Source organism: Grus americana, chromosome 7 (genome assembly GCF_028858705.1).
Source record: "Grus americana isolate bGruAme1 chromosome 7, bGruAme1.mat, whole genome shotgun sequence".
Classification (NCBI taxonomy): Eukaryota; Metazoa; Chordata; class Aves; order Gruiformes; family Gruidae; genus Grus; species Grus americana.
In genome coordinates this window covers 10171900-10316078 of record NC_072858.1, presented here as the reverse complement: position 1 = coordinate 10316078, position 144179 = coordinate 10171900, and the positions used below count along the sequence as shown (strand labels likewise).

Sequence of the window (144179 nt, the reverse complement as noted above, 5' to 3'; positions counted from 1 at the left end):
ACCTGCTCTTTTAAAAGGGAAAGAAACAGTCCTTTATAAAGGGATACTGCAGCTTTAATTGCAACAGCTAATCTCAAGAGTTGAATAAAAATGTGATTATCACTTTTTTTAACTTTTAAATCAAAAGTCAATATTTTGCAATTAATAACGAGGACATTGATTTTTATTCCCTTTTTTATTTTTATTTTTTCCTTATTTTTATCTTTCTCTTTTTTCTCCCCTTTTCTCTCTTCCTCTCTCTCTCTCTCCCCCCTCTCCCCTTTTCTTTTTTTCCTCTCTCCCTTTTCTGCTCGCTTTTCTTGAACTCATTCAGACCTGAGCGCTCCTAAGAAATGCCGAGCGCGCTTTGGCCTTGATCAACAGAATAACTGGTGCGGCCCCTGCAGGTGTGTATAGTTTTCCCAGACTCGCTATGGCTGATTTGCAGCTGGTTTATTTGGTACTTTCCCCTTTTTTTTCCTGCCTTGTTGCTTTGTAGCTCTGTGTTGTGATCTAGAAGACACAAGGGAGTGGGACACTGCCATGAGTTATCGTCTCTCTGAAAGGGTTTTGCTTTTTTTTTTTTTTTTCCGTTGTTGGTCTTTTTTTTGCCTTCTTCTTTGCTGCTGCTAGCCAAAAACCCACTGTAAAACAGCATCAGCCTTAAGCCCATCCGATCCGTGGCTCAACCACGCTCCTGCCCTCCAGGCCTCCACCCAAGGAAAGTCGCTCCCAAAGCCCTTGATAACACGGCATTGAGTGCGGTACCAACACCGGACAGACGCACGGCCGTGTTGGAGGTTTTTTTGGTTATTTTCTTTTGGCTCGTTGCCAAAGTGCTGTTTTCTTTCCTGCCCTTGGTACGAGGGGAGATTACCAAATAAAACTGAGGTGATTGAAAGCTAAACGTAGCTGTAGCTAAGATGACGCAGACCAAATGAGCTCTATCCACCATTGTGTTGTATTTTTTGTGTTTACCTTATGCTAACAGATGCAAATACTCCAAAGAAGTGTCGGGCATTGTTCGGGCTTGACCGACAGAGTTTATGGTGCAAACCATGCAGGTATAATACTACCCATTAGGCCTTTGGGGAAATAAAAGCAATCTGTCCTCTTAGTGCATTTGTGTGATTTTATTTTTTTAATCTTTTTTCCCCACTCCCCACCTTTCTCTCTCCCACAGCATCAATTGCTAATAATCTTTGATCTTTGGAATTCCTTGCTAATTTAATGCCATTTTCTCTCTTTCTTTACCAATAACCTCTCCCTGGTGGTAGAACTGGGAACAAGAAAACTTGAAGTCCTTAAAGCTGGCAGTTTTTTGGCTTTTTTATTATTTTTTTGAGATTGTCAGCAAAATGAACGTTTAGCTGGACATCTGTATTTTGTCTTTCATTTGGGTCTATGTCCGCTGCCTCCAAAGGCTTTTTAAAAAGGTTCTGGGATCTGCAGCACTAGTGTTTTTCTCATGATTAATAGATGTAAAAGCCAGTGTTTACAGCTTATATTGTACTCATTTTTTTGGTGTTATCTGCAAAATTAAATAGCTACCTGTAGGCTTCTACGCCTCGGTACGGTTTATGTAGATATCAGTTTTTTAAATGATCTGATGTCTTTTTTTTTCTGATTCCAAAAATACATTTTTTCCTAAATTTTATCCCAACAAGTGAGCTGTAAACGCCTGAGCTCTAGACAAAACTAATTGCAACTTTAGTAGGACAGTTTCCAGCATTAAAAGGAGATGAAAGACATCAGAGAGCCCAAATTTCGACAGCCCATGTTCTACTGGAGTTTAATTCCATGTATAACTCAGTACGTACTTCTCTCTTGGTGGAGGGATACCGAGTAGTTCTTTTCTCATTCCTTTTTCCTTATATGATCGCATTTGGTTAAATTTGTTGTTTCTTTGTTCTGATACAAGCAGTCTTTGAATTTGGAATATTATGATGGTAGGTATTTCAACCCAAACCACACTCTGTGTGTAGTGATTCCTCTCCCACATTTTCCCCTCTTACTCATGCCAGTCCCATGTGCTCCATCTCATTTAGAATGTAGATCAGACGTCCATCGTATTTTGTGTATGCACGCAGTCTTGTTTGTGCTTAGTGTCGAGGAAAACACGGATCGAGGGTGGTGGTGTGTGTCAAAATACCAGATAAGGCACCAGAAATGTCTTCAACGGATTGCATATTGTCCTGTTCGAGGCATGCTGGTACCGGGCACTGGGGTCTTAGATTATGTCTGTTAAACAAGCTTTGAAAGCAGCGGTTTCTTAAAGCTTAAAGGAAGAAGGGTTCAGTCCAGAAGAGCTGGGTAGCCACTTCACTGTGTCAGGAGGCTCAGGTCTCATGCTAGCGAAAGACTCGAATGTTGTGTTTAATTAAGCTTTATTTGTGGTTAGTTCATTACACAATATCAGCAGATATTTGTGTAGTCTAGAGATCGAGTACTTGAAGCATGTCAGGCTGCGTACGCCAAGTACCAGAACCGGGGGCACATCATGTTTGTGTTGCTTTATCTTTCCCTAGCTGCTTAAGTAAACAGCATACTTTTAAAACTACATTTTATCAGCAAGAGGACTTTTCGTTCGGCCTGTACAGTGCTTAGGTTACATGTGAAGGATAAACCCTCTCTTAACTTATGCCAGACTTTGGTCAGAAATCTTTGCAGCTCATCAGAGACAACTTGTTGAGATCAGGTTTGAGCAGGGCAGTGCCTTTCAGTGGTGTAGCCAACACACACAGTCAGCTGCTCTTTTTTTTTTTTTTTTTTTTTTTTTTTTTTTTTTTGTAAATGCATGGAGGCATTTTATCACTAGATAAGAGTTTAGAGCATTTCTCCTAGTTCTGGTCCTAACCATTATAACATTGCATTTGCTAGCATGGTAGCTTTTTGTAGCACATCTTAGGTAGATGCTAAAGATGTGCAGTTTGCTACTACAATAGCAACTGAGACATCTTTGCTCACCGCAGCAGAATAAACCCTTGTCATCATCTGTGGCTTTCACTCATGGCAATTGCAGCATTACAGGTTTCCTGATGCTGTCCTGGGGCTAGTTTCAAGGACAGCAGGAACAGTCTCAGATCTGTTGGTGTTTGCCAGACTGATGTAGCAGTTGACAGAGTGGCACAATAATCCTCACTGGTGCTTCCGAGCGGTAGTATTTTTGTTCTCACTGTAAGGAGAGCAAAACTGAGGCGCAAAGGATTCCTCAGATATTTATTTATTTCACTTCACCAGACTTGCCTGGTGGTGTTCAATTCTGGTAATACTTGGCTTGCAGGGGTTTGGGGTTTGCCCATCTATGCCTTCTGTCCCACCTAACCCTGCCACGTACATGACCACAGATTACACATGGTGGGAGCAGCACAGGCTGGAGAAATGTTCCCCACTTTGAGCCATCATGATTTAAGTAAATGGCTTTTCAGAATAAAAGTGGGCATGCTATTAAAGAGTTTAATATAGAACAGAAGCAGAAGCAGCAATCTACTACCTTAATCCTAGTCAAAGGAAAATTACTTCTGGTAGCAGACCAGTGGGTTTAGTCTTAAAAAGGCTGTTAACTCTGTGGAGTCAGAAAGTCAGGCAGACCTGGTTTAAGTCTGCTTTGCCACAGGAACTCTTCCTTTCAGGCCATAGAACTTAAAATAGTATTAAAAATTCATTTTTAATTTTTGGCATACTATATTCAAACTGCCTCCAGTGAAATAATTAACTGCCTTGTAGGTTCAGAGCAATCCAATTGAACAGCTTCTAGACCACCGTGAATGAGGCAGGCAGGCAGAGCTTGGGCCTCTGCTTGCAAATTATTTTAATTTGGAGACGGCGGGGAAGCCCCGCCGTCTCCAAATTGTGAGAACCCACCTTTCCACACAGGTGTTATCAGTGAGCTTTTTGAAGCATCACTGTTGTTCTTTGCCACTGGCAGCTGTACAGAAGGTCCAAACATGAACTGTGGCCCTGGTAGCATTGCACAGCTGAAGCTAGGAAGTGGTGAGACAGAGGCGAGTGGAAAAGGAGCAGGAGAACTGTCCTTAGCCAAGAGCCAGAGGCTTCCCACGTTGTTTGTTGATGGTAGAAGAATTAACAGGTTCTGTTTTGAGCCCACCAAATTAATTTTTTTTTCTGTCTTTTAACGTCGCTCTAATAAAGCATGGTTTACAGCCTTCACTTGCTGTCTTCTATCCTTCTTTCTTTCTTTTTAACATTTAAGTTGCATGGTTGTCTTTAGTTTTTAGCATGTATTGATCTGCAGGCTAACGTGGTTAAAACTCTAATAGCCCTAACCCCTTACCTTGCCATGTGGAACGTGGAGCAGAACCTGAGAGCAGAGCCTGAGTCTCTGGCGGAAGGGATGTCACAGCACTGGTCCCTTGCTGAAGCTGGTGGAAAGATGGGGCGCCAGGGTTGCTGTTCCCGTCCTGGCTATGGGAGATGGTATTTTTTAACTCCAGGATCAAGCTGGTTAGATCTCCCTCACAGGCAAGAAACATCTAGCCCCGTTGCCTAGAGAGCAGACCTTGGTTTAACCCAAGTCAAACACCGTTGCCATACCTAAGGGAGAACATTTATGACCACCAGTGGAACTAGGGCACCTATGCGAGTGGGAATGTCACGCAGTGACACTTGGCTGCTGTGCCACGCTCGGGCCCTTCCTCTGATGAAGTGCTGAGCAAAGGCAAGGTGTCCATTGGAGGGGGAAAGCAACCTACTCCTTGTTGGAGTGGCTTTGTGCAGCCTAGCTGAGCATCCATAGTTTTTGTGGCAGAGCTGCTCTAGACAGACTTTGTCATATTATGTATGACCTCGGGCTGTGTGACAGCGGTTCAGCACTTCCTGTGGAAAGTGTGCTTGTGAACAGGAGGGCTTGGAGAGCCATCAGTATTAGGGTCAAGGTGGCCACTGAACGTCGTTCTGCCAGATGCTGTGGTTGTTTGCCTCATTATTTCTGTCCTGCTGCTAGAATTGTCTTGCATATACTTGGCAAGAGAGATGGTGTGAAACTGTCATCTGTTTTCATTGCTCCTTTACATTATTAAGTGGACAGAGGGAGGAGAAAAGATCTCTGTCGGGTCACTTATTTGAAGATGAGCGGCTCTTGTGAGACTCTCATATTCCCTGGTGTGAAATAAGCTCCATGTTGCTCCTCACCTTTGTACCTGTCGTCGTGCTCTTCACCTGCTGAAATTGTATCCCGCTCTGGAGTTACATGGATAGCCTCTCAGAGGAAAATTCCCCAAAACGCAGACGAGCAGGTTCCCAAATCTACCACTCTCCCTTCAAACAAAAAGTAAAACTGAGTCAATTTAAAGCCACAACCTGCAGGCCATACAACCAGTTATTCTTGTTATTTTGGATCATACTCTGTTTATCCTGTTCTTTTCCTGTTTTTTCTTCTGTTTGCTTTGTTTGTTCGTTTTGTTTTTATTTCCCCTCTCTCTCGTTCTCTCTATTATATATCCCTCCTGTCTGACGTTTCTGGATTTGGTGTGGTTCTTAACAGAGGAGAAAGCAATGAGCAGTAGTTTGCAGCCATCCTTGCCTCCCAAGGGCAGTGCATCGTAAGAGACGACAGGTGACTCAGGTGTAGAGATAGCCCCATTGAGTTGGACAGCGTTGTGGGACATCTTGAGATACCATCAACTATCCAGAGCTTTTATTTTATAAGGATTAAATGATTATTATGATTATTTTTTCCAGAGGAGAGTCGAGTTTGTAGATTAGCATAGTGGGCTCCAAAAACATCTTATCTGATTTTCAGATTATTAAAATACCTAAGGAAAGGAGGCGGCATGAAGAGGAGGGGGATGAAGAGACAATTGGTGAATCCTTTCCAAATCTGTTAGCCAAGGGGAGGTTCCCAAGCAGGCTCGGTGCCGAGGACACCCTGCCAGACCCCCAGGATGGTGCGTGGGGCCGGGGTGCCGCCCGCGCAGAGCCCAGAGTAGCTAACTGACGGCTCTTTGCTTTAGATAACTGTCTCTGTCGGCGTCTCTGCCCTTTATTCACAGATAACTCTCTCCCTGTTTCTAGGAGAAAAAAAAAGTGCGTTCGCTACATACAAGGTGAAGGCAGCTGCGTCAGCCCACCCTCTTCAGATGGAAGCTTACTAGACTCTCCTCCGTCCTCCCCCGCCATGCTCGCCTCCCCCTCCAGAGACTCGAAACCACAGACTGAACAAACGCAACCCCTCTCACTCTCATTGAAGCCCGACCCGCTGGCGCACCTGGTCATGATGCCGCCGCCATCCTCGCTCGTCCTCGCCGAGAGCGCTGCGAGCAAGCCCGGCGCCCTGCCTGCCACCAGCTGCCCCAACGGGGCCCTGGACCACCCGCCGGCCGCCCTCCCGCCGGCCGCCGCCGCATCCCTAGCACAGCCCTCGACGTCCTCCTTGCATTCCCACAGCTCTCTGGCGGGGACACAGCCCCAGCCGCTCTCCCTCGTAACCAAGTCCTTAGAATAGCTTTAGCCTCGTTAGCCCTTTCGGTTTCCTTCGGGGGGATTGAATTCTGTTGGGATTTGGGGGTTTGCTTTGGGTTTGTTTTTTTTTTTCTTTAATTTTTTTTTTTTCCTTCTCCTCCTTGTCGTCGTCCGCTGTTCGTCGTCGTTTCTTGGTTTCGTTTTTAATTCGTGCCACGTGGCTACATTAGTTGATGTTTTATCGAGTTCATTGGTCAATATTTGACCCATTCTTATTTCAATTTCTCCTTTTTAAATATGTAGATGAGAAAAGCCTCATGATTCTGCCAAAATTTTTATCAACAGCTGTTTAAAGTCTTTGTAGCGTTTAAAAAATATATATATATACATAATTGTTATGTAGTTCCAATAGCTTAGTTTTAAAGACTGATTTTAAAAATTAAAAAAAAAAAAAGAAGCAATTTTGAAGCAGCCCTTGCCGGAGGCATTGGTTCTTTATTATTTGTATTAAATACGAGCTTGCGAACCAATCATTTTACATCTGGTTTTTAAACCTTTAAGGGCACAACGAATGCGGTGCCGCTACTACTTCTTTTTTTTTTCTTCCTTGTGTGAAACAACCTTTATTGTGATGTTACTTGTTATTGTTTAAATGTACAGAAACAAAGGGTTAAAAAAAAAATGTGTTAATATACCTTGTTCCATGGTGTTGTTCTTTTTGGGGGAGGGAACGCTACTCAACAATTAAAAGTATCACAACGCTATTGGACCAGTAGTATTTATTGCTTTAGAAATTGCTTGTTGTATCTGTATGTTGTCCCTTTTTAAATGTTTTTTTCTTCTTTTTTTTCTCGAAACATTGTATAAAGGGTTTTTTTCCCTTAGTGTAAGCATCTTATATATAACAACTCATTTGTACAAGGTTTTTAAGTTTATATATAAATGTGTATATATATATTTTTTCCGGGATTTTTGTTTTTGATTTCCTTTTGTGATTTTTTTTTTTTTTTTTTTTTGCTATATGAAACACAGTTGCCACCAAATGGACATTCGCAGATGCATTTTTTCAAGGATCAATAGTGGAAAAAAAAAATGCTTTAAAAGCCATTACACACAAAAAGACTTGAAAATTTAGCAAGGGAATTTTTAGCAACGCTGTTTGAAAAATAGCAAGGTCCAAGTGTCTCCCGTTCAGAACTGCAGCTGAATCCCCTGCGACATTAGGACTGTAGGCTGTGTGCAAAATTTTTATGTGCCAAAATTCTCAGTGACTTTTAACTTTCTCCCGACAACTTTTTTTTTTAATGCTGTAATTTTTTTGTTCATCATGTTTTGCTGTGATGTTACATAGGTAGATATGTATGTAGTTTTAATGTCACCTATAACAGACGTGTTTGGTAGCAGATTGTCCGGAAAGCATTTAAAATGAAGAGGTATAAACCCTTAAGGGCCAAATTCTGTATATTAGATTATTCATAAAAGGAAAATCAGACTGCCACTTTTATGTACACTTACTACATACAGGTAGGTAGCAAACTTAAAACAAAAAAAAAAACTAGGCATGTTGATGTTGCAAAAAACGCTGTATAAAGCTGAAAAATTGTTCATCTGTTCATTCAGTGCCATTGTAGTTGACATGAAGCGATTGTAAAACTGTCTCAGATTTTTCTCTGGTTTATTAAGATGCTAACTATAACATTTTTTGTGAATACTTTGAATGTTTCCTAACAGTTGTGATGTTACTGTTCCGTTTTATGCTCTTATTCCGATTTTCATTTTTAATGGTTTGGAAGCCATTTTTTGTAATGAATAAATGTTCATGCTGTACAGTATCTGTAGCATGCAGTTCTGGATTAATAAAAGCAACTTAGTATGTGCAGAGAATGACTTGTCAACTCATTTATGCATTGACTGCATTTTACTCTGGCCAAAAAAGATTTACAGCCCGAGTGGAAAACTTCCTTGAAAAAAAATTTGCGAAAATTCTGGCGACTTGCAGCCAGCTCTAGTTGTGAGAAATCCTCTGTTTCCTTTGGGTTCCCATGCTGCCGCCTGCTAAATTAATTTTGCACTCGCCCTGTCCCTGCTCAGCAAGCTTTTGCATGAGTAGCAGTAGTTGAAAATCCTTTTTATTTAGAGTAAATGGCATGTAATTTGGCAAAAGACAAATAGCACGTGAGCTAAAGTAATGTCGTCCCTCTGTGAAGTGATCCTGACTGGGGGATGGGAGACCAGGTCTGATGATACTTTTAATTTTAAAACATTTTTGTTCAACCTGGTGATCCCACAACACGGGGCTGATGCACTATTAAGGTCACGCAGGAGAGCTTAGGTAGCCCTAATTAGTCAAGAGTCCTTGTGCTGGCCATAGGGTTTATGTCCTGCATAGATTTGAGCCCGTTTTTGCATATTTTATTTTTTTTAATACAATGAGCCCTTGCAGTACAACCTGCTCTGAGCACTGAGCGTCCAGCATCCACCCAACGCAGCAATACCTGTAGATGCTGCAAGATGAAAACAAACTTGGATTCAGGAATTTTTATAAAACGGTTGATTTGTTTGGGGTTTTTTTGACTGAGTAGGGATTTAAGCTTCGTAATTTCCAGGAATCTCTCACAAGTGGATGTCACCATAGCCCCAGTCATCTTGGAAAATCTCAGCCATAGTAATTTCTACATTGGCACTCGAGGGCAATCGAATGCAAAGGTCTCGGAGCAGGTTTGTTCCCTGCTGTCGTGCCAGCGTATTTATTGCGTATTTATTGCTCAGGTAATGCACGTCTCGTCAGTCGGTCTTGACAGACTCTGCAGGAAGGGTAAGTATTCTTCCTCCTGGAGGAAAACAGGTGAAGTGATTTTCTGCAGAGACCTGGGCATGGGGCCCTTTTGGAAAGCCCAGCCCTGGTGCTGAGACCGTGCTGTCCCTCTCTGTGGAGTCTGATAAAACAAAAACTGGCTGCAAAGCAATTTGTCCGTTGGCTGCAGGAGGAATTTGCGTTGTAGAGGGCTGGGAGGTACTGGGTAAAGTACTAAATAATGTTTAAACAGAATATATAGTACTTTAAATTGCTAGCACTTTTTTTAAATGACTAGTTTACAAGCCAGAAGCCTTTTTTTATTTCAAATGTGTTAACAAAGGGTAGCATACATGAGTATTGCTTCATATTTCCTATTAGAAGGATTAAGTCACGAATTTTTTATCAAGCTCCATTTACCTTCTTTGATCTAAGGCCTGATGCTGCTTCTGTTGCGATCTCACACAACATTCCCCTTGACTTCAGTGGAACATGTCCCCTCGTCACCCGCGACAGGCGTGCGGGCAGCACGGGTGGAACGGGACTCTGCAACCGGGAAAAGGATGTTGCTGCGAAGCCTTTGTGGAAGATGCCAAATCCGGCTGTTGTTGGTAGCCAGCAAATTGAATGCGATGCTCCAATTACTCGCCTGCTATTTAAGGTTTCTAGGGATTTTTTTTTTCTTTTCTCCTAAATGTTTTGGTAGAGCATGGCCATCCATCAGCCAGACGCATGTGCTGGATCTCTGCTGGGGATAACTGCTCTCTTGTAATGTAAAACATAGTGCTCCAGGGAGATCTTTGAATGCCGTGATTCAAAGGAGACACCATCAAGGTATGATTCATATATTCAGCATAGTAGTGTGTTCTTTGCTTGCTGCTTTATTAGCAAGCTTTTGGAAAGTAGAGTCTAAAAACACTGTTCCTGGACAAATTGGTTTTCCTTCTGTGTATGCAGTGAGAGAGGCACGTGTTCCAAAGTTAGGTTGAACAGAGCTTGCGAGTGGTGGATAACTTGTGCTGGGAACTCTTGTTTGCTGTGGAAAACAATTGCATATTCCTGGGCAAGCAACCGCTTGGGTTTCCTGTAGGTTCTGCATTGGCTGTGTCCCTTGATGGGTTTGTGCCTTCAGATTTGCCTCCAAATTCCCCTTGCTTGGAGACCCTGAGCTGGGTCAAGGCTCCTGGGAGAAAATTGCTGTTATTTATACGTACTTCCTTCATGTCCAGGAGTCACAGCCAAGGACCCCATCAGACCAGGTATGCTGGAAACATGGTGGAAAGACAGCCCTCCCCATACACTGCGGGTGTAAAATAGGGTGAGCAACTGGCTGCAGGGGTATGGCCTGATCACCCCATTCACCCCCAGATCCACGCAAGCGAGGGCAACCTCCAGAGCGGGTGGTGACAAGCTGGCACGCTCTGACCTTGCGCGGGGCTGGCACGGGACAGCGTGGGGCCCTACGTACAGTAGGTAATTCACTGCAGCATTTGCTCCCATCTGTTTTTACGGGATAAGGCAAGGAAGCAAGTCAATGTATTGCATGTTCGGGAGACATTTCTTTTCCATTAGTTTTGTAAATCTCATTTTTCACTTAGTGTATGGAATTTTAAAAAGTTGAAGCAATTTCTGACTCAATAAAGCAGTGCCACATGGTTTTAAGCTTTGCTTAAAGGACAAAAAGGAAAGGCAGGAAAAAAAGAGCAATCTTTAGAGTCCTGTTCATTTCATTAGGCCATGAAAAGATGTAAAGACAATTCACAGTAAAATAGTTGCATGGGCCATTGCAACAATCATGAAAGCAAACAATAATAATAATAAAAATAAAAATAAAAATGAATGTGTGTTCATAGCTGCCCAGCTATGTCTGGCACACACGTAGGAGTGCTTTACCACCTAAGACTCTGGGTAAAGATTTTGGATGCTATTTTGGGAAAGATGCTCCAGCTGAAGACTAAATTCAGTACAGGACCAATGTTGAGTTTCAGTGGTCTTTGTTGGACAGGAAGGCTGAAGCTCTTGGAGCCTTAAAACTATGAATATGCAAATGTGCTCAGAGATTGTAGCAATCGCTATATTATAAAAAAGACTAGATAGGTACTTTGGCACTCATTTTAAGATGTCGGAAAACATCTTGAGACTTTTAAGGCAGATCAGCTACAACCGCATGCATCCCAATAGCTCATCATTGTCAATAATGTCACCAGCCTGTTTTAAGGACTCCCTGAGGACAGGAGTCTGCCAGCCCCTGAACTGATTTCCTTCAGGGATCAATCCAAAATATTCACTAATGACTTGCATCCGTGTTCTAGGAGTTGCTCTTTTTCTGAGGTTGGTAATGCATTTAATTCGGGGTGGGGGGGTGTTAGCCTGGACCTCTAAGTCAGTGGAGATCATGAAGTCATACTGTCTGTCCATCTGTCTGACCCTCTCCTGATAACTCTTGAATCCTCTGGCATTCTGCACTAGATTTGACAGCGGCAGTCAAACTCTCAGAGATGATAAAGTCCCTGTGAGTTCCAGGGAAATCTCTGCCGGCACTGAGAAGAGAGGCTTTCCAGATCCGCTGCTGAAGAAAAGGCAGGGAGAGCTCAGCTGTTCTCCATTCTCTCTGGCAGTGTCCAGATGGCCAATTATCACACGTCTACTTCTGGACCAGCATCTGCGCTCTCCTGCCCAGCTGGCAGGCCAAGAAGATTAGGTAGGAGACATGGAGAGCATTGGGATGTTGGAGGGAACAAGGGACATGGGAGAGACTTAAGGGTATAGGGAAAACTGGAAATATTGCAGCTGCAATATGTAATATCATGTAAGATTGCAGCGGGGAGCGAGGGGAAGGGAAGGACAACAGGGAGATAGGAGACACATCTGCAGGACACCAGGCCTTGCTAATGTTACCGCTCACAGAGCAAAGCTGCTCAGGAAAAGTAGATGTCGTGGTGTTACCAGCTCCTTATCTCCTTCCTTCCAGTTAGTTGCTTGCACCAGCTCACCGAGAAGCGCAGCACTGTTTGGGAGGTACCTTCTGGTGGGGGCTCTGGCTGGGTAGGCTGCGATGCCCTGGCCTGGACCCCACCAGAAAGGCCTGCAGGGTGGGAAAGGCTCGGAACGTTTCCACAGTCCTGTAGCATGATGAGGAACAGAGGTGGGTGTGCGTAGCAAGAACGTTTTCTTGGGGGTATTCTTCCAAAAAAAGAGAAAAAAGATTGTTAGCTTATTTACAAACAAGCCCATTTGTAGTAGCTGGTTCCCAGGCATTAGCAAGCACCCTGGTTTTAATTTTCCTCAGAAAATGTCTCCTTTGCTCCCTTATTTTGTGTTCCCTTTTGAACATGCTACTGGGGTATTTTTGGATCTAACTATATCTTTTTAATCTGTTCCCCCCGCCCCTTCTCAGCCCCCGCTGCCTCCCTGCCTGCTCCTCCTTCAAACTTATATAATGGCACATTATACAAAATAGCTAAGCAGGTGGTATTTTTAAAGACAGTGAGTGAGCATTTTTTTGGCCTAAATTTGGAATGAAACAGATGGATTTTAAGACTCTGCTTTTTCTATGAATAGTAACCGTTGTTCTCCACTGCCTTAAACACCAGTTTCAAGACCACCTCCAGCAACCAATCAGCACTCTGTTATTTAATTATAACAAAATTCTTAGCTCTGTCTGCTGCTGCATGGGCAAGTGGGGGGCACTGGATCAACTTCTGGAGCCAGGCAGACTTGCCAACAATAATTTTCCTTTTCCCAGAGGGCTGAGGGGGCCTGGAGCGGGTTCCAAGTTCCTCCTAAACTGGCTGTTCAGTTTGGGCTCCCTGACAGAGTGCTTGAAAAGGGTTATAGAAAGGCAGATAAATGCACTTCTTGTTGCAAGCTTCCCTGACAAGCCAGGCCTCCAGAACAGTGATCTCATTCCTGCCTCATTATTAGTGGTGCCAGATTTTTTCCATTAACAGGTAATTGAGTCGAAACTAAAATAAGCAAAGTTTGTTTTATCCGATGCATTTTCTTGCTTGCTTGTGAAAGAAAAACACTTTAGAGAGGAGTTTGCTTTTAATGTTCATGGAAATGTATTTACATCTTAGAGATTCCTCTCTGCTCTAGTGTAATTAACCTGACTGGTCTTTTTGTTATTGTTGTTTTGATTTTTAAAGCAAAGACATTGGTGAGGCTTAATTCTTTTTTTTTTTTTTAAATGGTTTGAATTACCCGGGACCAGCAGGGTTGAAATCACCCGTTCTGTGCACGGCCACGCGTGTTATCCTGCTCCCGTGCGCGTGCATTTGCGTCGTGCAATTGACTTCACCTGCAGCCCCAGAGGGGAAGCAGGAGGAGCCCAAGGGGACGGTGCTGGGCATGGACAGTGCTGGGCACTGCTTCCAAGCTCACACTGAGCTTTACCTTCCAGAGGGACTGTGGGGACACTGCTGGGACCAGCCAGCATCTTCTCTCCTGATCGAGCAGGGAAACAAAGTGGCTGCCCATGAAATGCTCATGGTCTTGCTGAAGATCATTCTAACCCATGCGGTTATGAGGGCGGAAGGGATAAGTGTGAAGTCTGGACTGTGCACGCTTCTGCTGAGACAACGCTGCTTGTAGAGGAGGAGATAAACTCTCTACCTGCCTGGGTGTGTCTGTGCACAGGGATTGCCATGCTGTCTGCCTCCGAGTCAAGGTAGTGCCAGTGCCAAGGAAACCTGAGCAATTCCTCAGCCAGCAGCTTCAGGCTTCCCCATGCAGCCAGCAGGCACCTACCTCCTCCCCGCTGGCTGCAGGAGAGCTGGACCTGCCCTGGGCGAAAGGCAAAGCCTTCGAGAACGGCATGTGAAATGCTGCAAGCCCTTGGGGACAAGCATGTCCTGCAGAGAAGTTACTACCGGTGCGGATGTCTTCCCATTTTCTGAGGTAACTCTCTGATGCCTCCTAATCCTCTGGTCCTGGTCTGACTTGGGGGACTCTAGGCCTCCCCACACATCAAGCAGTGAATTTCCTCTAAAATTCATGGGACTGATGCCCAGAAGCATGGCTGTTTTCTGACCTGGCTTGGGCATCTGAGACAGTGGCTTGTGGAGTCAACAGGTGCCTCTCGTGTGCATCCCCCACCCATGTCCTGAAGTGAGCAAAACCCACAGAGACTTTGCATCATTTCAGCTAATAGTTTAACAGGAAACAGTTAATGATGCTGAAGAACAGACAAGTTTAATGTTTATGGATTTGCTCTTTTGCTTCTGTTTTGGGCTATCCATGGAGCCTGTGCTAGCCAGTGCCTGCCTACTTTACGCTGTGAAAGAGGCCACGTTCACCAGCAACCCTAGGACTTGGGTGCTTTGCCCACAAACTGACATCCTTGTATGAACCCCTTCTCTGTGTGACCTCTTCTCCCACCCTTTGCCATGGAGCAAAGGGATGGGAGCGTTGCAGAAAGGCCGATAGCCCTGGGCGGAGGGAGGTTGAGCAAGGAGGGTGCTAGGCTGTGGGACGGAGGCCGTGGCGTGTCTCGCCGCAGCTGAGACCCCGCGGCGGGGCAGGGGAAGCGGGTGGCTGTGGAGGTGCTGAGCGTGGCAGCGGTGCCTGCCTGCTGCTGCCTCAGCCTCACGTCCCCTGGGCTCTGAGAGGCCAATTACCGATTCACAGAGCCTGCTTCAGCACAAACAAGACCTTCAAAGAGTTGGGAGCCTTTCTGGTTTTGTGGGGGGTTTTTTGTTTGTCTTTTTTAATGCCCTCCTAAAAAAATAAAAGCAGAAAGACCTATACTTTAAGGTCAAGTACATAATTGTTTCTAACAGGAATTTCAAACATTGTCTCTTCCTCTGGGCAGGTATGGCTGGGTCAATTACCCTGACTACCCAATGACAGACATGAGACACAATAACTCCCATCTGCACTTGAACCTATCTTCTCTAAAGCAGAATTTAAAGGGCTTTTTGTTTTGTTTTGTTTAATCACAGAAATTTGGGGGTTTTCTGGTTGGAGAATTTAGCTGGCTTTCATCTCATGGAGGTCTGATGCTGACAATTCTCTGTCAGTGAAGCTGTAGGAGAAATCAGGTGGGTGACCTGGGAGCCCTGGTCCTGCAATAGCCCTTGTCTGGCCTGAGGTGGAGGGTCCGTGTGGGGAAAATGTACTGTGTACGAGCTAGCGTACCAGAAAATGTGTGTTAATGACTGAAACGAAACAAGATGCCCAAATTACATTCTTAGCAGTCTGGGATATGCATTAACTGAGTCTCGTCGTTTACCTGGCTCTAAAATGGCTGTAAAAAGATGCAATTACGAGGCACTTGCACTTGTCTTATTCTCTGTAATATGCGTGCTCAGGACCTGCACAGCAAAATTAGGGTTGCCACAACAATGGGAAATGAAATTCCTTCTCCAGTCACTGATTCCAACATATTTGCTTCCCACTGGATTTTCAGAGGTACTCCTTGTTGTACCAATGACATTTTAGTACCCTGTTTACTGCATTAATTTTCCTGAAGCAGCCAAGTGGCTTGCTTATATAAAATTCTACTCCTCTGCATCATGAGGGCTGACAAAGAACTGGGATTAGCGAAAAAAGCATTGAACAAAATGGTTTCGCTTCAAATTGTTTTATTTTGAGAGATGATCTTTTTCTTATCCCCACCCTCTTTAATTTTTTTTCAGTGAATTTAAATTAACAGACATCACTCAGGTGTAGGCAACACACAGACAGGAAAGATTGGCCATCTACAAATCTGTTCCTTCAGAAGGCTTTAGCCTTCTGTTTAGCCAGAGACCACCTGCAGCATGGAAAACAACAGGACAGACCCCTCTGAATTCTGTCCTTTCTTCAGGCTACTCAGACCTGGATGAATGAGCTGAGGCATGCAACAGCCACTCTGCCTCCTTCTTCCTTCAGATCCTTTCTGTTCCATTCACATTTTACACAGTGTTCACAACCGTTGCATCTCAGCCCCTCAGGTTCTTTCCAAGAGCCACCAGGTTTACCTGTTGCTCTGCATTTCATGGGGATGTCATAGTAGCATCAATTCCACCTCACATGTTCATAACCTGTCCTAAAGGACCATTTGCGGGTTGAGTTTCACATTTGTTGAATATTTTATATGTTTTTCAACAAAAGCGTCTATCAGTAGTGAATATAATGGTGAGACAAACTGCTTCAAGTCAGCTGAGACTGGCAACAAGATCTGGCCTAGTAGAGCAGACCTAGTGATGTGGAAGAGGACATGAGGACTGGTTGTAAAATATCAATGGTTTTAATATCCTAATAGGTTCAGTCAAAACCTTTTACTTGGGTATTAGCATCTTTGAACTTTGTACAGACTTGCATCTCTTCTGGGATGAAATGTCCAAGATTTCCTATGACAACTCATGGCCTTGGTGATGAAGGAAGCTGGTTCACAGCAAGAACTGGATTCCTTTCATTCCAGGGGGAAAGGAATCTGTGTAAAATGTCTCAACTTCAACTCTAAAACTGAAGCCAAAACAATCAGTAGCTACTACTGAAAAATCTACAGTGATCTTATTTTAATTTAATCTATGAGATACATTTAGCGCACCTTTGGTACTGCCTAAAATAACAATATTTTTCATGTTAGAGAAGACAAAAGGATCAGGAGTATAAATAATTCTATATGTTAGTTGCATTTATATATGCTCAAGTTACACTGTTTCATATAAGTCCTTTGGAATTGGTCCAACCTAAAAATCATATTTACCCAAACTTAAATATTTCGGGGGGATTTTTTTTTTTTTCCTGTCTTTTTTAGTGGTGATGTTGTTCTGGCAAGTTTTCTTTACCCTAACAGAGGTGACTCCACAGCACATTTCTTTTGACAAAAACACACAAAACCAACACGGATCAGTTAACACAGATGACATCTTTAAACTTGAATACATTTTTTCACTATAAACGCCACCAGTCAACTTTCGTGTAGGTAGGTTTCCATTGTTAGTTGTCAAAGTCTTCTTGAGTGGATTTCCCACTGTGTCACTTTTGTGTGAGTCAAATCAAGATTATAGGTAACAGAGAAGAAAAAGAAAAAGAAGAGAAGGTTAGACCCTCATTTTAGAGTTTAAGAAAAATCTACCAGCAGGTTGCAGTTCGAGTTGGTAATATACATGAAAGGGGGAGTCCAAGCCGTGTCACAGGTATCACTATATTAGGCTTTCAGGAAAAAGCATACAAAACACATATTGTAGTGGTCACACACAGAGACATAAATTTAGGAACAAGATCTGCCTTAGCTTGAACATAGTCAGCTCTGATAATAAGGAACAATGGACTGAGGCTATTATGAAACGAAACCCAGGTGCCTGAATGGAGGGAGCTTTTAGTTGAGTTCTCCTGGAATAAAAAAAGTCTAACTTTTTTCACAGATATATGTTGTCCTAATTTTTCTCTGTTCTCACTTTAGAAGACAGCTGATTTTATTTGGGATTTGATTAATGAACATTATTAAGATGTTCCATGCTGAAATTTTTTGGAGTAATATTTAAATGAATTTTTTGTTTCATCTTTTCTGTCTTAAATAATTTTATTTTCATTGGGATTTTGGGTGTGCAAGGAAAACACACTAAGGTATCCACTGTATCATATCTACAATGTAGTAGCCAGGATAGATTTCAGATACTTTGAAATACTTTGGGTAGTTTCCAATCTTACACAAGTGGTGTAAAATACCTCTAGAAGTGTGATATTTGTTAGTTCACTTAGTGAGAGTGTCAGAAATTACATCAAGGAGGAAAAGACAGTGACAACTTAAACCTGGGCAGAAGCTTGATTTATGGCAAAAATCACTCATTTGACACTTTGCCTTGACCTGTATGGGAAGTCAACAGACTGCTGAGACATGTCTAAGAAAGCTGGAGGACTGGGAGAGCAGAAACCTTCAGAAGAATTTGGAGAGTCCTACAAGGACATAAGAAGGATGGAGGCAAAGTCCAGGTTGACAGAGATATCTGATGATGTGAGACTTCCAGCTGTGGAATTTGCAGATAAGTGTGACTTTTCTCCCAAGAGGAGTGTGTTCCTAGGGGAATGTACCTATGGGTACATTCTAGGTTTGAGAGAGACGTGCATAGATCTTTGGTCATACTGAAGACTTTTTCTCTTTGCTATCCAATTTTCTTATTGCTAGGAGTAAACCAGCTTAATGTGAGAAATTTATCTTTTACTTTTGTCTTAACCACAGATGACTAGCTTCCAATGGAAACCACTACATCTGGTCCTCTTGAAGTATACACGGTAGGTTCATACAGCGTAGCGCTGCACCCCCAGAGTTTTGTCTAAGGACCTGAACATTATGGGAACCCACCTCAGAGATTCAATAATATAGAGTAGTATTCTTGACTTGAAGGAGCAATCAGAATATCTGGGGAACTAACACAAGGCTGAGCTAACCTTGTATTCGGGTCCAACGGGGCTTCTCTCCCCTACAGAATCAATGGCAGTTACTAGATTTGCATCAAAGGTTTAGTCAGCAAAAGGTTAATAGTACTAAGCATGAATATTTTGGCCTATTGTGCAAACCATACAAATCTTCAAGGGTGTTTGCACTGAGACTTTTGGCTGGACCTCTATAACGATACAAGCAAGAAGCCAAACATATGTTCTGGTGTTCTAGGCTTTGATTCTTAATCATGTTCTGTGCTTGCGTTCAGAAGTTTGCTTTGGGACCATCTCCAGTGTGAGAAAATATGACAGAGAAATCAAACACAGAGGTTATGCATAACGGTGCGGTGTTCTGTTCATATCTGAAGGGGAGCTTTTGTAAGCACTAACATTATTCTTTTGACAGTAGTCACACATTTTCACTTGGTTTATCTTAACTGGGAATAACCCCTAAGACAGGATGTCTCCGGGCACTTCAGAGAAGTGCTTTTTGAAGGCAAAGGAAATAATGTTACAGGGCTGTGCCTCACATCTCTTCGACTGTTAATAATCCTATAAATACGCTGCCGAGTGCAGTATGTGTCCATGGCTGGTCTCACGCGTAGCTGCAGCGCCTGGCTCACAGCACAGGAATATTCTCTTGATCTATGAGAATGGTTCCCAGCTTTACTAATACTTGGCTCCCTGGCACAGACTAAACCAGCTCTGACAGGCCATATAAGCAGGCACTGGCTGGGCACGTGGACTAGGCACTATGTCACAGTGTGGGAAAAATTAGGTACCAGCTGTCACAAAGAGTGAATTGTGAAAGATTCCCAGGAACAGAAAAAGATGGAAATTAGGGTTTGGGGCTGGACTTAGGTTTTCTTTAACCTGACACTATGCCCTTCCATGGCTATGAAACATTTCAGGAATGGCTTTCATACTTTCTTAGTGCATCACCCTTTTACCCATTCTGTTTGCCAGGAAAGAGGGCTTACCTGTTAGCTGAACTTTCCTCTTCCTTCCCTCTTTCTATCCAGAAAGGTTCCTCTTCCTTCATTTTTAAGTTCCTTTTTAACAGTTTAAAATACTATAATGGAAAAAGTCAATCAGTCTATAGAGAGAAGTATAAAATTAACCAAAAAAATTTGACTAATTCTAAAATGCATTTCATCTCTTTTGTAACTTTTTGCATTTTGGTAATTCGGCAATTATGAGGGAATATACTTTACTGGGTAGTTCTAATATCTGATACATCTGCAAATGAAAAGCCATGAAGTCAATGGAAATATTTCAGTAACCTGAGGTCAAGCTGTAGTTTCCTGAGAAAACAGAATTTCAGTTTCTTTTCTTCCAATCAATCTTGTCATCTCTTCTTCCTCACATGCAGTGCACCTTCATTTTCCAATGCACATTTCTGTCCTACACCTGCCGGGGCATGTGGCAAATGTGAAAACCTGATCTATCAGCTGTTGAAGCCAATGGATTTTGATCACAGCTCACTTTGCATTGGGCTCTAAATGGTTCTTTCTGTAGAAAATGTCACAAAATATTGGTCAGGAGCTTGTAAGAGGAGAATGAAACTGAATTTAGAAAACACTCTGCACCAACAGAGAACATTGAGAGCAAAAGAGCAGCGACAGGAAGAACATCGTCCACTGCTGGCCAAACTGCAGGATAATTAAACCAGAAATAGCATGGGGCAAGAAAGAGGCCAATTAATTCCATCGGAAGGATGTCATCTAGCAGTTCAAGACAAGAAGAAAGCACTGTATAAACTGGAGATGAGCATGGCATTCTGCCAATCTATCACAATCTTCTTTTATTTAAGATGCTTATTAGTATCTTACATTTCAAATTAAATATTTATAGTTCTGTTAATAGCATGCAGGGAGGGGACCTATAGCAGAAAATAATCTGTACAAGAAATTCTCCCCTGATGTAAATTAGAACAGTGAAGCTTGGGATATTCATGCTCACAGTTTTGTCATCATTTGTATTTTGGGGCTACAGGCTGGGGTGTCAGCCAAGCGCGGCACATTCCTCTCCTCTCCATGAATGTTTCTACCTCTTACTTTCCTGCAAAGTGTTTTGGCTGCATCAACTGTTTTGGGCTTCAATGAGACTTTTAAGTGATTCTGTGTTGTAACCCTCATGGGTGGCAGGCCAGTGTCATTATTCCCATTCTCTCACTTGGAGGCTCCTGCAGCTTTTAAAGGAGTTGCCCAAGGACACGCAGGGAAGCAGTGCCAGCTTTGTGAATATACAGCCCCACCATTCTTGTTAGATTCCATGAACGATGAGAATAGGCCCTTTGATGCTTTCAGTGAGTGCTGAAGCCTTTACCAATGTTGTGAAAGGTCATTAGAGAAGAGCTGGGAGGCCAAATTCAACAGCTACTCAGGGAATGGTCCTTGGGATGCGGAACTAGTCCAGGAGAAAATGTGAAAACAGAAGTGATTTATATTGAAGTGAGGGTTATGAAGACAGCAATGACCACTGAAACATGCACAACAATAACTCACAACAACCTCTCTCTGGCACATTCTGCTGTGCCATCTTTTTAACCCTGGAGGAGGAGACTGGGAAGAGAGATTTAGAGCAGATCTGTGGTACTGATATGAGTGAACAAATCTGACTTCTATCTAGGTGCTTCTGGGTTCTCATCAGCCCCTTTCAAGGCATAAGGGAAACCATCTTGGTCCTCTGTGATCTGCTCCCTGAGATACAGATAGCAGGACAAAGCACTCATTCTCTTTTTCTCCCATGGTAAGTGGTCTCTGCCCTTTTGATATTAAATATATGGGGTCTTTCCGGAAGGGTAGTGCAAAATGTCAAAGAGATAATGTATTTAAGCCTTCATTTGGTTTGCAACCATTTTATACCCACCACACAAAGACATAGAAGGCTTCTCACTCATTTCTCTGCACTCATCATGCTGCCATTGTGGGACCAGAAGATAATGAGATGAATAGGAAGCATTTCCACAGCATGAGCAATGTAGGAACATCATTATTAATGTTCGTACAAAATATCCCATCTCTACATGATGTCTAAATATCTGAGATACAGCCCTCTGCCAGATATAAAAAACCATGACCATCCAACAGTGATCTGTTACTTAATGGAAAGTCTGCTCAAATTTCAGTTTAAATTGCATTTATTATTTATGTCTCAAGTACAGAGTATGTATACTGAGTATGTCTTCCCCTTACAGTGGTAAAGGATTAGTAGTTTCCATTTAAACAGGCAAGCATTGGCTCAGAAGGATGTTGAATATGCCCATACTCAATATTTAAAAATTGTAAAAATCCTTTGAAATCAGTGCAAAAATTATAATCAAGTACCTTTTTCTATATATACTGAGTGCACATCTTCATGAGGCTGGGGCCAGGTACCTGCAGCTTAGCTCCCAGTCACCAGTCCTTTTCCCCCTGGCTCCTGGTGGGTGAAGTGAGCACTCCTCCTGGGTGAGTGTGCGAGGCTAGGGCAGAATCTGTAAGGATGGAGTTCAAAGGGATGTAGAGGGGTAGAGATGGACAGTTATATTTGTGGTGTTGGAGGCGATGCACACAAGGATGGTTGCAGTGGCATTACCTGCAGGTAGACGTTACACTAGATAATAATATTTTGATTTTTGTCATCCTTTTCTCTCTGCAGACTGCCCTTCAGCAGTGAGCGGTTTTCAAATGTAATCTTAAGGTGATTGCCTTGTTCACAGTCAGCTCATTGCACACACTCATTGCTCAGCAACCTGTGTGTGACTTCTCTTGACCTTGCTTGGTTGGCTTACGTGCCACCAGGCAGGAGTGGGTGCCCATAGCACTGCAGATCTCACTGTCACAGTGAATCCAGGTATTTGAATAATTCATTGCCAAGTTATCTCCTCCTACATTTGGACGTATCTGACAAACTTTGTGTTTCAGGGTTGTTTTTTTTTTCTAAAGCCTTGGAACAATGCAGTTTACCTTCTCACACTAACTCATTCATATTCATATTTGCTATAGTAGACATTTTGAATGCTTTACTTAAAGCTGCATCCAGAAGTACACAGTGAAACAGATGGTAGAAAGAGCTAGGAATTTTCTTGATATTTTTTATGGGTTGGACAACAACCACAACCTGATCCAACAAATTTTCTTGTTCTCAAACATTTTACTGTCAATACACTCCTCAGGAATGTACTCAGAGTTGTTTGGGGACATGGAAAAATATTTACCTCAGCTTTCCACAATTTATTACTTATTGTTTGAAAAAGTTGCTTCTTTTCTGCGCCAACATTTATCATCTTGGGAAACGTACTGGAATATAGCAGTGATATTAAACAATAATATGCTCTTTGCTGGGATAAAATAATATTGCTGGGCCACTGCAGAGGAAGCCAAAAACCACATGTGAAACAGTTCCTTTGGAAGGGCAAAAAGTCTCAAAGTTTGTTAGCAAATAATTTAGCTAGTGGTGCAGACATCAAATGGCTTCGGCAGCACTTGCAAAGCTATTCTGAATATGTATTTCCCCTGGAGTGCTGGGGCACAAAGCCACTGTAATGAAGGTTACAACCATAATAATAAGAATCCCTCGCCAGTAAAAAATAATAATATAATATAATAATAATTTTTAAAAAAGCATGCAGAAGAGTTAGAGGTGGAAAGGACGGACTGTGTGAGTCTTCCACCAATTCATATTAGTTTAACTTCTGTTTGCATGGCCCTGAATTAGGGGCTGCCTTAGCTCCTGGGTGGGGGGGTGGCAGCTCGATTTCTTTTTTCTTCTTTGCCCTGGCTGGAGAGGGAGAGGCTGCCACCCCTCTCCTCCAGTCGTTAAGCTGCTTCCTTAGCTGAGCATTTCTTGTACATCCATACATTTTTTTCCCCTCCCCAAACTGGTTTAATACTTTCTCTTGTGCAGCCCCTTATATTTGGCAGAGATTTCCCATACAAAGCTGCACAGCTACAAATGCAACGTTCTTTAAATATTTCCCTAAAATCCCCCTCTGCTGAGCTGCCTATGAAATATTGATAAGTGCTGCACAGTCTGTGTGTGTAGTAAAATTAATGTCCTCAAGGACTTCCTCACCTTCTAGTTGTGCCTGCCTGCTACCTCTTGTTGTAGGCTACCCGGTAAGTTTAGAGGAGAGACCATCTTTCCTGTAGTGCCTCAGTGCAGCCTGTTACAGAGAGACACTGAGGCTTCCTCTGTAACCCATAAATCAGATGAATCTTGAGTCATCGCCCTCTTCTGAGAGGACTTCAGCTTGCTCAGCTGGGCGCCTGGAGCTCTGTGCTCCTCAGCAGCTGAACCTGACACTTCCCCAATGGGGCATCTCCAGCGGGATGCTCTGTGGGTCCCTCTTTGCTGCCCCAGGAGCACACGGGTGTGTGGCAATCGGGGCTGGGACAGCTGGGGGGACCTCAGCATGAAGGGGGCTGCAGTTTTCCTGGGAGGTGGTGGGGTGCAATTGCATCTTTCTCTGTGAGTGCTGCACCCATTTTGGCATGACACGTGTTATTTAACCTTCTAAAGACTCGCACGTACTGAAAGTGCTCTCGCAAGCACCAAAGAACAAACAGAAACTGTACCTCCCTTTTAAAGTACGCAAAGGGGAAAAGAGGGGGGGAAAGGATCAGCCCTGCGCTTGGAGGGAGAAGAAACAGAATTAGAATGGATGGGTAAGGTGAAAGGGATGGACCAATTCTCAAAAATTATTAACTACTAATAAAGGCACATTTGAATGCCGAGTTTAGTTGTGAAGGATCCAAAGAGCCCTGCGTGAGCTGGAATTGTCCTGGCCCACCTCTGAAGTGCTCCCACCTGAAGGGCAGGGTGCCCCAGTTTCTTGAAAGTGCGCTCTGGACTCGACACAAGGTGTGAAACAAATCTTTGAACCCTGGGTGCTTTGCCCAACGCCTGTTCCTTTATTAGAAGCCCAGGAGCCAGCATGGAATAAGCAGGGTAGCAGTACAGCGCGGCACATTTTTATAGCAAGGCCAAATCTTTATTATGCTTCTTGGCCCAGTTTAGTGGAGAACACTGCTGGGCCTGATTTCAGTTTTGATATCATACACTGAGGCTGCAGACCCTTAAGAGTACAAGCTGGAGAAAAGAACATAGAAAATGTTAGGAATGAGAAAAGGCCATTCAACACATTGATGCTTGTCTCTTGTAATACAGAGTTTCCCCCAGGATAGCATCTAATTGCTTCTTGAACGAGCCCACTGTCTTTGCCTCAACAACCTTGCCCAGTAGGCCATTCCAAACATTTATTATTCTTTGAGTGACAAAGCACTTCCTTATGTCTCCTCTGAATTTGTTTTTTGAACTTCCATTTATGCCCCCGATCGTGTCATCTGTGCAGTATCAAAAGTAGTAACATGCATTGATATTATCCATTCAGCTAAGATTTTTGTATACTTCAGTTAGACCCCCCTTAAATGTCTTTTTATTTTTTTTTAAAGTTGAATAGATTGAGGGTTTTTTTCACCTTTCAGTAACTTCTACAATTTTATCCAGGAACCAAGTCGAGCAAAAATATTTGTTAAAGCCTGACTTACATTAGACCACAGTGAATGGATGTATAAAGTCTACTATAGAAACACATTTCAGTAATTTTTTTTTTCCTCTCTTTTGGAAACTAAACTATCATTTAGTTTCCCTGATGCTTGTGTCTGGTTATTTTGACAAAAGTTAACTAGGAAGAGGGAAAGAATAAAAAAGCTTGATATGAAATTTGGAAAAAGCTGATAATCTCTAAATTTTTCCATATATACTGTGGACTTCCACCCCCACCCCACACCCCCCTCTTCTCTTTCTTCAAGTCGTGGGATTTTTTTGGAAAAGAGAATTGTTTATTGTATGGGATTTTCCATGTGACAATGCTTTGCAGAACCTGTATGAAAAAATGTCAAAATTCACCCGTGATCCCCCCAAAAGCCACAGAATCAAACAGTCACAGGTTCAGCCCTCATTCACCGCCACAACTGAGGTGAATAGTTCATTACCTTTTTGGATGAAATTCTACAGCATGTGTTATGCAGAAGGCCAGAACTGATGATCTAATGGTCCCTTCTGGCCCTAAAAAATATCTACAAATAATGATTATAGATGAAATATATATGCCCTGCACAAAGTCAAAACCAGCAGGCTTTGGGTGGGAGCAAGAAATTAAGGAAAGGAATTTTTGCCTTAGCCCTTTCCAGAAGCTGGACAAACAGCTACGAGCATTAGCCTGACTGCAGCAGTGGCTGTTTATTCATTGTCTCTCTATTTTTTTCATTATATTAACGATGTGGGGTTTTTTTAAGCCATCTGTAAAACTTTTCGTTTTCTCTGAATTCTTTCCTGATGCATTTCTAGGAATGTGGGATCCAAGTGAAATGGGCGGGTTGTCCCTCCGGCACATGGCTTAGCTGGGACTATTTCTTCACAGATGTAAACACACGCTTTTCCACAGTACCACTGAGTTTTGGATCAGGTAAATTAGTATCGGGAGTAACTAGCTTAGGCAGAGAACTAGCATCATTTATCATTTGGAAATTAGTTTGTTCAGTGTCATCCTGTGTATTTTCTGCACAATGTTGTTGTTGGATCCATCGCAGCCGAGCGAGTCATTCTCCTTTTCCCTGGTTGGGACTGTAGCTGTCAGTCAGCCCCACACCAATGTTGTGCTGGGCTATACTGGATCATCTGGGGGTAATGAGCAAGTCAGCCCCATAGGTCTCAGGAAATTATTTGTGATCTTATACTACCAGGGAGAGAAAACTGACGTATGAGATGGTAATTATCAGGATCACGCTTCAGTTCTCCTCTGAAAAATCTGTACAATATTTGCTTTACTCCAGGCCCTGGGAATCTCCTATGATTTGTTAAAAAATAATTGTTGGTGTTACAATAAATTTGTTATTCAATTTCCTAAGTGTTCTGGGATGTATGCAATCTGGAAAGCTGATTTGTTTATATTCATATTTTCTCTATATTCCCTTACCCATTCTTTGTCATTATCTTTATTTTTACAGGTTTATTTTTCTCCAGTGTTTTCTAGTTGTTCAAACTTTATGTTTGTATGTTTATTTAAAGGCAGATTTCAAAAGAGTTCAGTCTCTCGGTCTACTGAAGGATTCAACTTCTCGCTAGTACTTCATCTCCCCTGGTATTTTTGCGCACACTCTTGTTCTCTTACCCGTCTATCTAGCTCTAACCTCTTTGGTCTCTTTGCTACTCATGTCTGTCGCTCACAAACCCCAGAGTCCTGGTTTTGAACCACAGTCCCCTTATATTCAGTATGTCTTTGGACATTATCTGCTCCTTGTTCTGCGCCTTTTTTTTACAGAGGAATTTTGATGCTTCTTGAATTAGGTATTTTTAGAAGTCTCCATCATTTTTCTGCAGAGGTAGATTTCCATTTTCTTGCCTGGGAAGACTTCATACCTACTCCATGTAACGCTGCTGCCGGGAGCTGAAGGCCTGGAGCCTGGCACCAGTCACTGCCAGGAGAGATGGTGCAGGGCCAGGGTATCGACCCATGGCGTGGATGAGCCCAGACCAAGCCTTTCTTCTCTCGCAGGCTTCCCCTGAGATCCTAGGGAAGTAATTTAATCTTTCTGCTTCAATACCACAACTGTACAAATGCTGATATAAACCCATCTGTAACGTGCAGCTACAAAGGCACTTTTAGAAGTGGCTGAGGGTGTCAGACACCCTGAGAAGGGCTTTGCTGTCCAAGCTGTGCTGTGGCCCGGCATGAAAGCATCATGTTTCTGCTTCCCATGAAGGTCTTCCTCACTCCTCACACAGGGTGTGAGGCCCCCGTCAGATGAACCTGCAAGGCAAAGGACATCTGCCATATCCCTTGGAGCTGCCGGGAGGGAAGAACATCTCTCGGATGACCGAGACTGTGATAGCTCTACGTCCTGGTGGAGGAGATATGAAAAGGGCTGTGAAGCTTTCATTATCTTTGGCAAAGCTTTCCATCCATTTTGTCCAGTGTTTCAAATTGTTAGGACTGCTTGTCCTGTCAGACCTACCAAATATAACTAGAGCATTCACTGGATTTAAACATTTTCAAGTGTTTACAACCACAGCTCCTCTCCTGGGGGATCTACGAACTGCACTGCTTGCTGTATTGTCTTTGGCTGGGTCTTTAGAGTTTCTGAATTTATGCGCTTAAAAATCAATGAGCCTTGGTTAGACAAGAACCCAAACACTGTGACTTCTCATTTGGGTGACTCCACTCCTAGGATTTCACAGGGATTATGAGAGATATAAATAAACCTCAGCTTTGCAGCCTTCAGAGTTTCTATCAAAGTTTTAAGTCAATTTAAATTTAAGGGCCAGATATGCCATGTGACTCACACGTGAAACCACAGGTAGTCTTTATGCAGTAAAGTCTGAGAAGATATTTAAATATTAAATGAATTGTAACTGAGGGTTCTTTAGCCTCTGCTAGCCAACGAGAGCTAGTGACAAAGCAGCCCATGGTCATGAAAAGCATGGTTGTATAAATATTATCACTCAGCTGCAGGCTCTTTTGCACCACGTAGATCTCATGCCCTGTAGCTCCCAAGGGCAGCTGGGTGGCAAATGCAGGCGTGCAGACACATCCACAGCCAGGCCCATCCTCCCTGCACAGCAGGCAGCATGAATGTGAGCTTTTTCCTCCCCTGGACTTCAGAGCTCCCCAAAGGCCCATCCTGGCTCTTTGAAAGTGAAATGAGCAGAGTTTGGACCTTTGCTTAAAATACAGCCTAGCCATACCTAAAGGAGCGTACTGGGACACCCTCATCTGGCTGCGGGCCGCATGGCCACAGTCCTCATCATGGGCTCTCTATCTGCTGCAGTATTTTGTGTCAAGCTGAAGCAAACAGGATTCTTCCTTCTCCTTTGAAAGAGCCGTAAAAGAGGCATGGAGAGATGGAAGAAACAACCAGAAGAACCCAGGGAGGGAAAAAGACGAGAGAAAGAGACTGAGAGGGAGAGGGAGAAAGAGGAGAGAAGTAGCTGTCTCTCTCAGCAGTCAAGGGAATAGGTGATGTGCCATCTCCCTCTCAGTATAAAGAGGGTGTGTGGGAAGGGGGAGATGACATATAATATATCAAAGGAAATGAATTGCAGTATTAAGATCCTGACTTTGCTTTGTCAAATTTGCAGGTGATTATTGTATAACTCTCTGCAGCTCCTCTCAGTGAAGGAAATGCTCTTCAGATCCTCAAGACATAATACTACTGGTAAAAGCAACAGCTCTTCAGAGAGATGCTTACTTGAAGTAGCAGAAGGCTTCTTAAATCTCCTTCAGGCTTCTTCCAACACTGTTACCCATTCTGTGTCGTCTCTATGTACTTGAGATATATTTTCCTCCCTGACTGACAGTCAAATTAGAGCTCTAAAAATACAGTGGGAATCTCTGAAGTAAAATTTAGTTCAAATTTATAATTTTCAATTAGATGTGATAATCAACACACTTCAGAACAATTGTTTTGATATCAAGAACCAAGGACGACCACTATAACATAAATCAGTGAACATGTGGCAAGCATGGCATTATGGTAAGCATGCTAGAGGAAGAATTGATCAGTGGTCCACCAAATTAGGTCAGATCTGATCCCAAAACACCACTGAAACCCATGGATAAGTTTTTACTGAAAGCACAGGATTCCTGAGCAAACCCTTTGACAGTAGCCATTTTCATAGGTAGCTGAGATTTGATAGATACAAAAGTTGAAGGTTGCTGATCATCAAAATGTGACCAAAAGATTTGCTGTATTGGAACAGCAAAAGAGGAGCTTGACATGGCCAATGGCTCAATAGCAGGCAGGAAAATTGCCTGCTTATGTAAAAAGGATACTGAAGAGTGAAAGAATGCATGCAAAGAAAGAAAAGAAAGTAAAAAAAAAAAAAACCCTTCAAAATATTGTGACAAAAAAATCTCAATGATTTAAAAAAAAAAAAACCAAAAACACAAAAAAACCCCCAAACCAAAACCAAACAACTCTTCAGGGAAGTGTTTCAGATTTTTTGTTCATTGCTCAACAATCAAGTCAACCTTTCATTTATTTTTCTGTTTGATCATCTTCTCTTTTCTTTCTCTTCTACCTTCTGCTTTTTTGGTGACCAAGGAAATATAGGGAATGATAGAAGAGAGGAAAAGGAAGAAACCAGGACAAAAAAGCCAAAATGAAAAAAACCCTAATATTTCCAGACACTCTGACCATATTCCATGTCCTTTTGGAAAGGAAATGACTTCAGAGTCCTTTATGGGTTTTCCTCCCTCTAGTTTTGAACCCCAGTAGAAACAGGGCATGCTAGTACATCCCGAAGGTGACAGTGGGGCTCGCTGGGAGGTGGGAAGGGCTGCAGTTGCAACAGCCCTGGGCACAGCGTAAGACCTGCATAGGTGAGGATTCGTACTCAGAAAATTCTACAATTCTTTGGATAAGACCAACTGCTCAAATGAAGATATAACTTCTGTCCTACAAATCAAGTATTCTTTTTCTGTAGTAGATCCTTTGAGGCATCCTCAGACTTTCAGCTCCTAAAAATAAGTGCTTTGCCCTGGGAAACAAAATAAATGTTAAAAAAACATATAAAAGGATTGTGTCCAGTGTGACATATCCCAGTCTGGGAGTGGAAGCGGGGGACTGGAGGGAAGAATATGTCTTGTTAACCAGTCTGAAGTGGTTCCCAAACACTGAAACATAGAACAGTAAATGAAATTTATAACTGCATCTCTCTCTTGGCCCTTTCCCAATCCTTAGCGCTCAACATTCATGGATTAAAAATGGTAAAAGAAAGGGAGAGCTGTAAATGGGAAAAAAAAAAAATCAAACCAAACCAAATCTCTTGAAACCAAACTCAGATCCAAGCGATCGCTTTTGCCCTCCAAATCAGGAAAATTCACACCTCGTTGCTATCAACAGGGATTTCAGACAAGGCATATCCAAAGAGGAACAAAGTTATTTGAATGAAAAATTCAGCCACCCTCCTTTCTCTGCCTTCCTCCGTGTGCTGCCAGAAGTGGCATGCAGAAAGAGACCTCTTCGGCCTCAAAACGTTTGAAGTGAAACTTTTTTGGGAATACTGAAAGTCACTCACAGTCCCAGGGGAATGGTGAGCCATTTTTTCCACCCTCCTTTCTTTGTAGTTTGCTTTCCCCTATATACTTTTTTTTTTCTTCTTACTGCAGCTTTTCTGATCACAGTATCACAGTGACTTTATCACCGTCAACTCCTCATTGTGAACCAGCCCATCCCTTGGAGGCAGAGAGCCATTGTGGAGGTGGTAAGTAATTTGTTTTGTTCAATGGATTTCTTGTTATGCATGCATGCAAAGCCCCTTTTATCTCACATTTAAATTTGTGTTTTCCCTCTTATGATTGGTTTTGTGACATCAAAAAGCTTTCAGCATCTTCAAAAATCAAGAAGAACAAACTCTTAGAAAAATAAAATAAAAATAAAAAGAAATCCTTCCTGATACACCCAGCATTTCAGTGCAGCTTTAGAAACGAACAGATTCACATGGGATACTGGCTACTAACGACTATGGAAATAAGCCGGATTTTTTGATCTCTAGGCCCAAACATTATTCATATTTTTTTCCTTAGCCTCAAACAATGTCTTCAGATAGCCCAGGTAAAAGCAAGCCAGAAACAAAACATCATCATAGAGGAATTGCTTTATGCAGATACTTTCAGCTACGCTACACAACTCACATTGTCTTTGAACCCAGTGTGATGAGAGAATGATTTGAGACTCCAGGGACGACTCCTGGATATGTTTTTACTTCAGCATATTGTAGCAAGACAGAAGTCTTTGGCTTAAGAAATGTGTTCAGCAATCTTCTGCATTGGGGGGGTGGGTGTGGGTGGGTATTATTATTTCTATCACTCTAGTAACACTTTGGACAATATTGAGAGCTGAGGTCAAGGAGCAGACACGCTGTACATATGAGGTTATGCAGACTCTCTTTAACCTTTAAGAAAATGGTTTGTCTGTGCTTAGTGGGAGGCTGAGAGCAGGAGTGAGAAAGTCTGAGCCAAACCCTCCTCCTTAAAATCAGGAGAAGTGGCTATAATTGTCAGGCTGCTTTTCAGGAAAGGAGCCACATATATCCTTTGATTTTCAGTCACCTGCCTACTTTACTAAGAATGCTTTTATCAATTGACTTTTTGGGAACTGGTTAGCATTTGCCTTAGTATCTACAGTGAATTGAAATATTGTACCTCACTATAAGTTAATTGTGCATAGCCCATGAACTCTGACATGCAGTACCCGGATTTTTAGATTCAAATAGCTTGAGGAGAAAGGCACTTGAAACACAGTCCACAGAACGGCTGTTGGAGGTTGTCTGAGAAATTGCATCATAAACTGTTTGGGATATCCATTTATCTACATTTCTATCTTGTTTCTGGAAAATTCAAGTTCATTCTAGAAGCAACTGAATGGCAAAGATTTTTTAAAAAAAATCTCCTCTATGATATTTCCCATTTAATACTCATTCTTCGATAAAGAGGTGTGGAGCATAGGGCAAGGGATCTTCTCCAAAGCAGCAAGGCCATCACAGCCAGCAGAGACCCTGCTGTGTCCCAGGCATCCTGGCTCTCCAAGTCATGGCAAATAAGTGATGTTGGCTGGGACATGTCTGCTTTTACCAAAATGCTCTTTGGTGTGGACAAAACCAGAACCCTGTCTTGCTGAAAATTTACAGTTATGAAGATAGAGTCACTTTATTGACCAAAATGGAGCCCTTTTTGCAAAAAATTGGTGGGTCAAATTTAAGTATGAGCATGATCTTACATCTTGCTCTGTAGGACAGACTTGGGATACAGAGAACACTATCCTGCACTTCCAGTAAATCTTTTGTCCTGGGTTTTTCCTGGCACAGGGGATTTTGCTTGCCCCGAGTCAGGAACTACCACAGTCCAAGAGCTGTGGCAGGAGTGGGGGGACGCAGGTTCACAGCTGCTGATGTGACCCCCGCACACAGGGAAAACACCTCTCACCATTTGACCCAACGTGTGTGTGCATTGGGGCTCAAAAAATGCACAAGAAACATCAACACAGTCCAAAGCAGAGGTGTGACCTAAATTCTGTGTTGCACACCAGCCATCCCTCCTTTTTTAAATTGTTCACCATACCCAAGGCAGCCACAGAAAAGAGAAATCATTGCACTAAACAAAAACATTGTTGAGAGTTCATTCCACTGCAAGGATACTTGCAGGATGTTTTAAGGTGACATGTGGGTTTTGTTATCCCAGCTGTCTAATCTGTGAGTGCTATCTGGACTCTGGACCCAGAGCCACAGGGATATTTAGGTGCCTAATTCGGGTAAAGCTGTCCCTCTTCAGCTTCCCAACGAAATCAGTTCTTCCCTTGTCCGCTCATTTGTGAATGTGGACCAAAGGTATTAATCATCCTGAGAAAGGGATTTTGGGTACTGTGGAGGCTTTCCACTGCCTTGAATGGGAGCAGGATTGAGCCCTCATTGCCTGATTAAAAAGGTAATTTGGGGCCATTACTAGCAAAGGGAGGAAGAAGGAGGTCGTCTAGCAGGGCGTGAAAACTTCCCCCTCCAGGCCCATGTTCATTGCTGCCCTTGGATTTTAGGGGCTTTTCATTTTGGCAAATATATTTTATGAACCTGATGTACACTTAGCTAGAACAATCCCACACTGGGATCTAATTTCAGACCTACAAAGGTTGATTTATCCTTTTTCAGGCTATGTACTCATTTGAACTAAAATTACCCTGCTGCCAGCCTCCTTGATAGCAATTACATCTAAAGAGAGAGAACCACTGAACTTCATGTATTGGTAATGGTCTTTCCATCTATATTTTTCCTGGGGGATAAAGTTGTATGGGAAAATTAGACACATTAGCCTAGGAAAAATAGTGAACAAAAATACATATTTTATACTTTTAAAAAGTATCCTCATGCTACCAATTAGAGACATTATTTAATGCAGGTATTTTAGCCTTATGGTGCCAGTCTGTATATAAAGCAGAACAAAACCATTTTTGATAGTTATTTAAGGGCATCCTAAATACACTCAAGAATAGTACATTTTAATTTTCAATAATGCCAGCAGACTCAAGCATTCAGATTTTAGCATAACCAGCAGGAAAACTGTTTGATGTTTTAATTATGTCCCAGAAAATGCTGAATGTGTTATAAAAGAAATCTGAAGAGGGGAGGGGGAAAAAGAAAGGTTTTTATTACTGCTCAAGAGGAAGGACGTTTTACAACATAGCATTAAAAATGTAAAATGGAATAAAAAAGAACTCGGATAGTCAAAACTTTGTCTGCAACAAAGTAGGCCAGAGAAGCAAAATAATATGTCTGTTAGAAGCAGCCGGCAGTGAGAAGTGGAAGAGAACATTTACATAGAGATATGGATGAAGGAAAGGAAAAGCCTTAAAATAACCCCAAAGTCTTTTAAATTATGTTTAAGACTAGCCAGAACCCGGTAACCGTTCCCAACAAGGTGTCTCAGAGGATTTCAGAGTTCCTGATTAATGTGGTGACCTACTGCTCTCTGATGCAATGCGTTTAAAACCCAGCTGGGTATTCGCAGTCGGGATGAGGCTGTTGGGACTTCCTGGGGCTCTATCCTGCTGGCACCGGGGTCAGGCTCCGCAGCAAGACTCAGGAAAGGTGTCCCCAAGGGAGGGGAAAAACGAGAACCTGAATCGCTGGGAATGAATCGAACCAGATGTACAAAGCTCCAGCAGTTCAAGCAGCAATAGGAAGTAGCAGGGGGAGGAAAAAAAAATTATCGCGGTTTAACTCTTCCTTCCCTTAGCAGGTGTAAGAGCAGGATGAGGCGGGACAGCGTGGGGCACTGCCAGGTCCCGTGGTGCTGCCCAGTGTGCCCAGCACAGGGACCGATGCAGGGTGCTGGAGCCACAGCGGGATGGGGCTGGTGGGAGGGTGTAGAGCCAAAACCTCTGCTCCACTTATCATTCCTGTGCCCAGCACAGGACAGGTTGCCATTCCTTACATACATATACATACACACAATTTCACTCATTCCTGGCACTCGACTCTTTCGCCGTCCTACTATTGTGAGCTACCTTAAAGTGACATCCTCAATTTGGTTCAGATATATAATTTATGTTGTTTCCATACATTCGTTTCTCTTAAAGCAGGCTCTCAAAAAACTATCCCAAGAAGTGTTTACTTCAGATTTTTTAAAACATCAATAACAGTAGATTTGTATATGTATATTTATACTTACATACATATACAATAAATATGAAAGGCAGGTCCATGATTGTACTAGATATATACGTATTAGTGTAATCGATGCTTTAAAAAAAGCCAGCATAAAGCTTTCTGTGGCTATGGCTTGTTAAAAAAAATAGCCCTTTATTGATAAAATCATAAATTATGTACCTAAACAAAAAAAAAAGCAAGCCTGTTTTACTATGGAGTTGATAATGTCAAAATGATGAAAGAATTTGGAGTCAGATGTCAATGAAACAGTGTTGTGAATTCTCCTTCAGCGGTATGGTATTTCAAAATGTCCAGTGTCAAGCCTGGGTATTATGATATATGTTTCTTATTTACCATTTCAGTTCTTAGAGCTTCTGTGCTTTGTTATTTGATACCTTGACTGTTTGCTTAAACTCTGTGTGCAAATACAAAGCTCAAATACAAAGCTAGAGTATTAAGATTAAAGAAGAACTAGGATTCCAAGATTAAAAAGTGAGATGAATGTCTCCTGTAAATGCATATTGTTGGTCTGATTTTTAGAGGCAGTTTGGCAATGATTTAAAAAAAAGAAAAAAAAAAGAAAAAAAATCAGCATTGTGAAAGAAATGGTCCAAAATGCTTTAAAAAGTGTGCATAGTAGAAAAACCTCTCTACAGCTGTAAATGAACTGCACAGTCTGATGCCTGCCACAAAAGTTATCATTAGAGGAGCCGCTAAGCCCAAGATAATGCCATTTGAATACTTTTCCCTTATTGCACCCTATTCTCTTATCTCTTTTTTATCTGATTATAGCCCAAGCAAGCTACAGAAGATTTGTATTCCCAGTAAGAATTCAGACAGCAGAGGCACGAGGGAGGCGGATGCTCTTCCCAAGGCCAGGCAGATGCTCTGTGCCCAGGCGCAGTCTCCGGGTCCCTCTCCCGACGCAAAGCCGTTTCTCAGGCCACCTGGAAACACAGACACCTTTAGACCGCAGCTCTTGGGTACCAAAATAGACACACAGCATTAGACATCCAGGCTGCTGGCTTCTCCTCCCCACCCTCTCATCCCTTTTGCATCAGAAGTGGAACTTGTTACCAAGATAGCAGCTAGCATTGTTATTCGAGACTGTAAACTTTCACCTTTTGAATAGTATTTCTATGTCTAAGAGGCTGGAAGTCTAAGAGTTCAGGGAGAAAAAAACTTGCTTGACAAGCAAAGCTTTTTCTTTAAAAAAGAAGAAGGAGAGAAAAAAAATGCTCCAAACTCACGGGAATAGGTGAAAGTGACAAAGGCTAGAGACAAAGATGAGAAGTGATCCTGAACGCACCAGCGTCAGAGGCTGCTGGGAGAGCAATCGGCAGTGCTACGGGCCCACTGCTCACCCCGGAGAGGAGGCAATCAAAAACCTGTCAGCTGGTGCCGAGTTTGGTGGGAGGTGGGAGGCGTCAGCCAGGGAGCTAGGAGACCTGGGGGATGCTTTAAATGCAGTTGCTTCCTATGGCCCTTTTTGCTTATTTCCGTTGTTTGCACTTGCTCCCAGTCGTGGCTGGAGAGGAGGCAGCGTTCCCCCCGCTGCCTGTGGATCCGCTCCTTGGGCAGAGCCCTCGCTGCTGCCTGGGAAGGCAGAAGCGGGCAGGGGTGCAGCCCGGGGGGCTCCTCGCCTCGCTCACTAACAAGGCTGAGCATCCCCGGCTGCCACGCACAGAAAGCGGCTACGAATCACCTGTCACTTACAGGCTGTTTCTCAGTTTCTCTTTCTGTGGTTTTCACCTTTTTTGATTTGCGGACCATGAAATGTTTTCCAGAGGAGTGGGTCCCTTTTGAAATGCACATTCTTAAAGTGCTGTACAGCATAAATGGACTTGTTTTTCTTAGCCACCTCTCACATACACCTTAGAAGTAGACCACAGAGCTCCCCAGAGGTCTGCAGACCCCCAGATTGAAAACTAGCACTCTAATGTTAATCCTTTCAGCTGTCCAGTCCAGGAAATGTGATTATTTTGCAACTGAGACAACAAAGAAAGGTGATGCCAAAAAGCAGGAATTTTAAAAGTGCTGCTCTGATCTGGGAGCACGGTGAGTGCTGGAAGTGAGGGCTGGTTTTCCTACATGTCTTTCAGATGCTATTGAAATCACTCCCAAAGTGTTCCCCTTTCATTAGGTGTCTAAATTCACACCCATAGGTGCTAAGTGCTGACAAATCCCTCTGACCTCAGAGCCACGCATGCCTGCCCACCACCTATGCAAGTCAGACCATTTTGATATGTCTCTTTTTAGACAGCTGCATTTGAAGCAGTGGTCATGCCTGGGCCATGGAAGAAGTCAGCATCAGATTTTGGACGAGATACCAAGTTTTTAGAGCTAGTTGCTGTTCATAAACACTAGGAGCACGTCTCCACATACTCTCCTGGGATTCATGTCCCTTAAAGTGGAGCACACTTTGAACACTTTGATTCCTGCAAGTACATTCAAATTACATTTGGCATTCACAGATTTGTAGATTTTTGAGGCCAGGAGTGCATCCTTTTTTTTCACCCATTTTCCCCTGCATTCAGCCCAGTAACTTGCATCTGACTAGAGCATAGCTTTTGTTTGATTAAAGCACATCTGCCAGAAAAGCGTTCAGACCTGATTTGAAGACATCAGGAGAGAGACAATCCACCTCTTCCCTTGGTGGTTCATTCTAGTGGCTAATCACCCTCAATGTTAAATATTTGTGCCATTCTTGCTAGATTAAAGAGCATTTCAGTACGTGGCATTCCTATGAGATAATGCTTGCAATGAAGTAACCTTTTAATCTTCTTTTTGATAAATTAAACAGTGTGAGATCTTTAGGTTTCTCACTGTCACACATCATCTACAGTCAGTAAATCATTTCTGTGGCTCTTTTCTGAGCCTTCTCCAATTTTGTAATGCCCTTTTTTAACATGACAACTGGATCCCATAGTCTAACATATGCTCGCCTGGGGTGTATTCTCTCGCCTGCTTATTCTCTTCTTTGCTATGAGGGTGAGAAACATCCCACCTAAGTTTAGCCAAACTAGAAGTTTTGGCATCTAAAAGTTAGTTATCTCATTTCAGCTCATCTCCCAGGCTCCCTCCATAGTCTGTGTAGGTAGATGGACACTTCTGAAGGGCATGTTTTCCCATTTATGTAATTTTGCTTCGGGGTGTATCAGAACACCTTCACTTAGAATTCTTCCCACCTTGCCAGGAGTCTCAGCATGTTGCAGGTGCCACCCCCACATCAGCAGCCCCCTCTTTTGTCCCTCTGCCAGGCTCTTTGTTCTCCCATACCTGTAATCAGCAAAGACTTTGAGAGACAGGTCAGAAACATTTTCAACAAGATGAAATTTTCCAAAAATAATTTGCAGAGATGTTCTGATGTGGACATAATTTTTACTGAGACTAATTCATATGTATGAGGCTATTGATGTTTACTAACTGAATCCACTGAAGAAAACATCAGCTACTTGCAGACCAGTACTACTCATTGCTAAATTTCGTTAAGGAAAAATCCCATTCAGTGATGACTCTCTGTTGACAATTGTCTTTTGGAGATCTGCCAAGTAGCCTGCTCTTCACCCATTCATCCTGTGCCTTATCAGTATTGCAAATACCAATTTTTCCATTGAAATAGTATGTGAATTAAACTTAACAGCAATTCCATAATTATCTTGCTTAAGAAATTCATTATAAAGTACAGCTAATCTTCATTTGCATTTTTCTGTCTTCTTTTCTTATTCCTTTCAATTTATTTTTGATTAATTGGCTCTTTTGAGCCAACCGCATACGTTACTTGCTTCGACTCTCCTGTTTGTACCATTGGTACAACTATAGGTGTCCGGTGTCCACTGTCTTTCATGGCTGTAACTAATTAACTCCTGGCAGTCAGGAATGATGTACTGCATCTGCACCTTTCTCATTAAAGGAATTATCCTCTGTACTTCTTTTTTTCTCTCTCTGTCTTATTTTGTTGAGAAATCCAAGTAATACTTTATTTACCAGCTGCATGAGACATCTAGCATATGCCTCCCAAATTGCAGACCCCCTAACAGTGCAATTCTTCCCCTTGATGTGTTCCAGACAGGTCTTAAGAAGTAACATGTCCTGATTTCTGATTTGATTTAGTGGTCTACAAAGTCTCCTACCACTACCACCTCCCGAGCTTTCTGAGTCAGCTCAGTGATCGAAGAGGCACTAAAAGTCCTGGGGTTCACTCTAGGCTCTCAATAGCTAGAAAACCAGATAACGGTGCTTTTAATGTTCATTACCCTGTTTGTTGTTCCTGAACAGGATGAGATGGCTCCAGGAAACAGCACCACAAAGTTAGCAGCGTGAAGAAGTGGATGATGATGTGGTGTCATTTTCAGAAAGTCTTCTGCTGCTGCTATCTCGTGAAACATCTTGACAGCATGATGGCATCCCACAGCTCCTTGTGCATCTTCAGGTAAGTGCACAGTGTACCCACAGGGCAGCCAAATCATAGGATCAGAGGAGTTAAAAACAGGCAAGATCTGTCAGATCATAGAGCACATGCCCCTGCCAGTGAGTGCTGTCGTCCCCGATACAGCACGCATCAGATCTCAAACAGATACTACAACTGATCTCAGCCAAAAGGCCAAAGGGAGTTGGATGTGTTTTTTTCTATCTGAAACCTAATATTCGCAACTGTTCAGAAAGGCCTTCTGTTACGTGCTGATGGATGGAAAGCTGAGTCCAACACTTGAGTCTGGTTGCTGTCCTGACCTGACTGGTGGTGAGTCTCAGTTTGCTCCCAAAGGGGAGAAAAACGTCTCAAAGCAGCCCCCTTTGTCCACCTTTCCCCTGAGTGAATCATGTTGGACATCAATAAAGTGAGCTATCTCTCCTCATCCAGAAAGGTCTTTTTTCTGAGACAGCCTCTAGACAATGCAGGGAGAAATGGAGCCCCAACATCAACTAGAGGAAAGAACACAATAACACTAAGTACTATGAAAACTGTGACACAAAATTCACACTGATCAAAGCCAAGTACTTTAACAGCTTCAAGGCAAAAAAAACCCCCAAAATATGTTGTTGATTTTTTTTTTTTTTAATATGCCAACAAGGTAGAAATTTGGCATCTCCTCTGCTGGTGCCTGGGACACAGTAGGGGAATGGGAAGGCAGCCACACTGATGAACAGCATGATGACAAGGACAAGCCTTTGAGGGAACAGGATTTGGACCCAGGGCTAAACAAAACAAGGGATGGAAAAGAGCAGAAGTGGGAAGGCTTAGCAGGTGTGAGAAAAGCAGATGAGAGCATGTGCAGGGCTGTGGGCCAGAGATGGGAACTGGGAGGAGCAGATAACTGCAGGGGAAACAGGAGTGGGAGCCAGGGGGAGTCGGTATGGCTGCAATCAGCGAAAGCATTTGGGAAAGATTGGTGAGGAAGGATCAGAAGGAGAAAGGCAGGTATGTATGTGTAGTGAGTGGCTAGGAGCAGAGGGGCTGGCAGGGTGAAGGTAAGTAGGGCAACTGGAAACGTGTAGTTACATCTGTGTGAGCTAACCCACAGCTCACCTCCGTATCCCTCCCACTGCACCTCGTTTGGTGAGAGCACAGCACATCGCATTGGGGGTGATGCCCAAAGACCCATTTGTCTGGGCTGAGGCTGGCTGGAGCCAAGGCTGTGCTGGCTGCTTGGGCTCTGGCATCTCCAACCTGCCGAGCTATGGGGTCAGCAACCTGCCGGCCATGCAGCAGAACTGCTGCTGTGTGTTGTGTTATTCCAATACAGCAGGAAGTATGCATTCCACTCCAGAAACAGCATAGCAACCCAGTCGTGAAAGTCACAGCATATTCAGCTTGCTTCCTCTCTATGCAACTTTTTGTGACACAAATTTAGTCCAGCAGAATGTTTGCAGCCAGTGATTTTTACTCTGCTTTCCTGGGATTCATTTAGAACCTACTCGTGCCTGCTTAGCACGAGTCTTTACCTCCCACTGAATTGGCAAAACTTCAGGTGAGATAGGTCTTTTGAAGAACAAAGTTCACATGGCTACTGAAGCGCCTTAGGAAATTTGAGCCGTTCAGTTGTGGGCTGGAAGAAATACTTTGTGACCATTGGTACCAGTCAGAGAGCTGGACTTCTCCATCCCAGCTTGCAGGGCAGTTGCTATGAACCATTAGCAGTGCACCGTACCTCAGGAATGAGGACAGATGTTTTGCAACAAGCAGTTTTGAGGAACTAGCAAATCAGAAAAAAAAAGGTAATAAAAAAATCAAGGCTTAAGGTACATAAGTTAGTGTGTGTCTGTGATTTTTATGGGGGAAATTTGGAAGCCCTTCTCCTGAAGTACATTGAGCTGAACAACCCATGGCAATCACTGCAAATTATGGAGGTTCAAGCGGCCTTCTCTATACTTGTGCTGGGCCTCATTGTTTCTCCTTCTTGCCCCATATTATTTACTGTAGAAATCCATTAGCATTGTTTTTTCTTGCTGCATCCAAGACACTGCAGTCTATCACTTGAGCTATTCACATGACATTTTATCCTTTCTTTGGAAGACAATCTTGTCTTCAATCAAAGACCTCTTGACAAAAGGAAATAGGAGCAAGAACTTGAGATGGCATAATGCAGCAAAGTGCTTTCTGTACACCTGCATAATACGATTCAGTCTGCTTTTACTTTCAAAATTATGCTGAAAGATTTCTCTTGTTTATGGGTTTTTTTGTGTGCCCCAACCCATTGTTCATTTAACCTTGAGGTTCCCTTCATTCCTCCTTCCCCCCGCACTGCTTCCTTCGTCTACACCTCCAGCAGTTATTATTTTCTTTGTTGGTTGCAGTTTCTATAATTGTGTTGCTGCAGTCAACATGCAATCATTTATTTAGCCTTTTTTCATACCAAGGAGACTGAGTGCAACAGTCAGGTTGGTGTAAGTATTCTAGATGATTTGTCAGACAGAATCTAGTGTCTCATTTTTAGGACATCCTCTTTAGGGCCAGTGATGAAGGACATCGGGTTGGATCAGGATTTTTTATGTAATGAATGAAAGGACATATTTGAGAGGAAAAGTGCTTAAAAATCAAAGGTATGATGGGAACGGTGCTGCAGCACTGGAGTTCCAGCAAGGTCTGCAGCTGATTTCAGTTGAGTCACGTTGTCCTCCGAGAGGGTGCTGGACAAATTCCCTGTGGGAGGCCAAGGGAGACAAGAATTACTGCCTTCCTATGAAAAGGTAGTTCTTACAGCTCCTGCAGGGCAGGTGGAAATCATGCTGTGTTATTGACACCTATCTCCTTAGGATGTTCCTGTTACAGATCATGCTTTGGGTTTCGCTGAGGAACACACTGAGGATACAGTTGCCATGTCCTAGCCATCTTGTCTCTTTTTCAAACTGTACAGGTCCTTCATTTGTTTCCCACTGTGGTTGGCATCTCTGTGGTCACTTTTTGCTTTCTCAAACTGCTTTGTGACAATTTATTTGCCATCTCACGTATAAACTTAAAACCTTAGGCCTGATCCAAAGCATACTGACTTTGTTGGGGGTCTGTCCACTGTGATGAGGTAGGTTTTTGTAGGCTGGTTTCGTAGATCACCTGAGAGGCAAAAACTGGGGCAGCAGTTTGAGGGCAACTCCAGCAACGAGCATGTCTTTCCTTGCAGAAAGTTCTCTTAAATACTCTGATCTCCTCTTCCCAAGCATATAAATATGCATCTGTTTCCAAAAGGATTGCAAAACTTTGTTAATGCTCGTGTATTTGTTTGAGACAGGCCTTCTCAATGAAGGTCTATTAATGAAAATCTACTAGTCAATCTCTTCCTTCATGTCTGGGTATAGGCACCACCTTAGCATGAAATCATCATTGTTAGTTATGTGATGCAATTGTTCTCTGCAAATAAAAGAAGAGGACACTGGTTGGTTTTGTCTGGAACTCTGGACAGGCTTTGATGTGGCTGATCCTTCCAGAAGGTTCACCTCAACTTCCCTGGGAGATGTAAAAAGCTGTTAACTGGTATGAGCCTGGCAAGACCTTCCTATGCATGGTATTGTACGGGCCAGCCCGTTTGGCACGTACACATCTTGGAAGATGGTGTGCGCTTGCAGTCCCTCAGGCAGGAGGGGCTGTGAGCAATCCAGCTGGGGAAAAGCACTTCTAAAGCAGAAATTAGGTTGGCAAGGGTGGTGAGGGACTTAAAAGCCTGTTAGAAATACCCATCCCCACATTGTTTAGGGGCCTGATGTAGCTTTGAATATTGCAAAATTAGTACAGAACAAGGGCTGCGGTGCTGGCAGATAATAGGCTTTCCCACCTCATGGTAAAAGGTACCCCCCTACCTTTTGCCCTCCGTTCCCTTGTTTTGTAATTAATGCTGCTTCTTTTCAGTAAGAAGTTGTAAATTATGATGAGTTATGTTTAGCTACCAGCAGGTAGTGGCTCTTCATCATTCACCAGGTCAAAAAGAAGAAAGGTTACACAATATTCATCAGCTGCAACCTGGGGTTTCAACGCTAAAAAACCTAAGTACTAACTTCTTCTTCTACTATCTCCAGAACATTAAAAAAAATCTGTTTTTTAACCAGAGGACATATCTAGAGCTGCCACATGAAAAGGCATAAAATGAGCTTAAATTTGTCAGAAGCATTTATAGCCGATCTTATTTGCTAACAGAGCAATATTGAAGGTTCATCTTTTCGATACAGCACACATTTAAATGTGGTTTCGCAAGGTTTTTTTGGCCAGCATTTTGTTCCAAGCAACTAGCTCTAAATGTCCTAGTGTTCATTGCTGTACCTGTGCTGGCATCCCAGGACTGGTGAAGCCCCATAGGTCAGGAGTTACACTGGATGGATCCCAAGGTATAGGATGGAAACCTACAATTTTCAGTATCCCTGATGGTGAAATCTGTTCCCGCTCACACAGTTGTCAGGGTCAAGCCTGTTTAGTCACAGTTATTGGGAATCCTGTAGATGATTCATTAGCCCTGCTCACCCCCTTGAAGACTGTCATAATCTGTGCTCCGTATGTAATCTCAGATGGCAATTTGTGGCAGGAATCATTATTTTCACAGCCAGAAAAAAAAGAATGAGAAGTTGATAATTGTGCCCACTAAAAATCCCCAGTGACTTATGATTTATTCTCCACCACGTGTGTATATTCCTGTTTAGTATAACCTGTGATTTTATAGACACTCTTTCTACCTCAGAGATGTTTGCATTTTGATAGTGAAACCAAGTCATTGGTATAAACACACTATTTCTAATACCACATAGTCCCCTACAGTCTGTAATAGCTGCTACTTAAGTGAATCACTAATGATGATATCCTTATTTGAATGCAAAATCTGGCTACTGACATTTTCTCTGCGTTCCTTAGCTCTGTAAGTCTATGGCCTGTAAATTCACTGGAGGCATTTGAGCTATGTTGTTTCCTACCAGTGAAGAACCTGACTCTTGCTCTCTGGTGACTGAGGTGCAAGCAATTCAAATCTTTTGGATTAACAATCCTGGATCCTTATACCTCCCTTCTTTCCTCTCACTTTTTCCAATGGAGATGCCACCTATTGCTTGTATATCTTTTTGCGATCCACTGACCTCCAAGGCCCTCTGTTCATCTATCTCCAACTCTACATGGGATAAGATACTAGTACACATTCCAGTACCAACCCAGCTTGACATAGACACTTTTGGGGAGGCAGGGGACCATTTGGGGTTTATAACTAAAAAAAAGGCTTTTACTGTAGGTGCAATTGCAGAACCATTTCTGAGTATACCTCGCTGGTATTGTTTTGTTCTGGATGGATGGACTATATATAGATCCTTTGGAGAGACAGTTCTCAGCGTAATCAGGAAATAACAGGATTTTTTTTTCTTTTTCTATCCTTACTTCCCTAGCTAATTGTTTTTCTCTCTTTAAACTTATCAGTAGACTTATATTATCTCACCTCGGACTTGGGAGTCAGCATAAAAAGAGCTTACCCACCAGGTGGCATTTTCTCACGTGTCCAGCCTTAATTCTAACATGAATGCTTTGTACATATAATTATAAAACCAAGGGCCACTAAAGTGCACCTGTAGAGCAGAAACTTGACTGTTCTCGATTCTGTTCTAATTATTGAGCCTTAGAGCAAAAACTCCATTTCAAAGAAAACTTTCTGTACAGGCCTCAATAGAGTTAAAGGAGAAACATTTTAAGTTGATGAGCTGACACTTGTAGAAGCAAATATATTAAATAAATCATGATTCGTTTTGGGGCTAAATCTGACTTACATCAACTCTGGAAAAACTAGATCCTAATGAGTGACAGTTTGGTGTTTTCTGTCACTTCCTACAGTAATGGCCCCAAGCTGACACTGCTCTGTGGGAGTCTAATACTTCTGAACAAAAGTTTTTTTGGAGTGAGATAGACAAGGTAGAAATCCCAAGGTGACTGGAAGGAATGTCTAATGACTGGAAAGACATATTTACTGGCAGACTGTATGTAAGCTGTGACAGTTGACAGGGCTTGATTGTAATAAATATAGTTGATGAAGAGAAGGCTGACAGGTGAGGACAGAGAGAGAAAAAGAGTCAAAAGATCTGCATTGGCTGAACCCTATTAATGGTAAGTTGGTAACAAAGCCCAGAGTTATAAAAGAAAACAGGTATCGCAAACTGATGTCTAAACACCGAAATGTGTAGGACTTGCAGGTTGCCGTAACAAGCTCAGATTTGTTGACCTTTCTTCTAGCTATTTTATAAGTGGTGTTTTCAGTCAAAATTCACACCAGCAGCAGGCAGGCACCTGATATTTTAAAATATCATGTATGATTAATCATGTAACAGAATAAACCCTGATCAAGGGCATAATTATTGCTTCAATCTCTAACTTTCATTGCTTTGATCGGAGGATTTGATGTTGGAATATGTGCCTCCATGTGCTGTGAAGGAAGCAATCTTGCTGGAGATCTGTTCTGCTGAAAACAAAATGAATTCCTGTAAAGGAAATTAAGCAACATAAAACCTGAAAATACTTCTTTAAATGCACAGGCTCACCACACACACACACACGTATACACAGATGGAGTGATTGACCCTGAAAATGGAAACAACTCTGGCATATTAAATCATGACACTTTATAACTGACTGGTCAGAGTTTCAACAATAGGATTTCCAATGAGCTCTGCACTTTCTTCCCCCAGGCAAATGTCACACACTGAAACTAAACAGGATCTTTTTTCTTCTTGTTCATCTGTTTTCTGTGCCCAAGATACGAATCTGTATTCGAAAATGCCTTAACCCTTTGGAAGGGCAGCCCTCCCTCTCCATGCCCCAGGAGAAGGGAGTTTTGTGGCAGGCATGGGATGTAGGGGACATTGTGCCTGCATTGGTACCGGGGTCAGTCTGCACATTTATTGCACTCCCATTTCAAAAGGGAAGAAAGCAAGAAAAACAGTCATAAGGGAATGTCTGCAGAAAAGCACTCAGGAATTGCACAAACTTAATGTTAAGGTTAATAATGAGGAACATCCCTTGTTGGGAATATCAAATGAGAGTCCTTCTAAACTCTGGAAATGGGCCCATTTAACAGCAGGGTCACTGCTTGCTTGCTTTCATCACCACACGGATGGGGATGAAAATCCTTTCACCTTCTTGCTTGTTTGAAACACAAAAGCATTTGTAAAATATTTAGACAAGTAAAATATTGAGGGAACTTTCCTTTTTAAAAGTTGCTGTTATTTTGAATAGATTCTCTCCTTCCCTCCCCACCAGATGCCACAGCCTCTTCAAGTGGTGCTGCCACTAAATGAATTGTGGGGAGTGCCAAAAAAACCCAAATGAGACCATATAGGCACATAACAAAGACTCTCAGAGTAGCACGATGCTTACGTGTCAATCTCGCTGATGCTCCCTCTTTCCCGGCTGCCTGTCTCCCACACGGCAGTGGATCCAGACACTCTGCTTCTCACTGCTGCCTCTTTGGAATCGCAGGATTCAGAGCTGTGTCTCATCAGCACGGGAGTTGTCAGCCTAATTGGCACGTCCACGCACACTTTACACGCTCCTCTAGTTGTCAGTGACTGCTTACGCATGTATGCACACTGTATCAGTAGGCATGAGTGTGTCCTTTCATGTAGAAAGTTCTCCACACAAGCACACAGATGCTTTATGGATTGATATCTGCAAATACCCATACACTTTGTGTACTGAGGTATTCGTATCTGGTTGCATACCTGGTCATATACATACACCTCTTCTACTGTCCTCTGGATGTGGTGTTAACATGGCAAAGTTAACCTTTGGTCATTTAATTCAGTGGCTGTCCTTTGATACACAGGCAGAAGATGGGGCATCATTGTATTTAAATAGAGCGAATACACTTAATTGTATATATATTTTTAAAAACATACAGAGAGTTTCTGCTCTGCAGTGCAGCCTCATGAAGCCTGAACTCCATGTAAACAATTTTTTTATGTGCTGAAGGCCTTGAGCCAGGCAAATGGAAGCACAAGACAAAGGAAGTGATATTTAAGCTATGCTGCAACCCTTTTCTTTTTATATATGTTTATGTATTCCTGTATGTACTTTACACATTTTTTTGGTTTGGCCTTTTGCAGAGCCTTTACCACAATTTTAACCTGATGAGAACATGCAAACTTTCTTCACTCGAAAAGTAGTGTGTTGGAGCCAATGTAAGCGGCTGTAGAAGTCTTGACTTTGCTTTGTCATCTCTTTTAGGTTCCAGAACACGTTCAAAGTCAATTTCTTGCCAGAAGATGTAAGTAGAAGACAAAGCAGGAATGAAAATCTTCATGGAGTGTATCTTCTTTCATGTGGAAACCTGGTTGAAGTCAACATGACTATGACCATTGCCTGCAACAGGGTCGGGCTTTCATTTCAATACTACCAAAAAGGTAAGAACATTAGTGGATGGCTTTTTGCCACTGTTTTTTTTATGTGAATATAGCATTAGCACAGGACACAATGTTTTAGTGTTTCATGGCCTAATCATAGAATCATAGACTCATAGACTCATAGACTCATAGAATGGTTTGGGTTGGAAGGAACCTTAAAGCCCATCTAGTTCCAGCCGCCCTGCCATGGGCAGGCACACCCTCCACTAGACCACGTTGCCCAAAGCCCCATCCAACCTGGCCTTGAACACTTCCAGGGAGGGGGCATCCACAACCTCTCTGGGCAACCTGTTCCAGTGCCTCATCACCCTCATCGCAAAAAATTTCTTCCTTATCTCTAATCTAAATATACCCTCTTTCAGTTTAAAGCCATTATACCTTATCCTATGAGTACATGCTCTTGTAAAAAGTCCCTCTCCAGATTTCTTGTAGGCTCCCTTTCGTATCATAAGGCTGCTATAAGGTCTCCCCATAGCCTTCTCTTCTCCAGGCTGAACAATCCCAGCTCTCTCAGCCTGTCCTCACAGGAGAGGTTCTCCATGCCTCTGACCATCTTTGTGTCCCACCTCTGGACTGGCTCCAACAGGTCTATGTCCTTCTTATGTTGGGGGCCCAAAGCTGGACGCAGTACTCCAGGTGGGATCTCACAAGAGAGGAGTAGAGGGGGAGAACCACATCCCTTGACCTGCTGGTCACACTTCTTTTGATGCAGCCCAGGATAAAGTTGGCTTTCTGGGCTGCAAGTGCACATTGCTGGCTCAACCAACACCCCCAGTCCTTCTCCTCAGGGCTGCTCTCTGCCCAGCCTGTATTCGTGCTTGGGATTGCCCCGACCCACGTGCAGCACCTTGCACTTGGCCTTGCTGAACTTTGTATGGCTCTCACAGGTCCACCTGTCAAGCCTGTCAAGGTCCCTCTGGATGGCATCCCTTCCCTCCAATGTGTCGATCACACCACACAGCTTGGTGTTCTTGCCAAACTTGCTGAGGGTGCACTCGATCCCACTATCCATGTCACCGACAAAGATCTTAAACAGTGCCAGTCCCAATACAGACCCCTGAGGAATGCCACTCATCACTGGTCTTCGAGCCATTAACCACAACTATTTGAGTGTGACCATCCAGTCAATTCCTTAACCACAGAGTGGTCCATCTGTCAAACCCATGTCTCTGCAATTTAGAGACAAGGATATAATGCGGGACAGTGTTAAATGCTAATCAAAATACCATTGAAAGTAAAAACTGAAAACAACTATCAGGGAAAATTTTCTGAGGTTACATTTATAAGGAAAGAGAATATTCTCCTTCTGGAAACTGGGGATACTCTGTAGAGTGAATTACTATCACTGAGACAGGGTTAATTTTGCATCTGTAGGACTTTTTAATGGAAGTCGTGTAACGGTTCTGCCACATATTTTGCATCTTTGAATCTACATGGATTTTGGATAGCTTCTGAGAGACAAATTTCCCAAGAGGGTAATAATCTTCAGTCTGTTGTATACGGTACAAGATGTATTACAGAGGACCCTAATAATGGTTCTGAGGACTGTGAGTCTTACTTGAGACAAAACTTTTCTGAGCCTACACTTGAGAGAAGACTTTCAAAAAGAACAAAACCAAACTGATCATGTGATTCCTAAAATCTGAAGTAGGCCAGGTCCCACATCGTGGTAAGAATAATTTTTAAAGGTCTATTCTTGCAACTGGGATAGGAATGAAGATTTTTGATAACCCTTCTATGTAACTTCTGTGCTGCACACTTGATCTGGTCCCAGATGAGGATAAGCACCTTGCTCGAAAAGATTCATAGCTTTCCAGATTTTGCATAAATTTTTCCTGCAGAAATTGTTTAGTGTGTTCAGATCTCTTCCTTTAGTTTAGCCTCTTTCTACAACTATTTTGCAAGACAAAAAAACCCAAACAAAAAATCCCTTTTGTATCATGACTATAGAATTCATAATAACACAAACTAAAGCCTCAACTAGAAGCACAGCTATATGTGGCACCAAATACGCCATGAGGGACAAGTCAGTAGCATTCACATAAGGTTTACAATTGCATTTAAGTTAAGAGAAAAAAAAAGTGTTTTCGTTGCCGCAGTAGGTGGAGGTTAATGCCCAGGACTTCAGCTGCAAACCTCCTGTTTTGTCTTTTGCTACTCGTTCATAAAAGCTTGCCAAGTGCATGGACCCTCATTATATACCTTGCTGTTGTAATAACGGCATGAGAACACCCAGCAAGTTCTTCGTGCCGGAGGAGACTTCTGTGAGAAAGAGAAGCAAGTACACGATGCTATACTTTCAACTGACGCCATTGAGAGCTATGTTTGGGGACTGATGTGTCAGCTGCTCATCAATACAGCCATGGAGTTGCATACATCAGGGAAACTTTAAGAAGAATGAGAGAAATAGAAAAAGCGTGGGTGTAAGAATAGTGGGACAAAATTATTTCCAGTGTAAATGTACTGAAGCAAATGTAGTTTCATCAAGGAGAAGTTTGCCCTGTCGTGTTCCAGGCTTCTCGTTTAGGTTGATTACATGGCAACATGGCATTGATTTCTTGAGCTTAGGACAGTTGGCAAACTTGACTAGACTTAAAATGAAGCTCTTTGATTCTGTCTACAAAATTAGAGCAGATTTGATAAAGTAAAGATGTATCCTTTGAAGTATTCCCTATCAACATAAGTGCTAAGAACACTTGAGCGAAGGAATTTTAACAGTTTTGAAAGCAGTAGCAAAGGAACATCAATAGGGATTGCAGCTAAGGGCATGCCCACAAGGCACTATACTAACTGCATCTATCCTGCAGGCAATAAGCAATTGCTAAAGATTCCAGACTTTTTAAAGTTCATAGTTCATCTCATAAAAACTTTACATGTAACTTATGATAGGATTTTGCTGGGTGGTTTTGGCTTTCAGTAGGCAGCTCCAAGAGGAGGCCTTTGCAAGTTGATCTGCATATAAGGACATGAAGAAGTTTTCCTTTTTTGTGTCAAAGGATGATTGATGATAGGTTAATCTTGCAAGGTGTGAAGTGTGCTCATGTCCTGCTATATCCAGTGTCAGGAACATGGAAGCTACAATTCTTTCAGGCACTTCAGTACATAAAGAAAAGCACCAGCCCAAATGCTTTGTTGATTCAAGCCCACATAATGGAAGAGAACAGGGCTGTCTTTTGCATTGTAAATTTCTCATGAGTTCTAGTTTTGAGGTGCCCATGTTGCTGCAAGATGTTTTTCCTTGAGTAGAAAACAATCTGAAGGCCCACCAGTGATTCAGCGGTAGTCTTGGTTAGGGCAGATGCCTACTTGGCAACTCTGATTCTGCTGGCCCATCAACATCAATGCTCCTACTGCTATGGACAGTGCTTGTGTGGGTAACTTGCTGTGGCCTTGCAAAATTATCATTAGCAAGGATGAACACAAAGGCATGAAAGAACAGAAGGATCTGGACAGAAATGAGATGGAAACAGAAATGGATGTTTTAAACAGCAAAGAAGATCTGAGTTGCTCGCACTTGGAAATGAGTCACTAAACAACTTGGATATTTAATTTGGGCAGTAAAGGAGATTTAATTAAAAAGCTTTTACTTTTTTATGTAGATTTCATACTGGTGGTACTTGAAAAATTTCAGTGCGACCACAGCAAATTAGTGGTAGCCACAGTTATGACAATTAGGATTCTTAAAACATGATCATATTTCTGTTGGTTAATGAACTACTGCATGTCAGCTGAGCTGTGGGAAGTGGCATGTGTATGCCCTTAGCTGGTCACAAACATGAGATAGTGAGTCAGTGTAAACCTCTTTCAGCGAGTTTTAAGCAAACACCTCTCAGCTCATACTTGCAATGGACAAACAGGGCATACAGCCAGTTGCTGGTGCTCAGCTGGTGAGTAGAAAGGATTCATTAGACTGCAGTAATTAAAAAATGTCCGACTCCTTAAAGAAAAAATGGGAGAAACGTGTACATGATGTTTTAGATCACCTAGTGTGTTTCCCCAAGACACGTGGTTCCCAAATTCCCTTCACAGTTGTTCTTCCCCAAATTTGCTATGAAGGCATTACCTTCCACAATGGCGCAGTAAGAAAAAGAATTTAAAGTGGCTGTGAACAGAGAGAAGCTGAAATGGATTCAAGAGTAGCAAAGTGTGAACAACTGTTCTCACCATGAGCCTGATCGAAAGGCAGTGGACCCACCAAGGTGGTTTTCTCTGTTGACTTCAAGAAATTTGGAATCAAACCCAGTTTCCAAGGGTTTAATGAAGAAAACATAGGCCAGGAAAACATTCTTTGTTCTGATGTATCTTTTTCCTGGATGTCATGACAATAGCTGCTTTATAAATGACCACAATAATAATTAATAATGGAAATTAATAATTTTTTACCTTTGTGTTTTTCCTACATGAAATTCTACCTTGCTCAATACTGAAGTTTTACCGTTGATTAGGTATCACTTTATGAATTCATTGAAAGCTAATAAAAACTGGCTGATTAGACAACCCCAGGCAGCACATCTTAAATAGTCATTAAACAATCATTACAGATAGAAACAGCTACAACTGGCTTCTGTTGAAATGCTGCTTATTATTATATAATCCTTTTTCAAGTCAAAATGAATGCATAATCAAAGCACAAAGCAAACAGTTTGAAAGTTCTGAGCTGGCTGTGCAAAGATATAATGCATCAACGAACCTCTAAATTAGCGCTCAAATCAGTAGATGAGGGTTGATGTACAGAGGAAGAAGTAATTGAGGAAAAAGTACGAATCCATGGGCACAGGCAAAGTAAGAGCTTCTTCTGAAATAATGTAGAGCCCTACAGGAAACCATCACAGCTTTGACCCAAAGACATTTGTCTAGTGTCAAGGAGCAAAAATGAGTGTACAGTTCTGGTGTGTCTTATTGCTATTACAGATATTGTCATTTACAAAGAGTCACATTAAACTTTGCAGCTGAAGACACACAAACTTTGAGATAAATCTCATACAGAACCAAAACACTGTGAATTGACCCTTACCCAATAGCATTTCTGATTTTAACAGACTTCTTATTGAAAATTCATAAGAAACGCTCAAGATAAATAAGGATACATTCTGATCCTTATTATACTGGTATAAATTTGGAGCAATTTCAATGTAACTAGTGGAATTGCTCCGCATTTACTAATAGTACAAATGAGCACAGAATGAAAACCAGAGATTTTGGGAAGACTTAAGCAAATAATTCAGCTTTCTGAGTTGAGAAGGTCGCTTATTAAGTTTATAGTACGAAACCTCTGTCTTCTTTCTTCTCTGTAATAACATCTTTCTTAATAGTCCTTACTTAATCTTTACATATTCTGCATGAAATAAATGGTCAGGATGTTTAAGTTTCCACCCTGTACCACCTGCAAGTTACAGGCCAGATCCATTTGCTTGATTGAGGCAACGCAAGAATCATTACCACATAGGGCAGCTGATTTTTTTTCCCTCCTTAAACACCTGCAAATGCAGGTCACCTGGGAGTTTGAACCTATTAAGGTTCTTATAATTGAGACAAGGGCAAAATAGTTTGTAAAATGGTACATGAACAGAAAGATGAGAGAGAGGGAGAGAGAAAGAGAAAGACACTCTGGTTGGATGACAGGAAATCATATAACCATATTTGCAAGTGAGCTTTGGGAGCATGGTCTTTGTAATGGGGTTAGCTAATCCAGATAGTAATAAGGATAGGAAAGTCAGCAATCATAATCATATTTAATGGATTCCAGATGGAGAAATATAATTGTTCTCATTATCATTGTGAAAACTCCAAGGAAATACAATCCCAAGATACTTTACCTTGACAGGCAACTAGGAACAATATCGACATCAAGTCATGGGGTTTGTAGGTAGTCAGTTATTTCCTTTTTGTAGCATTCCCTTCTAATGTAATGGTTTGATTAACCTAAGACATTTTGATGTGAGTATAAAAGTAATGTTAATGAAATGCCTGCTTAATTGACTGTGCATCTCTATACCATATGATGTGGTGACTTACTAAATACATTGTGGAGTTAAAAAGAAAACCCGAAAGCCTTGTATATCATGAGACTTTTTCTTTGTAATGTGGTTAAAATGAAATACAACTGTAAGCACAGGCCTTTTTGGGTGCAGCTGTTCTTTTTGTTTGGGTTGATAATTGGAACCAGTCCCATGGGCCTATTTGATGTTATCTCTTGTTTAAAACTAAACTGTCAAAGCTTATCCCCCCTGTGTACTCAACAGGGAGTAGTTCTGGGGAAACTTTCTTCTTAAGTATTTTTAACCCCTCCTCCCTGCACGCATTCTCTAAACTGAACTGGGGCAGTCATGAAATGATGTCTTCACAGGAACACTTGTACGGCAAAATATTTCTTTGTGGAAAATTGAGCCTTTTCATGTTATATGTCTTTGTAAGAAGGGCCTAAAAGAAAAGATCCCACAGCAGAAGTCAGATGATCAGGGTGTAATCTCTCAGCTTTGAAACAACTTGCTGCCTCTGCACAAAGGGTATGCTGCACAGCATCCCCATGGCATGAGAGGAGCTCAGGGTGTGGGGCAAAGACGCAGATGTCTCCCACAATATGAACCAATATTTGATCCAGGAACAGCATAACTGTGTTTCCATACAAACATGACTTTAATGTGCCCCATCCCAAGCTAACGCATTCAGGCAGCATTGCACTGTGGAGACCTACCGGTTGGGCTGAAATTACCTCAGACTTTTCTGTAAAGGTAGGTGTGCCCTGCTCATTGTAATATTTAGATATAACCTCAGAATATTTAGATTTGCTTAAGTTCAGGAGAGGTTAGACCCTGTGTTTTGGTTGTTTTCTTGAATGGCAGGTGGTAGCAAGGAGCATGCCTCCTGCAGCCAGGTGAGGAGATGTTTTGAGTTTGCTTTGCACCTTTAATTTTCCTTTGCAGTTATTGTCTTTGGAGTTATGGAATTGAGGCAAGTCAACTGCGTGATCTCAAATTAACAGCACTATAAAAGGCATCGTTATTTTGGTCATAGGACCAATGGGTCTTTTTCTCAGTCTGCTCTGTTTCAGTTATATTTTTGTCAAAAAAATATAAGGCCTTCTGCTAGATATTTTTGTTTGTACTGACAATTTTTTCAGGCCTTTACGCCCATGACATTATGGTACCTATGGAGCCAACTTTAGTAGGAAAGGAGGAAGGAGAGATAAGAATCACTCATAGATGTCAGAGTCATCTATATTATCTTGGGCAAATGAAAGAGGGACAAAAGTTACAGGCTTGTTAGGTGTTTCTGCCAGCTCTTGCATGTCCTGTGTCATGTGCTGCTCTTCTTGAATGGCCCACACATGGAATAAGAGAACCTTTCAGTTATTACCCCATAGATAATTTATGCACACTATTCACAGTCACACTATTTTTAAAAAAGAATAGCATGCCAATATATTGGTTTCTCCTCTAGCTGACATATGTACACGCTGGAGATGTTGCAGTGGTCTGCAGTGATTGGAAGTTGTATGCTGGTACTGTGTTTGCCTTTCTATCACACACAGAGCATTTCTAATAAGGGACAAACATCTAATACAGGCTGTGATCTACTCTCCTGGCCTTTGTTGCATTAGATCTTGCTTTTGTCTTAGCACTCTTTGTCACTCCTTTTTCCTTCTAGTCTTTAAGACCAAATGCAGCAGTGTCTCCTCATCTTCCACAAATAACCATCTGTTTCTGTCCTATAGACTCATGTCAGGCCACCTGGAAGAGTTCTTCTGAGTAAAATCAGAAGTAAAGCTGCTGATAGCTGTGAAAACAGCAAATGAGCTTCCTGTCTTGTGCAGCACTCAACGCAATGAAGATGCTTCTGGCAAACAACCTCTTTGCAGTGCACTTTAGAGAGCAACTGAGTGGAACATCTAAGCACAGGCTGTAGGTTGCAGGTTGATTATGTGCCCTGAGAGAACAAAGGTGCTCGTGATGCCCATTCATGGAAGAGCAATGGCCAAGCTATAGGTCCCTCTTGCCATTGCAAACCAATCTCTGTAGAGCTGTCATATATGTGAGATGGGAAATGATTCTTATGTCCCTTGAGGGATGCCAGGATTCAGTACTTTGTAGATAAATATAAGTTTCTATTTAAAACCAGTACTACTGGGATTAGATGTAAGAGGGGCTGGAAAAAAGCATTTCTAAAAATACAGGAAATAGCTATATGGTTACAGAAGTGAATTTCCAGCTGTGGGTAATCATATAACTCACATATTAACAATGAGAATCCACTGTGTAAGGGGGAAAAACAACAATTCACATAAGCTTGAAAGACAATAGGCCAATTCCTGATCAGACTGTGGAAAAAGAAGCAGCAGAGAGAATATATGGAGGGCAGAAAAAATAGGTGACTTATGTTTTGTTACAGAACAGCTAGTGGAGAAGTCAATTCTAGAAAGATCTGTAAGGACAGAGGAAAATGTTCATTTCAGTTTAGGAGATACTGCTTGCAAAGGTAAGGTTGAGAGCATGGAGCTGAAACAGTCAGAAGACCACTTTGCTGGACTGTCCCATCTGTTCATAGATTCAGCTCTGGAAGCAGCAGCCCCAGAAATAAATCCAGTATAATCCATACAACACCTAGCATCCAGGGCTCTCCCAGCAATGATGAACGATTTCTAATACCAGACTGCCTCACTGTTGACAGAGAACTGATTAGACCGTGCATGTTACAGATGGGAAAACTGAGGCATTCACTTGGTCAGTTACTGAAGGAGTAGAAACAGAACTCATCCATCTTTGCCTCATTTTCATCAATTCTAATTAGTCATCCAAACTTCCATTTCCTGTCAGGCCTTTTAGGCAAAGACCCTATCTCACACAGTTTTCCTGGCGTGTTCTGGAAAAGTTCATTTTGTAGTTTGGGTTTTGGGGTTTTTTGTTTTTTTGGTTTTTTTTTCGTCCTCAGCCCTGCTGTCGAGAACTTTAGTCTTCCCTTTTTCTTCCTGTGGGTCTCTCCAGTGCCTGTTCCTTTAAAATCCCTTCCTAGTAATTGTCACTGTTATTCTAAGCAATAGTAGATGGTTTTGATCTGTGGAGCTATGTAAAAACTGTGTTCTCAACCTGTCTCTCTATCTGTTTTTATTCCTCAGTGTTAGAGCTTAATTCTCATGGGCTTGATCAGAACAGTTGCTTTTGTGTAGTGGGACTAATTTTAACCAATCATCCAATTGTCAAGGGGTTTCTCCTCTCATTTCAAGCGACTTCTTTATAGTATTCTCTTTGGTTCCCCCCCACTTTACAGCAGAGGTTGTGCAATAACACTACAGAAGTATAGTTATTGCTGGAAGGCTTTTTAGGCTCTAACATGGTTTCCTCCCCAGAGGAGGGGGGCATATTTGTCTTAATAGAATCATTGTGGCTCATTTCAGTGGTGCAGGCTGCTCTTAGGTCCTCCTGCTGCAGCTGGGGGTTTGCTTACAGCTTATGCTTCTCTACTTTTCCGTGGCAAGCAGAATCCTTCACTCTACTAATGTGCAAGCTTGAGTAAATCAGGTAGTTTTAGCCACTGACAAAGGATCTGATCCAACAGGAGCACCTTACATATTTCCATGAACAATAATCCCCCGCAAAGTTGGCCAGTAATGTCTGCAGTTAGGGGTTGTTCCTCCTCCCGCTTTCCATAACCCTGTTATTACAGTGCATTGCAAAAACTGTTGTCCAGCATCACCTAATCTGCAGGACCAATGTAAAAAAACCTACATGCAAAAATCCCTCTCCTCTCCTCTCCTCTCCTCTCCTCTCCTCTCCTCTCCTCTCCTCTCCTCTGACATAAAAAAACTCTAAGAGTGGTATTTGTGCTTAGACAGGATAAAATTCTTTATGCTGCAGGAAGTGTCCCCAGAGATGCCCATCTGATTACATCTTGTGTCCTGTGAGGGCTGCCTGCAGATAGGAGTCATCATACTTACGGAATTATTTGATTCTCAGCAGAGTTAAAATACTGATGTTGTGTAAACATAAAGAAAAAAATTTTTTTGCTGTTTTGCTTTTGTGTTTCTTTTACCTATAGGCAGGATGGACAATGTATATCTATTCTGGCCTCCTACTTTTATGCGCTACAGCACGACCCTGAAATGTAACCGCAGTGTTCAAGTAAAAAAAATTCAGTGTGTTTTACAATTAAAGAAAAAAAAATAACTTTAATGAAAAAATGAAAAACTAATTTTTACTTCCACTGTTTCTGTAATATCTGTGTCTTCTTGAGATAGTATGCAAGTTTGTCTCCTCCTAATAAAACAGCACCACCACCATCACCATTTGCCATTCTTTGTGTTTACCCATTGCTTTTGGAACTGCAAGATTGGATCAACCCTTATTTTCAAGGTTCTCAGAGACTGAAGGTGTAGTTAGCCCAAAAGCTGGGCTCCGTGGACTGCAGGCTTTGGGGGCTGAAGGAAGCACCCCCAGGACTGCAAGACCCAGTAGAAAACTGGAGAGCTGGTAGCACTGGCTGGCGGTGGGAGTGTGTTCATGCTTTCAAAAGCCAGCAAGCCCTGCCACCTTGATGTGGAATTTAGCTTGACAAAGCAATATCAGTGCTCATTTCATAATAAAATTATTTGCTTTAGAGAGGTAACAGCTAAGGACCTGGTCAGAGATGGTAGGCAACGCACGCACAAAAAGGACAGAATTGAGAAACAGGCTGTGGCAGTACACCAAACTGAGATTACTTGCCAGGTTGTTTTTGCTTTGCCAGCTCATTTTCCAGTTTTTACAAATATTTCTTTCTCCCAGGTCGCTGTATGAAAGAGCTGCACAGAGCGGAGGGAAGCTGCCTGGCCGGCTGCTCCTGCGGGAGCACGCAGTGAGCGGCTGCGTGGACGTGCCAGGTCCCCTCTTTCGCACACTAGCCGTGTGCACATCCGTGTTTTCAAACCTGCTGCCAGGTCATATAATCCTGGGTGCTACTTGTAGGAAGAAGCAATTAAAAAAAGAAATACAGAGTGAGATGGAAGTGGTAATGTTTAATTCAGCCATGTGCTTTTGTAGCTGGACCGCTGGAGCTCAGTTTGGGGTCAGTTTCATTTGGAGCTCAGGGAAAGCCAAGGTGGCCATGGTGAAAACACCCTTCGTTTCCACAGTCGGCAGCGGAACTCAGGGCTGCATTGAGCCCGGCTATTGCACGCGACCTTGCGTGCAGCTGTCCTCACAATGTTCCTCAGAGATATTTTAATGCATGCTATTTATTGGCGCATTAGAGGGACATTTGTTGGAGCTGTTGAGGTGTACTGATAAAATCTATGCTTAGGGACTTTTAAAAAAAGTTGTGTTTTGACCCAACAGACCATAATGAGCCTTTTGGTTGTATTTACAGACTCAAACAAGTATTCAGGGACTCCTAAATGTGCATATTATGTAGCTACCACAAATGCATGTGAGGGCTCTGGGTACACCTTGGAGTTACAACATGGGGCACACCAAGCAGCACCTCTAGATACATTTGCTACCCCTAGCAGGGAGGTTACTGCAACCACGCTCCCATGTTACAGACATGTGCTGGACCAGCATGCAGGCTGCATGCTCCTCTGTGGCCGTACGTGAGCACGGCCCCGCAGCAGAGCACACCCTGGGATGCCACCCCCAGCCCACGGTGCATCTCTGACTCCATCGTTAGTCCGGGTAGAGACGGAAGTTGAGTTCTCCAAGGAGACCTGGTCCTTCCCACAAGTGGATCCACACGTGGATGGCATCCACCTCCATGCCTTCCAGACCCAGCTTTGAACGAACTGAGGGCTGAGAGACATATTAGTCTGAAGCGTTTTTTTTGTTTGTTTGTTTGTTTTTAAGTTATGTTCAATTATTATTCATAGCAAGCACTCGGAGGAGAGCTCAAGAGCCATACTTCAGCTGCAGCTCGGCCTCTCTTTACTGTCTTCTCCGGTTCTGCTTTACAGAGCGGACTGGAGGTTAAAGCAGGTCAAATGTAACATTTGTCTGCGCTGTTTGGTTTGGGGTTTTTTTTCCTGATTGTTTGTTTTTTTCACTACTGTTTATTGGAGCTGACCAAGTGCAGAAAATAATTCTAAAGCTAAAATTACATGGAAATCATCCGGGAGGCAAAAATGCTTGCAAAAGCTGCTAAAACCAAATGAATCCCTCTCAAAGGAGTCGAAAGCGTGCAAGATAATGCAGGAAACATTAACATAATATTATCTTAACCTTGTAGATAAGATTATCTGATGCGTGAAAATGGTCATCTTTTGTATTGATTCCACCATGCCATGCAGCAGTTCTTAGAAAAATGAATGGGTCATTAAATGTTCATTACTTGATAGGCTCTAAAGCAGAAAAGATGTATTAGCAAATGAATTAACTGCTTTGTTACAGTTTGAATATATCATTAATGTGTATGTTTTTCTCACGCGAAGAATGAATTGTATGCATCTGCAGGGCAGCAGTGTCTGTAGACTGCTGGAGAGCGTTATTTACTTAATACTATACACTTCTAGAAAATTTAGGTAAGCACTGGTCATTTGTCTGGTAACCGTGAAGGGAGAATTTGGTGAATTATTTATCCATTTATGAAAACTGTCATAGCAGAGTTATACCTCATGTGACGTGGATGCCCTGGTTGGGAGCAGCGGTGATGTGCTGACGGCAGCAGTGCTGCCCCAGCCCTGCCTGCGCCTGTGGGGAGACCTGATGGGAACTGGGGGAGATGCCCGTGCTACCACAGAAGCAGCATCCAAAATGCTTCACGCTCCCCAGGCTGCTGGAGGGCTCAGCAGGACAGCCGTGGCCATCTTGGTGCTCCAAGGGGTCTGCTGCCCCCAGACGCTGCCCGCTTTCTGCAGCCCCCGGCTGACCCACACGAGAGCTGCGGGGCAGAGGGTGCTTCCAGCAGCAGAGGGTGTTGGAAACCTGGCATCACCTAACCTTGCTCAGGGCTACCCAGCAGAGACAATGCTCGTTACACACTGCTTGAAACAACGACCTGCTGCTGCGATAAAAATGCCAAAGGCCTTTTTTCTTACCCCATCTACAGGATCACTCCCACCTGTGCCAGCAACAGAAGGGGGGATTTCTTTCTCTCTTTCCTTTAAAAGCCAATAAGGCTTATAATTGCATTTGAAGCTGCTTTTCAAAGCCATTTGTGTCCACGCCCACTACGACTTTAAGCGATATTATAAGCGTATTAACCAATTAAGTGACATATTACCCAGAGGGACAGTCAAGAGCATGATTTCAGCTCGCACAATTGTTAGAGAAATCCCAGGCTGCAAAGCTGGATAGCAAAACCATGCCAGGAAACCTCTGCTGACGGTTCTGAACACAGCACAGCTGCGAGCGCGAGTGCGGCTCAAGCTGTAGCTTGGACGGGGCCTCAGAGACTAATAGCACTGGTTCAAGCCAGACATTGTGCAGTCAAGAGCTGAGCAAAACTCTGCTTTGTAGCTCACTCCTAACCTGCAACACCACCTGCTGTTTCAATGCACGGTGTCTCCTCGACAGCACATTGCTGTGGATACGCTGAGAGCAGTAAGGCAACTTTGTCCTCTAACCCCAAGCATTCAGAAGTAGGTCTTACTTGGAAAATGTGAATAAGTCTGTTAGCTGTAAAGTCCGTAGGGCTGAAAAACAAACATGGAAAAATATGTATAGAATCTTTTCTCCATTCCCTTCTTCTCTCCCAGTTCAGATTTGTTAAGTGCTAAACCAAAACCCAAGAGCTCCTGCTGGCTACCTGCAGGGAGGCTTTAACCATACTATCCTTCATCTCCAGGGTAAGGTGAGGTGGCAGCCGCCCTTTATAAGTGCTTTTCCTGTGGAAGTTCTTGTATCCTCCTAAGCTCCTGACTTTTCCCTCCCTGAGTTCCCACTGCTCTTTCAGTAGCTGTTGCGCTGCTGCAAGCCCTCAGCTTATGTGGAGCAGGTAGACTGTGAGCTGAGGGAGCTTTGGCTCTGTCCCTTGCTTTGCAGCACACAGTTAAACAGACAAGAGTAGGCGTGGGGGCAGACCGAGGTGGCATTTCCATGTCCCTCTGCTCCAGCCGTAAGGACTGTCCCTTTGTGGGCCAGCAGAAAGTCGGCCAGGACCTCTATCTCAGATGAGCATCCCCATGACTTAATGCCTTCACCGTTCTCCTCCTGGGGTGATACCATTTATGGACTTTTCTCAGGACAGGGTCTAACGTCTCAGCCAAGTGCTAAATAAGTAACAGAAAGATGATTTCATTCTTCTGTTTAATTTAGGTTTCACAATCTGCAAGAATATCACCCTGAGCCTTCTCCCCCCACTTCCCAAGCTGATTTTTATTGCTCTCCCAACACTTTTTCCCTGGGAAGCTGGGCTATGATCCTGCAGGAATAAAAGAGCTCTGCACCCATGCAAAGCCCATTTTCTTGGCACTATTGGGAGCTAAGCTGTTTGTCCACATTCAGTATTAGATTTACATGGGACAAGAGGATCTGTGTTCTACAAAACAATGCTTTCACCAGAAGTCTGAGGAGTTTCCAACTTCGGGCTTTATTTGTATTTTAAATTTAGCATTTGCAGATGTTTTATAGGCATCCAACTATTTCAACAAAATGATCACTTGACAATATTATATTGCTGAGCCTTGAACTCTGGCCAGATTGCTTTGTTTACATAAGACCACCTGCAGCCATGGTATATTTTGTGACCTTCTATGGAGAAACAAAATTGTGAGTAGGGGAGCATTACTCAGGTCTTTTTAGGTTCATGAATGAAGCCCACTACAACATGTACAGCGGGGTATGAGAAGGAGATGAATTAATCATGACATGCTACAGAGAACGAAGCGCTTGCCATTCATTTAACAGTCAATCAAGTATCTGAGAAACTATAGACCCCTTTGTGGTACAGGAGCACACGACTCCATCCCAGTCCTACCAGCAGTGACTCAGTGGTGGGAGGCATAATGTCATGGGTTATTCCTGTTATTTGGCCTACTGCAAATTTCCATGAAACACCAATGGAGAAAAATGAAAAAAAAAAAGGTCTACTCCTAGGATGAGCAATGGTGAGGTCCGTCTTGCCAAATGCTACGTGTAATGTCAAGGCACAAGTACATCTGCCCACCTCATGTTCCTTTACCTTTGCGCAGAAATTAAACACCGTCAAACAGGCAAGGCACTGCAGAATGAAAAGGGCAAAGCAGGAACATTTATTAGAGTTTTGAAGAAAACATCCTCTCCTTCTGCAGAGGTACCAACCAAACTGCCTCATAATATACGTACAAGATGAAATGCTAAATGCTGGTGTTTCTTAGTCAACAATGTATGACCTTGTTTCTGAGCAGCTGAACTCTGGGTAGAGTCCGAGTGGCTATCTGTAAGAAGCAATTGCACTCAAAACCAGTAAAAAAATGTTAAAACATGCAAAATGCTGCAAATCTTATTGCCATCTGGCCAGTGCAACCAGTTTGCTTCTATTAAAGTTTATGAAGAGCAAGGTAAAAAACTCTTGATTAGGGTTGGTTCACAATAAGAATTTATTCAGCAGCTCCAGTCTTGCATTTTTATGGTTCAGATAAAATAGATTATTCCCAATCTAAATTATTCTCAAATTTTGTTTTGCCTAACCAGTTCATAATCACTGAGAAAAACTGAAGCCCACCCTGGTTAGCACATTTTTGTGTGAGGCAATGCTGAAACCATTTATCAGAATTTCCACTTGTTTTTAGAGGGATGCTTGATAGGCCTGTAAACTCAAACCACAGCAGTTTGTTTATTTTTTGTGAAAACACAATATGTCACCCTTACCGCATGTACCGATCTTCACTGCTTTAGTGCCGTATTGGCCCTGATCCTGCAACCCTTATGTATATGAGTAGCTATACAAAAGACATCCAAAGCAGTGGCACCCACAGGACTGTTCCCAAAGAGCTGTTTGCTGTGAAAAGTGGTGACAACTCTTGCTCTTGATTTTGTCTCTGCTGAGGACTTGCTGCTACCAATGGGCAACCACAAGGTTTGAGTCCAGCTGGGAGAACGTTTCCCTGGTGTTTCCTTCCAGCCATCTGCACGCACGCAGCGGTGTGAAACCCAGGACCCTCGTGCTCTTTCCAGCCCCATTTTGTGTGCTGGGAGTTTAGATGAAGGTTTAGAAAGCATATTGGGAACAGAAATGTATCTCCAGGCCTTGAGGGTGTTTTAATTCTGAACCGTGTCTGCAGGAACGCCTTGGGTACCATACAGAGACTCCAGACTGAGTTAATTGGACAAACCCATTCGAGCGGCTGGACATCACTTGGCAGACACAACATGTGCCAGTGCCACCCTATCTTTCTCAGGAAAATCATTGCTGCTCAGCCCACCGGCGTCTTTCCCCTGAAATTATTGTTTCTTTGATTCACGATGACAGTTTACTTTTTACTTGCTCCTCTTACAAATATCTTTCTTACGCCCCCTTCATTTCCTTTGCCATCTTAGCCTGGAAATGGGCCTCGATTGTTTCAGCTCACACAATCTGAGCAGAGATGATCTGCAGCCAAATCTCCCGTCTTGGGCTAATTAATGACACAGTAGCACAGTTCCCCCGCACAAAAGTCTGTCGCATTCCCCGAGTTCACATGTTAGCCTTTGTAGGATTCGAGAAGTGACAAAGCACTACCCCAAACCTGTCTCTCCATCGCTTGTATTTCCCATTTAATCTGTTTCTCCTTCCTCTCTAAACTCTTTTCTCTGTCTTTCAGCAAGTGTGAAACAATTTCCTCTTTTCACAGGGGCCTAGTGGCAAGCAGATTAATGAACCCTTAACACAACACGGAACGCCGCTGCCAAAAAATGTATGAAATGCATTCAGCAGTCCCCACAGTGCACTGTGTGAGGGACAATTACAGAAAACAAAAGCTGCAGAGCAGTTCACTTAGGTTTCCAACAGTCTGAAGGCTTTGGATCAGACATAGGGAACTACAAAAATGACCCTGACTTTTCTTTTAATTTTTATTGGTCAGCAACGGGTCTCTTTTATGACTTTAAATGTAGCAGAAGTCAGGTCGAGTGATAGGAACCTGCAACCTCCTTCATTCCTGGTGTAGCTGCTCTCCAGTCAATGATTTGACATCAGGGACAAATTTGACTTGCACTACCCCCTGACATTAATGTGCTTCTGCTTGAGCTCTCTGTATTGTTCTGAACTGGAACTTAACGTTTTATATTTCAGAAGGGCTTTAGGGAGGAGATCCTTTGGTTTCTCACTGGCCTTTGCAGCTCCGTGCTAACGCTGCCCAATGGCTCTGTATACAATATTTGGAAAATAACTTGCTTTCTGTCTTCCCTTCCTTTTTTTTTTTTCCCCCCTTTTTCCTCCCCCCCGCCCCCCCTTCTTTAATGAGCCTTTGTTGGTCCAGCTTGCTCTCTCGGTCTCTTAACACACTTGTGTGTGGAACACTAACTCCTTGAAATGCGAAACAGATGGATGAAGTGTGGGACTCAGAGATATTTGTTTTGGAACAGCACTGCACATCAGTGTCTGTGGAAGAATTTCCAGCAGCTGGGTAAGCCCGTTGAGAGTTCCCCAGTTTAAGTACAAAAGAGAGTCCCCCAAAGAACTTTTGGCGGTCCCTAGATCTCCCCCAGGGAGTTTTTGCAGCTCATGAAATGCAGACTTTGCACTCCCAGGTTGACATATGGTATGTCCAAGTTCAAGTGTTAAAGGTGAAGTTATTTTATTTTGGGGAGCTTCAGGCATTTTGTTTGCTTGTTTGCAAAATACTCAAGAAGCAGTGTGATTTAAAAAGCTGTATTAACAACGTTTTGGATTTCAATGGCAGCTTCCACCCTAAGAAATAAAATTATTCTTTGTAGCCACTAATGGCTACAGCCTCCCAACACTCCTGTGAAAAAAGCAGCCTGGTTAATCACATTTTGTAGGTGGGAACACAGAAAGTGAAATCCAGGTCCCAGCTGAAGTCAAAGGGAAAATTCCCTTGATTTCAGTAGGGCCAGGATTCCACTGGCTGTGATTAGGAGGCTGAGTCTGCAAATCCTTACTCAGAGTCTGGCCATTACACACACAAGCAGTCCATTGTAGCCGTGCACTCGCATAAACAAGACTTAGTGGGAATGGGTTCCCAGACCTATGTTTTCATTTTTAAAGGTGGTCACTGATTTGGGATGCCTGGCTTGAGACACCTGAAAAGGCTTTTTCACTGTCAGGGAATGTTCGTGCCTGAAATCCATCAGAGCTGGACCGAAAGCAACACCTCCAAGAAGTCAATCTCGATTTAGCAATCACTCTCATAAAAATTTGGCTTTTTTATGTCACTGTGAAAAGCCAAGAATAGCAGACTCAGGATTTGGGATTCCTTGTCCTTGGGATTGTATCTAAATTCTTTACATTTATCATTTAATTTGGGGATATTGAGAGTATGTCTCAGGACGGTTATCGTTATCTACCAGGAGTTGGAGTGTTCCCCCACCAAGGCTGGTAGCTGGATCCCTATGCCCATAGAAACAGGTCACCATGAAGCAACCCAAGCAGAGGTGACTTGATGTTTCTCAACTCTGAATCAAAAATGTACCATGCAGCAACAATCCTCAGGCACTGCTGTCCCCACAAGGCACCCAGAGATACAGTGGGAGGTGGTAACAGGGATCTGGGGGTGCAGAGCTGGGCTGAACTGGGGACTGTGGGAGCAAATGAGTAGGGAAAGGGGCTTTAAAGGTTCATAGCACTGCAGAGGGAGCAGGACGGTGGCTGTAGGGGGCAGATTTGCTTTCCTTCCACATCAGAGTCCCCCCCTACACTCCTTCACCACAGCACGTCTGAGCTCAGCCTGACCTTGGTGGTTTCATCCTACAATGAGGTCTACCTTCTGGTGGCCACTGTTCTGCATGGGCCATCTGATGCCTGGCCCTCATGGCGCAGGGAGAACACCCCAAAAGCTGCAGAGACAGCTGGTGCCCCCAACACAGAGCCCAGGAGCACACCTACACAGTGTGAGCAGACATGTCTGGACCTCAGGCTGAGTGAATCCCTGGCAAAATGTGCAGACAGCACTGCTGCACCTTTTGGTCTGGTGCTGGTGAGCCACTGGGCAAGGGAGAGAGGCTCTGTGGTACACCAAGCTTGGCTAGACACCCCAGCAGGCACCCACTGAACATGGCCTCAGGTTTGGCTATTCAGAGCATTGGTGCATTGCAGCAATTTGCTGTCAAGACCCTACAGAACCAGGAGTGCAAGCAGGACTTTGTTATTGGGAAATCACAGAGCCGGTCTTGCTACCCTCATCATCTTCATGCCCAGCAGCTACCTATTTCTAAAGCAAGTTGTGATATATGGTGCAAACTAACAGCACATCAGCTAGTCTGCGGTAACTTGTGCTTGTGCTTGGCCCCGTGAGGTAGCTGTGGTAAGCCCTTGCATTAAATAGGAAGTAGCTTAACTGTCAAAGAGCAAGGGCTGGACTGCCTTGCATCCACCCCGGCTTGCAAGCTCACACAGTTATTGTGGAGCAGCTGACGTGCCACAAATTTGCACCTTAGCATTTCTTGTGGCGAGCTGTTCACGTGGCTAGATCTGTGCAGAAACAGACCTAAAGTTGGGCTGTTGAAATTCAGTAGGGCAGCAGTTTGCTCGCTCGCTCACTCACACACTCACACACTCTCTCTCTCTCACTTTCTCTCACACACACACACACAAGGTTTCTTTCTGTGGATTCTTGCTTTCCAGGACATTAAGGTCAGCTGAACTAAAGCTGACAGTGAAACTCTGCCAAAACTGGCAAATTTTACCTGCTTTGGGGTTGAAGACAGACAAAAGTCAGTTATTGGCTCTGGTTTCTGGATCTCTGTGAATAACTGTACTTGTTTCCCTAGCATCTTTACTGTGCAGATATCAGAGGGCCTCATGAAGTATTACAAGCACATTTTATGTGTGAACACAACAGTTTTAACACCCTTGACTTTAACTCAGACCTCAGCCTGGTCTAGCTTTATTGTAATTTTCTCAAAGATCACACAGAGAGCAAGAACTGATGGTAGGAGCAGATCTTGTGTCCCCTGACCCCAGTCTGTGCTGTCCTGGCACTCTCCACTGGCTCCAGCCTGCAGCTGAACCAGGTTGAAGTTTCAAGTCTGTTTTGCCTGGGCTGACTTTGCTGTGAAAGTATTGCACAGGCAGCGCGGCTGGATTGACAGCGGCCGTTTGAACTGGCTACAGAGTCATTAGAGAGTATCAATGGCAAAGGAATGAACAAGGACCTGGTGCAAGTGGCATGCTAACGAGCAGCGATGGTAATGAACATGGTGGGGAAGGGGTCCTCCATACCAAGGTGCTTAAACTAATGTATTCCCAGGGAGCCTTTCTTTTACACTGGAGCCCATTGGACAAGCAAGGGCCCCGAAAGCGGAGCTCTCTGACTGGGACGTTGGTATTTCTCTAACTCCTGAATCCATCACTCTTTCATTGCTCCAACAAAGGTTCATGGGGACTTGGCCATCATGAGCTATGCTAGGCTCACCCATGGGCATGAGGTCTGCACTGCAGCTCCTTGGATGGAGGGGAGCTGAATGTGGGCTAACCAGGGTGCTGCCATCGTGCCAACATTGGGCAGCAGCTCTGCTAGCCATTAAATAAAAACCAAGGAAGTAAGCCCTCTCACAGATCTCCTCTCACAGATACTGGGTGTTCCAAACCCTGAGAAACTCTAAAAATTTTGGATTTTGGGAGGGTGGCATGGTCTGGGCCGGCTGTAGGTGCTTCACTGCCCCATGGCAGGAAGCTCTGCCACACTGCCATGAGGTTTCCAGTTCCCTGGGTTGGGAAGAAATAGGAACCATTTTCTGAATGTGTCTACATCCCCTTGCCATCCGTACGGGGAATCAGAGCTCCGAAGGAAGCTGTGGTGAATCACCCAGCTAGAGCCTCCTTTCCTCTTGGCACTTCAATACCTAAGCTGGCTTCCTAAGGGAGGCATGCCCGCTCTCACGCAGCGCTCCGGCAGCAGTGTCCTGGGAGGCAAAGCGTGTGTGCCCAGCGCATTGTCTTTCATGGCTGTCTCGTGGAATCAGGTCAGTTATATTTTCATAGCCTAGTTTAGGCTCGTGGAGGTGACCCACATTTAATAGATGCGGTTTGTCTTTTTGCCAGCTTCAAACCGGGCTGTTATTTATGATGTTGGTCTGTTAACATAAACTTATTTATAAGGCCAAAGAATGTGAATCGTTTATGGGAGATGGAAAAGGTCTTTGGATTGGAATCAGTCTGAGTTTACTGCTTCTTTCTTTCTCTCTCTCTTTCAATATGGAAAGATAAGAAAAGTTATCCACTTATTACTTACACACTGGGCCAAGACTGAGATGCTGGAGAGCTAGGAGAATGACACTGAGTGCTTTCGTGAAGCCACTCTGAGGATGATGAATGCAAAGCACTGCACAGAGCCCAGCACTCCCATTTTGTTAGTTTCCATGCATTTATGGAAATAATGGACGTGGTGTTTTCGCAGTGCATTCATCTCTGATCAATCTCTGAAATGTTGGGCCTGAGTTAGGGAAGTAGACGTGGGCAGGACTGTCAACTTCTCTCCCTCCTGCAAAATTATCCACCAGGCAAAGGGAATAGTGGGAGCGTTTAAACCTTCTGAAAGGTGGATTGCAGGAGCTGTTGATGCAATGATCATAACCACATAACTTATCAGATACTTCTTTAATAACAGTGCTTTTATTCAAGTATCTTCAGGTATTTTTAAAAAAGAGTGAATCCACGTCTGGGCACTACGGAGTTGATATTGCTCCTTATTGTAGCTGCGTGTATTTCACTACAGATGTGTAGCTTTTTCCAGGTTGCCCTGGTTCTGTTTGGGTGCTTATCAGAAAATAATTGAAGGCTTGAGCACTGTCTCCTTAGATCCATTTTGAATGTTAATGCAGAGAGAGTTCACTCATTCAAAGATGTGCTTCCACCCAGGGCTGTCACAAATGCAAGTCCTCTCGTGATTTCATTATGCAGAGTTCTAGCATCAGGCCAAAGCTAAACTCTCTGAGGTGGAGCTTTTCTGAAAGAACAGCTTCCTATTCAACAAGTGTGGCTTCATCACTATGAAATATTTTGCAGGAATGTGTCAACTCTTATGATGTTTTCAAAGATAAGAAGTTGAAATGAATAATTGCAACACTATTATTTTAGTAATGCTGAAACATTTTGTTACAGTAAGACAAAAACTTTCTTACTTCAAAGATAAAAAGGTTTGCTATGTCACTGGCATTTCAATTAATTTTATTTAGACTCTTAGGTCATATTAACAACTGTTAATACTATGCTAATTGTTTTACATATAATACTTAACAGACCTGTGTTTGGTATAATTCAGATAAAATATCTTAATGGTGCTCTTTTTTTTAATATATAAAATTTCCTTTCTGTGAGTAATATCTGCTTTTGGTTCTAGAAGAGAAAATAATCACACCACTAGGCACCAGGATTTCCCAAAAGATGGGAAATCTGGTCCATCACTATCATCACTATCATCACATGGGGACCCTCGTTCATGACTAGGACATGTGGACTTATTCCAAGTGCAGAACAGGCTCCAAAAGTCCCAAACCCCAGAAGTGCTAAAAGCCCCAAGAGCTTGCAATCAAAGTAGGAGGCAAGGGTCACCAGATGGACAGAGACAGATGGAGAACTGCAAAGAAACCAGGAGGCACAACAGGTCAGCCTGATGGCAGCCGTCTCAGTGGTTTCCTCTTCAGCTCAAACTCAGATCTTGCAGACCTGTCTTCCTTATGTTGTCTTTAACACTTTCATGTCTGGCCATGACCAAAGAAACTTTTATCTGACCATTGTGAAAGAACGGTGCACCTTATGCCTAGGTCTTCCAACAGTTCTGGATAGGATTTTTATTCGCGTTTGCCTTCACCTCTGTGAGGTGAGAAGCTGTTGATAAGAAATAGAAGGCCCCATGTGCAATTTCCCCCCCCTCACATGGCTTTTCTATGAGATGTGAGAGGTTACGTCCGAGAAAGTATTGCATACGTGCAGTAATTAGTAGTAGTTGTTTGAAAAATGCCAGAACAATGTAGTTTTTTTAAAGTAGAAAGTTTCAACTAAAGATCTGTGTTTTGTATAGATGTGGCGTGCATGGCTGGCTAGTATCTAACCCATGACCAAAAGTTCCGGGCTCTCAGAGAAGATTGAGGATGTAGTGTTGGTCAATACCATTAAACACTTTCATTTTCCTGACAGATGACTATGGGGAGCTACAGATTGTGTTGCCTTAAAAGACACAAAGGTAATTTTTATGCTTGTAAACTCCTTTCCCTAGAAGGGATTATTATCAACATTATTTGGCCAACAGTGAACAAAAAAGCTTATGATGGAAGAAAACAAAAATGTGCTTTACAATTGTGAAAGGCTCTATAGAGAGCAACAGGGTTGATGCTGCAGCATTGCTGACAGCATCGGACACTTGAACAGCAGGAAACTGTGCACTTTCTTACTATGTGGGTGAGCCACGTCAAAAACCAGTACAGACTCTGAGAATCAGAGAATATTCACTGTCATTGTGTTTGTCTGGTTTGATGGCATTTCAAATGACATTTTTGTAGGTACCAGTAGATTTCTTTCCCAAAACATTGTGCTACAGGAACAGATCCACAGGTCTTAGCTGATAGTTCATTCCCAGGTGGGATCTTCTGAAGGGTGTCCTATGGAAATGAGAGATGAACACTCTGATTTCACTGGGGTTGGCTTTGCTTCTGTGTGCAAGTTTCCCTTACAAGCTGATTTAAGGCTGATGAAGTGGTGACACCAGACTGGATGTATTTCTCCATTATCTCTTAAGCTTTGGCCTAATGCGATTTCAGTGAGAGCTCTCTGTATGCAAAGCCTTGACTATCGTAATCCAAACAAGATACACCATGGTAAAGTCAGTTCTGGGCTTAACCCTGTTACCGAGTTAACCATGGGTATGATCTATTGTGTAAAGAGACAAAGAGAAATGCATCCATCCACAAACTGGAACTGTTGCAGCTATTTTATTAAACAGCTGCATTCCAAATGCCAGCAGAAGCTGCTGTTTGAGTGTTTTATTGGGATTAAATGTTAAGAGTAAATTAAAGATTGCTTCATTTTAAATCTACTACAGGAACTTGGCAGGTTGAAACAAAATCAGTTTGTCACCAGAGATTTTTCTTTAGTCAGTTATTATGAGAAGATGAGGACTTCTGCGTTTTTAGATCAACAAAAGGAATAAATTATTGCAATAGCTGTAGTTTAGAGTGCTTAGCCCTTGCAACACTTTTTAGTGGGGCAATAGTATGTAGCCATCAGCTGACTTGAAAGTGCATTTTCACCAAGAAACTCAAAGAGCAATAGAAGTTAATCTTGGCAATAAGGATTTAGTCTGTTTTATTGTACATTGGTGCTTGGCTTGCATGCCATATCACTCGATCAGGAAAAGCTAGATGAGCTATATAATTACATGCAAATGTTCCTCAGGATTGACGTTTCATTCTGTCAGACTGAAAAAAAAAGATATGTCTTGTTCTTTAGATGCGTTCATTAGAGAAATAACAACTTCTTATTTTTTTAAGGGGTTGTTTTAGGGAACTCCATACTCTGAAAACCAAAATCAGCCCTGGAGATTTGCACATTTTCTTTGAATGAGTGCCTCCTCCAAAGAGTGTGTACATGCCAGCATTTGAAAGCAATTATCAGAGACATTTTAAGAGGAAATCGGGGACATGTTGTGGGAATGGAGGGAGATATTTCTCATTCCTCTTTATTTCTTGGGTTGTGTTACACAGACAGAACTAACATAGAATGAAATTCACCCCTGTGCAGAAAGTCAGCACAAGGCAAATAGCTTTTGCTTAAGCCTGAGGGCTAAGATGAGAATTAAGTGGTGAGCAGGTCCAATGACAGCCCTCAGCACAAGTGTGAATTTTATTAATCAAAGATGTTTCAATGTTCTGAACCAGCACTATCTCACTTTAAGCGTCCAACACAACACTCAGACCTGTCTGATGGGGTACAAATTTTGAAAGACTGGCGCGTTAGATGGGGATGTCCTGTTGTCCCTTGTTATAAAGTCCAATTTTGGAAAAGATTCAGATTTGAGATTTTCTTAAGTTGAGGTTACCCAAGTAGAAGTTGTGATTTGAGCTTTTGATTGCACAGTACTGAAAGCTACTTCAGTTTCTCCTCCTTATAGGAGGTGTTCTTGCTCTTGACCACTTTTTTTTGTTCTTTTTCAGTGAAGACAGACTCTTCTCAGTCAAAGCATATTCTCTACAGATATAAGAGGAGGATAATGGAGTTTTTGTTCTTTGTATTAAAGGATTATTTATAGAGGTTCATTCCCTATTTCACTGCTTTATAAGGAAAAAAAATTGGGGTTTCAATTGTCTTTCTCCCTTCTTCCTCTTTGTTACAGACACAACAGCGTGGAGACATAGGTACCAGAATATGACTAAATATAATAATAAAGTCATTTACAACTAATACCTATTGCCGTGAAGATTACTAGCTCAAACTACCTAGTAAGACTTCTTCAAGTTTGTTTTTTAGTGAGCAATAGCAGATGGTAGTAGACTCTGAAGTTGAAGGTGGCTGTAAAGACTTTCTGTATCTTTAGATTTACCAAGAAACTCTGTAAGGCAGAAGCGTGAGCTCTTCTCTGAGAGAAGCTAAAAGGAATTAGATCAGCTACAGAAGATGAAGCGCCAAGCCCCATCAGCATGCCAGGACTCAGCCTTTCGGCTTGCAGCCGTCTTGGTCAGACACTTTCCAAGCCACCAGCTACGCTGGAGCCTGTTGATACTGCAACCCTTGTAATTAAATTGCTCCCAACCAGCCCCTCTGGGATCCAGATGTGACAAGGGAAAAACTCACACCACAGGATTCAAATCTGCCATGTGGTACAGAAACCTTCCAGACCTTGGACCTGACAATCAGCCCCATCCCTGCTGGCTCTGCAGTCCCAGGATGCAAAAGCCCACACCCAGCAAGCGAAAGCCTTGGCTGGGACCAGGAACCTCAGCTGGCTTCTGCGTGAGTGCAGCTATCGTGTCCCTGCCAGGACCACCTGGTCACCAGTGCCACCCACATCACACAACAGAGGCAGGGCAGCAGGGTCGCCACACCATGAATAAATGAGGGAGCCAGGCAGAGTCTTCACGGCTAGGGCCCATGGCCACCATCGCTGGGATAGCTCTGCCACTGTTAACAGTGGTGGGAGACTTTTGTCACTTGAGGTAAGTCTTGAAAAGTAGATAAGATTCATGGATAAGAAAGCTTCAGAAGGAGGACCTCATAGCTTTGGCTACATCCCACCCAAGAAGCTTTGTCCAATTTAGAGGCAACCAACCATGTAGGGAATCATGGGTTTGTGAGCACTTTGATCTGCTCCCACCTTGCTGATATACCTCCTGTCAGTCATCCCAGGCAGGGCTGGCAGAGTCAAATGTGGTCTAGATAGCATTATTTTAAAAATATCTCCATTAGCTTCAGGAATAATAGCATGTGAATGAAGAAATCAGTTTCCTGAGGTGAAGCAAAGAGTTTTTCTGGGAAGTCAGGGTGAGGAGGAAATAACCTCAATGAACCAACTGATCACGCTTAAGATAACAGGCATTTCAGTCTAGAGCATTTCCATTTGCTTTGTTAATTTGTCCTCATATCCAATAAAGAAATGGATAATTGAGCAATGACTCATTATTAGGCATAACAAAGCCAAAAATGTATTTGCAGGCAATTTTTAGGCAGTTAACAGTCATTTGGAATACTGTTCTCCCAGCAGATGCTCTATTTGTGTAATTTGTGGAAATCCCAGTTAAAAAAAAAAAAAAAATTAGAAGCATTTATGAGGCAAAATTGTCTGTAGGAAGACTGAATATTTTTATTCTATTAGCACTGTTTCTTTTTTCTATTGGCTTGTCCAGATATATGTGCTGCTTTTAAGACTGAACTTGCTAAAAGGCTGAACTATGTACCTTTAAGATAAACCACAGGGAATGACTATCTAATCAAGCACTGGATTGTCCGAGCACTGTTTGTCCAAGCATTACACAGACAACATGTAACCTCTCAAGACATATTTTTTTCCCTTTAAAAGATTGTGATTTCTTTCAGTAGTCAAGCCCAAACATTTCACGTGATCAAATTAAGAAAATGTGAGATTTTGTTCAACGGGGAGGAATAAAGAATTGCTACACAGACAAATTGTTTTAAAGCTTTCTAGGAACTACACAATAGCTCTGGGATCCCTTGGGTAAAAATGAAATAGCTACACCTTAGGAATATAATGGAAAGATATTATCAGCTGTGGTTTACAGGGGATAGAAAGAGGATCCAGCCAGACTTCCCACAGAACATGTGAATAATCTATGAGAAAGACTGAGCCCATTAAGGGTAACTACACAGTATATGCTAAACCTTGATAGATGTTATACCCTATTGGAAGTCATTTACTTTTCTTTCTGGATAGCCTTTTAATTTATGCTTTAATATAATCTTTTAAAAATAATACCGACTGTACTGGCACTTCTGACACACAGACCATCATTTCAAATCCTTTTATCAGCACATGTATCATTTTTGTCTCATACTAGTAATAGGATGGGAGTCAAGGAATATCTATAATTTCACCTCATGCCTCTTAGCAATAATGGAGTTATGTGTTACAATGAAATACTGTATAACTCACTATTCATTGAATGAGGCCGGGGTACTGAAGAAATTTGCTCAGTGACCGTTTCATGCAAAGAACATAAACAGTCTTGGGATCAAGCCAAGGGTTCCCATGGCTCATCGAGCTTCCGAACCCATAGGCTGCAGTCCTGTCCCCTCTGGTATTTTCCTTCTGCCCCCATGAGCGGTGAATGTCTGCCATGTGGCTGGGGTTGGAGCATTTCCCTGCACGGGGAGCATGCGTTCACTGTGCTGCAGGGTGGAGAGGAAACCCAGTGAGGGTGTCCCAGGTCTTGGCCAGGCTCTTTCATTGCTTACTGTGGCTGCAGGTTACAGTGGGAGATGGCATCACAGCTATCACTGCTGCAATGAGTCTTCTGTGAGTGCCTCCAAGGAAGAAGTCTGCAGCAGTGGGTGCTGTGAGTGGGACATGTAGGATGGGGATGTCAGACTTACTCTATTCCCCTTGCTTTCCCTGTTAAATCAACACACGATGCTGGCTAAAGCACTTCTTGGCTCACTGTGTTGGCAGTGCTGGACCACGTTCCCACAGCCCCACGTCTCTTCAGGCAGTGGACAAGGCTTGAAGTGCACAAGAGAGGATTTGACCTAAGGACCTCTCCTGGATTTAATATTAATTTAGCTGAGCTGTTTTGTCTGTGTTTTTATTGCTACTTTCTGGCAGTACAGACTACAGAAGCTAAGGTCTCCTATTGCCTATGTCCCTCCAAACACCCAGTCATCCTCCTTTCCTCTTTTTCCTGCACCCCTTTGAATTTGTACCTGCTTTTCTGTACCTGCCCTTCCCCATCCAACCTCCCAGAACTCCCTACTAGCCTTCCCTTGCTCCAGCACAGCACTGCAGATCTCCTCCTGCTCTTTGATTTTCCGATGCTCCGCATTAATTCCAACTCTCACCATTTCCTAGGGCAGGGGAAATGTGGCCACAGAGCACAGGTGAGGAGATGGTTCTTTATTGTGTAGGACAGTATCTGTATGACCTGGTCAGGATGGGAGGACTGAGATGAGAAGGAAACCATGTGGTGTGGTGGAGTTGTTGAGAATCAAACTCCATCATCTAATGAGCCTCCATGTAAAGCTGTGCAAGCTGTAACTTTTCAAAGACCCACAACACAGTCAAATTTGTGTGGATTTCCATCTGCAGTGAAAAAAAGTAAACTTACCGAGCTTTCACCAGAAAGAAAAGGCACAGGGTTATGAGTTCATAACCCCACCTGAGTGTATCTGTCCCCAGGGAGAACTATATAGCTTCCTGGAGGAACAGTATCCAGCAATCCATTTCCTACAAAGGGAAAACCAACGTATATCCTCCTAAGCCCACTCAGGGAAATGGCTAGGTAATTTTGGTTGAATCTTTACACAACAAAAGACAGCATGAGGTGGGAATTTGTTGAATATAATCCACCCAAAACAGCTACATTTTGGGGAATCTAAAACCTACCAAAATCAGGGGTTTACAGTGAGAAGCTCGCCAAAATGTAGTTATTGGTTATATCAACTGTACCAGCAGCATTGTATCTTAGTTCTCACAGATTTCATTAAAAGCCTGCCCAGAAAGTCTTAAATCCGGTTGATCAGACTTACAAAAAAAAAAAAAAAAAAAAAGCCAGCAAAAAATCAGACCCATGCAAGATACTGAATATTCTCAGTAGGAATTAAAAGCCAAGGGCTTGTGGCCAGCTCCAGGATTTGGTCTTTTTCAATAATCAGAGTTTGATCAAAGCTGGCTTTCTAAACTGGTGCTTGAGAAGGAGCCTTTGCCCTCTGGTGATGCTGAGGTATCTGTGAGGAAACCTATTGGTCATATAATCTTAGCTTGTCCTCATTTCCAACTGACAAAATGTATTGAAAGACACTAAAAATATGTGGCACAGTTTCTTAAGACCTTGTTTCTTGGAGATGATTGCTGTAGTTTCTACAGGCCTATTACAGGGCTATGAATGAAGTCTAAGAGTTTCTAATTTAATCAAATCTAGGGCATATGATGGTCTGCAGAAATATGCTGGTGGTGGCTAGGTGGGAAACATAACGATTTATTGCTTTCAAACCGATCCATGAAGCCCACCAGAAGTGAACATTAGGGCAGAAACCTGCACCAGGGAATACAACGTGATGCATTGCAAAAAGAAGTCTCTGTTGAAGTCGGTTGATGGACAGTGTGTTCTGGAGCTGTGCTCAAGCTTTAAAACAGGTGCCAGCAAAAAGAAAGGAAAAGCCAGAATCCAGCTGACAAAGGCAACAGCAGTTGGGCAATGAGACTACCGGCAACCTACAGGAAGAAAGGCAAAGGGCAGTAGAAAAATATTGATTTATTAGTGTGAAGTGGAAAGTACATGAGTCAGGTCAGAACCACTTGCTTTCCCAAGGAAGTTTTAATTTGATTAGTCTATTATTTGCAGTGGGAGTAAATGTTTTAAGGCAGTGGATGAAAATGCAGAGCCAGTGGTTTCTGACTTTTAACAGTGCTTGCTTGCTAAGCATTCATTTTTTACTTTGATTTCATGGCACTTGGATAAGAGAGAGTGTAGGTGGCCTTTCAGATTTGAGGAAAACCAAATAAATTGTGCTTCCACTTGTTAGGACAAAATTTGTAGAAGGCATGTGTAACACATGCCCCTTTGGAGCAGGCAGATGCTTGGCAGAAGGAAGACAGCACCGAGGAATAGTTTCCTACTGACAGAAACTAGTATCTCCCAGTCAAGTAAGGCCTAAACCAATCAAAAAGTGTGAACCACAGATACCAGTGTATAATTCCAATCTTTGTACAGTAATAAGATTTCATGATTACTGCTTTGAAGGCTGTACTCTGGTCAAGCAAGATAAGTACTGGCAATTTCCCTGAGCCTGAATTCAGTAAGATATCACATGTCACTTTCAACGATGCTCTCTGTGTGCTGTGTCGAGATCAAAACCTGGACTAGAGTGTATCACACAGATCACACCGCTTGTTAGGTGATGGTGCAGTTAGGATGGCACAGTCTATTTCAATATCAGGAATATTCAGGCCTAGGACTTTTGTATGTCTGCAGCTATAATTGCAGCAGGGTTTTGAAGAGGTTGCAAAGACCAGATTTTTGCTTGGTGTAAATTGTCACAGAGGGGTGAGGATTCATTCTACTTACATATGGCAAAAAGGTTTAAGGTGCAGGAGGAAACTGCCTTTGCAATATCAGTAAATAAATGGGTCAAGCCCACGTGAGAGCTACCTTGTTCTCAGCCTCCTGACTGATGCTTGAGTGCCACCGAGGTTGAGGACCATCTCCTTGTCATATTTGCAGGGGGGGCATGATGCATGGCTGGATTTGGTATTAGACGTGTCTGAGTGCTCGAAGAACAAAGTTGTGTTTGAATGGCAACATGGGAGTACGCATTTCAACAATAATCTGCTTACTCAATTCTGTGTTAAATCTCTGGAACGTGACAGAAATCAGCCAGCGTTAACACACTTGTGAATGAAGCCTTTTACCAGCAATGAGTTTAAAGACATCCTACTATTAAAAAGGAGTCTCTAATAGTCAAAACTCTGTAAAAGTGTGCTCAGCTTCAGACTTTGCCACAGCCTTTTAGGTAAAATGGGACAAGTTGCTTCAACTCTTTGTATTGCTTGGGTGAAATTGGGGTCTTACATCTTCCATTGTTTCTTGCTCTGGAGGAAGGGGAGCAGAAGCTGCTCTTATAACACTGAGGAAAAGAGAATGATCTGGATTGAGGCTGCTAGTTGTTGCCACTATACAAATACTAAGTACTTAAGCCTTATGAAAATGTTACTGAGTTCAGTTGCAATAAATTAGCACTAGTTATTGAAACATTAGGAAGGTTTTTCTTTGCACTACAGTGATTAAAGCAGATAAATAAGAAGCCAGACAGTTTTTTGTGTGTGGTTACTGTGTCTTAGGGCTGCCTCTAATAGCCCCAGTGATCTTTCCATCGTTGTTAATGGGTATTTAATTGGGATTTATTTCCATGGAAGTTTTGTACCTTCAGATCATTACAGCACCGAGGGAATTTTATAGCCATGGGGATCAACATGGTCTCTCTAGAGGTTCTGTTTGATGAATGAAGTTGGAAAGAGTTGACATATAGTTAGAGACCATTACCATTTAGAAACACTTACAGGAGTGAGAGGAATCCTTTACAAAAGGACTCTCTTTGTCCTACACTGTCTGCCAGTCATCTCTTAAAAAACAGTACGAGGAAGGCATCCAATATTTTCTTCCGGTTTTAATTGATCTTTCCTCAAAATCCTATATGGTTGGGGTTTTTTTCTAATTTCAGAGCAGTGAAACTGAATGAAACCACCCTTCTCTGGAGGAGATAGCTATTGCATTTTGTCTCTATCTTTCCCCAGCTTATAAGAGAAAACATTGATCACAGATAGAGAAGAATAGCTGGGAAATGGCAAGATTGGCATGTGACTCAGGAGAGGTGAAATAAATTCTTCTCCATGCCACAGACTTCCTGTATGACCTTGGGAAGTTACCTGTTTCTCAGTGCAGAAGAGAAAAAAAAACAAACGGGCTTTTTCTGCTTTGCTAGGTAGAAGATCAAGTCAATATTTAAGACTCTAAATGAGTGATGTGTGCCATAAAATAACGAAGGCACAATAAATGCAGTTTATCTTGTCCTGTGGCTTCTGCAATAGGATTACCCAAAATACTCATTGTGTTTCACCCAACTTAATCTCCATGGATGGGCTATTGCTACTTGTGCACAAGTTTGATGTCTTTAACAGTTTAAAATATTTGAAATTAATAATGCAGCCTTTATGACAAATCTGTACCTTGATAATGCCATGTTTTTGCCTTCATTTAGCCTTCAGCTATCCCTTGTTAATAGAGTTGAGCCAGCTTGGTTGTGTCAACTTCTTTTCTCATGATTCCTTCCCATCTTCAGAGAGCTTTCCTTCTGTCTTCTCTAGTGGTTCCTGTCTTATTCATGTGTGCGCGCTTGTGCGTGTGCAAAGCCTACAGGAAGGACCTTGTCATGAGCAGCCGCTTTTAAGCATCCCCCTGCTCCTCAGTATAACTTTGCTTGACTTGTAGTTAAACATCAACTTCCACTGGGCAACTGTTGTTTTGTTGTTGTTGGTTTGTTTGGGGTTTTTTTGTTGGCCCTGTGGGTGAGCACTCAAGATAGATTTCCTTCTTTTAATTGCTCGCAAGCTATACCACTGCCTGTAATTGGGTCTGAGGAAAGGTATTCAAGGTAGCAGTCTCCAGGCCATAAAATTACATAATCTTAAAATTATGTTCATATTAACCCTCAGGTTCTCTGCACTGGGGTTGTTGCATTTGAAAACCCACCACTTGGTGTGAATTTTGCTATGGCAGGATGGGCTCCAAAGTCACTGTCTGCATTTACATTTTAACTCTTAAAATACTAATGCATTATTATGAGTCTGGAAAGGAATATGCTCGCTACAACCTCTTTTCTTAACCTTATTATCTATAATATTTCCTTGCTTTTCCCCAGCTTTTAGCTGAGACCCTATCAGGTCTCTTCCTCTTCAGTGTATCTTCCACCAGGAGCTACAGTTTCTCTGTACTTCAAAATCCACCATGCCTCTCCAAGCAAATCTAACCCCTGAATCCCACCTGTGCTTCAGGCCATTTTAGTTCTTAAACCACCAAGAGGGCAATCAATCTGATTTGGCATTTCCTCCTTAGGCACAAAGACAGGGTCCCACATCAATACGGGGTATGCTTCAGGCACACAGGCTGGGCAAGAAACCAGCTTCTTGTAGCAGGACTGCACAAGGACCAGTTTTGCCCAGAAATCCTTCCTTAAGGGGAAAAACAAATCCACAGTTTTGCAAAGGGCATGGGACAGACATCAAGACATTTGGCTCAGGGCACAAGGTGGCAGAAAACCTGGAAACTACCTTTTTCTTTCCCAGAGATGGCAGTGTATAGGTTGCAAAGGCAGGTATGTTATATGTAGATGCGATTTCACAGCCAGCTTTTAGAGCATACCCATACCACAGCCAAGGCAGACTAGAGAATTACCCAACTCAGTTACCTCTGTTTCCTCCTTTCTGCAGGACTAATTTATCTGTAATTCCTTCATGCAATGCTGCCCTCCCCATTGCACCATTCCCTCCTCAGATCACAGACTGGGGCATCCGAGATGCAGCCCCCCCCTGCGCAGCTGGGTCCCAGGCTGAGCAGGACCATGCAGTGGAAAGGGAGCCCTTTCTCAAAGTCTCCCAGCAGCCCTGATCTAAGGAGAAAAGACGAAATAGGAGCTAGGCCATAGGTGGCTGAATTTAATCTGCAAGAAACTAACAATAGTCACTGCAGCAAGAAGAAATCCCAATCTTGTGTCTTAACCACCGCCAGAAATTGCCAGTGCTCTTGACCTGGCTCCCTGCAGTCGGACAGGACAGCTGGAAAGGGTTGTAAGTCACCTGTGTCTTGCTTCATGGGGTGCAATTTATGTAGTGGAGAAACCACTCACGATACTTGATGTTTAACCACACAAATATTTGGTGTTCAGGGAGAACTTAGTCATTTGTGATGCAGAGCTCTGGAGGATGCACTGCTTTTGGCTTCCCGGACAGACCAGAGTCTTCTCATGAGGGAAGTCTTCATTCTTACTCCGGAGACTGAGAAGAAGATAAAAGTGAAAAGGACACTTTCTGATCAGTGTCCCTTCTCTGGTGCTGATCAGAAAGGATGCAGAAAACCATCTAGTCAGGTGAATGAAAAACATAAGCTGTACAGGCAGAGATACAAGGAAGAAATGTTTAAGTGGTTCTTTGGTAAAAATTCTGTTCTTGTTTGTGGGATAAAATGGATTTTTAAAGAATCTGTTTACAATTGGATGAATTATATAAGTATCCATTATGTAATTGAATAATAGCATAATCTTCCATAATGACAGGCAGAAGCCTTCTAATGTTTGGGACAGGACTGCTATTTTCTTCTTACTTGGATATCTTTCAGATCCATTGTTATGCAGTTCTTTACATGATGTTTCCTTTCTTTCCTCTTTGAAATTCATCCATGTTAACTGGCTGTATTTACTCTATTATTATGCTTCCTTGAAAATGTCTTTTCTTTATTGCTTACGTCTTGATAGCATTCCAAGCGTACCATGCTGCGATGCTCTTTTTTTTTTTTTTTTTTTTTTTTTTTTTCCGCTATTGCAATTTTGAGCCTCTGGATCCAGTTCTCTACCTCTACACTTGTTATAGCTCACTCCAAATATGGGATAAAACTATCTCTATGTAAGGTGAAACAAAGGTCTTCGAAGGACAAAGAAGAACTTTAGTGGGGCTGGTTATAAGCTTACAAAGAATTTTTCCCTTCAGTGGTTTGAAAGGACAAGAAAGGCAACTCACATGAGTAAGCATTTGTGAGTTCAGCTCCTGAATCAAATACTCCATTGGTTTTTGAGTATACTTTGCTGCAAAGCTGGTTTTATTTTTCTTTTAAACATGTTTTTGCTAGAAATATTACTGCTAATGTGGGGTTTCTTGTTTCTTTTTTATTTTGCTTGTTCCTTGGTAATGTGGCATAATGTCCAGATAAAAAATATCTTGCAGTGAATTAGCAATATGTTTAACACTGATGGCATTTTTCTTCTTCCTTTCAAACACTGGTATACGGAGTTCATCTGTAGAAGGGCAGTCTTGCAGATGGGATTTATGGGGGGGGTGTATCTCTTTTCAAAATTACAAAAAACATCTCATTTTATGAAAAAACCACAAACCCCTTGGGAAGCACAGAGGCTTTCATTTCAAAACTGAACTGCTTCTGTCCACTTTTCTTGGAAAATCTTCAAGGAGTCTCCAGATTTTGAATGTTGATGTTTGCAATCTCCTGTAAAAGAAAATACCCCTCCCCTCAATTTTTTTAAACATTGGATTATATACATATTTGAATATTCACATTTCGGTGAATTGCTGACCACAATGACATTTCTGTGCCCTGGAAGAAATTGTGAGCCTTTTTTTTCAACTTCTATTTCACAAAGCCATGTTAAACATTTTTCTCACAGCATTTGTTAATAACATAAGCAGGTTTATTCCACGATTGGGGATTTGTTTAGCCATGGGCTAAATTAGATTGGCCACATGTGGTGTTCAGAGTGCCACAGTGGGGTCCATGTAACACCCTCTACGAGTAACACTGCTGCATTGCCGAAAAACGAGGGAGAGGGACGAGGGAGGGTTTAGAAGAGTCAATAATTTTGCAGTTTAGCTGGGTTTTTGGTGGCGGTGGCGGTTGTTGTCGTTTTGAGTTGCATGTACTACGTTTGAAGAGAAAGCTAGGACTGGTTGGAGTCTTAATAAGAAGTAAAAAAATTGGAGGTGAAAGGGCTCACTGATAAAAGAGCTGCTTTCATTTACTGCTCCAGGCATCTGCTGTAAAGGAGCCAAATCGAATGTGCAAGCATCAGAGACAGTCGCAGGAGGGAGGAGGCAACAGTCAGAGCTGTGAGTAACTGTACATAAACATAATTTAAATCAAAACAGCTGAATAACAATTTAGGACATAAAAGGAAAGAGAAAAGGTGGAATGAAGTAAAGAAAAACAAACCCCACAAATCGACCACAGTCAAACGAGAGAGGAACGCAGAGGAGCAGCAAATGGAAGACGAAAAATCAAGCAAAGCCATCAGGGTCCAGCGGTTCATTCCTGTGGTACCCTGCGGTTCCGAGCTCAATTACTCAATAAGGTCTCATGCTTTCCAGGCCAAGAGAAGCCCTGAAGTACCAAATCTCTCCTTCAGGCTTCTTGTCTTCAAACACAGGGCTCTTCACAGCTCAGCCTCCCCATACTCGCCTCTTTGTGCTGCTTTCTGTGCCACCTCCCAGCCCCTCTGCTCCGCCAGTGACCCACGGTGCTCACTTCTGCTGCCATCCTTCCCACTTGCCTGGAGCCACTCACACCCTTTCCCCCAGAAGCCCTCCCCAAGCATTGCTTGCTCCTGCTCAGCCCCTGCTGGTACCCGCCAGCTGGAGAAGGCCAGTCCCATTCCATTATCACTCGTCATCTTGCCATCTCAGGTCACTGCTGTTGCCTCTTTCCATGTTCACGCAGCTCCTTTTACAAAGGGGTTTTCATCCACAATTAAGGCTCCTAAGTCCTAGCACAACAGCTGTTGATGCTCTACAGCCATCGAGGTCTTTGTGTCTTCTGCCTTTTCTCAGTCCCGCCCAGTGTCACTGGCTGTTGTCCTTACAAACAAGTAAGTACAAATTTGGATTTTTTAATCCTATTAAATATTTGGCCTTGATGATAGCATGTGGCAATGAGTGCCACTGATGACTCAGTTTTAAATGTGTTTTCCTGACATTCTCGTTAAATGGAGAGAGCAAGCAGAACATTGCCAGGTCGATGTGGCTAATGGAGAATGCTGTTGATGGGCTTCACAAAGACTAATTGCCCACTCCTTCAAATCCAAGAGACGTTGTTGTGATGGAACAAAGACCCTTCTTTGTTCAGTGGCTGGAGAAGAATGGCAAGAGGAGAAGAAAACAGTAGGATAAAAGAGTGTCTCAAGCAGAGGCTGTTACCCCATACTTCTGAGGATGTTATTAAAGGCTCTGCAGTAGACCTTTCGTGAAATGTCTCCCTGACCCCAGTGCTGAAGCCTCCTTTGTGCCAGGAAGAATGAGGGCTTAAACCCTTTCCAAAATACTTGGGGTTTTGCTTTCTCATTAGTGCAAACTTAGCTTTGCTTGCATGTTGGGCATGTTTCATTTCTCAGGTTTGTAATATGAGAAAAAGCTAAGAAACAAAATAATCCTCCCTCCTTTATGAGACACACAGTGTTATTTCTCTCCCTGATCTATATGTCCAATTAGTCCATAAAAGTTCCTCTCTGCTAATTTGATATCCTGTTTTCCAGCTTTACCAACATCTGAGCCATCTGATGTGTGTGTGAGCATATAGTAGGATGAGGATGTGTGACAAAAATTTTTTTCCACAGCAGAAATGTGTATATTTTTTCATGCATACATAATTAAAAATGGTTGAAAGCGACTTTGATTAAGCTTTCTCAAGAATTCAAACTAATGTTAATCATATTTCAGGAGAGATCATGCAATAATATTTTCAGCCAAAAAAAAAAAAAGTCTGCTTAGGGAAAGCCACCATATTAGTAAAAAAAAAAAAAAAAAAAAAAGAAAACCAAAAAAAACCAGCTTGTGACTGGAAACATTTTGTTGTCTTTTATTTAGCCCATATTAACAAGTGACCACTGTCAAGCAGTTACTAGGATAAATAATACATAATAGCAAGGCTAGAGAGAAAAGAAGAGTCATAGACAAGGGAGGAGAATATTGTTTCATCTCAGAATTGAAATGAAACAGAGGCCAAAATCAGCAGGGTGGGAAGTCTGTTCCAGATGGCAGGAGCTGCAGAAGCTATTGCACCAACAGTAGCCAGCTTGTAGGAAGAGGCAGAGAGAAATAATCAGGTTTCATCCAACAAAGTATCAGGTAATGTAAGAGGGGACTAACCAGTGCCAAAGCTCTGACTGATGCTTCCTGAAGGGGATAGTCCTGCAGTAATTGGGAGGGTCACTGTGACTCAGAAACCCTGCGCTGCAGGGGAGGCGGGGGAGGTAAGGGGGTTAACACTTTTTTCCTAGATGCAGCACTGAGTCATAAAGCCTTTTTTTTTCTTTTTTTTTTTTTTTCCTTCGTCTCTTCTGTTCAGTAAAAATGATCTGGCATGTTCTTTTTCTGGAAGATTGTGAAGAGGACATTTTGGAGAGGCATTTCACAGAGCCCAGCAGACAGTCCCATGTCAGCTCAGCTCTGCATCCTCAGGCAGCACCCCCCGCCCCAGACCAGGCTCCCTGTGACCCCCCTGTCCTGCCGACAGCTGTGGGACGCTGTGGTGCCGCCCACACACCGATGGGACCAGAATAAAGCAAAACAGAGGAGAGAGGGTTTATCATCAGCGTCCTGTCTTATGAAAGGGGGGCACGAAGAATTAAGGGAGGTGCTCCAAGTCACCCGTTAGATGCAGTGGTGAAGGATGGCAGCGGGGCACAGGTCCCTGTGGCCGCAGTCTGGCGTTAGGACCGTGGGGCCACGTTTCCTCTCCAGTGACCTACTGAGCAGGACTCACTCTTGGGACCCACTGGTAAAGGGGTTAAATCTGTAAAGGAAATTAGAAATAACTTTTTTAAGCTAAGAAAAAATTGCTTTAGCTGGTTATATACCTTCTTGTATCCTCTGTTCTTATATAGAAGTACCACATCTAATAAGGAAGCTCCCACACATCACACTGGCTTCCAGCACCAGGACAATGTCTCCTCATGGTCCCTGATGCACAGGTAAGAAATGCATCAAAACTGAGGTTTTCCAAGGTCCAGGTTCCCAGACAGGCGCCAGCTGGCACTGCCGGCTGCTCGGCCTCTGAACCCAGCCTGACATTTTTCTAGAGATGGTCATCGACCAGCCGTTCATGGCCACCAATCTGTAAGCAGGGCCAATGTGAAGAGACCTTTCTCCACATTTGCCTCATACTGAGGACTGAGTTGGTCTTAAGATTAATTTCTGAGGTTGAATTAGGGTAAGGTTTGGGCTTGGAGCTGGTAATCCAAGATTCACTGTTCAGTGATTTCAACTGGAAGATGTCAAAATCCTTTGTGTTCAGAAAGCCCCTCGCTGGTACTTTGCCATGTTTCTAAGAAACCAGTTTGAATTTTGGAACCAAATCAGTTAAGTAATTTGGGGCTTGGTAATTTGACTTTGACTTCACATAATTTTAAAGAAGCTTGGATATAAACACTACTTTTTAAAGATGCCAGGCTGAACAGTTGGTTGAAAAACTGAACAATAAACACACTTATTAACTTGCCACAGAAGATACATGCATTGAATCTGCTTTAGTTATTTGGCAGCATCATGAATACTTTCCTCTAACTGATTTGATGACTAAACACTGTTTAGAATAGCAACCAATCCTGCTGAGAAAAACGTAACTTTTAGGGCCATGGGTTTCTTACTGCTCACATTCTTTCCTGAAATTCTGTTCAGCTTTTGCTCTAAATTCTTCATGGAAAAAATTAAATGAAAAATGCATTTTGGGGCAATGCCAAGATCTTACAAGGTTCTGCTGGCATTTTGTTTGTTTGTTTTTATTTTTAGGTTTTTAAATCTAAAAATTATTCTAAATTAAAAACTCAAATCACTTGATCAAAAATGTAAGTTTTTTCCAATTCAAGCAACTTTAAACAGTTCAGGAATAATACTTTTCAACTAATTGGTCAATTAAAAGTATTATTTTTCTTGATGCCCAACAGGAAGAAATAGAACAAAAGTTCAAAATGTTCAATGAGCTGCAAAATCTGTTTTGTACCAGCTCTGTTGATCAACGTTTAAAACAAGGGCTGGGCAGTGGGAGGACCTGGCAGGAGTCTCACCCCATTGAAATGAATGGCAGCAGTTTACCAAGCAGATTTTTTGTGTGTCACCCCCAATTTAGAAAGCAAGCAAACATGCAGCTGAAACCAGTTTTTGACCAAAGCATCTGTAGGAAAGAAGCAGAAAACTTGCTGCTCTTGATCAGACATATTTTGAAGGATGCAATGTATTTTTCAATAGCTGTGTTGAGTTTATTGCTTCCATCTCGGGGAAATCTGAGAGGAACAACGTTATTTAAAAAAAAAATTAGAAACAGTAACCAGTATTTTCTGGCAAAATGTGACGATAAACAAACAGAAAAGGTCAAAAGATAAATCACAGTTACTGAAGGGACCTCCAAGACTTTACAAGCTTTTCTACTTACCATTTACCTCCTCAGCTCTGCCTTCTTTTGCCAAAAATGATACTTTGCTTTATTCTTTTACTGTTGTGGGCAGGAGGTGTATAAATTGATCTTTATAAGTCCTGGTAGAATATATTGTATCCTGTTGGTATTTCTAGGTTTGTGTACAATACCAATGCGGTCCACCTTGGCAAACAAATATCCCTGAAACCTACGGGTGATGCCACTGGACTTCTAACCGCTGAATGAGTGACAAATCTTTGAAGAGAAATAGCACTGATGATACCAGGTGACCCACTGAAAAGGGCTTCTAAGCAGAGCTCTGCACAAAGGGGCTGGGTGCATTCGCTCCTCTTTTTTTTTGAATCATTGGCTGATTTGAACAACATTGTTTCAGGCTAACCTGAAAAAACATTTATCCTTCCTGTAGCCCCAAAAGAAATCAGAAAAATCAAACCAAAAGAGGAATTCATTTCAGGTTAAAAAAAAAAAAATTCATTATCTTTTGGCTGTTGTTGTTTTTCATCCCCTCAAAAGGGAAATTTAATTCAATTTGCAAATTAAGTGTTCTTTCAAAATGAAATGTTCAAATATTTCTTTCAGGAATGTCAAAGGGAAATGTATGAAACATTCTAAGTTAGCTTAGGATGATCTGCTGAACTTAACCTTAATTCACAAATAGCTTTGCTTGGCTTGGAAAGGAGCTCTTTTCATCCCGTTGTGCAGAGCGTTCCTCTGGGAGCTGCTCCGGCACGGGGAGAGGTGGTGGGGATGCTGAAATGTCAGGGTGGCTCAGCCTGACGCTGGTGCCATCTCCCGCTGGCCTGCAAATGGTGATTGATGGCGCGCGTCAGGTGTCAGGGGACACAAACCAGACGGTGGGTATTCAGTGACAAGCACGTGGCCGGTCTGTTTTGCTGGCGCGGCAGCTCGGGAGCATTCCTGTGCAGTCACCAACTGCAGCACCTGTTGTGATGTCCCTCCTTGGCTCACAACGTCCCTGCTTGGCTCTCCTTCACCCTTGATCATGCTGACAACATCACGCTGGACCCCAGGAGCTCCATTTTTTTTAGGACACCAGTGATGCTGTGGCAATACAAGATCCCTCCATCAGCTGACTTAACCCCTCATCCTGGAGGACGGCACTCCTCACCTGCTCAAGGGTGACTCTTCCAAGTGGGCTTCTGACATTTGTCCCATAGAAAACATGAGAAGAACCACCTGAGAGGAACAAATTTTGCCCTGACCAACTCTTCTAGGATGAAACTCTATCTACCTGTCAGCCTCCACCCCCTGCCATACATTTTTTACTGTTGACTCTCCTATTTTTTGTCATGCTCTTTGCGTGTTGTCTGAGATGAGATGAAAGATTTTTAATAGTGATGGCATACAGCTCTAGAGACAAAAGAGTCTATTCTTTTCTTATCTTGGATGTGTTAAAAACACTCTACCTTCATCCCGCTACGTTCAAAAGGAGACAAAAAGTGAAACGAAGTGAACGATTTTTTAGCACCATTAATAAAACAACCCCAAATGATATAAAATAGCCTTGTTTCACATGACAAACACTGTACCCACGAGCTTTGCCTTCTCTCATGAAGAGAGAGAGAAAACCTTCAGAACTTTTTCTGGGCTCTCAAACTTCCAGCGTGGTTCGTAGGGGCTGTAATTTAGCCCCAGGCATTTCAGAAACTACTTTGTGTGTTTTGGCAATGACATGAAAATGCAGAGAGAACTGTACATCTTGTAGTTGTACGCTGAGCTAGGCGATCTGAGGGGCCTGTCTATAATAGAGGAATCATCTTTTCTTCAATGAAGTGCTACTATTGTTGTGATCTTCAATAAAGGATATAATGGACGCATTCATGTGGTGGCTGTTGTTTGTGTGTCATTCTTTCAGCGTACAGCTAAGCGCACAAGAGTCTTTTAAACTCTCCTCTACTCAGATCCAGTAGTGCTAGCATTTTGTGCCAAACTAGGTTGGTTTTTCCCCTGCAAGCTTCTTTTCCTATTATTTTTGGATAAAGCCAATTGACCGTGAAATACCTCTTTATTGCAAAACGATATCTCCAAGCCCTCACTGTGGGATCACAGGTTAAAACAGCAGTGTAATGCACATTTGCATGGAGGTGCTGGTGGTTTAAATATCCACCTTTCTAAAAGTAGTCACTTTGGCTCATTGTGGGCACATTAAGAAACTGATATTCATCCAGGGTCAGAAGTAATATTCAAAGCTGCATTTGCTTCTGGGTGTCATAATCATATCAATAGCTCTTTTTCATATAAGAAGTCCCAACTGAAGTTAGGCCTTTCCTGTGAGTAAACAGCATCCTCAGGCCTTCATAGGGTGACCTGAATAAAGTTATTTCCTTCTGTTTGATTACAGCATAGGGCAGAGGAGAGATTTTCAAAGACAAAAGGCAACGGTTGTGCCAGGAAAGGCAGAAATTTGCATAAACCCACAGAGTAATGGCACGAGGAAAGAACATTTTAGCATGCAAAGTGCATGTGCAGTTAACTTCTTGCAGATGCAATCACTAATGTGTGGTCAGACTGCTGAGGAAGGGTGCTGAGCACGGGTGCAGCCAGCAGCTGGAAATGCATAGGCCGAGGCTCATGCGGGCCATGAGAGGATGCTCATTTTTCAGCCATACAACAGCAACGCTTTTAGAAGAGGGGTAGGGGAGGAAATGTTACCTTGAATCTGCTCTAAAGAACTTACTTGAATCAATAGGCCTACATTTAAATAAGTTTAGATGTAATTATCCGTTACAAATCTGGTTTTCTGCCTTGTTAGCTGGAGATCGTAGGCACTTTTATTTAAAATTTGTACCAATCTCAACCTCATTTAACTACACAATGTGAACAGTTTAGGGGAAGAGGGGAAAAAAAAAAGAAAAACACAAAACCTTCCAACATCTTTTCTTTTTAGGCAAGTTGAAAAGGATGAGCACCTAGCAAGGTTTTTTCTCAAGTCACTTTTTAAAGATTGTTATTATCTTTTCATATTAAAGTTAACATTACCATATGCTGTTGAGCTTTTGTTGATGGCAATGCTTAAACTGGGATGTTGTTTCCTTTGGAGATTCTTACTGCCAGTCATTAATTTACATTTTTTTGAAATCGTACAGCGAGTGCTTTGTTGATGCCTGTTTTCATTTTGTTTCTCTCTCTTTTCAGGTCACACATGAGGAGTTTTTTCAAACAGCAAGTTAAGGTGATGGAATGAAATCAGTGACATCTGCCACTCATGCTCTCTCCCTCCATCCTGTATACCTGTAGCCCCCCTTTTTTCCTGCTCTTTTTGTAATGCTCGTGGTTTTCATCCCATTCAATGGCCACCCCCCATTCTGCCCCCCACCCCCCAGTTTCTCCAGTAATTACTCTGGGGAACGTATTTGAATCTGAATCTCTTTCTCTCCTTCATTCTTTGGCCCTTTTTGTCTGTTGGTTTGGGGATGTCTTAATGTTCCCATTTGAACTGAGATGTCTCCCTTCATAAACTTCAGTCATGTCCGTTTTTATTTCGTCTCCGAGGAAATCAAAGATCATGTCATGAAAATGAAGTGTCCAGCACTTAACATGATCCCATGCTGATTGTAACAGGCTTCTAGGAATTGTCCTACTCTGTGCTTTTGGTTCCCTATTGTGGTTGACCATCTCCATAACAATCTAAATAAATGAAATCTAATTAAAAAGAAAAAGGACACAACTGCCTCCCCACTCCCTCTTTAAAAGCTGAATGAATAACATTGAATCCTCTCCAGTAGGAAATTTATGAGGCTGAGAGTTAGGGTCCTGATCCTGAAATCTTTACTCATGCACTAATCCTCGCACACTTGATTTATCCTTTCAGCTTCAGTTCATACAATGACTCATAAAAATAAGTGATGTAGGATTGGGCCCTTCAGAAACTTGCAATGACGCAGTTTTCCCCAGTGTTTTCTTTCATTATTGTGATTTTTAACTACTGATTATGCAGGCAGTGAAAATATACTCAGCACAAAGATCTTTTTTCAATCCTTAATCCAGCAAGTAAGGAGAGCAGCAACTTGTCAGAGAAGGATTTGATCCAACAATCATACAGGTATACATTTTAGATTTCCTTAGTAATAGACTCATCTCTCCTGTATCAGATTAGGACCAGTGCCAAATGGGATCATCCCGTTGTATTACAACGTGGATGTTCCCTATTACAACGCTTTAAACTATCTATTTAGGACAAGCTGCTTAAAAAAAAAACAAAAAAAAGAAAAAAGAAAAGGAAACCTAGATGCTTGTTTGCTAGTATTGCAAACTGTTTGCAATAAAGATCACCACCAAAAAGGAAACAAAGGAAATTCTAGACACAGTAAAGCCTGATCTGTTTAGTATATGTCCTTAAAACTTAATGTGCATGGTTAGGATCCAGTTAAGTAAAGCACTCTGTCACTAAAACTTGGATCGAAGCAACCCTGCTGTAAAGTTTCTTTCCTGATGTCATTTTAAAGTGAGAAGAGGAAAGAAGAGAAACAAATTGACACGTACTGTGATAAATTTCTGTAATGGATTAGAAACAGTGCCTTGCTGACACTGAAGTCAGAAGAACAGAACACTTTGGGAAATGGTTCAGAGATGCTGGCTCTGGTTATTTCTTCCAGTGGAGTAATAAGAATGCTGGAAACTTGCCTTGTGTGTGTGTGATCCGGACTCAAGTCCCTCTGGAAATGTATTAAAAAAAGGGAGGTCTCGTTGCTAAAGGGTATTGTTTGGAAAATTATACAAAACAACAACCAGCAAAAGAAATTGCTTTTGTAGATGATGGGAAATATCAGGAATGGATGAAGTTATTCACACTAGGCTGTATTCTCATGTCTGTCTTCCTATCTGAGAGTGAATAAGAAGTAAAGAGACCTTAGGATTTGTCCTGCTCCTGCCTCCCCAGGTACTCAGCTCAGGAGGTCCCATCAGGACTTTATAAAGGCTAATTTTGCGGACCACTGGAGTCACAGAAGACTGCTTGTTGACTGTTTGGAATCACATTTGTTCTGGTTTCTTCTTCTGTTTTGGGTAGTACATTTTGGTATATTTAGGAGGTTACCCTCCAACATCTGGGAATCATTTTCACACCAAATGATGGGAAGACAACCCTTAATTACACCACTGAATCCCACCCCACTGTTGAAAACAGCACGTCTGCATGTGTGCGCCCCACTTACTGCCTGATTGGGGGCAACCATCCGAGAGGCTCTCCTCCTTTGCGGCCCTTCTGCCAGGGCAGCTTTGCCCTGGGGCTGGAAGCCCACGTGAAGGAATCCAACTTCCCCGGCTCACTGCCCCCCCGCCGAGCAGCTCCTGTTCTACAGGAAAATGCACTTTTCTGCCCCCCTCGCTGCTCGCCCCAACTTGGGAAGAGGTTTTGGAGGCTCTGCCACTGTTGGTGTCCCATTCCTTCCTTCTCACCCTCCCCAGTGCATCACACACCCCTCCGTGAGGGGATTAGGAAGAGCTGTTGCTTGGGTTGGATTAAAATATAGACATTTTGCCCCAAACTAACAATGTGTTGCAAAACAGGAGGAAGCAATGGGAATGAGGAAGAGAGGGCTTTTCCAGAGAAAAGTCTGTGTGGTGGGTCTTAATGGAGGTGTAAAACTATACAAGTGTGAAATGTTGTTATTATTATTTATGAACTACCCTGCACTCTGTCTGACACTGCCTGAGATATCATTTTACTGGCACATGCAAAGCAATGCAATTCTTTGGCTTCCTTCCCTGCTGTAAGGGTACCCACAGCCTGAATGGGGCATTTGGGGACCTGTTTCCAGCAGGTGGATCTCACAGACCAAAACACACGACGAGGGAGCAGAGGTCTGCTTTGAACAGGGGCAGCATGCAAAGCAGTATTCCTGGTGAGGGATTTTTAGGGTGGTTTATGACCAGGGAGAGTTTGGCATGCGAGCTACACACTATAACACACACATGATAATGATGGAGCTTGATGAAGCACTAAGATACCATCACTGGAAAAGCAACACATATTTTCACATATGTAGCACATCCGATAACAAGCACCCCTTTAAAATAATCCTCTGAGCAATTTGTACCCTCTGCTGACATGTGCCTGTACATAACCACCAAATTGGGAGCAGAAGGGAAGGGGGGAAACCTAAGGCCAGTTGCAGGCAGAAAATGAAACTACTGAGAATCAGAATAGGAAGATATCAGAGCAAAAGCAGGACCATGGTGAGGGGGCCCCATGTGGCTGGAAAAAGGGGAATACCACGTAAAAGGACTCTGGGCTAATCTGGCTTTTGCATTACCTGCATGCGTGTAAGACCCACGCTGCTGCTGAACTACTGGAAGCTGGAGCACTCAGACAACCCATGTGCTCCTCATGAGGGATTTCCAACTGGCAGCAGACATTCTGGTTGTAGAAGGTGGTATTTCAGGGCTTGCGGTACTGGGTCTCTGGTAGAGACAGCAGTCCCCTTCCACCTATGGCCATGTGTCCCAGCTTCTGTAAATTAGCAGGGTCGCCTGCTTCCTGCTGACCTGAGAATGGTTTCCCTTGGATCTGGTGTCTCTAGCAGCAATGACTTAAGTACTTTTAGTGGAGGAACTGCTCTGATCATCCCTACTTTCCCCATTTTGGCAGCCTAGAGGAGCTGTCATCAGGATTCATCTAACCTACTATTGTTCACCCCCTCCCCCTTCAAAATAGTAAGATTTCCTGCTGCTTTCCTGTGAGTTAAATACCAGGGATTTAGGATGAGCAGAGCAGCAAATCATCTGTTGGCTCTTGCTTCCTCCCTCTCTGCAAGCAGCATTTCCTCCAGCACTGATTTATATTTGGTTCCACAGGAAGAGAAGCCACCAGGGGAGGTTTCAGCCTTTGACACTGCAGTCACCAGAGACCTGGAGCTAAGCTCATGCCTTGCAAGAGCAGCTGCATGGATGCCCAAAAAACCCCAGCCTACATGTCTGTCCTCACTCCCGCTCTGGTTCTTGAGGACCTTAGTGTTTTGTGCCCACTGATTGTCCTGATGCGTGGGAAGTAAAGCCATGAATGTCACTTGGCAGTGCATCCTGCTCCCCTAGCCTGTTCCCGCTGGGAATCCATGGTGTGGGTGAGTGCCCAAGGCACTGCTACAATATAATGGTGCCTACAGAGGTGCAAAGTTCTAAAACCAAACCCTTTGCCCCTGGCTACAGTGGATGAATGTAGAGCCTGGGACCTCTGAGTTTTCCTCCAGACTCTACCATTACCTCCAACGCTGATCACATCAAAGTATCTCTTATGCTGAGCTTCCTAACTGACCTGTACTGTGTGAAAGATCCTTTGAGATCTTCAGACAGAAAGTGCTTAAGAATATCAGGTTGCTCTTAATTGAATGTGGCCTCCTGAATAGAGCACAGGTGAGCTCAGACTGCATCTCCTAGTTTTAAGAGGAGCCCTGGGCATTTGAGAAGGGTTGTTGCTTTTGTCAACGGTGGTGACTAATGACCTTGCCACCAAAGAAATGGTTTTGATTTGTCCCTCCAAGCAGATAACCACGGCATTACATATGTTGATCGTGCTCTTTTATTTTGATGAGGTGATGCAAATAGCCAGCTGGCAGATTGCTAGCATGTCTGCCCAAAGGTTTGGTGGAGCAGGTAGATGATTAGCAGGGGTGGGCCAGCTGCAGTTCTTGATTTTCATGCAGGGCTTGTGAGGGTCCTACCCTGAGGCTATCACAGGTGACCTGCAAGGTGCTGTGCTGGCCCAGGAGACGTTTGTCAGGTGATGAGCTGCTTTCAGATGACATGAAGCAGCTGCTGCCAGCCCCAATTGCTCTACAGTACCCTTGGGGTGCACCACCATCACCTACCTTTGGGGTCATCTTCCCTCCCTGAAGCATCATCTCCTCTGGATCCCGCACCAGCTGTGGGATGTGCCCCACTGGCTTGGCCGTATAGTACGGGATTGTTGAGTAAGCTGCTCCAACTGGCTTTTGTTCATCTTTTTAATGGCTCTTCCCCACGTGTCACACTGGTCAGGAAAAGACTCCATTGCTTATCTCAGCCTTCAAGCTGAAAGCCTTCAAGCTTTTGACTTGATGGTTTTCAGCCAAGTATTTCACCGAACAGAGCTCTGGGTAGGGTACGTGGATACTTCTGCTTGTCTGCTCCGACAGGTGGTCTCAGAAAAAAATAGATTTCCTAGCTGAACTTTTATTCTGACTTTAAAAAAAGGAAAGAGTCAGTCTTAACTTGACTCTCCTAGGGTCTGTTTTATTTCAATAGGGAAACAACTTACTAATTAGGGTAAGACTCTTTAAGAAAATATGTTTTCTATTCCACTGATAGTCAGTTACAAGCGATAACACTGTTAAATGTAGTGCCTAATAAATCTAGAAAAACTACCCAATAAATGTAAGTAATAACAATGATTAACAATAAATTAAATGCAGAGAACTAGGAATGTACCACATTATTTTTAACTAGTCTGGTCCATCAGGTTCTTATTATTCAGTTTGTCCTCCACACCTGGAGTTTATTAGAGTGTAATACAAACTAAACAGTCCCTCAGAGAGGCCATTGGAAGGGCTTAGTATAAAACAATATACAAGTTTAATAGTGGTAACTGACCTTTTTTTCTTTTGCAAAAACGTATCTCAGTAACTTGATTCGTAAGGAAATGTAATGCTTTTTTACATAATCCTAATGGGTAATTTTCTTTTTTGATTAATTTAGATTATTTTTATTCACAAGACAGCAAGACCTATGGCCAACAGTAAGTGATCACCTATTCTTCCAGATATAAAATAGTTACTCAAGAGTATTTTTCTTTCTTCACCCATTTAAAGATCAAGCGAGCAAAAGGGTTAATGCTGTAAGCTGTACAAATGATGAAAGTATACAGTTAGAAATAGCTAAACTTTACCACATTCATGCCTGGCTAAAGGTTTCAAGCAGCTTAAAGTTCAGGGTTGTTCGGACTCAAGTGGCTTTTGTTTGGCACAGTGCAGAGATAAGGTTCATTTGCTGCAATATGAATCCAGGCCTGACCTTTAAACACCTCTAAAGTTGGACCAGGGGCGTTGGCTCAAATCAGTGTAATTTTTTTTTTTTTTAATAAGTACACATGACTAACAACCAAATATTCATAATGATGCATGTTGTTTGTAGCTGGAATTTTTAGTTTGTTTTGCTTCAGGTTTTTGCTTGAAAATGTTGGAAAACTATCATTTATCACGTCTTTTTCTTTCTCTCTTCCTCCTCCTCCCTCCCACTTCTCTTTTGAAACCACAAGCTATGGGCAATAGTAAATCCGCAAGACAAAAGATTCTTTTCTAATTTATTTTCCTGAATTTCCATTGTTACACTTATGCCATCTAATGGACTACAGTGTTTTTCTATCCTGTTCCCACTTTTTCAAATAAAACATAGTTTAACGCTTCTGAGGTTTTTAACTGCTTTTAAAACTTAAAAATAGCTGTAGGAAAGAGGCATTTTCCCTACACAATGACCTGTAATATTCTGTGCTCTGTGTATCCAGAATTGCACTACTGCTGCACACACACCAAACTCGTACGTTCTCTCAGACTAAAAATCCCTTTGTTTAGATGCCTTTACATGCTCTAAACCAGAATTGCAGACATTGACACTGCAAATTAGCCCATAAAAAAAACACAAAAACCAGCTCAGAAACAATTAAGGGAGACCGTTAAATTCAGTGCTGTTCAGAGGTGCAAATAAGTCAACTAACATATGGAATTTGGAGCAGGGACAGGAATATTTCTTTATAGTCTACATTATCTTCAGACCTACTCATCGTGCAGGATTGGCTCCAATTCTTACTCACTCAAATAGTGATGCCAAAAACCACATAGAGCTTGCTCACTGTAAGCCTTCATTTTATAATCAAAACCATTTTTATTTTGATTCACTCCCCCTTCGTTTTAAGGGATGAGAAACTATTCCTTGTTTCTGCAAAGATCATCTTTGCTTCAAACACAGACTTGTTCAATTGCTTGATCAAATGACCGGGCAAACACTACAAAAATAACTAATATTTTGAAATAAATAAAGGACAAGTACAATTGCCAATGATTTTTCAGGTGGGTTCTTGATTTGGTTTGGTTTGGGTTTTTTTTCCCCTAAGTATCTCTGGCAGGAAAAAAAACCTCAGAAGCAATAATATTTCTGGATCCTTTTGCAAAAGCAGCCAGGAAAAATGGAATTTGCTGTTGCACTGAGAGGATTTAACTTAATGGATTATAAAGCCATTGGCCAATAAACCTGGATCCATGGCTCCAGTTCTTTAGATGTGATCTGGTCCATATTCCTAAAAAGTTATAATTTGAAAACTAAAAAGGCATCACAGACCCATTGGTGCTGTGTTTCAGTGAAAAGCCAAATCCAAGGTGCTGTCACGTGGGGAATACAGGCTCAGGCAGGTTGTGCTCAGGCGGTCGAAGGCAGGACTGCCCCTGGCCTCCCAAAAAGGTTCCGATGGCCAGCAGGTTTTCCTGGCTTATGAACATGCTGCTCTGCTTCTGCCTTTCCATCACGTGAAGCGTTGGGTTTGCAGAGTGTTTTATGCTGTCCTGGCCATGGGGGAACAGGGAGTCCCCATGATGGATGTGGTGCTCATTGCTTTTTGTGGGCCAGGAGACAACACGCTGCTGTGGCTGACTCTTGCCGAAATGATCTGGTCCTTGGTACCGTGGCTTCAGACAGGATGCCTGCTGTAGGCCTTATTGATGTTAATGAACAATTCACCAAAACCAGAAGCTTGAAGGCTCCTTCTTGCTTTTGCTGTCACTTGTCCTACCAATGGGGAAAACATGCTAGTTTTGTAGTACGTGGATCTGCTCTCATTTACACTGACGTACCGTTATTCAAAGAGGAAATCCTGGGTTACTCTGACTTAGGGTCTGCCCCTGGGAGCTGTCCTGAGTTGTTTTAACAAAGCTGTGTTCTCCAGGCTGTCATTTACATAACTGGATGTCTGTCCTGCTTGATCCATGCCCTCATCAATATGCTTAGTATGAGTGTTATTTGATTTGATTTATTCTGCTTTCTTTGGAATCAAAGATTGATCCCACATAAAAATTCCTGGGGAAATCAGGCAGTTTCTGTGTAGCACTTGATTTTTGCTGCACTGCAGCCCCCTAAAAACTGTAGTCTGAAAGGGGAAGGTACAGAGGCTGAGAATCAAAGCAGAAGGCTTCTACAATAAGCTGAGACTCAAATAAAAATGCACAGACATAGGTAATGATGGCTTGGAGAGGAACTGTTCCTTTGCAATTGAATGTATCGAGCATCCAAACAAACAGTAGATTGTTTTTTGGATTTCTTTTTTTCTTATTTTACATAACGTATCTTTTGGGAGGCAAAGCCCTATACATAATTAAGGAAGTTTCTTTTTTAACCAGATGCATTGTGATGTGTGCTCTCCAAACAAAATAAATAACCATTACAATATGAGAAATGCAGGATCATTTTATCCCTCCCCCTCTCCCTCCGCTTTGAATTTTCTCTATGGAAAATCAGATGCCATATCCACTGCCTCCTAAGAGCAGCACTGTGATCTTGCAGACTCCTGCATCATGGGAGCCCAGGCGCTGGCAAACAGGCAGCAGTGTAGACCATCTCTGGAAGGAACAAAGAGTGCACGGAGGCGGGAGTGTGGGCTGGGAACCAGGGAGCCAGAGCATCCCTGGGTGCCCTCCTTCCCAGGCCATGTATTGGCATAGAAATTATTTCTCCTTATTGATTCCTGCCCTCGTTCACATGCGTGTCCCACAAGGATGTTTTTGCTCTGGTCGTGTTTATGCTTTTATTTGTACAGGGCTTGGGGATCTATTGGAGAAAAGTGATATCCAGGAATGAAATGCTATTATGGTGTGAGTGTATTGGCATTTAAGAGACATAAGCATGATAGGATCTGTCTCAGGGGCAAAATCCTGCCCAGGTCGAGGACCTCTTGTACCCTAAGTGCTCCTTGAAATCACTGGTCCTCAGAAAGTATTTTAATGGTGCAAGCAACAGGCTCTGATAAAGACAGAGGGTAGCAGGACCCACACCAGTAAGGAGAAAATAAGTGCTACTATGACCCTAGATAGCCTAGGAGTGAGTCTAGCCATGCCTACAAGGAAACTGGTTACCCCTGCATGTCTGTTACTCTGCTCCAGCACAATCAGTGGGTCTGATAAATTAATATGACATTTTAAAGAAAGATGCAAAACCTGAAAACAAATTACTGCTGATCTAAATGAATGAAAAACCGACATAGGTTGAATGGGGACTGCCTAGAGGCAGAGCACTTCTGAAAACCAAGCTATTTGCTCAGGCATTTTGGTAAATCCTGCTGTCCTTCACACGTCAGAAGCTGGGAGGAGGCCCCTGGGATTCCCTTCTCTGTGTAGGCAATGTTGACTTGTATTTTTTTTTCCTGAGGTATTTACATGGAGAGCTCCTACCCCATGTTTAAAGAAGAAAAATCCACAAAAGTTAAAATTCACCCTGGGGCAAAGACTCTGCTCTTGGACTTGCCAGACGTCTGGCTCCAGTCCAGGCAGTCCGACTTCCAGGTTCGGCTTTTGGGAAAGCAAGCAGCCCTTGGGACCAAGCAGGTAGGTGGGGTCATTGCAGTGTCTCCCACAGGGTAAGAGGTGGGGACGGACGGACGGACAGATGACTTCTGGGCTGCATTCAGGCCAGCTGACCTGTGCTCCTGACAGATGGGATGGGCTGCATCAGGAGGCACTTCTGGCAGGGACTCAGCATGCGTGGAAATCTGCACAGCATGTGAACGGCATGTCCTACCAGCTGCGGTGGCTGATGGACACCAGGGAGCAGTCCATTCGATGGAGAGAGGAAGGTCTGCTCTTCCTCCATGGCCTTGGTTTTTCAAGATGGATTTTTCATGTCAAGAGTGTTCCTCCCTCACCAAGCAGGACATCTGCGTCCCACCATGCTGACCCAATCCTTTCATCCTTCTCTTGGGCTGCTAATAGCAAGATGCCCAGCTGCAATTAGGCAAGCTGTGAAGAAGTCCTTAGTGTTTCACAGATGCAGAACCAGGAAAAACTGGTGATGTCAGGGCTTCAGTATTTCCCATCCCCAGGCTGGTCCCTTGGTAGTCACAGGCCAGTGACCTCAGGTGGTCCAGCAAGCTCCAGAGCTCATGCAGCTCTAATGGACTCACAAATGATGTCCTTCATCCTTTTCTGAACCATGTTATTTCAGTGCCTGGGCCACTGGCTCTCTCTGGAAGCTGTATCCAAGGCCAGTGCCATGGGGCTGGCATGATCTATCAGGAAATGCTTTGAATCTTTCAACATTGGAGTGATGGTGGGGGTGAAGGCACATCCCTTCCAACCCTTTTCCCATATTTTTTCATAAATGTGTCAGGGCAACCTCAGGGCTAGCCTGAGCCAAACTGTTCATTCCTACCAAGCCAGGAGATTCACAGCTTTAATTTACCAACTTGGGGGCTTTTTGAGGGAGAGAGAGATCTTCAGATGAAACACTATATTTCAAGATGATTATTGTTATAGTTAATGGGAAAGCAGTTTATATGAAACACTCTGTTCTCTCTGTGTCCCACACTTCTACGGGACATGCTGGATAACTGGTACCATAAAAGTGTGCTTTTGGCAGGATTCAGATAGCAATAAAGTTATGCACTTTAGATTACAGCTAGGAGAGAGAAGGGGGAGAAAGGAAATTCCTTTGAAAATTATAATTTCAACATGATAAAGTTGGCTGAAGAAGTGCAGCAACAGATAAAAATCAGCCTTGGTAAAAGGCTGTGACCATTCAATAAAACAATGAAACATTGAAATGTGCAGAAAGTGTTTTACCATGAATTAAAAGTGCAGAGAGTCCATCAGTGAGCAGCAGTTAGCTAATGAGAAAAGCAGATGCGTGCATTTAGGAAATGTAAAGAAAAGTTAAACCTTGTAAATTTTTATGTATTGCCCCTTGCACCAAAATATGAAAACCAGGTTAAAAAAAAAAAAAAAAGCCAAAACAAAAAACCCCACCAAGTATACCCATAAAAGAATTAGGAGACCTAGCCAAAAGAGAAACAAAAAATCATTTAGAAAAAACCACTATTGATATATTGAGAACAGAAATAGTGACATAGAGAAATACTCATTTTTGATTCTCCTGAACATATTTTATATTCCCTAGTTATAAACCAGAATTTTTTCCAGCTCCTTTTGGCAAGCCCAATCTGCTGGAAATACTGAATAATGGATATGTTCTATAGGTACATCCTCAGAAGGACACCTAGACATGATGAAGACAGTTTTATCAACTGTCTATTGAAGTCTACAGGTAAATGTTTGCCCTTGAGTCAATCAAAAATCCAGAGTGGCCTCTGGAAGAGCAAAACATCTAGGACCCTAGATTTTCATAGCTTGTTCATTATCTTAAGAAAATTCCCTTGGAAGGCACAATACTGGAAAAATCCAATCTACAAATATGCCTTCAGGAGAGACAAGAGAGTGCTTTTAAATCTAAGGCAGCAGTTGGCTAAACAGATTTAAAAGAAAAATACATGTGCTGTGTGGAGACAATGTTAATACAATCCAGCTTAGAAATGTATTGGTCTGAGAGGTAATTTTGCAGGATATGCAGTTCTTGAAAAATTTATTAAATACTTTCTTTGTTTTTTTTTCTAATCATTAGCACCATTGACACCCTCTATTCATGAAGGAGCAGTCTCTTTGTCTGATGACCATTTTGAGGACTGTAGCTGGCTTCAAGTAGCTATAACTTAGGTGCAAAGTCTTCATCTGGCACAGAGGGACATTTCAGAGCTGCTCCATGCATTGCCTCTGTTGGTATATTGGTCGTCAAGAAGCTGAAGTTTGAGGCCTCATCCCTCCTCACTGCAGGCAAGACCCTCCCTGAGGTTGGCTGCCCTCCAGTGTGCTCGGCAGAGCATGAAGCATCATCAGACTTCGGGCTCTGGCTTGAGCACCACTGTCTGTAATGTCCTTAAACATTTGACTGGTTGAAAAGATTTGAAACATGCATGGCCAAACTAAGTGTCAGCACCTTGCTACCAAGATCTCCCAGATATTAAAGCATATTCATCTCTGAGGAGCAGTTAGCTTGGATCAAGTGGAGATTGGCTTGAGGGAACTGCAGGACTGGCTGCGTGACTCCCTGTTTTGCTAGCTGTGCAAAGCGCTGTCAAACAGTCCCTTCTCTGTAAAGCAACCATGTAGGATCACAGGATAATTCAGGTTGGAAATGGCCTCAGGATACCTTTAGTCCAACCTCCTGCTCAAAGAAGGTTCAGTGATGAGGTTGGAGTAGGTTGCTCAGGGCTTTATCCAGTTGCGTCCCAAAAACTTCCAAAGATGGAGGCAGCTCAGCCTCTCTGGGCATCCCACTATTTCATTGTCCTCATGGCGAAAAAGTTTCTTCTTTCAACTAATGTCAGTTGTCTCTTGTCATCCTGCAATCTTACAATGGTAAGAGCCTGGTTTTGTCTTCTCAGTAACATCCTCTAAAGTACTAGAGGAGGTTAGACAACATTGGAGTATGTAGATGGATTGATTTCATACACATATGTGCAGTTGGGATAACTGAAAAACTAATCAAAATCTACTGAGAACCTCTGGAAAGGCATTAAAGCAAACTTGTCTTTTTCCAAATGTGCTGCAAGCTTGTCTTTCTATTTCCCACCAAGATCTGTTGGTGGTCAAGCCTGGGTGTCCATGTCCGTGCACCAGCCAGGTGTGTACTGATCTACCCACAGTTCACAAGGACACGCTTGGTTCTTCAGGATTTCCTGCAGAGATGCCTGGTTGGGGCCTAAGACAACCACAGCTACCAGCCCTTCTTGATTGACCTGCAGATCTTCCCAGACAGTTGGGGACTGCTGTCTGATCAAGTCACTGCGAGTGGATTTGATTTCCCAGTCATCTTTCAGGGATCACTTAATAGTCCAAGGATTGCAGAGATCTCAACTTAAAAAGCAGGGACCTAGCGTGATCAAGACCTCTTTAAATTTGAAGCAGGCATCTGTAAATCACATAACTCTGTGGATGTCAAATCTGGCCTAGAGGACATACATCTACTTCCCTTCCTATATAATATACGGTAGCAGTTAACTGTAATGAGTGGTAATATAACTCAAGTGCCAAAGGGATTAGACATAGAGGGTTCAGAATAAAACACGATACGCAGGGTTTATTCTTTCTCTTTTTTTCCCTTTAATTTTAATGTGGTGGGCTGGGGCATTTACATTTAATCCCGTTGTTGTATATACGTTGCATTATTTTCAGTCTATAAAATTTATATTCCTCTTCAATTAGCTTGCAGCTGAACCAAAAAGAGGGGATTCTGCTCTGTGAATGCCATTCCAGTTCCTACAGAGCACAGGCAATTGTCACCTCTTTCCTTCCCTCATCCCCTCGTCCCCCCCACCCTGCTCCTTTCCTTAACTCAGCTGTGCTGCAGCACTTGATCAATTGCAACAACACTAAAAAAAAAAAAGTTAGTCATACATGATCAGCAAAATGGCCCAAATGATGTCATCCATCAAGATGGACATCGCAATTTGCCAACTATTTTCTCATAAATCATATCATAGTCCCACAAGGAAGAAGAGCAGCTCATGAAGAGCCAACATGGCAGCAGTTATCGGCAGACTGAGAGAAATGCTCCCTCAAGTATACAGTAATTATTTTTACTCGATGGGAAATAAAGAGGGGAGAGATGGTAGTGTAGAACTGGAGAGTGTCTGCCTCACTTCATTACTATTCCCTAGGCAAGGGGCGCAACATATGCTTTTCATTGTGAAGCCAATAATTTTGAATCTTGGGACAGGTGAAAACTTAAATGACATTTGCAAACCTTGATTTATTTCCCTGCTTAACTCTGGAACATGCTTTAGATTTAGCTCTATAAGTTTCCATAGATTAGTGGCCAGTGTCACTGTATTTGCAGTGACCTTTAGCAAGTCTTTCCCTTTTTTGTATCAGTTAATTAAACATTTTGGGTACTAATAATGCCTTACTGAAATCATCCCTGCTTTCTTTTTGTGTACATGTATGAAACGACAGGGGGATAGCATGAACATTTTAATTTTTTATTGAGATTCTCTCTTGCATTTTCTTTCCTTCTCTTTCCCTCGCTCTCTCTGTTTTTCCCCTCCCATGTGCAATTTTACTTGCTGGAAATCTCATTAAAAGTTATTTATGAGCTGCTAGTGATCCCGTAAGGATTACACCTAATTCAGTCTGTAAAGCTTTTGAGTTACATTGCTTCCCAGGAATAGTCCCTACAGCAAGAAGGACCACCTTTCCTATTGTTTGACTTTCGTTATCATTAATATAAATACTTCATGAGAGGTTTCTTACAAATGCAGAATGGATCATTGACAGGACTTAGGCACCAAGTGCCATTTGGTATGTTAAGATTTTGCTTCCTGATTCTTTGGTTCATCCCATTTTACATGTGGGGAAACTAATGATTCATAAAGATGACATCATTTGTGCAAGACTCACAGAAAGTGTCAAGAAAAGACTGTTTCCTTGAAAACAGCAAAGGTTAATAATATTAAGGTCTAGAGTTGTATTTGCTAATCAAATTAAACCTGCTAGTGAAACATCAGAGGGGTTACGGATCCAAGGCAAACATTCTTCATCTCCCTCGAAGTGAAGAATTCTCTCCTTTCTTAGCCTCTAATTTTATTGTCAGGCTATATTTTTAGAATTTTTTCAGAGTGACAGTGAAAATGTACCTAATATGTTCAGAATATCGCATACAACATTAGATATCCTGATTTTTCTGGAAGACTTGGGACTTTGTGCTCTTCTGTCTTAGTTCACCACTTGAGCCAGTTATCATTATAAGAATAATAATAGGAAAATGAATATAGGTTTCTTATTTTGCTCCAATAGATGCATAAGCTTATGAAAATAGAGAAGTTAAATCACTTGCCCAGGGTGTGTAGTTAGGAAGTGTGAGACTTAGGAAAATTAGCGAGAATTAACATAATTTCTTGCTAGACCATGCAGCCACATCATTGCGCTGTGATGTTGGAAAGGGAACAGGTAACAGTCAGTGCAGAAGAGCTTTCCCAGGGACTAGGATCTGACCACAGACACATCAGAGTGTTTGGGTATCTGATTCACTTCATTGTGAATAAGCATCTGCTAAATTTTAGCATTTACAGCTCTCAAGACAAATTGGGCCATTTTATAGCACTAGAGATTGCAAGCACCACAAGAGACAGTCTCTGCTCCAATGAGAGAGGAAGCAGGAGTAAAAGGGGAGTGTTATCCTCTTCCTTTACAGATGTCAAGTAAAGAGGCTATAAATACCCTCACCAAGGTGAGTGAAGTTGTCTGCTGCAGAGCTGAGAACTGAACCTCAGTCTCAAATCCCAGTCCTGACCTGTAGCCACATAAAGCCTGTCCTTCCTTCTACCGCTGCTAATTGGTTTACCCAGCCCACCTGGTGAACATCAAAAACCCTCCCAGGTCAGATGTTCAATAAAGGGAGAAATTTGAAGGGGGGAAAAATGGCTCACTTGGGATGAAGCACATTTTGTTTCATCAGCTGTCAGGAAGAACTGCTGCTTTTGTTTGGAGGAGAGGTGAAGACAGGAAGAAAGTGAGATGAAATCCATGTTATTTTCCAACCGGTCAGGGAGAGGTAGGAGGTGGACAGAGACTGAGATGACCTGATCCATCCACCTTGCTTTTGAGGGTGGCCCTCCACTGATCTCAGCTGTGCAGTGCTGGAGCTATTCTTTTGCTCATCCCGACCCAGGCTGATGTCCAAGAAGTCACTGTGGAGTGCAGAGAACAGCATGTAACATCTTCTCAAAAAATAAAACACAGAAAACTCTTGCTTTCCAGAAAGCAGTAAAGAAGACAAGGAGAGGAGAAGACAGAAAGTATACCCTAATTGGGGATTTGCAACCCAGACTATAGAAACTATGAAACAATGTTATACCAAGTCACTCTAGGGAATCGCTAATAAAAGAATAAACATTTTTAAACATGTCTTGTGCTTAATTAATTGTATAACTCAAGAACAAAGACTACATTTCTTCAAAGTTCTCAGTTTTCCCTGTCAAGCAGTACAAAATCAGCACTAGGATTCGTAGTTCACTCATACTGGAGTACCACTTGGCACCATTCCACTTGTAATTGGATTTCCAACTTTTCAAAATAATTTGTCTTAAAAAAAATAAATTGGTTATTTTGCTCCAGGCTAGCGGGAGCTAATAAAAAGAGAATATTTCCCTCGTTCTCTCCAAATTGCTTCAAAATCACATATATTTGATTAAGCAAACAAGCAAAAACTTTGACTGTATCTGTGCAAACCCCACTGAATGCTGCCAATGACAGTCTAGGTTTAAGGGCAGCAAAATTTTGTTTGTTCTTATCAGGAGAGAGGCTGTATTGTCTAACGGTCGAGGCAGGACACTGGGAGTCCATCCTCCCAGGTTCTCAGCAGCTCTTGCCTTTGATTTTCCATGGGAAGGCCATTTTGGCATTGACTTTGCAAATCCTTCAGCAAGGTAGTGAGAAGAGACTGTCAGGTGGATGAGGCATGGGAGATGCAAGGGTGAGCTGGCTGGGGCAGCTCCAGCGTCTCTCCACCAGGAATTATGCAATGGGACACATTAGATTGATGCTGGCACCTATGGTGGTCCCCACTATCATTATAGCTGAGGTCTTATATTATATTTTTTGTAATAGGGAAATCTATATGGGAAAGCTGCCTTATTCCATAAGCTTGGCAGGCTGCGTAACTACAGCTCTGCTCTACCTCTCTGAGTAACATATAGTGACTGACAGAAAATATCGGTCTTTATTTGAAGAAAATGACTGATTCTTACATATTTCTTCATTGCTCCCTTGAATGGACACTGGAGACTGTAACTGAAGCAATGAAAACCACCTCACTCCATCTCTCCAAGTGTCACATGTCGCCTGCCCTGCTAGATACACAGTGAACAGCTTCACCTGCCTCGGGACCAGCCACCAGCAAAACGAGATAGCCACCAGCAGCGCTAGGAAGTCATCATCCTAAGATAAGGGAAGTGGATTGTAAGGCTGAAGAGGAATTGTCACCTGTGCAAGCTGCCTACCAAGGGCAGTGTCAAGCAAGACAAATAAAAATTTACTGTTGCTCTAGAAACAGCACTATTAAGGATAATGGCATTTCATTTAGGGTAATGAATTTTATATTACGGTTTCAAGGACCTGTCAAATGATAAACATAAGTTTGGGTTATGTAGTGTGGCATAAACACTTCACCTCAAAGGGAACAGAATTATCAGTTGTACTAACAACTCACAGTTGAACCCATAGTGGAAACATGGCTGGCTCCATATCATGCTAAACCTCCTTCTTCTGGGCGTATCTACCACAAGGAAGAGAGCGAGAGAGAGTGCTCCTGCTGCAAAACATCAGTTTAGAGGATCCCACTGACCTCAGAAGCCACTGCTCCAGCTGGGTCTGAGGGCTCCCAGAAGTCAGGCAGAAGCCCGAAGTCCTCAAATTACAGCCAGATACAATTGCTGCAAAAAGGAGAACATGCCAAGAATATATAGAGGTGTGGAAGCTACTAAAACAGGGGAAAAAGGATCAAAAAATGAAAAAAAGTTCTCTTTCTGAAAAAAGGAACAGGTAAGACGTTTTCGTTTGAAGAACCCCAGCTACTTCTGCGTGCTATGAACATCTCTCCCAGCTTCCTGAGAGCCCAACATGGCCTGGAGCAAATTTGCTGGTTCTGGTCCAGTCAAGCTCCTAGTGAGCCAGGCTGAAATCTGCTTAAAATTTCCCTTTTCTCATTTCCTGTAACTCCACAAGAGTCTGCTCTCCACAAGATAGAAGAGAATATCTTAATTCCAGTCTCTCTTCTCCTGCCTACCCCCAGCATGCTCTGCTCAAATTGATGTGAACGTTGGGGGAGGTAGCAAGACAAGAGAATTTCCTCCAGTATCTGTAATCCATCTCCTTTTTAGCCAAGTGAAACACAAATGGTAATCCCTTACATTTCATTTATAAAACGGGTTTCCATAGCTATGGAAAGCTGAAGTTGCTATTGTCGTTGCTTTTCATCTCATTTCCACTAGGTCTACAGTCTTTCCCTGCCGACATGACACCCTAAAATGAATGTGTAATTTGATTGCAGTCAGGCTAGTCATGGATAAGAACTTCCTCGCAGTGATACGATTTCTTTGCATTTATGTTCTCAATGTCTATTTGCCATTTTTTTCTTCAGTGCCATGTTCTGTGGCACTATTCTTAGTTTTCTGCCTATTATCACTCCTAAACTTTTACCTCTCTTGGCTTCTTCTTTCCATTAAATATTACTAGCGCTGGAATATTTTTTCTTTCAGATCTTGCATTTCTTCTACTTGAATCTAATTTTGTTGTGGTTTTAATATTTGGGTTGACAGAAACACAATTTCCTCCGTTCACAGGATGAAATTGGTTTTGTTTTATTGATAACTGAGTTATTTCTTACTATCAAATAATTATTATACATTCTCGTTTGGTACAACTGCTCAACCACTTTGCATTGGCAATAACTAACAATGAAAATGTACTGGTGGAAAAATACTAGTAAAAAAGTCCCTTTGCCAAGCAATTTTCAAAAAACATTATTTTTTAATTTTCAACCTAAACTTCACATTAATTAAGATGTGCTAAAGGGAAAACTCAAACATGCAATGTTTTAGTTACTTTAGTTTTTAAAATGTGATTTTTTTTTTTTTAATACAAATGGTTCTAGCTTTAAACCATTCTTTTGGTAAAAACCTTGATTTCACGGGGCAGAAGAAAGAACTTTGGGTTATAAACGCAATTTTCTGTACACCAGTGTACATCTGTACATATACAAACATATATTTATTTTGTGAACAGTTTTTTGAGCATCAGTTATAGTGCAGCAGGGCCAATTACGCTTCATTTCTGCCTGGGCAGAGAGGGTCTGCGCTCTGTATGTTTTTCCAGTGGCCGTGCCAGTTAACGTGCAGGATTCCTCTGCATTTCTCCTACCTCTGTTTGGTTTTTATCAAGCTGAACAACAATTGTATTCAGCTGATGTTTTGCATGTAAAATAATCTTTGCACGGATGACTGCAGGTCAGACTTTTCATTTTGCTGTAATTTTAATGTTACATGGTAAGTGTGCATTTCATCACTCCAGTGCATTCTGCGCTCTGAAATACTTTCCATTCTCCCAGGGTGGAGGAGATGAGCCTTGCTGTCATTGTAGGATGTCACTAATGCATCTCTCTCTGTGACCAGTCACTGGTTTTGGGGCTGAGCTCATACAGATCCTGCTGGATCTGCTACGGCCATTGTCTGGCGAAGATGATCACTTCAGGCAATAGATGTTCACGTGCTGGGATGCAGCAGCCATAGGCATCACCCCAGGCCCCATCCTGGAGGACATGAGTTTTGTACAGTCTCACAAGCAATGGCAAGGTGGTTACAGATCTAGGTATTTTGGGGTGGGTGGGAAGAACACAGCAATTTGCATTTGTAGGAGATTATGGGGAATGCTTGTGACAGCAAGAAGCCTGCAGGATGTGGTATGCACTTGGTGGAGACTCAGCTGTGTCGCGATGACACGGGAATTGTATGGCATATCCTGAAATGGTTTTCTACCGTGGCCGTAACTGGGAAAGTGCAGGCTGGAAGGTCTTTGCAGCTGCGTGTGCCCAAAGGACTGCACAAGGGGACTGCTCATGTCACTCCTGAGCGCTGATCGCTAGGACTTGCCAGAGTGAAGTGGCTCACGTGCATAAGCACAGCTAGATCACACCAGCTGCAGAACAGGGCAGATGTATTTCACCATTGGTTTGTCTTCTGCTCCTCCATGTTCTTGCTCTGCTCCTCCTCCCTCTGTCGCGGGGAAAGCCTTAGTCCCTTGGGGCAGCAGCAAGCTGCTCTCTTGCACAGCTCACACTCCAGATCATTAGAGCACTTGGGGATCTCTAGGCACCATTATAAAATCAATGTAAAAGCAGATCCTTCTGGTTAGTCCAAAGCTCATTCTAAAGAGACCGAGTACAAACAGAAGATGGACAATGTGACAAAGGAAAACGGGCATTTTCAGGTGGGGAACCATTTCTTTTTGGCTTCTGGGCCCACAGCAACTCCAGTTCTAGCTGAGGGAAACCTGAAGTTTGCCATTGCCACCTCTGCTAATTTTGGAGGGTCACTGAACTTGAACCCAGGGCCAAGGTTAGAGCATATCGTGTGCCAGATCTCTGCCTGCTCAACAGCATGGAGCGGCCAGCAGCGGAGCAGGAGAACTCAAGTGTGGAAAGAACAGCAAAGTTCTGTGAAAAGTGTATAGGGCAGTAGAAACCTCTTAATTCCTTTATTTGCATGACTAATCAGCTGTGCTTTCTGCTTGCTCCCCACACAGCTAACTTTATACTATTTATTTTTCACATCACTGCATTTAAATTCAAGTGCGGGAGAGGGGAATACGGGCACTTTCATTTGTTCAGCATATTTATAAAAGGCACAGAAATGAACATGTGGCATCAGATGAACACCTGGCAATCAAAGCAGGGAGAGCCAGCTGTTGCCTTTGTAAATGGAATTACAAATTCACACCATCCCTCCTCTTCCTACCATACCCATGCTGTTCATGAAAGTGGAGGAGTTAGCTCTGGGTGCATATGCTTGAGAAGGATCAGCCAAAGACAATGCTTGCGCTATCTGCTAAAAAAAAAGAAAATCTCCTTGCCTTTTCCTATAAGAAGTGATAGTTTTTAAGCCAGCTGTGTCTGCAACTCCTGGTTGCTACAGAATTCTGTCTGTGCTGGACGAGTCTTTTCTGCAGGGCATGCGACTTTCAACTTTGCAGTTTCCAAGTTGAACCCACTTCGTTCCTGACTTCCCTCCAGCTGATCCACACAGTATCCTTCATGCTCGAGTTCATAGGTCTCTCTTCTTCTCCTCTGGCTTGTTTAGCTGCTGAGTTATTGAAGACCATGGGTAATAAAAGATGCCTGTGTTACCCTCCCTTGCACAGTCTGTACTTGAAGGCATCGGTCAGGAATCCTATACGTTAAAAAAAATAGAGAAGCAGAGGACCAAAGGCATCTTGAACATACATACTGTACCTAAATGAAAATAAAGAGTCAGAGCCACCACTTGAGAATGTGTGAGTCAATAAAGTTTTATAAAAGAAGCCCATAAAGCTGCCATGGAAATTTAACCATTGCATGCAGCTAGGGTGAGTGCAATTCACTGGTGCTGGATGAGGACTTTGAGTAGTGTTCCTTTTATCTCCCACACTGGGATCCTTTATTTAAAACATATGGAGGAGTCTCAAGTTTGTTCTGAGTGACTGCACTGAAAATAAAAATTAAAAAAAAAAAATACATGCACACACACGCTTAGGTACCCAAGCGAATGTGAAGAAATTAAGATGGACTGACAGACAGGGCTGCGCTCGCAGTAAAGCACATCTCCAGCAGCAGAGGACAGAGGGGACCGGCTTCTCCGGTGGCAGGTGATAGACACGAGCACTTGAGCAGTTCACAGCCTCTCTGTTGTCCCCGTCATAAGATTTGTAGGTGGCTCTCAGCCAGCCACCGGGCTGACAGGTCAGGGGGTCGTGACCTGTTGATTTACCAAAGTATGATCAACTCACACAAATTATCGGTGTCAGAGAGCCCTGACAACTTCAATATGATGAGCGATGAGAGCAATTGTTCGTGACATGTGAAAGCAGTGGGAGAGCGCCGTGCAGCGCAGCAGGAGTGGGGCTGCCGGAGAGCTGGGGGCAGCTGTGGTCCCCTCACCCACCCCAGAGACCTGTCTCCTGTCTGGGGCCAAACCAAACCTCGGGGTCCCACTAGTTAGAAAGTATTTCAAGGGATGGCTTAGTTGTTCTTTTTTCTCACTGCTGCTGCAGTCAGCGCAAAGTTATGTTGAGGGATGGGGGCTTTAAATCCAATGGGAAGTGCTATGGGACTCAGATCTAGGAAAACCCTGGAGCTGATGGTGTCTATGCAGTTTAATCAAATGGATGTACCCACTTCTTCGAGTTATCTTTAGGGGCTGTTGTCAAAATCTTTTCTTTTTTTTTTTTTTCCTTTTTTCCCACCTTCATTCACGTAGGAAAAATTTTGCCTGCGGTGAGATGGGAAAATTATAGCTGCTGGGCATTTTGCCTTGATCCATCAATTCCCCATAATCGACCGTGCTATTCAGATGGGGGCAGAGGATAGCAGAGGCAGCTGAAAGCACGCATGGGCTGTGGAGGGGTTAGGGCAGGGGTGGCAGGGGGGTGTGGGGGGGTGTGTATGTGGGGGGGTGTGTACGCACACACGCAGGGAGGAAGAAGAGAACCCCCACTCCAGGAGCACCTTGGCAGGACTGGTCTCTGAGAAAACCTGTGTTTTTAAGAAGCTGTAGTATTCTTGCAGAAAATGCTTTTGCAGTGAACATGCCCACTGCCTCCACAGCCATCTCCTACTGCTTCGCCTGGTCCTGCATGAGCGGCTGCTCCTCACAATTAACAGAAATAAACAAATAAGAACTATTATAACTTCTCCAGGTGTTTTATTCACAATGGGCATATTGTACCCAGCCCATTGCAGTGTTTGTTTGAATCCATTCGTTTTACTTTGGGGAAGGAGATGCACAAAGTAAGTATAACGATCAACTAAGCTAACAGATTTTAATTTCTTACTAAAAATCTTCAGAATATTTATTTTGTAGCTACCGAAGTGGCCACAACATATGAGCTAGCAGAGATGAAAAGTCAAGAATTTTTTCATCTATCTTTACCATAATAACTCTTTAAATATTTTATACATATATTAAAAAAAGGCAGAGGAAAGCAATGTTTTAAAATATATATGTCTAACCTTGGGTTTAAACCAAACTAAATAGTATTTAAAGAATATTGAATAAATTATTTATTACCCTGGTCAATGGTTGCAGAAATACAGTTTATATAAACACATTACAATTCCAGCCATTCTAAGTACTGGGTTTAGAAAAAACCCAAACCCCTTAATGCAATTTTAATAAACCTAAAAAAAGTCATGCTCTTGTTTCAAGCTGAATAGTTTGCTGTTTCTGAATAATAATCATTCAAGACCTAAATCTAACCACAAGAGTTTAGTGTGCAGGTGAAATATACTTGCTGGAAAACCCTTAAGAAATAGATGTTTGATTCAGGATCTGAGTCAGTAAAACAAGATGTGATGGTTTAGTGAGACTCATGTTAAATAATAGAAAATGAGGACAAGCAATCTAGAAAGAAGAGGTGTGCCTTTTTAGGAGGATTAATTAATAAATTAATAGCTGTGTGCATGGATGGACTATAAACAAGTCAACAACAGATCATTATTCCCTTAAACAAATATGATAAGCAGATCCCTCCAAAAGGAAGTTATTTGTGCTGGAGTAAAGACAATGTGTGAGTGGACGGATGGATGGACGGAGAGATAAGATATATATTGGGTGCACAGGGACATATACATGTGCATACAATCACACCTATATATTTATATAAAGCAGATTCTTCAAGTGTATCGTTTATTGCTCTCCAAGGATCAGACTGTAATACTCTAGCATTTAATCGTATTTTTGTCTCACATAAAATCTTATTGTGTTTTAGTGGGTGAGTCATGGTATATGAAATTGTACTAGATTCAGTTATGCTATATCAGGAATAGTTAAAGATCACCCCTTTTTCACATCACATTTTTATTGCTAGAGATAGTCATGTCTTTTTCTAAAAAACCCAAAAAAACCCAAACCCAAACCAAAAAAACAAAGCTTTTATCAAAAAGTGCTGATTTCTTGCCATCAAGGCTTTCTACAGAAAATGTTTATGGTTTTGCATTTTTAATTAAATAGGGTTTTTTAATTGTTGGAACATAAGTTTCAAAACAAAAAAAATTCGAGTTTTTCAGTTCAAAACAAGATTGTTTGAAATGTACGTTAATTAGCATACAAAAATAACAATCCCAGTACTAAAATGAAATGTCTCGGAATGATCAAAACATAAACAGGTTTCCACAGCCCTGAAGAGATATAATTTTTTTGCTTTACAGAAGTTTTCAAGCTTTTCATTGTTTATCCAATTGAGAAAAAAAAAAAAATTTTAAATACACAAGAGATTAAGAGAACAATATTTTGCCCAATTTGAGAGTACTGCTCACAATAAGTAGGAGTATCAGAGTCTGGACAGAATAAATGAATAAATACATTAAAAAATAATAGATCAAAGCAATCTGGTTTTGAGCAAGAAAGCACTCCCAATTTAAGGGTCAGCAGTTTTGACATAGATATACAAATATTCATGTGTGTATTAAAATAAAACCAGCGGGATATATAAATCTATATACACAGGCACATCCACCTTCTCTAATCACTTTATTTGATTTTTGCATTTGGCTTTTTCTTTTCCATGCTGACGTGCTGTACAGATTTCATGCGGAAACTTCATAGCTAAAACAATCACCACAAAAACCTGGATTAATGATTAACTCTGAATCAAGAGTTATAAGCACTCATCAAGGTAATAGATGATACAACTTAGCCATTTCCTTTCTCTTTTCAATTTTTCAAAAGGGGCAAGGGAGCATGAAGAATAAAGCCAGGCATCCTTATTTGGTTGAAATAATAGCCAGTATACCAGAACTTCAGACAAATCCTTCTTGCTTTCTTTCAGTGGCCTTAACCATTTTGATCTCATTTCATCATTGAATGGACCCCTTAACAGACAGTGACCCCATATTTTAGGACTGAAAACATACACCTTGTTAGTGTGAGTTTATTTTTTTGTTGTTTGAAAAGTGGGCAAATGTAGTCAAAGCTCTCACAAAACATCACAAGAGGCTCTTTCTTCTTTCATGGCACATTGAACATGTAAAGTAATCATTGTTTACAATACAGAGGCAGATAGCAAAGACGTGTTTGTTGTCTCATGCTGTATCTAATTATGCATTAGATTTTGATTTCAGTTTCTTTGCCTTTCCATGTTATTTTAATTTTGAATGATGATCACTGAAGGGAAAAAAAAAAAAGGGAAAAGAAAAGACGGGGATGTGTCAGCAAGGCAGCGGTCCTCCTGCGCGGAGCACGTGTAGGCTGGACCTGGAGCACTGCGCTGGGCACTGGGCACCTCATTACTGCAGGCAAATTGGAGGAGTTGGGGACGGCTGTGAGCGCGATGAAGGGGCTGCTAGGACTGGCTTGGGGAGAAAGATTAAAAGACTGAAATATGTATAGACTGGGCAAGTGACGAGGCAGCCCCCCTCCCCACGCAGCGGCTCTGCACACCGGAGGGAGGGGAGTCCTTTCCAGCAAGCCCAAGGGACTCCACTACGGAGAAATGGGGCGATACGGAGCAGAAGGGAGATGGCAAGTGCAATCTCAGGAGCTTCTGGTTTTGGCCATGAAACAACAGTGAGACCTGTAATAGCCTCCCTAAAGAAGCTGCAGAAGGTCCTTCATTCGGGGTGTTTAAGCGAGGCTGAGCTGAGCATGATGAAGTTCCCAGGGGGAGCAATCCTGGCAATGCCCCGGCTGCATCAGTACGCTGTTTGCATTCCTATCCTTTGTTTCTCTCTCCCTCCTTGTTGACTATTTGCTTATTTACTCATAATGTTCACGTAATTTGAAGCTTCCTAATGCTATAATCCTAATGCCTTTTATCTGCTCTGAAGGGCCTTTACACCCAGGCAGGGAGCTCTCAGCCTCCCAGCCCCATCAATTCTGCTCTCGATGCCAACGGAAAGGTTGCAGCAGCCTAAGAGAAATGTGGGGAAACTGAGCATGGAGTGATGAGAGCAGTGCTAACTCACTTTCTGCCTTCCCGTCTTCTCCAGAAAAAGATCTAGTTCAAGCAGGGAAGAAGTTTGAAAGAGGGTTCCCATGCCTGGCCCCAACACCGACTTTTGTTTGACCCATAGACAAGACCGTGCCATGGGTATTCCTGGAACCGGAGCGCTCAAAGTGCTGCCAAGGGCACTGTCAGGCACGGGCTGCACCGACCAGGATGTGTTTAAATACTGCAGGCGTGCGGGTAATCTTAGGATAGATACTGAGACTGAAACTGGCTTCTGCTGGGGAGGAGAAAGGTAAAAATGGCTCATTCTGAGTAAAACAATTGCCTGAAAGGACTTAGAATGTTACAGGTATTTTTTTCTCTAAAAAACTTCCAACTTTTTTCAACCATCTCTAGTGAGCATATTAGATGAAGAGGATTAGCATAAGAAATCCTGCTCAATGCAAAACTTGTAAATATTGAACAAAACCTGACAATTAGCCAGGAATGGAAAGGCAAAATATAACTACAGAGAAAAAAAACAGTTAAAAATTAATTGAAATTAGCCCCAAAATAAGGACATTCAGTGATGTAAAACCCAAATATTTTGAGATAGAGGAAAGGAGAGATCAGACATCTGCATATGGACGTTGATAAACAGATAGAAAAACAAATGAGCGCTGTGTATGAGTGAGCCAGGGGCCTCGCTTCCAAAAATGTCAAAGGAAAGACTCGTATAGATGTCAGCAGACGGCGGATCAGGCCCCAAGCCGTAAGTGGACAATCCAGAATATCACTCTTGGGATCAAGCTGCATCCGTGTCATCTAATTACAGATAAAACTACAGAGTATTTAACATCTCGTTAATTTAAATACCTGGGGCCATATCATGCCATCAATTTTTAAGTAGATGTCCCCATTGATATCAAAGACGAGTTCACACAAGACGGCCCACGTAGCTGAACCTTAAGGGACAAAGCAGACAAAGGGAGAGAGAGAGAGACGCAACTAAATATTCCCCTTTCTTCCACTCCCTTTTTCAAGCTCCTTCCTTTCTCTATTATTGGCTTGCTCGCCTGCACATTTTGTTAGCTGGTCCCCGAGTGCGATTTCTATAGTCACCATTCTATAGGGATGATGCTGAACCATGTTCACAAGATGAGGATGCTCAAGTTCAGTTTTAAGCTCCCTTACAAAAACAAGGTCTTCAGTAGCAGGAGGGTTATTACGTTTCTCTTTCAAACTGTCAGAGGTTGTCAGGAAGATTACAGATTTTAACATTTGTTCTGTTTTGTTTGGTTTTGTTTCTGATCCTGACTAGAAAAATGAGAGAAAACACAGATACTGACATTAGATATGTCAGAGAATATTTTACAATTTTCTTGATAAAAAGTGGGTTCTTTATGAAAACATTTTTTAAACCCGGTTTTAAATATTTTCACAATATCTTTCTATTTTTTCTCCCAAAACAGTCTCAAGTGAAATGCAACAGAACTAATTTTGCTTTTGGTTTTTGAGAGTCAGAACATTTCAGACACCTGGGATTTTGATTTTTCCCACTTTTCTTCTGCTTTCTTGCTGACTACCAAATAGTACAGATTTATACTATCATTGTTATGATGATGGTTACAGTTTCCCCATCATCTCCCATTTTCCTTTGTATTTTTTTTTTTCAGTTGTCCACTTGGTAGAGAAATCTCTTTTAAAAGTTACAAAATTGGTAACAGGAAGAAAACAGAATCACTGAATGGGTTAGGTTGGAAGGGACATCTGGAGGTCGCCTTGTCCAACCCCCAAACAAAATATGACAAAATGGGGCTTTAGGAAAGTTAACATTTTTCTTCCAAAACAAGCTTTAAGAAATGAGAAGAGCTTCAATAGATTTTTGAGAGATAAAATTATTTTTGCATTTTTTGTCCAGCTCCTGTTAGTAACTTTTTGTGAAAATGGCAGGACAGGTGCACAAATCCTGTAAACCTGATATCTTTGATTTAAGTGGACCTTTTCACACTTCTGCCAGTGGAAGACCTGCTCTTACGTTATTTAGTGTAATAGCAATACTGCCTACTGCGGCTCAACCTCTCTTTCAAAATTGTTTGAGATGTTTGCCCTTTTCTTTGCCCTTAAAAAATGCTCACGAATACACATCAGATTGTGGCCATGAGTTTTCCTGCTGAGTTCAATGACTGTTCACAGACATAAAATTAAACCCAGGTTGAAGTACCTTGCTAATCAAACCTTAAAATCAATACAACCACATAGACTTGATTCAACTGCCACTTTAGCTGGATCAGACACTGAAATGTGCTGTGTAAGGCTCAGACTGTTATAAAAGAAGGAATTTGTTCTTTGTCAAGAAATACAAAAAAACTTTTTTTGTTATTTATTCTACACTTTAGAAGAACAAAAGAAAGCTCAGTTAGGTGTACCATGTCCTATTCTTGAAGAATCTCTACCTAAAAGCTTGAGGAGGTTAAGATGCCATATACTGAAACACCCTTTCTCTCCAAATGGGAATTTATTCCAGGGCCTTCATTAAAGTTGAAGGATTCGGTTCTTATCACATTATAATACAGGTGTCACTAACAAAGTAGTCAACGGAGAAGATGGTGGCAGAAAGGCCACACTGCAAGAAGATGACATTTCTCTTGACTCTCTAGACTTCTGCTTTGCAAGTAAAATTTCCACGGTAACTCAGATGCCACATTCTTTTTCTTTTTTGATATTAAGAATGTTTCACTATTACTGTGGTAAAACTCACTGCCTCTACCAGGTAGTTAGTAGGAATAAGCCGTCTCTGTCTATTTTAGGAGAGCTTTGTGTTCTCAAGCTCCTGTGCTTCATCAATTTTGGACTTTCACTTTCTGCAAAGACCAAAATTATGAACGTGAACCAAAGCCACTCTAAGGGTCAACCAGAACTGCTGGGCTGCAATGAGGTATCGAGTGACTTTGTCACCCCAGACTGAAGTGGTTTTGATTTTCTCAAATGTTTCTGAAGCTGTGTTAGAAACTTTAATCATGCCAATAGTTTTGACTTTCATAACATCATCGTTAATTTTGAACTAAAGAACAAAATGCATTGGTGTGAAAATTCAAAAGCAATTAGTGATTTGAGCGCTTGTAGTTTAGGTCATTAAGATAGTCAGCACATGTTAGGAGTTTTTCATAAGTGGTCAGCACCTGCAGAAATCATACTCCTTTCAGAAGTCACTGGGGATGCTTCCAAATTTGTTAGGAATGTGAAAAATAAACAAACAATGCCATTAAATTTGGAAGATAAAATACCCAAGGGCAGAAGTCTTCTGAACCTAGCCTGTGCTCCAGAACAAAACCACTTACATCTGAAGTTAAATTCCTGGTTAACAATCACATTCTATTTTTTGTTCAGATTTTCATTTTGATCCTAAAAATGCCCCCTCCATTTTTTTTTTCCTTTTCATAGTTCTCCAAGGTTGTGAGAACAGAGTCCCAAATATTTTGCAATGTGAAATCCACAGTTTATAAATAGCAACCGTGTGCATGTGCACACAAAAGGATCAGAAAGTTGCGTAAATCAGACCAAATCTTTGGAAGCTGATGGAGCCTTTCCATTGACTTCATCAGCTTTGGAGCAGGACCTGAACGTAGGAGGTTTTTACTTTTATTGGACATTTAGGGCTTATTTTGGAATATGTCAGTAAGAGGTAGGATGGAATTAATTTGAACAGAAAGAAAACCAACGTACCACCAGAAGCAGCTCCGTAAAGTGAAGTGTTTAAAGAAATGGGCTGAAGGGTGAGGGAGGCCAGGATTACTTTTTAGCAGGGGCAGAGACCACAAGAGAGGAAGAGGCTGCTGAAGTAAATACTTGGACAACAGGCAAAAAATCTTAAGTGATGATACAGATAATGCAAGATCCACAGAGAAGGAAAAAAGTGCAGAGAGAACATTAAGTGAAAAACTCAGGAAATGGAACAAAGGAAGAAAGGCAGAGATTCAAAGGTCACCTAGGAAAGTTTCTGAGTTGTCTGTATACAAATGTGAGAAGCATAACAAAGGAACCAGGGGAAACAGAGAGACCAAGAGGTAACTCAGATGGGATTCGATTGATCACTCCTTCCGTGAACTTTTCTAAGCATTTATTGTATGGCACTTAAGTACACACGTAGCTGCAGACACATAAAATAGTATCAAATGTTCTAAAATTACACATGGGTTTGCATTGTCTGCTGGGTGCCCCTCTGCCATGGCCTGCAGCAATATGGTGTTGGAACAGGATGTTCGAGTATCTGAAACTGGGAAGATCTGCAGGACCTTGCCATTAAGGATCTCCGAGTGGGAGATGTCTGAGGAGCAATCTCTGCTCCAGTGACCTCCCTCTGGAACCTCCAGCACCCCAAATAGCACAGCACTGTTGGTGGAAACAGTCTTGTTCCTACCACCTCTCCCCTAAAATAACTATTTTTGAAGTGGACATGCTCCCAGACTCCCTGCTCTGTTATGAGTGAAGAAATCAAAGTCCAGCCATTAGGAACTCTCCTTCAAAGTCTTCAGTACTCCTTCCTCCCCATTAACTATGTCATTAACTATTAAAATGAGTTAATTAGGCACAGCTGGGCTGGATACAGCTGTAGAGGATTGCAGGGGGCCCTGTGGCTCCTGTATATGAAGACATATAGGACAGAGAGTGTTGTAACAGGGAAAGGGGATGTGCAGGCTGAGGAGCTGTTGCCAGTTTTCTGGCTAACCACTCACAAGTGTTTTAAAGGCCAGGAGAAAAGTGGAGTCAAGCCAGTAATGTTGTCCACAAAATTTCAAGGCTTTAGATAAGTCTGATTTTCAGTTGTCTTGTTTGCAGTGAAGACAGGATTTTATAAGGGTGATTCTGGTAGGGATAAAGTTCGGGCCAGGATATGTTTCATCTCACAGAATACTTGTTATTGAAGGATCCATTCAGGAGCTGTACTTACATCTTTTCTCCATTCTACCTAACCATGCTATTACTATGTGAAACATATTATTATTACATTATTACATCCCCCCCCTCCCAGTCCTCTTTATGCCTCTTGGCTGAAGTCACATCACATTGAGTCGCTTGTTCTCAGCAGCACAGCCAAGTGCAGGAGTCTGGCAAAATATTGCCAAAGGGCTCCAGCAAGTGAGTGTGGTAATTCAGAGGTGGTATATTCCCTATGCTTCAATACTGCTTGACTGTCTGCTTAGAGGTGGAAGAATTTGTGCTGGAGGCAACCTTTGATTGACACACAAAACCAAAATCTTATTGTTTCACCTGGGAGTTTCAGCAGTGCTTACCTTTGGCTTCTGTTTTGTTACCTACCTTTCCTTTTAACGGGAGCAGATGTAGGTTAATATATAGGACTTTGAAAACTTTACTATTTAAATATTTACAGTGTTTGAGCCACTTTCTGCAAAATTGAAGTTGTACTGACCAAAGTCCTACTTAGGGTATTACATTTTGCTTAAGTAAATTCCTCCTGTGCTTTAAATAATATGGTGAATTATTCACTTTCTAGGAAGTGGCAGGCTATTAAGGCATTGCTATCTTTCATCTTAAAATGATGTAATTCGGGCAGAAAATAGATACCCGTTATTAAAACAATGGAACTGTGAGTCCTTACATGGAGTTTTCTTGCTATGACTTACTGTTTCACCACAATGAGTAAGAAGGCAGTGGGGAATTGCTGCTGTAACTGCTGGAGCACCACGCCAGCTTGGCTTCCTGGCATGGTACGATCAGGCTGGAGGATGGTATGGAAAGGATGCTTTCTCATGCTGCTGCTCAGTCCGTGCTGTCACTAGACGTGCACACCTAACTACAGGAAATTCTCAGGGCTGCCTGCGATGTCTGATGGAAAACAGTATCAAAAGTGCTCAGCTCTCCATGGCGTACTGCAGACATCAATCTCCCCAGCATAGCCAGTTCTGCTGGAAATTCAGCCTATGTTTTTGTGTCTATATTAGACCTTTAACCTTGGTACCTAATTCTCAGGATGCCAAAAAGAAATCCCTAGTTCCTGAAGCACGGGAAGCTCTTAGCACTGTTGATTTGAATCCCAGATTCCTTCACCCTGTCTAGAAAGCAAGAAACTTCCTACTGAAGGAAATATTTCAGCTTTTACCAAGCTTCTCTGGCTTTTTAAATCTAAGAAACAGAAGCATGTTACTTAAAGGAATCAGTCTGCATCTGATAACTGCACCTCCCTTTCTTGGCTGGAGCCAAAATACTTACAGTAAAGTTTTGCTCTTTCTTTTCCTTAAGAGATGGTGCACAAATGCCCTAACTTAGTGATTGTCAATAATTTTGGATCAAAATTTGTTGCTGACCTATAGACTGATCATTCTGAGTGTGATAGTCCCCTCTAATCTGAGGAAGACTCCTCTGCAGCTAATGCCTTTGATCCTGTCTATCTGTGGCTCATGAAAAGTAATTGGGGTCCAAAACATGCCCATTTGTGTTCTACTTTGGTTTGGTCTTGAACCCTGAGGAGCCTTTTTTTAATGGACTGTATCTTTTAACATTTCCCAGAGCATCTGGAACTTAGGATAGATTTTTTTAAATGTATATTGAATTCTGAATATGCAAATGTAGAATTAGATTCCTTATTCACTCTTAAATACTATGTTGTTTTAAATCAGAGGGAGTGAGAGTCGGTGTTGATATGGATATGCATATATGAGCTCTCTCTACCAACGTAATTAAGAGTTCTTAGTAAACATGTTGCATACAGTAGTTCAATTTTCAAAAAATACATTTAAAAGGCACTGTATTCTTTCTGTACGATATCTTTTTGAGAGCAACAATGAATGTATTTGGGGATAGAGGTTTGGCAGTAGTCCACATTGATCTGTGGAATATCATCCCTTGATTTTTTTCTAACAGGTCCTGGAAGCAAGACAGTAAAATCTTTTAAATGGGTCAAACACAAGAGAAGCAAGACTCACCCAGCAACCCACCCCAAGGAAAAAAAACACATCAGAATAACTGAGATGAGGCGATTCTGACCTGTTGATGTTGGGATATTAACTATAGACAGACTCAGCTAGCGTGTAAGGCATTTGAAACACACCACCAAGGCTGTTAAAATTTATGATGATTCAGACACACAACAATGAACTCTGATCATATTCACCAAGTGCAGAAACCCACCAGCCTTCAGCTGACAAGGACTCTAACATGTCCTGTGCCTTGCCTGCAAGAAGCTGTGTCACCAAACAAGGGAGTTGCTAATACTTTAATGATGAGTCTGGCTAAACATATTGTATGCTCAAGAGAAGGATAGGAGCTGGAAGGATCCAGTTGATTCAGGTGTTCTTCAAAAACACTTTGTGGCAAAGGAATGTCTCTAGAAAAGGAATGAGAAAGCAAAGGTATTGGATGCACTCCTTTAAAAAGAGGTAGACTAGGGAGGGGAAGGTGCAAGGGGAGGGAGAGGGGGTGGTTAAGACAGCACTAGGGGAAGTTGGCTTTGGAGCAAGAAGCTATAAACTGAAGAAGCAGAACATTATATTTCCTTGTGGGGAAAGGGAAGGAATCACCATCTTGACGGCCTGGGAAGAGGTTTCATGCCTGCAAGTGTTGAGTTTCTACTTGGCAGCTGGTGAGCTGTGCACCCGGTAGGGGAAATCCCAAGGCCTTCTCCATGCCCAACACTGGAGACAGTGCTTCTCCGTGCATTACCTGCAGGAAAATGCCACCAATCTCTTGCTTACCGTAGGATGGTGTCCTGTACCTCAAAGCAGTTGTGAACACTTCAACTCTCCTTCTTCTAAAGCTGTCTTAACTGAATTGGAATGAATTTTGCTTCTATCTTCCTTGATGTGTGTATGGCAGGTAGAGCTTTGGAGAGATCCTGGGAAACAGCTTTGTGTTCTTAATGCTGCAGCTCCTTTGGCCTGCTGATAATTTCCATTTACGTTTATCCAACAAGCATTTCTTGGTGGCAATTGCAGCACTTCTCAGAGAAACAGTTTATCCTGGAGATGCTCCATTGTACCTGAGCAAAATGGGCGGTGTGCCTGTGTGTCCCCACCACGAACTGGCATGGCTCCTTTTCACCCCACGCAAGTGCAGAAATATTTCTCAGTGTATCACCTTTCTTTGTGTAAAATCCTCTCATAATCCTGAAATTTGCTCTTTTCATATATGTATAAGAGTTTGACGGGGTGCTACATTTCAGTGAAAGTTCATTTGCTTTTGGTTTTTTGGCCATTGTGTTTGTTTCAAAAATCCCTGTGTCATCATTTTCACATTCTGTTTCCATTCAAACAAAGAGCAGCTTCACATGGGGGAAAAAAGGGTCAGAGGTTACTTAGAGCATGCCAAAGAAAATAAAAGGGTAGCACATATACAAATGTTTTCATCATTCTGGCCTGATTTTGCAATCTGGGACTATGCTCAGCTTTCACTAACATCACATCTTAGGGCATGCATCCCACTTGCAATTGCTTTCAATAGAAGGCAAGGGCTGCTAGTTCCTTGAGATACTCAATCCTTTACAGATGCTTTATAGGACCACAGTAACCACAGAAAGTGCACATCCAGGCTCCACGCTATGTTCTCTCACAGATCAGAGCAGATTTGTTACCAATTTCAACAGGAACTGTGCAAACTATCCAAGGGAGTATTTAATTCTTCATAACATCAGAGCAGGTTGCCATGAAACCCCTTACTAGGGCAGAACCCCACTCCCACACGCCAAAACAGAGATCTGCTGTTGCATACTTCACCCCTGATTAGCTGGTGGAGTTTCCCAGATGTTCGGCATTGTGTACCAGTATAAATCGTGCCACTTCCGCTAAACTTAAGAACTCTACTTTCAAAGACCAATGATTTTCACAAGCAATAAAGCTGAATGTATTTAAACAACATCTACATACAAGGTCAAATATGTTCAATATCCCCTTTGGCAGTGACTGAACAGTGTATGTCTGTGTTTAGGGACTGAAAAAGACCTTTGGAAAGATTTGGAGAAGTTCCTTTATTTTAGGAAAAAGGCAAAGTATGTTCTCCACAAAACTGATATTTTGAGCCCTCTTATCTCTGCATGCTGAGGTTTTATCTTCTTTCATTTTTCAAACTGTTACTGCCTATAGAGGTGCAGGATCACGGCAGGACGCTGGGAAACACTTGCTCTTTCCCTCAGACCCAGGGATGTTCCCTGTTCACAAGTTGACCCAGTAAGATCCTGTTTAGGAAGTTGCCAAATTAGTGCACCTGAACCCCATGGCTTCGTACGCTCATTTAAAATGCTTTTTGCTAGATACTGCAGTATTAAATACAAGATCCAGAACAAAGAACTCTTACGTATGTCCTAAGAAATTAAATTCTTGAAAGCTGTGCATGGCCCTAGATCTGTGTTAAATTCCTCCTAAGGCTTACCATCCAGTCCTCACGAAATCCAATCTAAAAAAGTTCATACGTCCTGTGAGTGGGTCCCATACATAATCACTCACGGTGAATTACTCACCGTGCAAATGTATGCAAATGCATTGCCACCAGTTAATCCAGGGCCACAGATACAGCTGAAAGTGTGCCTTGCTGAACAAGGAATATAAAGGAGTGGTGTCTATCTTGCTTAGATTAACTGTACAAGCCAGGCACAGTTTGGGTTTTGGATTAATACCATTCTGCGAGAAAAAAATGAGTGGGTTGTGGAGCACCCACGATCCCTCCTTTATTTATTTATTTATTTTCCAGGGTCCCATAGTTTCTGCTTCTTTCGTTTGCTGGTATTTTTAGCGTGCTCAGGAATTATTTGGTAAGATATTCAAGATTTCTAGTGGGATTTCTTGATAATGGACAGATTCTTTCTCTTCATAATGATAGCTGAGCTTCTTGAGAGCAAAGAGACACTTTGTTCTTTGTTCTCAAGGAGACAAACTGTTATTTCTTTCCCTGAAGAAGCTTCTAATATGATGGGTGAAATATCAGGAATAATTAGACCAAATGGTGATGTAAATCCCACTAGAAATAATGCATCCGTTATTTCATTTTATGCCTATCGCTCTAGTTTCTGCCTGATTTAAGTCCATGTGAAGAAAGCTGTGGGTATTCCCTTTATAAGAACTACAATAAATTTCTTCATTGAATATTTACTAGTCCTGAGTTGCTCCTTTTTTGTTGGACCGTCATTACACAATTAAAAAATAAGAAGGTAATTTAGCTGTTTCGAGGGCTGGTATTGCTTAATTTCAGGGGAGGGGGGCTGACAGTTGAAAGGTTAATGTATTTCACTGATTGGGCCCCTGGGGTTCATTTTCTGGATAAAAAAGCTCTTTCAGTTTTTATTAAGAAACCCATGTAATGAAAAGGGGAAAAGCATCTCTTACTTGGCGCATGCAAGGCAGCGGCTGCGGGAGGCCGCGCTTCTCTCCCTGGCTCGGCACACAGCCATTCCCTTTGCCTCGCTCCCCTGGATCTGGGGCAGCGAGAATGCGGTCCGGGTCTGCCGTGGGTTTTGCTGTGTCCTGACCCATCAGCACAGCGTCCCTGTGGAGGGACAAATCCTGCTGGGAGTGACGCGGGGATTGCGTGGTGTCCTTGTCATAGCTCTGGGGGTGAGAAGAGTGAGATGTCCTGAACACCACGTGAGTTATGAAAGTCCCTGAAGCAAACTTGCTTGTAGGTGCTCCCCTTGCAGGGCTGGGTGCCATGGACGCCCCACAGTGACCCAGCGGGGACCATTGACGCAACCCAGCCAAGCTGCAATATCAAGTGTTGGTTGACCAATGCCGTGCTGATGACCAGGAGGAACTCCTTCTTCCCACCCACAGCTCGAAGGCTTGCCTGGCCTCCAGCCTCATATTGACAACTTAAAGCAAGTAACGCACTTTGGGGAATGAGAAATTAAACCACAAGAAAACATTTCAGCATTTTTTTCCTAAAGTTGTACCATCAAACCCACCCCAGACCCTTTCCCAGCAATATTCCTCTCTTGTGCTCCTGCTTGCTTTTATTCCCTACTACGATCTTGAGCGACAAGCAAAAGGCTGTTTTCCTAAGGTTTAAGCAAAAGCTGGGAAATACCCTCTTCACGCGATTGAATGTATTCATGCTAACACAGCCTTACGATTCACACACACGCTGAAAAATCTGATAGCTCCACGGTGTTTTAAGAGAGAGCAATGCTTCATACCAGCTTGGCATACATGTGCTAACTATTAGTAGGGAGAAGAGATATTGGTCATATAAATTATTCGGTGTCGGTTATTTCTCGCTGCAGTTAGCAAGTGAAGTTTCTTGAGCTGAGATCTTTTTAGTGAGAGGGCACTAAGTCTTTCCCATTAGGTAAGTTAGCATGCAAGTGACATTGCTTGACGTAATTTAACTTGCTTGATTTTAATGTCTGCATCACAAGATTTTAATTCATTATTAAAAGAATTTTGTAAAACTTCCACAGTGCTGATGTCTCTGGCTGATATTTTTATTATTATGAAATCTCTGAAACTCAACATTTATAGGCACAGTGAGGCAGTAAAAATATAAAATAGAAATAAAATTGTTTGCTTGGGCTGGAAAATTCTGAACATTGGAGAAAAGGTTAACAAAATAAAACAAAAATGTCTCAGTCTTCAAGCATCTAGAAGAATTGTAAGAATGTCCCTTTATGTCTGTTTTTGTACCCCCTGTAAAAATTGTTACCCTCTCAGCCCTTAATGAGATGTTTTTAGCAGTGTTTGTCTATCCCAAATTACTATGTGAGATGAGCCTTGGAAGTAATGTGGTTTGAGTTTGGGGAGTTGTGCCGGGGATGGAGCCTGCGTGTGCACTGCGGAGCGAGGCAGGGTCGGGAGCGCTGCCTTTGCTGCCGGGGACCATCTCTCTGCTGGCTTTTGCTCTGCTTATCGATACGCTTTATAGATTGACATGACTCGAGAATAGGGGGAGAAAAAGTTCGGTCTCTAACCGCAGTGAAGAATTTGTACTCGTTTATTTTAACAAAATTAAACTGCTTAGAAATGAATGAGAAAAATAATCTCTTATTAAAGAGAGAGAAAAAAGCCCTGATGAGTTAAACATAATACTAACCAAGAAAATAGAAGAATGGGCATTTCTACGCATCTGGTTGAAAATCAGTTTCAAAATTCATGCAGATATTTTGAAGTAAAATACCTTTCTGACTCCTAGTTTGGCTGTACTAGATTCATGGAAATAAAATGCCTTTGTTTTCTGTAGTCTGAGCTTCAGAAAAGGCTTGCAGCTACAAGGAGAAATTCCATATCCTGCTTATCTCTCTTCCCTAAGATGTGATGGGCCGCTAAAAATAAATACGTAAAATTCAACAAATCCATAATCCTGGAAAAAAATTGCTTGTAACTAACAGATAATGATGACTTGGTAAATTAATGGAATAAACAGAGGAGGACCAAGATAAAGCTGTGGTAAATTTTGGTAATGAGCCACATTCAGAGAAACCAGGTGCCTATATGCATCATGTAATACAAGTGAGTGTCTTTTTTATAGTATTTGGCGTCAATTTTAGAACCTGTTAAACACACTGAATTGGATGACTGAAGAACTGCTCGTTCCCAGTGGTTAGCAGTTGTCCCCTGCTCTCATCTCCATACCCAGTTATCAGAACACAGGACGAAACTCGGTTTTAAAATCCAACCGAAGATATTCCACCTTCTCCTGCAGCTCTCCACACACTGTCTCAGTGCAGCAGTATTCTTGCACAGCTGTAGAAAACCTTGTTTTTCAAGAGACCATAACCCCATTTTTCCTAAACAGAAATAGTTTGGTTTCTTTTTGGTTAAAAAAAAAGAAAGAAAGACTCCAGCTTCAAGGTTTTTAAATGAATGTACAGGAAAAATATAGCTTTCGTTCATGTTTTTAAATGCAGTCTAAATAACATCTGAAGAAATAGTTACTTCAGCTTTAAATATCGGTTGCCAAATGGTAATTATATTGTTTAATTTTAAATCATACGATAGAGTTATACCATCTGACACTGCAAACACTACACACAAACACTTTTTGTTATCATGAGGGAATGATATTTTAAAATGCACAAAAGTTGCTTTAAAAGCAAAATAAAAATCTATTTTTATTATGAATGTGAACTTTTCCTATCTCCTTTTCCAAAAGTTAAGGAGCTCTGAATTGCGTTACTAACTCCTCGTGGTGAATAACCCCTAAATTTAGCCTTATGTTGTAAAATACCTTTATACAAACATTTCGCTCTATTGATACAAAGCTAAATTTTTTTCTTATGGGTATTATACTTAAATCAGCTCTCACTTCTCTTCTAGGGAACTTCTGGTAGGAGAGGAGCTTCACAAGGAACAATCTTCCTGTAAACCTGCAAAAACAGATATTAGGTAAGACAGCAACATTACTTAAGAATGGTAAACATTAGCTTAAAATACAATGAAAATCCCCAATAATCTAAAAGGCTGGCATATTAATAGTGCTTGAAATAGTTTATAACCTGAAACGTAGCTACGCATTATTCTGCCCTTCCCTCCTGGTTATGGAGCTGTTGTTTACGGAGTGCCAAGGGCATTTCTGTCTCATTATCAAATACATAAATAGAAGAATATGCATTTTGTGGGGGATCTATTTTATTGTCAGTCTTCCCTCCCCCCCACCGCACACGCTCATGATATTTCTTGATGTTTTCTCCTCCCTTCTGCAGCCTGTACATTTCCAAGAAACTGTGTAAGAAAGCCTAAAACAAATAACATCTCCAGCCAAGAGGGTGCAATTTCTAAAGCAAAAGCGACTTACTTTAAGCTTTGGAGAAACATCCACACTTAAGACCCTTCTCTTTCTGCGCCCCCCCCCCCCCCCCCCCCGCTGCTCCGTGAAGCATTTTTACGTAAGCTTATAATTTACTTTAAAAGCTATGTTTAATACTTTCCCTTTTTATTTTTTAAATGTTCTGGAGGGCATCTTATTGCTAAGCTGTGCGGTGTATTTTTTAGGAACTGGGATTCAGCTCCCGGTTGACTCAGTACTGGAGCTCCTGCGGCAGGTCGGGGAAGCTGTGAGCGTTCACTCCAGCATTTGCAGCGGTCCCGTGTCAGGGTCCGTTCCCTTTTCTCAGGTCAAACTCCCAACGGATGCTGTAAATGAAATCCCAGTGTCTCCGGTGGGAGCCTTGCCTGAGGAAGGAGTGTAGAACTCGGCTTGTAATCCCCAGCCGGGCTCAGGGGGACCCTTCCCTCCCTCCCCCCCGAAGTCAATGGGCACCTCTCAGTGCTCGGGGGACACTGAGTCTGACCCCAGTTCCTCTGTCCCTGAAATCCTCAGCCTGGTAAATACCTCAGGCTCAGGAAAAAAATAATATGTTGAAGAACAGTATTTCTCTGAGGAAAGACTAATGGGATCAGGCCCTAAATTATTATCCTCATGATATCTCATAGATCAAATAATGGAAAATGTGGGAAAATAATTATAATACATATATATGTTTTTAAGTTTAGAAAGTTAATTTCCCCCGGGTTTTTTTGTAAAGCAGATTTCGTGAATATTGAATGCTGTAAACCTAAGACAAAGCAAAAGCCGGATTTTATTTGTTCTTTTTTGGTGAAGGATAAGGATTTTTTGGAACACTGGAGTTATTTTAGTTTTAGGAAGTTAAAAACTAATGAAAAATCGTTCTCTTTCTGGTGGGTTGTGTATTTAATTGGCTCACAGTAGGAAGCAAACGGAGTCAAGAATGTTTTTCTTCATTACCCTGAATGTGTACTGTCCCTTATTTGTGAAAGAAAAGATAAGGATGCTGTAATATACTATTTAGGGGAAAAAATAGAACAAGCTTTGAAAATAAAGACAAATGTGGAAGGAATACATCAATGTGAAAGTAGCCTATGGAAAAATTTTATTCCTATTTTTAAAATAATTTTTAGGATGGTTGTTCAGAAAAAATATCGCATGTGTGGAGATATGCAAACGAATATGACAATACGCTGGAATTCTTACATTTTCAGCTCGTGCCGACAAAAGGTTCCTTGTTTGTTTAGGTTTTGTGTGCGTGCATAAAACAGACCACATCTATATTTGTATTTCTCGCTGTCATTTTCTGAAATGATTTCCCTGTTTTCCCCTTAATTTTAGCTTGATCTGCGTATTAAAAAAAAAAAAAGGAAAAAAAGAAAAAAGGCATTTTTTTTTTATATATATATACGGTTAAACTTGTTAGCCTAGACCTCAGGAATTATAAACAAATGATAAGTGCGGTACTTTATCTAGACAGACACACTCGGCTCTGCAGAAGCGCTGCCGGCGGCTGCTGCATTATACTGCACTGCCACCTTCCGTCGCCCAGCCCGGGACCGCCGCTCCCGTCCCGCCCGGCCCGGCCCGCGCTCCCCCGGCCGCGGCTCCTCGGGTGATGGACCTCGGCTGCGGTCCATAAACCAAATCTCAGAGAAATGAATTGGGGGAAATTGAGAGTGATAAGGGTCGAAAGGGAAAAAAAGCTGCCTGGGAGCTCCAAGCGCGGGAGGTTGCGTGGGGACGCTCCGAGCTTGCACCCAGTGCCGTACGCCAGCGTGAGGGACAAGCCAGCAGTGTCGGGAGATGGATCCATAGGTCTTCAAGAGCTTCTATTTCTATAATTCAGTTTCTCTATTGACAGCCCCTTTATAAATCATCTGTTACCAGAAGCTTTGCATTAGCTGTATCACGGTTTGGGTTTTTTTCTTAAAGTAATTCGTATTTGCAGGGGTTTTAAAATATTTGGCCTGAAGCTATTTATTCCCCTTAGATAGTGATACAGAAAGTTTGATCGCTGCTATTTATATTCTAAAAGAATTAACATATTTCAGGTTGTTCCCTTTCACTGAATCTAAACCCCAGACTGAAGGAGAAGCATCTGGCACAATGGAAATTGTCACAACACAGGCTGCAACTTCAACTGGTGAGTGAAGGCTTCCCTACGATGCGCAGATCACAGAGAGGAGACTGTTTAAAAGGACACTGCGGCTACGAGGCAGTGGCACAGCCATGCTGTTGCAGGCGACGAGGAGCCTCAATCTGCAGGCACCAAAGGGAAAGAGAAACACACTCCCCTGGTGCCAAACCCATTATGTGTGAGGCCAGAATAACCTTTGATTATTATTTTTTGAGAGGAAATCCCTTAAACACACTCCCCCCCTCCAAACCCAAGGCAGATGATGCTTGTGGGGGCTCCCCGGGTGATGCTCCATCGCGGGCAGGCTGCTCTGTGAGTGCGGAGGTGCTCAGCGAGGAGAGGTGCTGGACAAGGAGGTGGCTCCCTGAGGGTTGCTGTCATGGCTCCCGGCTGATCCCTCTGACAGCCTTGCTCCAGGTGCTTGGCAAAAGCGCAGTCCCCCTCGCTATAGCCTTTGCTATTTACTTACTGAGTCCTCTTGCCAGCGTCTCTTTGCTTTTGGGAGGCCAAGCGGAAGGAGAGGGAGAGGAGGGCTGGGGAGGAACGGGAACTCTTGCACAGGAGGTGGACCATGTTTCTTTAATCTTTACCAAAGGGGAAGGAAAAAGCCTCAGGAGGGTATTCCTAGAGAGGAAGTAATTCCCTTTTCTTCCACCCAGCAGGAAAGCACATCCTGCTTTCAGCTCTCTGCTCCCGGCTCCCCAGGCCAGCGGGGTTACACACTACCTTCTCCGGCCACACCACCACACAGTGCCCACACGCTGGGTGGGTTTAAAGGTCCTCACGGCCCCGTTGGGGCTGTGACAAGGCTCATCACCTGCTGCAGGCTCTCATAGGATGGTCTGGGGCTGAGCACATGTGCTCCCCAGCATGGGCGAGCACATCTCCCATGGGTGCTGGGACCCTGCCCAGTGCTGTCATCCTCATTGCCTGAGCAGGATGAGAAAGCACCAATGTCACCGTGCCTAAAGGTGGCAAAGCCTGGAAAAAGTCTTTGTTCCTCATACTGGAGCTTGGTTCTAGCCTTGAGGATGCAGAGGAGACAAACTGGGGGTAACCTGACCCCCTCCCTCCTGGCACGGAGTCTCTGCCTGCAGCGGCAGCAGCAATGCTGGTGTCAAACGGGGCTGCCAGTTCACCTCCCACGTGAAGGCATTGCTCTGCTGCTTAGAGAAACATTATTGTTAAGTACTAATTTCAGATGAAAGAACTCATGCCTGGGCAGGCATTTCTCCCAGCACCAGAAAAACCTTTAAAAAAAATAAAATTAGAGATGGCTCCCTTGCCTGCTAAATGTCTACAACCTTGCCTTGGCTACTACTGTTGGGAACCCAGGATTTTTTTAACACCCAATTAAATTAGTGTAATTGGGATAGAGTTGCAATTTCTTTGCCTCCAGCTGTGAGTCATAATCTGTTTAGCACCTGAGTGTTATTTCACTTTATTTTTAGTACCTAGCCCATAGTTTGGAAGGGGAGAAAGCAAACCCACCCGTCAGTCAGGATTTTGGGAAGGTGTAGATTACTTATCATTAATTTAAACGTGGCATTTCAATGACTGTTCACAGGTGGTTTTAATGCTGTTATTAACTTCTTTCTTTGGACCTTGTAAGGGATACATTTGAAAAAAGAAATGCCAACAACCTTGAACTACAGGCTGTGCCAGTAATACATTGCTGTTACTACATCATGGGGAAAACAGTAAAACAAGAGGAGAGTTTCTAGTGAGGGGAAAAAGAGAACTTTGTTATAAAAAAACAATAATAACAAAAAAGGAGGAAAAAATGATCAAAACCTAGTCCTGTTTGGGCTACCAGTTCAGCCTAAAGTACATTTTGAAATGATGAATCAGCTGGAGAGAAAAACATATTCCAGATGTTTTCTGTGTTTGTCTCCAGTATTTACTTCATCATGCTTTATCCAGAGGGGTGATTCCACGGAAACAAATGATATACCGAGTGTGATCGGTAAGGAAAAAATATTGATTGTAGCGAGTTTAAAAGAGAAACTAGCACTGGGCAAATAGCTCAGGAAAAAACACAAACCAGCCTGAAACTTTGTCCGCAGTTCAGATCCTTGGTTACGACTCAAACCAACCCATCCACCAGCCTTAGAAAAATCCTTCTGAATCGCGGTTGATGAAAACTGTGGACAAAAATAATTCTGACGGATTGGGAAACCAAGACCACAACAGTCCTGCAGTGCTGGATTTCAGTGCTGCTGTGTTGGAAGGGGGGGAGAGGGAATGCCCCCAGCCGAGCCGGGGCAGCCAAACGCCTGCGTGAACCTCCTGTGTCTTGTTGTGTGGTGGCAGACGTGGGTCTCAGCTTCCTTGGGGTCAATGTCTTTGGAGACCAGTGCTGTGGAGCAGAGGGTGTAATGCCAGGAGGCAACGATGCTGGGCTTGCCCCAAGGGGATGGCAGAGGGGGGATCTCCTGGCATAGCCAAACCGGCATCGCACAAGAGAGCTTGGTGCCAGATCCTCTGGTTCACCCCCAACCTTAAGAGGTTTCACCCAAAATGGAAAAAGATTTATGAACACCAGAGATGGAGTAAATCGCTAAGGTAACCAAATACTGCTGACTAGTAGGACAGATCTAGTAGTGCCTCCACAAGTGAATTGGGAATGACAGCAGGTCCCTGCCCCTCCTGATGGTCTGTCTTAAACAAAAAACAAAATTCATGACACTTCAGGAGACTTATCTAAAGGGATGTTTATTTTGCAAAGCAAGACTGAGTGTCTTGAAAAAAGAGCGCCACCTCATCTTATCGATCTATCTGCACTCTCTGTGTTGAGGTTTTCTTTAAAACCAAATAGCCAAAAGCTAATTGCACGTAAGTTTAGACTTAAGATATTTTTGTGATGCTTAGAAGGTGGGGAACAAAAACTGTGTCACTAAATTGATGTCTCTAAAATATCTGCCAAAACAGCTCTTTAAAAAGATATTTGCACCTTTATTTAGTTCCTTCTTGTGAGGAATGTTTACTGCAGTCCGTAGATGTGGTTATGTCATGTTTCCACTGTGTTTTCATTCAGTGCTGCTCTGTATTTGTGGTTTTCTCATTTGTGACAGTCTAGTAACTGGAGCCATTTGTACCTGAGCAAATAATATCAAATCTGAATACTTTATAAATATTTACAATATTTGGTGTGTCTCCCACTCACATCAAATGCAAAGTATAAAAAGCAAAAACAAACAGAAACAAACAGAACCTGTGTTACGTTATAATAAATATTTACTGTATGTACTATTGACTAAAGAGTCCCATACAGCTATTTAGGAGGCATTGTTTCTGTCAGGCTGTTCTATATTAAAACACTCTAAATGAAGCTGTTTGAGAATAAAAATGTGCATGTTAGGCAGTGATTGATGCCTATGACTTATTTAATTTTTTTGGCGAGGGGAAGTGGTTGGGTTTTTTTTTTTCTTCTCCCTGCACATGTGGGTAGTGAATTAGGCAGGAGCCTGGGACTTTCTAGCACAGCTGCAGAATTCATTGGAGCGAGGTCCTGGTGCAAGACTTGGGGGGAATGGAACCCTTTGGGCCCACCGGTTTTAAGTAGAGATCCTGACCGCAAACAATCTGTACTGAAGACAGGGCAGGCGGCAGCAGAGCAGCCACTGTGTTCCCGCTGTAACAAAAACAACATTAAAGCAAGGAGAAAAAACAAAAATAAGGTACACAGGACCAGAGAAGCGTTGCAGAGCAGGGAGAAGGAAGCCCTTCAAACCATTTGGTTTCTCTGGGCTGGATGAAGGGCTTTACCAAGCTCTGGACACGGGGATCCTTAATGAACAAGCAGTGACTTTTCAGAGTGTCATCAGGTCCTGCTAAGGGAGGGACCCCAGCATTGCACCTGCAGACTTGGTGTCATGAGGGGCCTCCAAAACTTTCTGAATCACTTAATGGAAGGCCTCCCTCCCCTCTTCTCTTTAGTCCTCTTGCCTCTGCAGTCCATTTTCTCCTCTTGTTCCTCTCCCGCGCAGGGGCTTTTATCTTTTCTTCTAACCTTGTATTATTTTTCTCAGTTACCTGTCCCCACGCACCTCCAATCCTTTGACATATTTATTCTTACAAGACTGCTGTATCCCTTTTCTACCCAGACCGATGCATCACAGATTACTTTAAGCCTGGGATGGAGTTTAGGAGATCTGGGTTCAATTGTAACTCTGCGGTGCTCTGGCCACCAGCGTGGCTTCCTTTTGCTGTGTCCACTCCTTGTCTGTCATTTACAAACTGGCTCGTATTCTTAGCCACCCATCTGCAAAGGCTTACTGCCTTGCTCGACTTCCAATAAGTTTATTGAACTTATGGGCGTCTTTGCAGCCTGCGCAGGTATTTAAATTGAGGACCCAGCTCACTGCTGCAGGGTGCGGGGAGGGGAGATGGGTGAGAAAAGGGGATTAGATGAAGGCATGGAGGGAAGGATCAAGGGTTGCTAGTAGACACAATACTCCGGGTGGACATGCCACAGCCAGTGAGTGCTGGAAAAGCCTACAGGGGAAGGTGAAATCGTAGGAGAAATCCTGCCCTGTTACTTGCATGTTTTCCCAGAGCATGAGACTCCGTCAGACATGGGGCTGGACCTTTACTCTGGTTGTTCTTATATAAATCACCCTAAAAGTTCTGCTCTTTGTTTAGGCTGTGTTGCACTTAACTGCAGATGCATCTAAACAATTTCCTCAAGCACGATTTTCCAGGACTATTCCTTTACCCACCTCCTCAACCTCTTCAAGTTGCAGGAAATCCCAGGTCTTGCAACATGGGCTGTTACCAGGTACCCTCTGTGGCATTGCTTTGAAATCTGTATTTGAGTAAAAGAACGGTACTTTAGAAAAATAAATAGATTTGGTCTGAGTAAAACCTTGTAAAAACATCATGATTTGGCTTGGTCTATTTGTAAAATACATGGCAGATCCCCTGGCTGAGAACAACTTAAATCGTCAATATGGAAGTTAAAAAGCTCATTTCAATTGGAAATTCCAGCTAAATTGTTCCCAGTTAGCACCAGAAAGGAATGCTTTAGACTAAGACAAAACAGATGCACTCTGTTAGGTTCCCATTGTATGAGCAGACTTCCCTTGCAGGGAGGTAGGTAGCTTTGCACAAAAGCCCCCCTCGACTTGTAAACAGAGATAGAGCTGGCTGCCTGTACACCAGCAGTTTTGATTCTTCCTGGGACCCTTCCAAAGCAGGCAGGGCAGGGAAGGAATAAAACCAGGCTCCCAAGCACCACCATCCAGGAGCAGATGAACCCAGCATGCTTCAGACACTGGAAAAAACTCTCCCTCTAACAACTGGCTTGTTCCTTCGCCAGGCGCAGGCTTCAGTGGCCATTTCAAGCAATACGCCGCAAACCACCACCCGGCTGGAAAATCAGAGGCAGCTCTTGGTTACACCGGGGCTCTCCCTGGAGCACTCTGGCAGTAGAAATCAGCTCCTGAGCATGCCTCTTGCAAAGACTGCCCTACAACCTCCCCAGTCACCGCAGGTTTTTTCTCTGCAAGACCTCCACGCTAGCCCTCCTCCTCCCCAGATTGCCAGGCAATGTAATTACAGTCTTGCAGAGCACGTTGGGTACGGGAGGAAACAGCTGTTATTAAAGCTCCCTTTCACGCGCGTGAAGGACTGGATAGAGCTGCCGCAGAATACAGGGAGTAGGAGGAAAAGGAATTAAAGATACTTTACAACCTCTTCTCTCCTCTCCCCCATATTTGTCACAGTCTCGGAAAGGGGAGTTGCCTACATGTGGCATCATTCCAGATTAACTACTGATGAATTAATTCCTTGTGTGCATGCTCTTCTATCCCAGAATGAGTGCGTTATTCCAAATCTCTTACCCTAGATCATGCAGTTTCGGAGTAAGGGGTTTTAAAGTCAGTCATAAAAGCTGTAGTGACAATCCCTCATGGGGCAATCTGTGTTTAATCTGGTTTAAACCATTTGGCATAATGCACTCTGCCTCTTACTAACTCCTTGTGCAGGTTTGGTATAGGCAAGAGAAGCCCAAAGTGGGCACGGTCTGGTTTACACCAGTAGGAGTATTTTCCCCTCACCTTCTGCAGATTATTTCCTATGTTGGGTGGAAATATTTATGAGGGTCTAGAAGTTAACGAGAGCTTCATTTTGTCACCACCTATTGTACATTGTGTCCATCCCAAGCGTTAGGCTATCTGTCACCCTGTGTTGGAGTGCATGCCCTCACTGCTCCCGGTGCTCAGGACCGGTCCCTCCAGCCCCTGTCACAGCCACCACCGGCGGGGTTGCAGCAGGGACTAGTGCATGTCTGCAGCAAGGTTCGCAGCAGCTCAGAGTGACCCATGTATGCAGCGACGGCAGGGTGGGCAGCAGGAGATTTGCTCCAAAGTGGGGTGACCTTGGTGCCAACAGGCTCCTATATCACTGTCAGGGGCCAAGGGAGATATTGCCTCTATCGTTATAATATAAAATAATTCTCAAGCCAAGGAGGTAATCTGCATGATTACCCTAACCTAACCTAGGCCTTGAAAAGGGACTGCACTGGGACTTGAAGTGCCCAGGCCATGGCGATGCCTTTTGGGGCTCTCCTGGTGGGGAATGGAGCACGAACCTGAGGCATTCACATTGCATCAGCAGGCACCAGTGCAAACAACATAAGCAAATAGAAAATACAAATCTTAACTAGCATGCAACATATTTAAATAACATAAGCAAATAGAAAATATAAATCTTAACTAGCCTGCAACATATTTAAATGTATTTTGGCATACATAGTGTTGGAAGATTTGGGGTCCTATATACTCCTAACGCCCTGTTGAAAGAAAAGGTCCATTGTTTGAAAAATGTCTTAGGACTGTCCCCTCCTGCTCCTTCACCCCGTTATTTTTGCAAAGGAAGTGATTCCAGAAGCTATAAAAATGCATCGCTTTTGTTAAATGGGTTACTTCCCATCTCGTGGCACGAAAGCTGGCTGACCCCACTAACAGGCAAAAGGCATTACAGTAGTAGTGAGTGACTGAGCCCAGAAGGTAGTCAGCAAAGCCTGGATTAGGTCACAGCTGGTGCAGGGAGGAGTGCCGGGGCCTGATCCATGGTGCTTTAGACAGGTGGAAGTCCTGTTTGCAAGAATATTTAGGCAAATTTGTACTTTGTAAATGTGTCTTTAAAGACAAATAAACCAGCAGCACTACAGGTCACATTTACAGGGTGTTCAGCAAGCCCCGGGGGTGAGCCACACACCCCTTCACAGAAAGCAAGCTGCTGCCTGGCCCAAGCCCAGCAAGGGCAGAGACGAGCCTCCCACCGACCGCGGGCTCCGGTACTCCCTGAAAACATGGCAGGACTGGAAACACTTTGGGATGCCCCAGCCTGCCTGTGCACTCTAAGCCTACTGCCTATCATCTCAGCTCCTGTTTCCAAATGCTGCTGCTGTTCTCCTCTAACAGGCTGCGGTCACTGTGCACTTTCGTTTTGTTGCTTTAAAACACCCTAGGTAGAAAAAGTCAGTTTTAATGAGCATTGTGGAGTCATTTGAGCTGCAGAAAGGACAAGTAATAAAGCATTCATTTGCTTTGCAAGCAGGAAATTAATTGTGTATGTGCATGTGTATGGGTAAATTCTTCTGATGCTGTCTTTGTCTAGCGCTGTTGCAAAGTTTGCATTTAGAGCATGTATGAGTTATACAACACTGTTACAGCAGAGAAATGCCAGAAGAATCCTATACCTGGCTCCACTTGCATAGTGGATCCTGAATACCATACGTAAACATGTATTCTTCTGAAGGCATATATTTTTAAAGACATGTTTAAAGGGATAATAAAATTTCTAAATATCTTTTAATATTGTTTTAAGTGATACACAGTTTTGGAAGACTTGGGGCTCCATAAGACCCAAAGCCTTTTTGAAATAAAAAGTTAGTTGTTTGAAAAATATCCTAAGATTGTCATCTCCATCCTTTACCTGTTCTTCAACCCCATTGATTTTTGCAAAGGAACTGATTCCAGAAGACATTAAAATGTGGAGGATACTGAATAGTACGTAAACGGCAGTGGGCAGAGCAGGAGCAGTATGAACGTCTCCCATTGCTGTTACTGCTGAGTGAACGGGCAGTTCACTTCAGGCAGGGTGTAGGTTCAGGAGAGAAGCGGTTTTCAGAGGTTCTGCAAATATTTTTTCTTCCTTGTAGACATGTCCATTTGCTCAGAACACATCTGCAGGCCTATTTATCGATTAGGTCATTAATCCCATCTTGAAATAAACAATCACTTAACTGTCAAAATTCACATGACAATTTTATTATGGAGCTCTGCCACCGAACGTCCTCTCATCTCCTGGTAGCTGGCTGGCTGGAAGATGGACCATTGCTCATCCCAGTGGTAAAATGCAGTGGTCCACCATTTCACAAGTGGCCTTCTCTCAGAGTCCCTCCTAAGGAGCTGTGCCCTGGTTTTTAATCTCCCTGCATCCCTCCTGGCTCTGTATGTCACATGTTGGCCCATATAGGCACGGAAAACTAAAGCTGGGACACTGTCCTGTGGGCAGTATCTTTAATCAGTTTGCAGAGCTGGGGAGGTCCTTTCCTGCAAGGCGGCATCTTTGGTACCAGAGATCAGCCCAGGACTTGGGCTGCTGGTGCCCCAAGCTGCCTGACTCATGCTCTCTCCCTGGGCCCTTCTCTTTGCTTCTTCTCGAGAGACTCGGGATGCTGAAGGCATTTGCTCATTCATTCTCATTGCCAGCTCAGAGCAGAGAGTCACCAAAATGAACAGCTATGCTGCAGATGTCTCTCTCACTGCTTAACAGCTCTTTTCTCTCTCTCTGTCTTTTCTACAGAACTGCATTTCCCAACCCTTTTTCCCTTGAGACGCCCAGCTGAGCTCCCCCTATAAGTGTTTAAATCCCCTGCTGTCAGCTTGAGCCCTGCTGATTATGTGGGTCGGAGAGAGCCTGCAAAAACTCAGTGCTCTGAGAGTCTCTCTCCCTTTGCACCTTCCCTTCACTCCTTCCCATTTCCCACTGCATTTTGCCCCTTTTGTCTCCATTTAAACCAAATCTGGCTCATGAGGAGTAGCACCGGTGCACCCCACGCAGGGTGTGCAAGGGAGGTTTCTCTGAGGATTCGTTGCATTGACTGGCTGCGATGCATCATCCCTTAACCAAAAAAATTCATCACGTCTTGCCTTGCTTCGCCTTCCTCCCGTCTCATGTCTCCCATCCCCTTCTCCCTCTTTCTTTTCTCTCTCTTTCCTCTTTTTCCTTCCATCCCGAGGTGGCTCCTGCCCGCCGGAGCCGTGCGTGCGTGTGAAGCCCTGCGCACAGCTGTGTCCCTGACATACTTTCGCACAGCATCCGACAGCGCGTGAGAGGTTAACTTACAGTGGCATGTACAGTATGTGGCCCAGATGTTCCTGCCATCCCCTGAACTTTCTCATGCAATTCGTTCCGCTGCTGATAAAGGTTATGGACTTGAGATATGGGGGAAGTGAAGTAATGGATGAGAGGTGAAACAAAGGCTAGCCCTGACCCTTGTGAGCTCATCTTACACTCCTGCGTGTTCCGGTTTGAGAACTGGGGATGGGTGAGGGGGAGATGTTTGGGAGGGGTGGCTAAACCCCTGAGATGGATGTCCTCCATCTCAGAGAGGGAGCAGAGGAGGATTTCTGTGAGTGAAAACCGCAGTTTCTTCCCAAACTACCGCTCCAGCTGTCCTTTGGGCACCGTCCTTGCCTGGGCAGCAGAAAGGGGAACTTTGTGCTTCCAGGTCTCTGCTTTCATGTGTAGCAACATCTCAGCTGATATACTTACAGGGAAAATCCTGTCCAACCTCTGAGACATCCTTTGCCAAACTCTAGCATGTCTGAAGAGATTGCTCTTTTTTAATACGCTTGCAATTTGGCCCACGCATTGAGGGGAGGAAGAGAGGGTTAAGAACAAAATTGAAAAAGGCATATCTCTAGAACAGAAACCTTCCCTACAAATACCAAAGCAATGAGGTAAAAAAAAGAGTTTTTCAATAAAATCCTTGTAAGATTTAACAGGGGCAAAAATAATGTATTTTCCTGTAAACTCACTCTAAAAAAGGACCAGTCTGTCTTGGCAGAAATTTCCAATATATATTCTTCCTGAAGCAACTATTCTGCATGGAAAAAAAATCAGCCCAAACTGTTAAGGTCTGATGAAGTAGGTTATAAACAACCAAACCAGGTCTTGTATGGGAAAGTATCGTGCAAGCTTAGCAATAGGTGTTGTTAACAGTGCCAGCTATAATACACACACACAGAGTTCAGCATGTATCTCCAGGAAGGTTTTTATGACTGATCAAATATACTTTCCTCGAGAAGTTCCCTTCCAAGTCCTGTGCTATTGCTGTGCAGGGCATAGAAATCTCATCTGGCCTCGCTGCATTCAGCAAGTCAGGGCTAACAATGGGAACCGTGTTCGTCCTGAGGAGGCCACGGCGTTCGCAGGGAAGCTGGGCTCGCTGTACAATGTCAGACACATTTTATGGGCTACATTTTTCAAAACACCGCAGGCGGAAAGAGGGAGCATTATCTGCTAAATACTCCAGGGAGGGCCTTTATGGATTTCTCAAGGGGGGCTCAGAACCGCTGATCTGAAAAGATGCTAACGTTTCATTGTGTGCTTTGCTTTGCCTGATTTGCATGGCTGAAAGAGGGGGTAGGAAAATGGACTCTGTGTCAGAACCTGAGACAATAGACAACTGTAGGAAACAGCCTGAAGTTTGTAGGAAAAAATTCTTCCCTCCGTTTTATCTTTGTCAGGGTAGAGTTTGGCCTGGGGAATGTAGGATTATGTCTGAGGGTCAAGCCAAGAGGTTCCCACCTCTGTTCTGGGTGACACCATTGCTTCGACAACACGCTGCAGTGAGGAGGGAAACTCTCTGGATTTCTGGAATGTGTAAAAGCCCTGGCAAACATTTTTAGCAGGTTATTCTCCTAATTCTCCCACAAATGACGTATTAGTAACTTCATTTGGACTTGGGCTACCTAAAGCTAAGCAAAGCCAGTACTTTTTAGCTTGCCTGTTGGATGTTACTGTGTGCCAGTTCAGGGAAGCAAACACAAGCTACTGGGCTTGCCAGAAACACAGAGCACCAAGTAGCAAGTGAAAGAAGGATGTTCCTCCTGCAACTCAGCATCCTGATTTAGAAGGACCGCTGGAGGATCAGCATACCTCTTCTCCAGGCCTGTTTCACCTGCAGCTTGCAGAGTGTATGACTAGTTAGGAAGGGTTTTTTAGAAAGATTTCTACTAGTGTGCACAACCATTTGGTAGCCAGCATTGGATCCCTTCAACATGTGGACTTCCTCCTCCCAAGACCCTTCTCCCTCTATTTAATTGATTATAAAGCCCTGCCAGTTTCTGTTTAACCTAACTCTGAGCAAACAGGTACAGAGGTTTTGGAAAGGCATTCCCTGCTGAAAAATTAGGGAAGAGAATCTGCAGAAGACAAACCTCCTTGATAAGCAGTGGTGGGAAATCTATGGGCACAAGTGCTGAGCAGAAGTTAGGACTGGGTGCAGGAAAGGTGGATCTCTTCTTCTCAAGTCTTGTCTCTGTTCTGTTTCCTTG

General features: G+C 42.7%; 1 protein-coding gene across 29 annotated transcripts in view; it reads left to right on the top strand.

The window, feature by feature from the left end:
- The window catches only part of TCF7L2 (transcription factor 7 like 2), a 180796-nt gene extending 172513 nt beyond the window's left edge, over window positions 1-8283 (top strand). For 13 of the 29 annotated variants that reach the window (XM_054831937.1, XM_054831950.1, XM_054831949.1 and 10 more), the window contains 2 exons: window positions 314-386; window positions 6013-8283. In XM_054831937.1, coding sequence (XP_054687912.1) covers window positions 314-386; window positions 6013-6442 — 503 coding nt within the window. In that variant the 3' untranslated portion in view covers window positions 6443-8283. Of the gene's footprint in view, window positions 1-313; window positions 391-970; window positions 1044-6012 lie in introns of all 29 variants that reach the window. The other 16 variants (XM_054831962.1, XM_054831960.1, XM_054831957.1 and 13 more) reach the window with 5 other exon arrangements.
- Window positions 8284-144179: the final 135896 nt, after the last annotated feature.